General features: G+C 45.6%; 2 protein-coding genes and 1 non-coding gene across 9 annotated transcripts; 1 reads left to right on the forward strand and 2 right to left on the reverse strand.

Moving 5' to 3' along the window:
- Positions 1-1,928: 1,928 nt before the first annotated feature.
- On the forward strand, positions 1,929-79,921 carry TRPC4AP (transient receptor potential cation channel subfamily C member 4 associated protein). Of its 3 annotated transcripts, none has more exons than XM_032604190.1 (19): positions 1,929-2,137; positions 24,979-25,107; positions 28,170-28,286; positions 31,147-31,204; positions 33,394-33,449; positions 37,481-37,609; positions 46,087-46,294; positions 54,773-54,958; positions 65,524-65,666; positions 68,553-68,684; positions 70,766-70,824; positions 72,403-72,504; positions 73,692-73,775; positions 74,851-74,941; positions 76,016-76,156; positions 76,717-76,825; positions 77,448-77,560; positions 78,572-78,778; positions 78,983-79,921. In XM_032604190.1, exons 1-19 carry the CDS (start codon positions 1,970-1,972, stop codon positions 79,118-79,120), a joined length of 2,370 nt encoding a protein of 789 aa, XP_032460081.1. In that variant the 5' UTR covers positions 1,929-1,969; the 3' UTR covers positions 79,121-79,921. The 3 variants fall into 3 exon arrangements, with proteins under 3 accessions (XP_032460081.1, XP_032460082.1, XP_032460080.1); XM_032604189.1 differs by having other exon boundaries at positions 1,931-2,137; positions 65,500-65,666; XM_032604191.1 differs by lacking the exons at positions 31,147-31,204; positions 33,394-33,449 and having other exon boundaries at positions 1,930-2,137; positions 65,500-65,666.
- Positions 13,532-13,660, reverse strand: LOC116741048. The gene has a single exon (XR_004346024.1). It is a non-coding gene; the product is annotated as a small nucleolar RNA SNORA11 (small nucleolar RNA).
- Positions 79,894-103,340, reverse strand: MYH7B (myosin heavy chain 7B). 5 transcript variants are annotated; one of them, XM_032604187.1, is made up of 42 exons: positions 103,226-103,340; positions 101,868-101,974; positions 101,557-101,700; positions 100,896-101,052; positions 100,578-100,605; positions 99,413-99,509; positions 98,994-98,996; positions 97,097-97,117; positions 96,854-96,946; positions 96,658-96,721; positions 95,506-95,604; positions 94,741-94,844; positions 94,489-94,627; positions 94,069-94,187; positions 93,828-93,977; positions 93,475-93,645; positions 92,218-92,397; positions 91,993-92,125; positions 91,836-91,912; positions 91,323-91,410; positions 91,043-91,160; positions 89,140-89,263; positions 88,902-89,038; positions 87,863-88,118; positions 86,667-86,909; positions 85,831-86,007; positions 85,599-85,744; positions 85,187-85,277; positions 84,720-85,109; positions 83,921-84,047; positions 83,715-83,833; positions 83,428-83,624; positions 82,952-83,301; positions 82,704-82,828; positions 82,494-82,609; positions 81,651-82,047; positions 81,452-81,577; positions 81,197-81,367; positions 81,001-81,105; positions 80,823-80,918; positions 80,228-80,365; positions 79,894-80,152 (listed from the first exon to the last, which is right to left on the reverse strand). In XM_032604187.1, exons 1-42 carry the CDS (start codon positions 103,314-103,316, stop codon positions 80,141-80,143), a joined length of 5,826 nt encoding a protein of 1,941 aa, XP_032460078.1. In that variant the 5' UTR covers positions 103,317-103,340; the 3' UTR covers positions 79,894-80,140. The 5 variants fall into 5 exon arrangements, with proteins under 5 accessions (XP_032460078.1, XP_032460076.1, XP_032460074.1 ...); XM_032604185.1 differs by lacking the exons at positions 98,994-98,996; positions 99,413-99,509; positions 101,557-101,700; positions 101,868-101,974; positions 103,226-103,340 and adding an exon at positions 101,217-101,273 and having other exon boundaries at positions 93,475-93,558; XM_032604183.1 differs by lacking the exons at positions 98,994-98,996; positions 99,413-99,509; positions 101,557-101,700; positions 101,868-101,974; positions 103,226-103,340 and adding an exon at positions 101,217-101,273.
- Between the last annotated feature and the right edge of the window lie 11,922 nt (positions 103,341-115,262).

The raw sequence follows: 115,262 nt of genomic DNA on the forward strand, positions 1-115,262 counted from the left end.
ATGATTGAGAAGAACTTTTCTATCCCCAAATCGTAAAAGTATTCCCATAGATTAACTTCTACTACTTTTTTTTTTTGGTAAATTTATTTATTTATTTTTGGCTGCGTTGGGTGTTTGTTGCTGTGCGTGCGGGCTTTCTCTAGTTGCGGTGAGCAGGGGCTACTCTTCTATGCAGTGCATGGGCTTTTCACTGCGGTAGCTTCTCTTGTTGTGGAGCACGTGCTCTAGGTTCGTGGGCCTCAGCACTTGTGGCACGTAGGCTCGGCAGTTGTGGCTCATGGGCTCCAGAGCGCAGGTTCAGTAGTTGTGGCGCACAGGCTCAGCTGCTCTGCGGCATGTGGAATCTTCCCAGACCAGGGCTCGAACCCGTGTCCCCTGCATTGGCAGGCAGATTCTTAACCACTGTGCCACCAGGGAAGTCCCCACCTGTACCATTTTTATACTTTGGTTTTTAATATATCAGATAATTTACATATCATAAATGTATGAGGTATAATTTACATATCATAAAACTCACCCATTTTGAGTATACAATCTAATGATTTTTAGTCAACTTAAGGTTGTATAACTATTACCACAATCCAGCTTTAGAACTATACTTTGATTTTGTTATACATAGCTTTTAGTATGTCTGAGATTCATTTTAGCTTGGTGTAAAGTTTAAGACCTAACTTTTTTTTTTCTTTGCCCATTGATTTGAAATGTCTCCCTTACCACATGCTAAACTTCCATGTACACCTGGACCTTATCCTGGTCTCCCTGTTCCGGGGATCATAAATAGGGTTTTATTTGGCCCATGGAGTTTTTTAAATTGAGTGATTTCACATAAAAACCCAGACTTTTGGCCTTTCTGGAAAAACTAGACAATTCAGCAACAATCTGCAGGAGGCGAGTAGAGACCACTCCTTGTAGATGGGCATGGGGATGGTGACCACAATCACAGTTTGCCAGGAACAGTCCCTTTACACGCCTGCTGTCCCGTTGTAATTAATAGCATCCTTTCATTCTTAAAAGTTCTGGTTTGGGCAGTAAGTTATGGGTCACAATCTCCACCATTCCTTATTGCATCATACCCAGCATTCCTCTTTCATTTATGTTACAAGACCCCCTCCCAGGAAGAAAAAAGGAGAGGAGATGCCACGATCCGGGCACAGAAGTTTGCCAAAAAAATGATTACCTGGGCTCAGAGTAGAACAGAACATACTATCTGGTGGGGAGAAATCAGGACAAGAGTCCTCTGACAGAGAATATGATGTCACAATTTACCAATCCTTTTCCCTTCCATTATTCCATTTAACATCACAAAAACCTACCCAGTTACACAAGTTACCCAGTTTGTTACTGTGCGTCTGTGTATGGATGTGCTGTCTTCCCTGTAACCAGCATTTCAAAACAGGGACCTAGTTACTCCGCTCTGCTCACCACTGTTTTCTCAGGGACCGTTCAGTGCTGGGCGCAGAGCTGGCCCCAAGGAACTATTTCCTGGCTGTTTAGGCTCCCAGAAACTACTGACTGAATGAACTAATGAGGAAATTGAGGCTCAGAGGGGTCCGTGGCGAGTCAGAGGCAGAAAGAAGCAGGCGGGAAATCAGACCAGACGGCCTGATTCCTGGTCTGGAATCCAAGATCTTTTCCTAGCCAGTTGGCTGTAACCTCCCCAAATAGGCAAGAAATGGGAGAATGCACACGCGGGGACCTGTCTTCGACCTCGGGGGACCTCACTGAAATGCTGGACGGAGGGGCCAGAAGGACGAGTGGCGCAAGAAACGCCACATCACTCTCTCGCACCTGCCCTCCTGAGAGCAAGACTACATTTCCCAGCAGTCCCCGCGGCGCGCACGGCCCCTTGCCACGCGGCTTGCGCCTCCGCCGTCGGCCTACTGGGGGCGCTGCGGCGACCCCTCCGCCGCCCCGTAGGAATCTCCGCGGCCCCGGCGCCGCTTGCTTCCTGTTTGTCGGACGAGGAGACATGGCGGCGGCGCCGGTGGCTGCTGGGTCTGGGGTCGGCCGAGGGCGACGGGCGGCGGCAACTGTGGCGGCTTGGGGCGGATGGGGCGGCCGGCCGCGGCCTGGTAACATTCTGCTGCAGCTGCGGCAGGGCCAGCTGACCGGCCGGGGCCTGGTCCGGGCCGTGCAGGTACGAAGCCGGCCCGGAGGGGCGGGGCGGGGTGGACCGGGCGGGAGCTGGCGGGGGGGCCGGGCAAGAGGCCTTTCCAGGCCGCCACTGTACGGGCCCGACCCCTCTTGGCTGGCCGCGGGGCCTCCCTGTGGGCTGTCGCGACGCTGTCAGCCGCGGCGGGGCAGTGGGCAGCGGCAGGCTAGAGGCTCCGGGTTAGGGGCCGAGCAGGGCTGGGCTGCATCGGGCATTGATGGCGTGTACGAGTCTTAGGCCCAGCTCCTAGATCCTCCCTTCCTTGCGCCACGTCTGCACGTCTGGGGGACCCTGGGCGAGTTTGCTGTAGCCTCTACGGGCCGCGAGTTTCTTCCCCGTGACTTGGGCGGTGGGTCATCACTGCAAACCCCAAACGGTTCCCAAGCCATCATAAATGTCATTCTCTCAGAGAGGCCTTTCCTCGACACAACCCTCCCTCTTCAAAAGTGGGTCCCCATTGTTACTCAGTTACAGCCCTGAATTCGTTCCGTCCACATTACTTTCTTAGTCTGTAATTACATATTTCTTTGTTGTCTATCCTTTTTCTCGCTTGTATCCCACGTTAGGCTGAGCTCCAGCGGGTGCAGGGACTGTATCTGGTTTGCCAGAGTAGAGCGTCATGGTAAAGAGCTAGGGCTCTGGAGTCAGGCCTGGATTCAGAACCCTGCTCTCTCTTGCTTGGGCAAGTTACGTTTCTGTGCCTCAGTTTCCTGATTTGTGTAAAAGCGTTAAATGCATTTCTGGTGCACAGTAAAAAGCTGAAGAGTAATCAGTTAATATTAATACTATACTTGGTATTTGGCTTAAATAGTGCCCAATATATGATTAGCTTTTTTTTTTTTGAATGAATGAAGGACACTGCTTTAGGGTAAAGCGGGATGAATAAACCTAGGCTGCTCACTCCTCTACTCCCTCCGCCCCCATGTTCCCAGAACTTACGTTGCAAACACACCTGTAAAGCATTGGCTTAATTTAAGGATAGCTTTTGCGTAAAGAAACTTTTAAAGTAAATACAGGAATAGTAATAAAGTGATTGGTGGGAGTGGAGTGGGAATTGGGTAGATGAGGGAGAGCATGAGAGTGAGACTTTTCACAGTATAACTTTATATATGAACTTAATTTTGAACCACTTCAATATTACTCATATGGTTAAAAGGACAGAATATAAGATAAAGACCAGGTGGTCTGTGTTTGTAGAGGGTTACAGATGAAGAAGCAGTTCTGGGTGAACAGTATTTTCCTGAACATCAGTTAACCATAGATGAGCAACTTTTTTCCCTTTGCATTCTTCTCTGTCTGCCTTAAGATTCTGGAAATACTTGCTCTATCCTTTAACCCAAAGACCCTTACTGAGCTGGGTATGTAGGAATGGGCAGAAAGGGAACTAACTCACCTTTACTGAGCACATATTTTGGATCAAGCATTGTGCAAGGTATACAGTGTCTTTATTTAATTCTCAATCTTTTGAACCAAGTGTCGGGACTCACCTCAACACAGATGAAGAAACTGAGGCTCAGAAAAATTAGGTAATTCGCTCCTAAGCACTCGTCTTGATAATCCTCTATGTTCTGAGGGCAATAGGGAGCCACGGAAGTTCTTTAACTTAATGAATGGGGAAATTTAGTACACTTAATTTGTTTCCAGTGCTGGATGACTTGAAATGGGAGGAGACTGAAGAAGCTCACCAGATAGAAGGTGCTGGAATGTTCTTGAGCCTGATCTAGTCTGGTTATTGTGGTAATCAGTAGTTGTATACAGACAGGAATGGGAGCTATTTCAGAGGTTGAGATGGATGTACCTTCCCAAAACTATAGTGAAGATAAAGTGGGGAACTTCATCTTTCAGATGTGTCCTTTCTTAGTCACTTTCTTTGATCTCTTCCTTGCTACACCCCCACGTTGCAGAATAAATTATATCCTCACAAGTATTTCCATAGCACAGTAAGCATATCCATTATGGCATGTGGTATACTTGGAAAGACCAGATTAAAATTTTTTTTCTTTATGTTGTAAACACATAAAATTTACCTTCTTAATCATTTTTAAGTGTGCAGTCAGTAGTGTCAAGTATTCACATTGTTGTGAAACAGATCCCCAGAATTTTTTCATCTCGCAAATCTGAAACTCAACCCATTAAACAACTACTTTTTTCCCCTCCCCCAGCCCCTGGTAACCACCATTCTACTACTTTCTGTTTCCATGAATTTGATTACTTTAGATACGTCATATAAGTGGAATCATACATTGTCTTTTTGTGCCTGGCTTATTTCACTTAGCATAATATCCTCAAGGTTCATCCATGTTGTAGCATGTAACAGGATTTCCTTGGAAAAGACCAGATTTTGAAGTAAGATGGACCTGGATTGAATCCTAGTTCTGTCACTTATAACTAGGTTATATTATTTAACCTCTCTGAACCTCAGTTTCATTATTTCTAAAATGGCTGTAGTAACATCTACCTCATAGGGCTGTTAGGAGGAGTGAAATAACATATCTAAAAAGCTTGGCCAGTGTGTGGCACATAGTAAATGTTCAGTAAATAGTTGCCATCAGCTCATAGCCATCAGAGTGGGCTTCCTGAGAGACTGTGTCTTATTTTTCTTTGTGTGTGCAGAGCCTGAAACAGTGCCAGTCACTTGATCTTCAGGACTCAGGAAATTGTTTGACTTGAAATACTGTATGTGAGGGCTCTGTCCTCCTCTTCCCCAGTCCTGTCTCTTTGTATATCCCAAACAGTCCCATGGCTTTAAGGAGTTCTGGAGTCAGATTACCTAGGTTTGAGTTCCAGCTCTGGTACATACTTGCTATGTGTCTTTGGACAAGTAGCTTAATCTCTTTATGCCTCAGTTTCTTCTTCTTTTTTTCTTTTTTCTTTTTGTGGTATGCGGGCCTCTCACTGTTGTGGCCTCTCCTGTTGCGCAGCACAGGCTCCGGACGCGCAGGCTTAGTGGCCATGGCTCACGGGCCCAGCCACTCCGTGGCATGTGGGATCCTCCCGTACTAGGGCACGAACCCGTGTCCCCTGCATCGGCAGACGGACTCCCAACCACTGCACCACCAGGGAAGCCCTCTTCATTTTTAAAATAGAGATAATCATGGGACCTAACCTGCTAAAGCTGTGGTAAGGACCAAGAGCGTTTATACACATAAAGCACTTAAAATGGTGTCTAAAATATAGTAAGCATGCTATAAAGATTAGCAACTATCGTTTTTAGCAAAAATATATTCTGATAGATCCTAAATCTGTATTTCCATCCTGGTTTCTCTCTTTAGCTCCAGTTGGATATATCCAGATACTTTCTCAGGATCTCCACCTAGGCGTCTAATGGTCACCTCAAACTTAATATGGCAAATACAGTTCCTAATTCCTCTTCCACCAAACCTGATCTTCCTCAAGTCCCAAACAGAAATTGAGAGAAGCCTGGGAGAAGACCCCAGGCCACATGATTTAGAATGGGCCTTGTCCTACTTGGATTTTAATGTTCCTTATTTTCATCTCTCCCTTTCAGTTTGACCTCTATCAAGGTAATAAAATATGCTGGTATGATGCTTTAGCATTTACAGAGCCTGTTCACATTTATCAGCACATTTGATCCCTAAAGCAAATCAGATCTTATAATCCCTTGCTTAAAACCCTCCAATGGCATCCCATTGCAGTTGGAATCAAATCCAGATTCCTTTCCAGGGGTGCACGAGACTCTGCACAATCAGTAGGAATTGAGGGAAAGGGATAGACTAGGCAAAGCAGCTCACACAGGTCATGACCTACCGCACCTACAGATACTACTTCAGTTTGGCAATCTGGTCACAGGCTAGGTTTTGGCATCCTGTTTTTGTTTTGTTTTGTTTTGTTTGGGGCATGTGGGATCTTCCCGGACCAGGGCACGAACCTGCGTCCCCTGCATCGACAGGCGGACTCTAACCACTGTGCCACCAGGGAAGCCCCTGGCATCCTGTTTTGTTTCCCAAATTTCCGGTCATTGCGTCCTTCGTGATTTTTGGCATATCTAAATTCTACTTGAGTGTTACTTCATATATATTTTTTTAGATTGACTCTTTTTTTTTTTTTTTTTAAATTTCAGTTGGCACAATTGTTTTAACCTTGTTCTGAGCATTAGCATTTGAAACCTAGCGGTTCAAGTCAAATACAGTCTCTTTGCCTGTCAAGGATAATTTGATATCAGAAACCCTGTAGATAGGATAAATTCTCATTAATTAAAAATATGAATAATATTTAAACAGTTTTTGTATTCGCAAACCATAAAATTCATTCTTATATTAAATCCCATTAAAGTAGACACAAGCATTCATTGGTTAATGTTTTTTATCAGAATAATATAACAGTGTATTTAATCTTCATTAATTAAAGGTATTTAATCTTCATTATTCTTTAAGAAGGGTATTTACTTGCACTTAATGCATTTTGAGGCATTAGATATCTTAGGACTAAACAAGTAAGATATACATTTTATGTTTATGGAATTCAGCCTTTAATTATTTAAAAAGAAAAGCAGTAAAGACAAAAATAAGTCAGTGAAAACTGGAAGTGTCACATTCACTAAACAGGTTGACAGCTTAGGCAGCATGATGTAAGAGATTATCACTCCTGTAAACTGTTAAACCACAAGTATTCCGAGAGAAGAAACCCATACAACATCTGCCAAAAATTCAACTTTGAAGATGCCTGGATGGTGGCTCTTTTCATCACACTACTCAGCTGTTCACAAGGAAAACAAAATCCAGATGATTATTTTTTATCTTATTTATTTATTTATAAATTTATTTATTTTTGGCTGCATTGGGTCTTCATTGCCACATGCGGGCTTTCTCTAGTCGTGGCGAATGGGGGCTACTCTACCTTGCGGCGCGCGGGCTTCTCACTGCGGTGGTTTCTCTTGTTGCAGAACGCAGGCTCTAGGCACACGGGCTCTAGAGCGCAGGTTCAGTAGTTGTGGTGCACGGGCTTAGTTGCTCTGCAGCATGTGGGATCTTCCTGGACCAGGGCTCGAACCCATGTCCCCTGCATTGGCAGGCGGATACTTTTTTTTTAAAAATTAATTAATTTTTATTTTTGGCTGTGTTGGGTCTTCGTTGCTGCGCATGGGCTTTCTCTAGTTGCAGCGAGCAGAAGCTATTCTTTCGTTGAGGTGCACAGACTTCTCATTGCGGTGACTTCTCTTGTTGAGGAGCACGGGCTCTAGGCACACGGGCTTCAGTAGTTGTGGCACACAGGCTCAGTAGTTGTGGCTCGCAGGCTCTAGAGTGCAGGCTTCAGTAGTTGTGGCTCACGGGCTTAGTTGCTCCACGGCATGTGGGATCTTCCTGGACCAGGGCTCGAACCCATGTCTCCTGCATTGGCAGGCGGATTCTTAGCCCCTGCGCCACCAAGGAAGCCCCAGCAGGCGGATTCTTAACCACTGCACCACCAGGGAAGCCCCAGATGTTTATTTTTAAATGAGAGTAAATGCCTTGTGAGACAAACTAGTAGTAGTAAAAGAAATTCCATGTGAAGTTGAATATTTTGAATACAATTTGGAGGATCTCTGGGTATCATGAACCTTGTAACAAATAACAGCAGTGCCCCGACTTTTCACCCCCAAGTTCCACCCTCCCCAGGCAACCACTGCCCACACTGTAGCTGTTTTCTTTTGTAGAGGAAGAGTCCAGGAAACAGGAAAGCCAGCATTCTAAATAACATGCTTATAAGGCTATTTCTTTCTTGACTTTACAGTTTTAGAGATTATCTATTTTCTTCCTCTTGTAGAGATTAGGATTTAATTCACAGCACCCTGTGCCACACATTTGGTCTCCATCATTCTCCTTATGTAGTTATATCAATTTTGACTGTTGGTGTTAAGTATTTACATTATGATGATAGTGATGAGATATAATTGTTTTTAGCAGAGCCATATAGTATACAACAATTGTATTTGTTCTGTATAATTTGTTTTTCTTAGAGTTAAAAGCTGCCCTTTCTCCCCCTACTTTTTAAATTGAGACACAAATATAGTAGAATTCACCCTTTCAGTGTATAGTTCTACAAGTCTTGACAAGCACACACAGTTGTGTGGCCACCACTACAGTTAGGATTTAGAAATTCCCTTGTAGTAGTCACCCCTTCCTCACCGCCCTCCTTTGGCAACTTCTCATCTGTTTTCTATTCTGTTAATGCCATTTTACTATCATAGAAATGGAATCATTCCATATGCAGCATTTTGAGTCTGGCTTCTTTCACTAGTATAATCATCCTTATAAAATTTGCTTTTCTTTTTGTTTACTTACAATTTACTCCCAAATTCTAAAACTCCTACTTTTTTTTTTTTTTTTTAAGAAATCTTTCTTGGAACCCTCTGTCCTGCAATTTGCACTAGTTATTTGCTAGAACAGCTGTATAGCTGAATTCTTGGGATTTCCCTTCACCAAGTTCAGGGCATTTTATTTATTTTTCTCATGTTTTGGATCTCTGTTTTCTGAATCCTGTTTTCCTTTTTCTTGGAGTACATTCTCTAGTAACAACCTAAGAAAGCCTACATGGGAGGGAACTTTTTTTTAAAGCTTGCGTGTCTGAAAATGTCTTTTATTCTTATACTTGAGTATTTAGTTTAGCTGGGTATAGAATTCTAAGTTGGAAGTTATTTTCCCTTAAATTTTTAATGGCATTATATTATTCCATTGTCTTTAAGTATTTGGTGTAGCTGTTGAGAGGTTCTGTTCTGATTCCCTGTCCTTTGTGCATGACCTATTTTCCCACTCCTCACTCCCTAAGCATTTTTAGGATCATCTCTCTTTCTGCTATTCTGAAATTTAACTATGATATGCATTGATGAAAGTCCTTCTTTTTATTCGTTGTGGGTACACTTTGTGTAGATATACATTAAAATATATAACAGCTAAAATAAAGTCATGTCTATCACCTGACATTAACTAACCCCCTCTGCAAAATGATTGCACTAAGTGTTCTCTTAGGATCTTCCTTTTTTTTTTTTTGTGGTGCACGGGCCTCTCACTGTTGTGGCCTCTCCCGTTACGGAGCACAGGCTCCAGACGCGCAGGCTCAGCGGCCATGGCTCACGGGCCCAGCCGCTCCGCGGCATGTGGGATCTTCCCGGACCGGGGCATGAACCCGTGTCCCCTACATCAGCAGGTGGACTCTCAACCACTGCGCCACCAGGGAAGCCCAGGATCTTCCTATTTTTGAAAGACATTTTCTCTCCTGTGAAGTTCGAGCTGTGATTGCTTTGGAGAGCTTCATGGAATAGGTGAGACTTGAGTTGGTTCTGAAGAATGAGTAGAATTTTAACAGTAGCAGAGGTATTTATGACGCTAAGAACACCACTGAGAAAGTCCTCATAACCAGCCATTAGAAGATGGAAGAGAAAGTGAAGTGCTCCTGTGGGACATAGGTGGGAGATAAGTTTAGATATTTGGAAATAGAGTGGGGAGGGTAACTAACATTTATTGAGCATACACAGTTTGTCATTGTGCAGATACTTGGGTTTTTTTTTTTAAGTTTATTGTTAAATATTTGACCTATGAAAAGCTGTAATAAGTAATGCCAGTGTGTTACAACAATAAACATGTACCCACGACCAAATTTGAGGAGTTACCAATACATTTAATGCCCCTTTCATGTCAGTTCTCCCTGCCAGAGGTGCTTCTTTTGAGTAGATAACATATGCACATGTAACAAAAGGGTTACAGGGAAAAATAAGTCTCCCTTGCAAACAGCCTATTACCACCTCTACTAGCACGCTCCGGTTCTACTCCCAGAGGCAGCTATGGTTTTGATTTCTTGTGTATCTCTCTATCTAAGCTTAGGAAAGCAAATATGTCTCTATATGTTTGTTCTTACACAAGTGATACTATACACACTGTTGTGCATCCAGCTTTTTTCCCTTAAAATATATTTTAGAGATCCTTCCATAATCAGTACATACAGATTATTTTGTTTTAGGTGTTTACAAAACTTTTTGTGTTGAAATATACAAAAAAATGCACAAAAAATAACAGCCCAATGCAACTTCCAACATTGCATTTAGTTGTACTAGTTTTCATGCTTTATGTAAATAGAATCAAACTGTACTGAGTCTGCCTTCTTTCAGTCAACATTGTGAAATTCATCCATGATGATGGGTAAAGCTGTAGTTCATGCATTTTCATTTCTGTATAGTATTCTGTGGTATTAAACCACAGTTAATTCATTGTACTTTTGATGAGTATTTGGGATCTTTCCAGTTTTTGGCTATCGTGAATAATGCTTATGTGAACATTCTTGTACATGTCTCTTGATGTGTATATGCACAATTTCTTTTGGGTATATACTTAGAAGTAGAATTGCTGGGTTATAGGATATACATATGTTCAGCATCAGCAGCTGTTGCCGAACAGTTTCCCAAGTGGTTGTATTAATTTACAATCCCACCAGCAGTGTATATGAGTTGCTGTTGTTCCATGTTCTCGCTAACCTATGGTGCTGCCAGTCTTTTTAATTTTAGTCATTCTAGTGTGTGAGCAGTAGAATCTCATTATGGTTTTAGTTTGTGTTTCCCTCATGACTCATGAAGTTAAGCACCTTTTCAGAAGTTTACTGGCCATTTGGACATTCTCTCTTGTGGATTACCTGTTCAAATCTTTTGCACATTTTTCTGGTGGGGTTTTTCGTTCTTTTCTTTTTTTTAATTGATTTGAAGTTCTTTTTATTCGCTAGATAAGAGCCCTTTGTGGTGATGTTTTGCAGATATCTTCTCTTATTTGGTGGCTTGCCTTTTTAGTCTCTAAAAAGATCTTTTGATGAACAGAAGTGCTTTATTTTAATACGACTCATTGTATAACTATTTTCCTTTATGGTTAGTGCTTTTTGTATTCTGTTTAATAAATCTTTGCCTACCCTTCTATTTATCTTCTAGAAACTTTATTGTTTTGCCTTTTCCATTTAAACATACACTCCACTTGGAATTTATTTTTGGATGTGGTGTGAGCTTTTCAATAGAGATACCAAGTTGACCTGTTATTTATTGAAAAGTCTTTTTTGTCCTTCCAGTGCTCTGTAGTGTTTGTTTTCACATCTGTTTCATGTCTGTTCTGTTTCTCTGGTCTGTCCATTTACCCTTACACTGAAATCACATTGTCCTATTTTCTGTAACTTTATGTGTGTTGATTTTGGTTATAGAATATTGAATCAGAAGAGTAGCTTCTCCTACTTATCTTCAAGATTTCTTTGGCTCTTCTAGCCCCTTTGCCATTTCCATATACATTTTAGAATGAGCTTGTACATTTTTACAAAAAAATTTTGATTGGGATTGCCTTCTATTCAGTACAACACATTCATTCTCTCTCTCCTGCCCTTACTCCTCTTTTTCTCTGATCTAGTCTCCCTTAATCTCTCTTGATAATGTCTTATGTATGTAGTTTTCTATATAGTGGTCTTGCATAACTTTTGTTAGATTTATTACTTGGCATTTGACATGATTTGATAGTATCGTAAATAGTGTTTTTTAAATTGCGTCTTCTCACGATAGCTGTAAGATAAAAACAATATTGATTTTTCTATTGCTTCAGCATTTATATTGCTCTATATTTTAATACTTTACCTTTAGGTTATTTTGGATTGTATATGTATACAGTCATCTGCGAATATCATATCTGCAAATGAAGCTTTTATCCTTTCCAATCTTACATCTTTTTTTTTTTTCCCTTGCCTAAATGTGCTGTTTGGGATGCTCCAGTACAGTGAATTGAATTGGCATGTTCCTGATCTAAGAGGGAGAGCCTTAAACATTTAACCATTAAGTATGATGTTTGCTGAAGATGTTCTGTAGATACTGTTATTAGTTCACTTCTTTTCTGAGTTTGAGTTTATGATGTTGAATTCTATCAGAATGCTTTTTCTGCATTGAGATGTTCATATAATTGTTTTCCTTGTGTTATTAATGTGAATTACATTGAGTACAATTTTCAAATATTAAACCAAATCTGAATTTCTGATTCAAAATTTCATCCTTCTTAGATTGCTAAATTTGATTCACTAATTTTTTTATTAGGATTTTTATCCTTCTGTGTTCATGAGTGAAAGTAGCCTATAATTTTCCTTTCACGGGGTTTTGGTATCAAATTTATCCTGGCCACTAGTCATAGCTTTAGTTGGACCCCACGAATTTTGATCTGTAGTGTTTTCAGTGTCATTTATTTCAGAATATTTTCAAATTTCTACTTTGATTTCTTCTTTGACCTGTGCATTTTTTAGAAGAGGTATTTCTTAATTTCCAAACATTGGAGTTTTATAATTATCTTTCTGTTACAGATTTTAGGCTGACTGCACTGCAGTCAGGGAACATAGTTTGTATTTCAGTTCATTTAAATATGTTGAAATTTGCTCCATGGCCTAGCAACTGGTCATTTTGTAAACATTCTGTGTACTTGCAAAGAATGTGTAGTGAGTAGTTACTAGATGTAGTGTCAATTTCTGCAGTGAAGCCATCTGGGATTTTGATAGGAACTGCAGTGAATCAATATTGAGGGTATTGCCATATTAGAAATATTAAGTCTTCCAATCTTTGAACGTGGATGACTTTCCATTTATTTAGGCTTTCTTTACTTCTTTAATTTCTTTCAATGATGTTTTGTAGTTTCATTGTACAAGTCTTGTATCCCTTTTGTTAAATTTATTTGTAAGTACTTTATTATTTTTGATGATGTTATAAATGGGATTGCTTTCTCTTTTTTTGAGATTAATTTGTGCTTTTATTTGCCAGTATAAATACAGTAGCTGGCAATTTTTTTAATCTAAAAAGTACATTTTATATCACAGTCCAACACACACACATATATAATATGTATACATATATAAAAGTGAAACAAAATTTTGCCAAAAACGTCTACCCTGCGTGTTAATTCTTTTTAAGACTTTTTTTTTTAACCAAGGCTGAACTGCCCTGACACATCATAATCACCAAAGTTCCTAGTTCATCTTAGTGTTCACTATAATGAAGTGAATAGTGTTGCACGTTCTATGGGACAAAAGTATGGTGACATAAAATCATTATAATGTCATACAAAGTATTTTCACCACTCATAAAAACATCTGTACTCTGTGTATTCATCTCCCCTCTCCCCCCAAACTCCTGGCAACCATTGATCTTTTTATTGTCTCCATTGTTTTGCCTTTTCCAGGATGGCATATAGTTGGAATCTATTTTTCTTTTTTCCTTGAAAATAGGGGTCCAAAGCCCTAATGCCTATAAGACCACTCATGGCCCACCCATGCATGGACCAGACAGGCTCTAGGTGGCAAACTCCCCCACTAAATACTGTAGATTTCCTTCCAGTACTGAGCCCTGTCCCACTGGTCCTGCCTGGTAGCCACGTAAAAGTGCAGGGGGATACATATTGGGTATTTGTTCATAGGAAGGCCACAAGTTTTGTGCCCCTTGTCACAGTGAACCCAGGTTCCTGTTGGGTGTGTTGTAAACAGACGAGCCATTTCTTGAGACCCCTGCTCTGAGCACACCCATGGGATTGCTTTCTTATTTTCACTTTTGGATTCTTCATTGCAGGTGTATAGAAATTCAGGTGATTTTTCTATATTGATTTCGTATCCTGCAATCTTGCTGAACTTACTTATTAGCTCTAATTGTGTGTGTGTGTGTGTGTGTGTGTGTGTGTGTGTGTGTGTGTGTGTGTGTAGGGGTTCCTTAGTATATTCTGTATGCAAGATGATAGCATCTGTAAATATCGTTTTACAAATTCCTTTTCAATCTGCATGCCCTTATTTCTTTTTCTTGCCTTGTTGCTCTGGCTAGAATCTCTAGTACAATGTTAAATAGAAGTGGTGAGGGTTAACGTATGTGTCATTTTCTTGATCATTTTGGGAACTCATTCAGGCTTTCACTTTTTTTAAAAGTAAAGTCCATACTTTATTCAGATATCCCCAATTTTTCTTTTCTTTTTTTACTTGAAGTGTAGTTGATTTACAATATCATATTGTTTCAGGTGTACAACATAGTGATTCAGTATTTTTATGGATTATACTCCATTTAAAGTTACTATAAAATAATGGTTATATTTCCCTGTGCTGTACAAAATATCCTTATTGCTTATTTATTTTATACATAGTAGTTTGCATCTCTTATTGTCTCTCCCCTCTTTCCACTGGTAACCACTAGTTTGTTCTCAGTATCTGTGAGTCTGTTTCTGTTTTGTTATATTCATTCGTTTTATTTTTATCTAACATAATTTTTTATTGGAGTACAATTGCTTTGTAATGTTGTGTTAGTTTCTGCTGTACAGTGAAGTGAATCATCTATATGTATACATATATCCCCTCCCTCTTGGACCTCCCACCCCCAACCCATCCATCTAGGTCATCAGAGAGCACCGAGCTGAGCTCCCTGTGCTACAGCAGGTTCCCACTAGCTATCTGTTTTACACATGATAGTGTATTTATGTCAAACCTAATCTCCCAATTCATCCTGCCTCCCCTTCCCCCCCATGTCCACATGTCCGTTCTCTAGATCAACTTTTCTATTCCTGCCCTGCAAATAGGTTCATCTGTACCATTTTCCTAGATTCCATATATATGTGTTTTACTCTTTCTGATTTACTTCACTCTGTATGACAGACTCTAGGTCCATCCACATCTCTACAAATGACCCAATTTCATTTCTTTTTATGGCTGAGTAATATTCTGTTATATATGTGTACCACATCTTCTTCACCCATTCATCTTTCGATGGACATTTAGGTTGTTTCATGTCCTGGCTATTGTAAATAGTGCTGCAGTAAACATTGGGGTACGTGTGTCTTTCTGAATTATGGTTTTCTCAGGGTATATGCCCAGTAGTGGGATTGCTGGGTCATATGGTAGTTCTATTTTTAGTTTTTTAAGGAACTTCCATACTGTTCTCCACCGTGGCTATATCAATTTACATTCCCACCAACGGTGCAAGAGGGTTCCCTTTCTCTGCACCCTCTCCAGCATTTATTGTTTGTAGATTTTTTGATGGGCCATTCTGACCAGTGTGAGGTGATACCTCATTGTAGTCTTGATTTGCATTTCTCTAATAGTGATGTTGAGCATCTTTTAATGTGCCTCTTGGCCATCTGTATGCCTTCTTTGCTGAAATGTCTATTCAGGTCTTCTGCCCATTTTTTGATTGGGTTTTTTTTTTTTTTTTTTTTTTGATATTGAGCTGCATGAGCTGTTTTTATATTTTGGAGGTTAATCCTTTGTCTGTTGCTTCGTTTGCAAATATTTTCTCCCATTCTGTGAATTGTCTTTTCGTCTTGTTTATGGTTTCCTTTGCTGTGCAAAAGCTTTTAAGTTTAATTAGGTCCCATTTGCTTATCTTTGTTTTTATTTTCATTACTCTAGGAGGTGGGTCATAAAAGATCTTGCTGTGTTCACATAAAAGATCTGTGAGTGTTTTTCCTATGTTTTCCTCCAAGAGTTTTATAGTGTCCAGTCCTACATTTAGGTCTTTAATCCATTTTGTGTTTATTTTTGTGTATGGTGTTAGGGAGTATTCTAATTTCATTCTTTTACATGTAGTTGTCCATTTTTCCCAGCACCATTTATTGAAGAGGCTGTCTTGTTTCCATTGTATATTCTTGCCTCCTTTGTCATAGATTAGGTGACCATACATATGTGGGTTTATCTCTGGGCTTTCTATCCTCTACCATTGATCTATATTTGTTTTTGTGCCAGTACCATACTGTCTTGATTACTGTAGCTTTGTAGTATAGTCTGAAGTTGGGGAGCCTGATTCCTTCAGCTCCGTTTTTCTTTCTGAAGATTGCTTTGGCTATTCGGGGTCTTTTTTGTGTTTCCCTACAAATTGTATGATTTTTTGTCCTAATTCTGTGAAAAATGCCATTGGTAATTTGATAGGGATTGCATTGAATCTGTAGATTCCTTTGGTTAGTATAGTCATTTTCACAATATTGATTCTTCCAATCCAGGAACATGGTATATCTCTCCATTTGTTTGTGTCATCTTTGATTTCTTTCATCAGTGTTTTATAGTTTTCTGAGTACAGGTCTTTTGCCTCCTTAGGTAGGTTTATTTCTAGGTATTTTATTCTTTTTGTTGCAGTGGTAAATGGGAGTGTTTCCTTAATTTCTCTTTCTGATCTTTTGTTGTTAGTGTATAGGAATGCAAGATATTTCTGTGCATTAATTTTGTATCCTGCAACCTTACCAAATTCATTGATTAGTTCTAATAGTTTTCTGGTGACATCTTTATGATTTTCTATGGATGGTATCATGTCATCTGCAAACAGTGACAGTTTTACTTTTTCTTTTCCAATTTGTATTCCTTTTATTTCTTTTTCCTTTCTGTTTCCTGTGGCTAGGACTTGCAACTGTGTTGAAAAATAGTGGCCAGAGTGGACATCCGTGTCTTGTTCCTGATCTTAGAGGAAATGCTTTCAGTTTTTCACCCACACCATCACCAGAATGATGTTTGCTGTGGGTTTGTCGTATATTGCCTTTATTATGTTGAGGTAGGTTCCCTCTGTGACCACTTTCTGGAGAGTTTTTATCATAAATGGGTGTTGAATTTTGTCAGAATCTTTTTCTGCATCTGTTGAGGTGATCATATGCTTTTTTCCTTTAATTTTTAATATGGTGTATCACATTGTTTTGCATATGTTGAAGAATCCTTGCATCCTTGGGATAAATCCCACTTGTTCATGGTGTATGATCTTTTTATATATATGTATATAAATTTATTTATTTATTTATTGGCTGCGTTGGGTCTTCATTGCTGTGTGTGGGCTTGCTCTAGTTGTAGTGAGTGGAGGCTACTCTTCATGCAGTGCGTGGGCTTCTGATTCTGATGGCTTCTCTTGTTACAGAGCATGGGCTCTGGGTGTGCAGGCTTCAGTAGTTGTGGCTTGCAGGCTCTAGAGTGCAGGCTCAGTAGTTGTGGCGCGTGGGCTTAGTTGCTCCGCGACATGTGGGATGTTCCCAGACCAGGGCTCGATCCCATGTCCCCTGCATTGGCAGGCGGATTCTTAACCACTGCGCCACCAGGGAAGTCCAGTGTATGATCTTTTTAATGTGTTGTTGGTTTCGGTTTGCTGGTATTTTGTTGAGGATTCTTGCATCTATGTTCATCAGTGATATTGGTCTGTAATTTTCTTTTTTTGTGATATCTTTGTCTAGTTTTGGTATCAGGGTGATGGTGGCCTCATAGAACGAGTTTGGGAGTATTCCTCCATCTGCAGTTTTTTGGAAGAGTTTGAGAAGGATAGGTGTTAACTCTTCTCTAAATGTTTGATAGAATTCACCTCTGAAGCCATCTGGTCCTGAACTTTAGTCCATACTTTATTCAGATTTCCCCAGTTTTTCTTTTTCTTTTTTTAATTGAAGTGTAGTTGATTTACAGTATCATGTTGTTTCAGGTGTACAACATAGTGATTCAGTATTTTTACGGATTATACTCTGTTTAAAGTTACTGTAAAATAATGGCTATATTTCCCTGTTCTATACAAAATATCCTTGTTGCTTATTTATTTTATACATAGTAGTTTGTATCTCTTATTGCCCCTCCCCTCTTTCCACTGGTAACCACTAGTTCACAGTATCTCAGTCTGTTTCTGTTTTGTTATATTCATTCGTTTTATTTTTTAGATTCCACATATGAGTGATAATATACAGTATTTGTCTTTCTCTGTCTGACTTAGTTCACTAAGCATAATACCTTCTAGGTCCTTTCATCCTTTTTTATTGCTGAGTATGTTTTATATTGATTCTGTATCCTGCAACCTTGTATTCTGTTGTATATATATATACACCACATCTTCTTTATCCATTCGTCTGTTGATGGACGCTTAGGTTGCTTCCTTTTGTTGGCTATTGTAAATAGTGCTGCTATGAACATTGGGGTGCATGTTTCTTTTTGAATTACTGTTTTCGTTTTCCTCAGATATACAGCCAATAGTGGAATTGTTGTATCATGCAGTAATTCTGTTTTCAGTTTTTTGAGGAATCTCTGTACTGTTCTCTGTACTGGCTGAAACAATTTACATTCCCACCAACAGTGTTCTAGGGTTCCCTTTTCTCCACATCCTCCTGTGAACTGTTATCTTACTGTGGTTTTGTATTGCATTTCTCTGATGATTAGCAATGTTGAGCATCTTTTCATGTGCCTCTTGGCCGTGTTTATGTCTTCTTTGAAAAAAATGTCTATTTAGGTCTTCCACCCATTTTTAAATTGGGTTGTTTATATTTTTTTCCTGTATTCTCTTAAAGTATAGTTGACTTACAATGTTAAGCTAGTTTCTGCTAATTGGGTTGTTTGTATTTTTGATTTGAGTAGTATGAACTGTTTATATATTTTAGATATTAATACCTTATCAGTCATATATTTGCAGATATTTTCTCCCATTCAGTAGGTTATGCCTTTTCATGTTGTTGATGGTTTCCTTTGCTGTGCAAAGGCTTTTAAGTTTGATCAGGTCCCATTTATTTATTTTTGCTTTTGTTTCTTTTGCCTTAGGAGACTGGTACAAAAACATACTGCTATGATTTATGTCAACGTGTGTTCTGTCTGTGTTCTCTTCTAGGGGTTTTATGGTTTCCAGTCTTACATTTAGGTCTTTAATCCATTTTGAGTTTATTTTTTATATGGTGTGAGAAAATGTTCAAATTTTTTAAAAATTTATTTTATTGAAGTATAGTTGTTTTACAGTGTTTGTTACAGATTTCATTGTTTATCATGTAGCTGTACAGTTTTCCCAACACCACTTATGGAAGAGACTGTCTTTTCTTATTGCATATTCTTTTCTCCTTTGTTGTAAATTAATTGACCATAAGTGTGGGGGTTTATTTCTGGGCTCTCTATTCTGTTCCACTTATCTGTGTGTCTGCATGTATGTGCCAGTACTGTGCAGTTTTGGTTACTGTGGTTTTGTAGTATAGTCTCAAATCAGGGATTGTGTTATCTCCAGCTTTGTTCTTTTTTCCTCAGGATTGCTGTGGGAATACAAGGTCTTTTGTGGCTCCATATAAATTTTAGGAATTTGTTCTAGTTCTGTGAAAAATGCCATGGGTATTTTGATAGGGATTGCATTAAATCTGTAGATTGCTTTGGATGTATGGACATTTTAACAATATCATTCTAATCTAAGAACACAGGATATCTTTCCATTTCTATGTATCAACCTTAATTTCCTTCATAAGTGTTTTATAGTTTTCCGAGTATATGTCTTTTACCTCCTTGGTTAAGTTTATTTCTAGGTATACTTTTTGGTATGATTTTAAGTGCGATTGTTTTCTCTTTCTGATAGTTTATTATTAGTGTATATAAAAGCAACAGATTTCTGTATGTTAATCTTGTGTTCTGCAACTTCATTGAATTCATTCTAATAGTTTTTTGGTGGAAATTTTAGGGTTTTCTATATATGGTGTCATGTCATCTGCAAATAGTGACAGTTTTACTTCTTTCCTTCCACTCTGGATGCCTTTTATTTCTTGTCTGATTGCTGTGGGTATGGCTTCCAATACTACATTAAATAGAAGTAGCAAGAGTGGCATCCTTGTCTTTTTCCTGATTTTAGAAGAAAATCTTTCAGCTTTTCACTGTTGAGTATGATGTTAGCTGTGGGTTTGTCATAAATGACCTTTATTATGTTGAGATATGTTCTCTGTATTACCAACCTTGACAAGAGTTTTTATCATGAATGTATGTTGAATTTTGTAAAATGCTTTTTCTGTATCTATTGAGACGATCATGTGATTTTTTTATCCTTTTCTTTTGTTAATGTGGTGTATCACTGATTGATTTGCGGATATTGAACCATCCTTGCATCTCTGGAATAAATCTCACTTTATCATGATGTATGATCACTTTTATATATTGTTGAATTCGGTTTGCTAGTATTTTGTTGAGGATTTTTGCATCTATATTCATCAGAAATATTGGCCTGTAATTTTGTTTTGTAATGTCTTTGGTTTTGATATCAGGGTAATGGTGGCCTGGTAGAAGGAATTTGGGAGTGTTCCATCCTCTTCAATTTTTTGGAATAGTTTGGTATTATTTCTTCTTTATATGTTTGGTAGAATTCTCCTGTGAAGCTGTCTGGTCCTGGACTTCTGTTTGCTGGAAGTTTTTAAAATTTCAGATTCAGTTACACTATTAGTGATCAGGCTGTTCAGATTGTCTGTTTCTTCCTGATTCAGTATTGGAAGGTTGTATGTTTCTAGAAATTTGTCCATTTCTTCTAGGTTGTCCAACTTGTTGGCACATAACTGATCATAATATTCGCTTGTGATTTTTTTGTATCTCTGTGATATCAGTTGTTATTTCTCCTCTTTCATTTCTTATTTTGTTTATTTGGGTCCTCTCTTTCTGGCTAAAGGCTTAACAGTTTTGTTTTATCTTTAAAAAAAACTAGATCTTGGTTTCATTGGTCTTTTCTATTTTTTTTTTTTGGTTTCTCTTATATATTTCCTCTCTGATTTTTATTATTTCCTTCCTTCTGCGACTTTGGGCTTTGTTTGTTCTTCTTTCTAATTCCTTTAGATAGTAGGTTAGGTTCTTTATTTGAGATTTTTGTTTTGTTTCTTGATATAGGCCTGTATCTCTATAAACTCCCCTCTTAGAACTGCTTTTGCTGCATCTCAGATTTTAGAATGTTGTGTTTCCATTTTCATTCTTTGGGTATTTTCTGATTTCCTCTTTGATTTCTTCAGTGACCCATTGGTTTTTTGGTAGTTTATTTTAGTCTCCACCTGTTTGTGTTTTTTCCCCATTTTTCTTGTAATTGGTTTCTAGTTTCATACTGTTGTGGTCAGAAAAAATGCTTGACATCATTATCTATGCACTTAAATTTGTTGAGACTAGTTTTGTGGCCTAGCATGTGGTCTTTCCTGGAGAATGTTCCATGTGCACTTGAAAAGAATGTATGTTCTTTTTTTGGATGGACTGTCCTGTAGATACCTATTAAGTACAACTGGTCTAATGTGTTATTTAAGACCACTGTTTCATTATTTTCTGTGTCAGTGATCTATTGATGTAAGTGGGGTGTTAAATCCCCTACTGTTATTGTGTTATTGTCAACTTCTCCTTTTATGTTTGTTAATGTTTGTTTTATGTATTTAGGTTCTTCTGTATTAAGTGAATATATGTAAATGAGTGTTATATTCTCTCTTCTGTTGATTCCTTTACTATTATATAATGCCCTTCTTTTTTTGTTATATACTTTGCTTTAAAGTCTATTTTGTCTGATATGAGTATTCTTTCTTGTTATTTCCGTTTGCATGAAATGTCTTTTTCCATCCCCTCACTTTCAGGTGTGTTTTTAGCTCTGAAATGAGTCTTTTATAAGCAACATATAGATGGGTCTTGGTTTTTTATCCAGTCAGCCACCCTATGTCTTTTGATTGGAGCATTTAGTCCATTGACATTTAAAATGATTATTGATAGGTATGTACTTACTGCCTTGTATGTACTTATTGTTACTTTTTTTTTTTAAACGATCAGGGCCTTCTTTCCTTTTTTAAAAAAATTTATTTATTTTTGGCCACGTTGGGTCTTCGTTGCTGCATGTGAGCTTTTCTCAAGTTGCGGTGAGCAGAGGCTACTCTTTGTTGCAGTGCGCGGGCCTCTCATTGCAGTGGCTTCTCTTGTTTCAGAGCACAGACTCTTGGCACGTGGGCTTCAGTAGTTGTGGCGTGCGTGCTCTAGATCTCAGGCTCAGTAGTTGTGGTGCATGGGCTTAATTGCTCCGCAGCATGTGGGATCTTCCCGGACCAGGGATTGAACCTGTGTCCCCTGCAATGGCAGGCAGATTCTTAACCACTGCACCACCAGGGAAGTCCCTATAGTTACTTGTTTTCTGGTTGTTTTTGTAGTTCTCCTCTGTTCTCTTTTTCTTCTTTTAGTTTCTTCCTTTGTGGTTTGACGATTTTCTTTAGTGGCATGCTTATGTTCCTTTTTCTCTAGTGTTTGTGTATCTATTTTAGGTTTTGATTTGTGGTTACTATGACATTCATATGTTGACTTTTAACTGTATTGACTTGTTTTAAACTAACAGTCATGTAAGTTCAAATGCATTCTAAAAGATCTACATTTTTTTACTCCTCTCCCTCACATTTTGTTTTTGATGTCATAGTTTTATATCTTTATGTTTATCCCTTTATTGTTTATTATAGTTACAGTTGACTTTACAGTTTTTTGTCTTTTAATCTTCATGTAGCTTATTTAAGTGGTTGATCCTCAGCCTTTACAATATATTTGCCTTTCAGGCTTTCACCATTAATTATGATGATAGCTGTGGAATTTTGATTAACGCCCTTTATCAGATTGATTACATTGATTAGTTTTCATGTTTGACCCAACCTTGCATTCCTGACATGCATCTTGCTTTGTCTGTTGTATAATCCTTTTTACATATTGTTGGACTTGGTTTGCTGGCACAGCTGATCCTTGAACAATAGGTTTGAATTCCATGAGTCCACTTATACGTGGATTGTTTTCAATAAATACTTACTGCAGTACTACATGATCTGCGGTTCAATCTGTGGATGTGGAACCGTTGATACAGGGCTGATTGCAAAATTCAACTGTATGGGCAGTTGTCACCCCTAACCCCCATGTTGTTCAAGGATCAGCTATTTTGCTGGGCATTTTTGTGTTTATATTCATCAGAGATACTGTTCTATAAGTTTTCTGTTAATGTCTTTGTTTGGTTTTGGTATCAGGATAATAGTAGCCTCATAGAATGAGTTGGGACCTGTTCCCTCCTCTTCTGTTTTATGGAAGAGTCTGTGAAGTATTTGCTAATTTCTCTTTAAATGTTCAGTAGAATTTACCAGTGAAGCATCTGGACTTAGGGTTTTCTTTGTGGGTAGTTTCTTTCCTTCCTTCCTTGCTCCCTCCCTCCCTTTCTTCCTTTCCTATTAAATTACTAATTTGATCTCTTTAATTGTTGTAGGTATGTCAGATTTTCTGTTTCTTCTTGAGTCAGTTTCTGTTGTTTGTGTCTTTCTGGGAGTTTGTGTATTTCATCTAAGTTACGTAGTTTGTTGGCATACAGTTGCTCCTAGTACTTCCTTGTAAACCTTTTTATTTCCTTAAAATTGGTAGTATTGTCCCCTCTTTCATTCCTGAATATAGTTGAGTCAGTGTGAGTTGGTCACTGTAACTGTTTTCAATATTGTTGGTTTTTCAAAGAACCAAATTTGATTTTGTTGATTATTCTCTGTTAGTTTTCTTTTCTCTATATCACTTATTTTTGCAATGATCTTTTTAATTTCCTTGTGCTTGCTTTGGGTTTGGTTTATTCCTTTTTTCTCCTAGTTTCTTATTGTGGAAGATAAGATCATCTGAGATCCTCTCTCCTTTTTAATATAAATGTTTATAACTATAAATTTGTCTCAGCAATGCTTTTGCTGAGTCCCATGAAACCATTATCATCTTCTCTTTCTTTCCTTTCAAGGAAGGGAAAGATGTTTTTTCATAGTTCTGGGTTCATAGTTGATTTGAGCTTGCTTGAAGTATATAAAATTTCTGATAATCATTTAGACCTACGGAAGTGGTAATTTCCTGTGGTTCACCCTAATACAAATTACTTTCACAAACATCTCATTACCTCCCATTACCCCTGTATTATCTTATTTTTACAATCTAAGAAAACAAGCTCAGGAAGAATAATGGGACTTGCTCAAGCTCATAGGACTGATATGCGTCCGGATAGGCTAAGATGTTATTGAAGACGTGCATGTCCTGTAATAAATTACAGTGAACTTTTGATCTAATTGAGGGACAAGTGTACATGAAAATAATTGACTTCTGGCACCTGATAATGCTGTGTCCCCAAAGTAGACACTGCCATATTGATTAATGAACCTGTCGTTAGACTAGGCTATTGCTCATGCCTTCACACATTTACTGAGTGTCTGATCTGTGTCTGGCATTCTTTGAGAGAAAGAAGGTGTGCACAATAAACACAGCTTGGTACCTACTCTGAAGGAGCTTGTGGTCTCCAGGAGGGGGGGACAAATGAGCCAGTAATTATGATACAATATGATAAATGTTAGATAAGGCCCTAGACTCTTAGAAAGGAGAGAGGGGAAGGCCTATCAAGGAAAATTTCTGGTTTTTTGGCTTGCATTTAGGAGAAAGAGCTTTCTGGGTAGAAAAGACAGGGAGGAGAAGGAGCTTTCCAGATAGAAAAGACATCCAAAGATGTTCTGTGGTGGTAGAGTTCACCCTTGAACAATACAGGGGGTCGGGGCACTGACCCTCCACAGTTGAAAATTCTTGTATAGCTTTGAGTCGGCCCTCCATACCTGCAGTTTCCCTGCACCTGTGGATTCAACCAATTGTGTAGTACTGTAGTATTTACTATTGAAAAAAATCCCATATATAAGAGGACCCACGCAGTTCAAACGTGTGTTTAAGGGTCAACTGTATATGAGTGTGTGTAAATAATTACCCACCTTGCCCCGACCTTAGGTTTATTTTCTCCCCGCACAGGTGGCATACCATATATACAGGTACACAGCTCTGTAGGCAGGGGAAAAGCATGTGCAGAGAGGCACAGAGAGAGAACATGTACGTCTGGAGCCTAGAGCGGGCACTGGGAAAGAGATGAAGCTAGAGAGGAAAGTAGGTGATAGAATAGGAAGGGTGTGTATCATGAGCAAGGAGCTGGACTTTTATCTTGCAGGCTGTTGGGGAACTTCTGAACGTTTCTAGAAAGACCTTTGAATTATTTGTCCTGGGTGGGTTTGGGAGCCAGCTGCTCTCTTTTGCTGTATATGCTAGTAGTTCTTTCCTCACCAGTAAACTTTTCCTCTTTTTTTTTTTCTTTTGCATCACAGTTCACTGAAACTTTTTTGACGGAGAGGGACAAACAGTCCAAATGGAGTGGAATTCCTCAGCTGCTCCTTAAGCTGTACGCAACCAGCCACCTCCACAGTGACTTCACTGAGTGCCAGAACATCCTCAAGGTAACTGTTAGGGGACTTGGAGGGACTGCATTCAGGGTCTCCAGATGATACAAGATGTCTGTTTTTTTTCTCTTCTTCCACCTACTTTTTAAAATAGTCTGTTTTTATTGCATAAGCTATAGAAAATTTGGGAAGTTCAGAAAAAGTGCAAACAAGAAAATAAAAATCACCAATAATCCCCCACCACCCAGAGATAATCACCATTAAGTTTCCTGTGTATATACTTTTGGGTTTTATTCACATTTGTTTTGTATCAGTGCTTGCTTAATTAAGGAGGCCTGTGCCCTGGGATTAGGTTACCTTCTTTTTCAACAGGATTTAAAAGATCCCATTTTGCTGAAGGTTCAAGAAGTAGCCTTGTGGCTGTTGATAATTATGACTAGCATATAAAGATGAAGGGACTGGGCCTGGTGGTTGGGAGAGGGATGGAAAGAATGCATAGACATCTAGGGCAGTTGTTCTCAATCTTGAGTGTGTATCAGAGTCACCTGGAAGGCTTGTTAAAACAGAGTCCTGGGCCCAACTGGCAGAGTTTCTTATTTAGTAGGTCAGACTTCAGCTTGGGGAGGTGGGTCCAACTTTGAATTTAGATTACTGGCTCTAATGTAGCTAAAACCCATGCAAGTTATATTTGATCATAATGAAACGATATAATGTTTTTCAGAGGTGAATTTCTGTTTGTTATATTGCATAAGAAGTCATTTAAAAATATAATAGGAAAAAATATATATATATATATAATAGGGCCAGGGGCTTCCCTGGTGGCACAGTGGTTGAGAGTCCGCCTGCCGATGCAGGGGACATGGGTTCGTGCCCTGGTCTGGGAAGATCCCACATGCCGCGGAGTGGCTGGGTCCGTGAGCCATGGCCGCTGAGCCTGCACGTCCGGAGCCTGTGCTCCGCAACGGGAGAGGCCACAGCAGTGAGAGGCCCATGTACTGCAAAAAAAAAAAATATGTATATATAATAGGGCCAAAAAGTTTAGTCTGTACCTTTGAGAAGAGACGTTTGGGACTTCCCTGGTGGTCCAGTGGTAAAGGATCTGCCTTTACCACTGGCGGGGACACGGGTTCAATCCCTGGTCAGGGAACTAAGATCCCACATGCTGCAGGGCAACTAAGCCCACTTGCCACAACTACTGAGCCCGTGTGCCTCAACTAGAGAGCCTGCATGCCTCAAACTACAGAGCCCACGTGCTCTGAAACCCACGTGCCACAACTACAGAGCCCAGGTGCCCTGGAGCCTACGCGCCACAACTAGAGAAGAGAAAACCCGCACGCCACAACCAGAGAGAAACCTGCACACTGCAACGAAAGATCCCGCGTGCCTCAACGAAGATCCTGCATGCTGCAACTAAGACCTAGCACAGCCAGAAATAAATAAATTAATTAATTAATAATAAATCTTAAAAAAAAGAGATGTTTTGTCTATACAACTTTTTTGTAAGTTGAAAATCATTCCCAAATAAAAGTTTAATTAAAAAGAAGGCATTTTGTGTTCTTGATCTTCTCACAGTCTGATTAGGATAGAAATAGTGTCTTACACTTGGTTGAAAACATTTTGCAAGAAATAAGGCATGATTTCATTTGATTCCTGCAAAATCTCTGAGATATGAGGTAGATGAAAGAGGGAAATTAATATTTTGAGTGCTTGCTATGTGATCATCATTTCTTTATGCACTCAGCAAATACTTATTTGAAATGTACTGTGTACCAGGCATATTTAATTTTTATGATAACTCTGTGAGATGGGTGGTATTAGTATATTAGTCCAAAATACTTTGATTGCAGGTAACAGTAACCCACTCAGATTAGCGAAAAAGATCTTTTATTGTCTCACATAATCGGAAAGCACAGATGTGAACTGAGGGGCCAAATAGAGTTAGGCTGTCCATTTCTTATCTTGACATCTGTGTGTGGCCTCATGTTCTTCCACAGAAGTAGGGCTATTGCCTGAGGAAGAGAAAAGGAGATACTGAGCAGGCAAATCCAGATGTCTTCTCCGTTCCCTTTTTCAGTTGAGAAAACAGACTCAGCATAACCCCCCCAAAGTCACGTGGCTATTATTGCTGTGAGCGTAGATTTGTCTTATTCCTGAAACCAGTTTCCATTGTACCATGTTGCCAGCAGAATTACATTCTAGTTTTATAAATGAGAGAAATGAAACCCAGAGAAAGTAGTTCAGTCACTTACTAATTATGTGATCTTGTACAACTTTGTGATTTTGTTTTTCCCCTGTAAAACTACACTCACTTCACTGAATTGTTTTAAAGATTAAATGGGCTAAAGTATAGAAACCCAGTGCTTGGCATATAATAGGTTATCCATAAGAGAGGGTTCTGCTTTTTCTTTTTCTTTTTTTGCTTTTTCTTGATGTGTGGTACCTGGACCAACATCAGTATCACTTGGAGACTTATTATAAATGCACATTCTCAGGCCCCACCCCAGACCTATTAAATCAGAAACTGCAGGTGGGACCCAGCAGTCTGGGTTTTAACAAGCCCTTCAGATGATTCTGATGCTCATCACTGTGTGAGAACTACTGCTCTAGCCCACTGTGTTCCATCTTCCCTCGAGGTTCCTGAGAAGGGAGCATAATGAGTAGGGCCCTATTATATTCTTCCTATCCTATCTCCTGTTTCACCCCAAATAGTTCTGCTTTCTTTTGTAAGCACAGACTCAGGAGCCAGACTTCCTAGGTTTAAGTCCTGACTCTGTCACATACCCTGTATGACATGGACAACTTCTTTGTGTCTCAGTCTCCTTATCTGTAAAATTGGGCTGATAAATTACTATTATATCATTGGGTTGTGAGGATTAAAATAGGTAATAGATGAAGTATTTAGAACCATGCCTGGTACATAATAAGCATTTAATAAGTTAGCTATTACTACTATTACAACTACTTTTATTGTATCAGCTTTTCTGTAAGATTTTTTTTTATGGTTCATTGTCTTTGACCTCATGGGAGTTCAAGTTGTAACTAAAATGCAAACTGGTGTTTTGGTGTCTGGTTTGTGTTGGATGCTAAACTGAATGTCTTTCTGTATGCTATTTCACTAGGAAATTTCTCCTCTTCTCTCCATGGAGGCTATGGCATTTGTTACTGAAGAGAGGAAACTTACCCAAGAAACCACTTATCCAAATACTTATATTTTTGATTTGTTTGGAGGTGTTGATGTAAGTTGTTTATTATTACTACTGCTACTTAATGGCTTGGGAATTTAACTCTTGAAATGGGAGGTAGGAAACATTTTACAATTTATAGCAAACATTTCAGAATTTTCATCTTTTTTAATGATTTTAAAAAATTTTTACTGAGTTATAATTTACATACCATACAGTTCACTTGCTTTACTTGTACAATTCAATGATTTTTGGTGTATTTACAGAGTTACAGAGTAACTATCACTACAGACATAGTGTTTTTTTTTGGCCACGTGGCATGTGGGATCTTCCCCAGCCAGGGATTGAACCCACACCTCCTGCATTGGAAGGTGGAGTCTTAACCGCTGGACCCCCAGGGAAGTCCCCAGAATTTTCATCTTTAGAAGCTCAGTGGTATTCACATATATTGAAGCACCAAAGCTTTTACACTAGAATAATTGATTTATGTAAATTGATCTGGTGGCGCAGTGGTTAGGAATTCGCCTCCCAGTGCAGGGCTTGTTCCCTGGTCAAGGAACTAGATTCCACATGCATGCCGCAACTAAGACCTGGCACAACCAAAAATAAATAAATTAATTAAATTAATAAAATTTAAAAAAATATATATATATCCCCTTTTTTTTAAGGTACAAAGTAACAGGTATGTCTCTCTGGGACTTCCCTGGTGGTCCAGTGGTTAAGAGTCCACATTCCCAGTGCAGGGTGCCCAGGTTCAATCCCTGGTCGAGGAACTAGATCCCGCATGCTGCAATGAAGATCCCGCATGTGGCAGCTAAGACCCAGTGCAGCCAAATAAATAAATTTATAAAAAAAAAAAGAAAAAAAATGGAGATCTGCATAAATTAAATGACTTCAGGGACTAGGGTGAACTGGAGAGTGCATGCCTGCTTTTATGGGGAAATGGCTTCCATTCCTATTGACCTTTGCCCTCAGGGATGTAGGAAATCTAGATTCTTATGTAGAATCTCCCAGCTTTTCAGTAGATGTAGACCACATGAATTATGTCTGTGGCCCAGGTAAGATCCATCACTTGGCATTCAGGGACTTTTAATTTATTCATTGACATAGTCCATCCTCTATTTGAAGAGAATTTATTTTAAATATAATAACCTATGCAGATGAATATCTTATACTTTTCTTGGATGACTGTGAAAAGTGGGGCATCTCTTTTCAAAAGCATTTGTGTAGTATGCCTCAAAACCTTAAAGATCATTACTCATTTTGCCCTGTTGTTTCCATTTATGTGAATCTCTCATGAAGACGTAAGTCAAAATGAGATAAGGCTTTGTATACAAAGATGCTTAGTGTGGCTTTATATATAATAGTTAAAAGTATTCATCAGGAGGAAGGTAGTTCTTGTTTTCTATAAGGTCAATGGTGATCTCGTTGATATTCTCTGTTATTTTCTGTTCTCTGCTAAATTAGTTTCCATTCTAATCCTTATTACTTTTCTTCTGCTTGCTTTGGCTTTGTGTTACACCTCTTTTTCCAGTGAATTGAAGTGAAAGATTAGGTTATTGGTTTGAGATAATTCCCTTTTTCTTCTTTTAAGTGAAATTTATTTTTTGCATTTTTATTGAAATATAGTTGTTGTACAATATAGTGATTCACAATTTTTAAAGGTTCTGCTTTGTTTATAGTTATTGTAAAATATTGGCTGTATCCCCCATGTTGTACAATACATCCTTGTAGGCTATCTTAGACTTACTAGTTTGTACCTCCCACTCTCCCACCTTTATATTGCCCCCCGCCCCAACTGGTAACCACTAGTTTGTTCTCTGTATCTGTGAGTCTGCTTCTTTTTTATTATAGTCACTATTGTGTTTTACTTTTTTAGATTCCACATACAAGTGATATACAGTGTTTGTCTTTCTCTGTCTGACTTATTTCATTTAGCATAATGTCCTCCAAGTCCATCCATGTTGCTGCAGATGGCAAAATTTCATTCTTTTTTATGGCTGAGTAGTATTCCTCTGTGTGTGTGTGTGTGTGTGTGTGTGTGTGTGTGTGTGTGTGTGTGTATTCCATGTGTGCTTGAGTAGAATGTGTATTCTGCTGTTGCTGGGCAGAATGCTTTATAGCTGTCAGAGCTTGTTGGTTTATAGTGTTCAAGTCTTCTGTATTTTTGGTATTACCTCATTGTCTATCCATTATTGAAAGTAGGGTATTATCCAGCTATTATTTTTGAATTGTCTCCTTCAGTTCTGTTAGCTTTTGCTTCATGTATTTTGAGGTTCTGTTGTTAGATGCATATATGTTTATAATTGTTATATCGTCCCGATGGATTGACCCTTTTATCGTTATAAACTGTCCTTTGTTTCAACAGAATGGGTTTTTAAATGCATATTTATTGTAAACAGTTTAAACAGAATTATGTGTTGTATTAAAAGTATGAAAAATGAATGCATATACTCCCCAGCCCCCTGTAGAAATCAGTATTAACAGTTTATGGTATACCTTTTGTGATTCTTTTTATAAACTTATGTTTATAAAAAGAACACAAATATTCTAAAAGCAAAAGAGGAATCATAGTGAAAATGTTTTGCAGCTTTTAAAAAATTAAAGCCACGTTGGACCCCAGAGATTAACTAATCTAACATTCTTATTTTTAAAAATGAGAGCCAAGGCCATGGAGGGACACTGACTTGCCCGAGTTTACATGGGGAATAGGTGGCTGAGCTGCAACTAGAACCCAGGTTTCCTGACTCTTGGTACAGTGCTCATTTCCCTGAACTTCACTGCCTTCTGGTGTTGGAACCAAGAGGGTCTTGCAGTACCCTGACAGATATTTGGGCCATGAGTTGTCATGGCAAAGACTGTTTTGTAAGTTGTGCTTTGAATTTTGAAGCTTTTATCCAATTTTTTTTTATAGCTCCTTGTAGAAATTCTTATGAGGCCTACAATCTCTATTCGGGGACAGAAACTGAAAAGTAAGTATACTTATCAGCCACTGGTACTCATTTCCTAACCTGCTGTTATGATGGTAATTCCCAGGAGTTTCTCTTCTTTCCCTTCCTAACTCTTAACAATGAGGACATGCCTTATGTTCGGCTGTAGGACACTCTCCGCCCCTAACTAAGCAGCTCTCTTTATTTTTTTTTTTTTTTTTTTTTTTTTATGCGTTACGCGGGCCTCTCACTGCTGTGGCCTCTCCCGTTGCGGAGGACAGGCTCCGGACGCGCAGGCTCAGCGGCCATGGCTCACGGGCCCAGCCGCTCCGCGGCACGCGGGATCCCCCCAGACCGGGGCACGAACCCGCGTCCCCTGCATCGGCAGGCGGACCCCCAACCACTGCGCCACCAGGGAAGCCCCTCTCTTTATTTTATACTTGGTAGAAATATAAGTCTAGTGCTTTAAAAGAAAAAGTGTGAAAACTACTGGGCTAAAAGAATTGCATCTTTGTAGTTTCTAATAGTCCTTGGTTTCAGCTTTTATGTTTTCTTTGCAAATTCTTATTTCTCATATAGTTAATTGAGAGAGTAAGGAAAAGCCTGGTAAGATCATTTGTTTTATTTTTTTAATTATTGTCTTGTTTTTGTTGTTATAAAAGTGTTATAAGCCCTTTGTGAAAAGTTCAGTCATTACCAGAATGTGTAATTTATTTGTGTTTAGGGTAGCACATTATTTCTTGGACTGGGTGGTAGGTATATGGGTATTATTCTATTATTATTCTCTATAACTTACACATGTTGCAAATATTATTCTTAGGTAGTCAGTTGATAATTTAAAAAAATGAGTAAGTACACTTACTTTGGCATTAAAAGCCAGAGATCAGTTAACATCTGATGAATGCTCTACTACAAATATCACATTTTTTAATTAAAAACTTTTCCTCCCAACATCAACATGACATATTATGTAAGGCCTTGTTTGTATGTGTAGTAGTGGTTAAGAGGATTCATATTCATCTTTTATGTCGCAGCTTTGTATCCTATCTAAATTGGTCTTCATGTCCTCTGCCCTCATAGCAGGTAGCATCTTGTAATTACTTGTTGGTGTACTTAATTATTCTCTCTTCCCCCACTAGATTTATAAGTTCCATGAGGCTTTGTCTTTTTTTTTTTTTTTTCGCTAACCACTGTATATTCTGTATCTGCTCTAGAGTGGATGCTGAATAAATATTTGATGAATGAGTGAATTCCAGTTCCCTTTGAAAATGAAAGGTCTAGAAGTACTGAGATATACTGATTTGGTGTTCCAACCTGCTCTGAAGTCATGAAATAAATAAACCAAAAAGCCCCCATAGGTTGAAAAGTGGTGATGAGGGTTACAGGACATCTGCATTGTCTCAAGATTATGTCAGATAACCCTTCTGGTCAAGCTAGCTTGGCAGGGCTGCCCACTGGGATCTTGGAGGGAAGCCTAACATTTTAGAGTTTGTGGCAGCATAGGAATTAATGCAAACAGTTTTTAAAAATAAAAGTAATGCCAAACAAAACACTTTATCCATGGTTCATACTCAATTTTATCATCTCCCAGTTTTGAGGACTTGAAATTCTAGTTTCCTTTTTGTCGTACTCTCCTGTTCCTGCTCACAGAGAAGTAACTAGTTCTTTATTGGTACCCAACGTAAATAACAACAGAACAAAACACGTTGAGTCTGTAGTAAAAATGACATCCTTGTTTGCTGCTGGTAGAATTTTCAGTGGAAATTTACAACATCAATCCAGTTACTTTGGATTCTCGTAATTCTGCTTTTGGAAATGTATCTTAGGGAACCAGTTCAACACAAGCATAAAAGGACTATATGTTATGTTGTTTATTTCTAGCCTATTTAAATAGCAAAATTTTTAAAACCCTGGATATAATTCTAATCAAGCTATAAAGGAACATGGCTTACTAAGTGATAACACCACAACAGGTTGAAATTATAAAGACTATGGAACATAATAAGCATAATACTATATCAAACCAAAAAGCAGTGTACAAATTGGTTTGTAGGCTCTGATGCAGGCACCATGAAACTCTTTGGTGAATAAGGACTGGAAGGAGCTATGCTAAAAGGAAAATAATCATCTTGGAGGGGATTATGAGGAACAATTCTGTGTTCAAAAATTTAATTCTGTTACACTATCTTTCCAATGAGAAAAATAACCAGTTATTCCCCTTTCACTTTCAGTAAGTGATGAAATGTCCAAGGACTGTTTGAGCATCTTGTATAATACCTGTGTCTGTGTAAGTATCCCTGCCATCAGGGCCTCATTTTTCTCCCTGCCACATCTGCAGTGCTCGAGGAGGGAAGATTTGAATGGGGTGGTAGACATGACAGCTATCTTCAGACATTGGAGAATTGGACTGGTATGTGCCTGAGAACCATAACCAACAGGTAGAAATTATGGATGGCAAAATTTCATATTAATTGAGCCATGGCTGCTTCAGCAGGTACTGAACTCCTCTAGCCCTGGAGGTGTCCAAGCACAGACTGAACAAAAAACTTGTTAAATGGATGCAAGCATTGAAAGAGTGCCTGTGACCTTTAGGATTCCTTTAAACTCTATTGTACCTACTCCTTCATTTTTATTGTTAGAAAACAAAACAAGAACCAGAAGACCCACCATGTGTTGATCAGGACACCCAACTAGGTTGATCACTGAGTGGGAAAGAATGGTGAATAAAAGAAGCAATTTGGTGGAAAGAGCATAGCACTTAGCGCTAGAACTTGGTTTGGGGTTCTAGCTCTTGGCTTCATGCTTATTAATTCTCCTCCCTGTGCTTTAGTTTCTTATCTTAGTAGAGTGTAGTTGGTAATCATACATCATAGGGTTGTTGTGGGATTTAAAGAGATGATAGATGTGAAAGCACTTTGTAAAGCAATATACAAATGTTAATTTTTGTAAGACCCAGTACCTGTCTTTTGGGAACATATGTGGTAAACTGTAAAGAGTGAATCAAATACAGCAGAATGAAACAAATGCTGTTGTAGAAGTGAAACCTCTATGCAATGAAAACACAAAGGAACATTTAATTCCATTTCATTTCTTGCCTCATTCAAAAAAAGATTTCGGGCATCGTTAGGAGTATGTAAGGCCTACCAATATTATAAATTTGGAAGTAGGTATCCAGGAATTGGGCTGAACATAAAATCATCTGTATCGCGGATGGGGTACAAATTTAGGTTTAAGCTGATACCGTATATTAACGCATATGTGTGGAACCTAGAAAAATGGTACAGATGAACTGGTTTGCAGGGCAGAAATAGAGACACAGATGTAGAGAACTAATGTATGAACACCACGGGGGGAAAGTGGCGGGCGGGGTGGTGATGGTGGGATGAATTGGGAGATTGGGATTGACATGTATACACTAATATGTGTAAAATGGATAACTAATAAGAATGTGCTGTATAAAAAAATTTAAAAATTCAAAAAATAAATAAAACAAGCAATATTGTAACAAATTCAATAAACACTTTAAAAATGGTCCACATCAAAAAAAAAAAAAGAATAATGCTACTATGAACATTTGTTCATATGTGTAAACTTGACTGAGCTAAGGGATGCCCAGATATCTGGTTAAACATTTTTTTTCTGGGCGTGTCTGTGAGGGTGTCTCTGGAAGAGATTAGCATTTGAATCAGTAGATGCCCTCACCAATGTGGGTGACCACCATCCAATCCATTGAGGCCCTGAATAGAGCAAAAAGGTGGGGAGGGTGGGCAAATTCACTCTCTGCCCGAGCTGAGACATCCGTCTTCCCCTGCCCTCGGACTTGGAGTTACTGGTTCTTGGGCCTTTGGCTCCAACAGGGACTTACACTGTTGGTTCTGATTCTCAGGCCTTCCATTTCTGACTGCATTTCATCACCAGTTTTCCTGGTTCTCCAACTTGCAGATGGCATATCAAGGGACTTCTCAGCCTCCATTTAAAAAAAAAAAAAAAATTGGGGTTTAAGCTTCCTAGCAACCAACACAAATAGGGAAATATGTTTCAACACTTAACACAAAGTTCAGCATCCATAACATTGCTATGCAACAGAAATATAACACTTACGTTATTTTATTTTATCTTTAGGAATAGCATATTTATTAGTTCAGGATTGATACCTTTTTTTTTTTTTTGGCTGCGTTGGGTCTTCGTTGCTGTGCGCGGGCTTTCTTTAGTTGCGTTGAGCAGGGGCTACTCTTGGTTGTGGTGCGTGTGCTTCTCACTGCGGTGCCTTCTCGTTGCAGAGCACAGGCTCTAGGCGCATGGGCTTCAGTAGTTGTGGCACGTGAGCTCAGTAGTTTTGGCTCACGGGATCCAGAACGCAGGCTCAGCAGTTCTGGCACGTGGACTTAGTTGCTCCACAGCATGTGGGATCTTCCTGGACCAGGACTCGAACCCGTGTCCCCAGCATTGGCAGGTGGACTCTCAACCACTGCACCACCAGGGAAGCTCCAGGATTGATATCTTAAGATAAAAATCAGCATCCACAAAAACCTTGACAACATAAATGATAGGCTGTTTGAATAAAAAGAATTGAAAAGGGATAATGTAAAGCTTTGGACATAACTCTAAATAAACAAATAAGAAATTAATGCTGAGGGCTTCCCTGGTGGCACAGTGGTTGAGAGTCCGCCTGCCGATGCAGGAGACGCGGGTTCGTGCCCCGCTCTGGGAAGATCCCACATGCCGCGGAGCGGCTGCGCCCGTGAGCCATGGCCGCTGAGCCTGTGCGTCCGGAGCCTGTGCTCCACAATGAGAGAGGCCACGGCAGTGAGAGGCCCGCGTACCGCCAAAAAAAAAAAAAATTAATGCTGAGGTCCTGAGCAAGGGAGATATGTCTTAGGGGCATACAAATGAAAAATAGTTTAGGGGCCTAAACTGTCAGTAAGTTCAAAAGGATTCAGCAAAAACTATTGTCACCAAAAAGGCTAATGCAATCTTAGTGTAATAAACCTGCACTTTTAGTCACTGATTAGGCTATATATGGTATTTTGTGTTTGCTTCTGTGTATCACATTTTAAAAAGTATAAGAATGTATTATACCAGTCTCTCAAGAATATTAGAGTATAATATAAAAATACTCCAAAAACAAGTGAAATAACCCATCACCCCACCATACTTAGGTTATTTTCAATTTCCTTGTAGCCACGTTTTTTAGAAAGTAAGAAAAGAAGTAGGAAGAAATAGGTGAAGTTAATTTTAATGATGTATTTTATTTAGCACAGTGTATCAAGAATGTTATTCCAACATGTCATCAATATAAGTAATTATTAATGGGATATAATTCCTTTTTTTTGTATTAAGGTTTCAAAATCCAGTGTGTTTTTTACCCTCAGAGCACATCTCAGTTCAGACTAGCCATGTTTCACGTGCTCAGTAGCCAGATGTAGCTAGTGGCACAGGTAAGCACAGACAGACCCGTGAGATAAAAATAAACTAATTGTTCGGGTAGTGCACAATTATTCTTGTAACTAAGGCCAGTAAGAAATTGTTCTTATAAAAAAAGATGATGTATGTGTGATGTAATGACTCCATCATTGTCAGCTTCCATGTAGTTAATAGTCTTATGAGGCAGTCTTAATGAGGCTGTTCATTAATAATGACACCTAATGTTAATAATATTCCAGCAAAACACAGTTCAGTTAAAAAAAAGGAAGGAAGGGAAAGGAAAGAAAGGGAAGGAAGGAAGGAAAGGGAAAGGGAAAGAAAGAAAAGGAGAGAAAGAAAAGGAAAGAAAAAGAAAAGGAAAGCAAAGAAAGAAGAAACAAAAACGTAAAGAACATTGGATGATATGGTCCAACTTTGTGCTGATCTGGCTTAAATTCAGGTTAGATGGAAACCTAGGGCTTTTAGAGTTGCAAACACCAGTGCCTCCAAGGATCAGGCAGAAAACAAGAAACGTTTGAAGTTGCCTGTTTTGGAGTGGGGACTTGTGCAAATTGTGACTAACTGGAGTAAGCATATCCTATCTGAAGACTTAAAGTCAAAATTTAAAAGGTATTGCTGGACAAATAAAACTTGGCCTACTGGGTGCTGGCTTATAGCTCTTGATTTAGGTACTAGGTTAAAAACCTATGATGGATATTATTTAAAAACTCCTCCCCAGAAAAATACATTTGTACACAGTGTTTTATATATAGTTTTAGGGAATTAAGGGCTCAGCTAACAGTTCCTGATGTAGCGTGGAATTGCTTTTCCAGTGTCTGGAATGGATATTTTGTCCTTCATATTTTATTTTGGGGTTATAACCTATTCTGCTTTTTCTCTTCTCCCTTGCGATAGACGGAAGGGGTTACAAAGCGTTTGGCAGAAAAGAATGACTTTGTGATCTTCCTGTTTACACTGATGACGAGTAAGAAGACATTCTTACAGACAGCAACCCTCATTGAAGATATTTTGGGTGTTAAAAAGGTGAGCTGTATCCTCTAGCAGGTGAATGACCAGGTGGAGGAGAGTGCCTCAGACAGTTGGATTCTCAAACCTGAATAATGTACAGAACTCTTTTAAAGAAAAACTCTGCCATACTCCTAGTGTTAAAATTATTTTTTTGTGTTACTTAAGTATATTCACTAGGTTATACTACTTATACTAATAGATCTTAAATGATTATAAAACCTAAACAAATAGATTGAAATCAAACTAATTATAAAACTCAAACGCTCAGATTGACTTTGTGAATTTAATGTGTTAACTAATGTTACTTTGCTGAAATCAAATTGTCCCTCAATTATTATGGTGCAAGATCTTTTTAGCATAGCTCTAATGCTGTATGCTGTATAATAACTCCATTCTCCTACCACTTTTCTAAATTTGAACTGTTGTGAAGCTTTCTTGTGAGGATGTTTGACTTTCACTTATTACGTTCACCTCTATTTTTTCTCATTAGTTTTCAACAAAGTTTAATTGACACCAACATAGGAAATAACAAATACGAGCACTGAAATCCTGCCAGTTGGTCATAAGATGGACATTCAAATGATCCAGGATATGCTTTAAAAAAAAAAAAACAAAAGGACTATGATCGAAGTGAAAGCACTAAATTAAATATTTGTCATCGAGAATTCACAGACCGCGCCCCCCCCCCCCCCCAAACAGATCTATAGGCATGTTAGAGAATCACTATATTAGATTTTTGGTGTAATGCTTGTTAGGACCTGGCTTACTTCCCCAAGTCCTTGTCCCATGCCTCCACGTCGGTTGCAGGTTTGCAGATTTCTTCCTTTTACTACTGAGGAGGTAGGAGCAGCCTCTTAGATTTTCTGTTGCAGTGAAAAGAGTACCCATGTGCATCGTGGTGACCCCAGCTTTCATTTCTGTGTTTCTGCTGGCACTTTCCCCAGGCTCTGCTTGTTATTGCCCAGGCAGAAGATGCACAAGTGACCCATTGTCTGTAGGAAAACATTGGAGATGTGTGCAGGTCCCAGACAGACCCTTTGTGCCCTTTGATGAAAAGGCTTTGTTATTTTTCCATAATTGTATGCACCAGTGTGTGAGAAGGGGCTTCCAGGGTGGAAACTCCAGACTCCCTGGCAGTCTTAGCATAAGACTCTAGGATTCCTCCTTCATAACTTTTCCTGCTTGTCCCTCATGCCCTCTTCCTCCCTCTCATACCTTTCTGTGTTGCCAAAAATAGTGATGAGTTCTGCTAGACATTATGGGTACCTTAGTGCAGTTTGAAAGGGGGATAGACACCATAAGAAAGTGGGAACACAAGCCACAAACTGGGAAAAGATATTTGCAACCCATGCAACTAACAAAAGATTGGTATTCAGAATTTATCATGGGGAATTCTCTGGTGGTCCAGTGGTTGAGACTCCGGGCTTCCACTGCAGGGAGCATGGGTTCGATGCTTGGTCAGGGAACTAGGATCCCGCATGTAGTGTGGCACGGCCAACAAACAAACAAAAACAACAACCAAAATAACCCCCAAAACAACAACAGAATTTATCATGAATTCTTGTGAATCAGCAAGGAAAAGACAAATGGCCCAGTAGAAAAATGGGCAATGATAGGAGCAAGCATTTTACAGAGGAGGAACAAATGATCCATAAAAAGAAGATGCTTAACTTCACTGATAATCAGGAAAATGCAAATAAGACCACAGTGAGAGAGCTCGAGAATGTGTATCACTGGAAACACTTACATTACTGCTGATACCTTTTTATATCAGCAGAATATATCTATTTTGTTTTCTAGTTGAACGTGGGCATACCCTGTGACCCAGCACCTAAGGAAGCACTGACCTGAGGGCCGAGGCGTCAGTATTGTGGCCTGGGTAACCTGTAACCTATGCCCAGGCACACTCGTGGGGAAGCTCAATTCCAGAACAGTGATTCTTAGAAATAAAAGCACTAAATTGAAGCCAGGAGGGTGTGAAATGAATTCAGTGGATCTACCAGCTAAATAGAAAAGATCAAAATGTATTGTGTAAGGGTATTGTTTAAGTTTTTGTTTCATATTTATACACATACATTCACCTGTGTATATTTACTATGTTGTGATGGAAAATTTATTTTTTATTCTTGGACATTGTCAGAATGGTTTGGAAGCCACTGCCTCAGAAAAACTTCTGCACATGTGCATCAAGAAACACATAAGAAAGGTTATAGCATTATTGGTTAAGGGCAAAAAACTGAAACCAGGTCTCTGATCCGTCAACAGGAAAATGGATAAATGTCCTCTGTTCACACAATGGGATATTATACAATGACTATTGCTATAGGCAACAACATAGCTAAATCATAGAAATTATTATTATTTTTTTTAATTTTTTGTGGTACGCAGGCCTCTCACTGTTGTGGCCTCTCCCGTTGCGGAGCACAGGCTCCGGACGCGCAGGCTCAGCGGCCATGGCTTACGGGCGCAGCCGCTCCACGGCATGTGGGATCTTCCCGGGGCACGAACCCATATCCCCTGCATCGGCAGGCGGACTCTCAACCACTGCGCCACCAGGGAAGCCCCATAGAAATTATTGATAGAAGTCAGTTGCAGAAGATTGTATATAGTGTATCTTTTTTAAAATAGATCTTTATTGGAGTATAATTGCTTCATAATACTGTGTTAGTTTCTACTGTACACCAAAGTGAATCAGCCATATGCATACATATGTCCCCATATCCCCTCCCTCTTGCGTCTCCCTCCCATCCTCTAGGTCATCGCAAAGCACCGAGCTGCTATGCTGCTGCTTCCCACTAGCTAATTACTTTACATTCGGTAGTGTATATATGTCGATGCTACTCTCACTTTGCCCCAGCTTCCCCCTCCCACCCCATGTCCTCAAGTCCATTCTCTATGCCTACATCTTTATTCCTGCCCTGCAACTAGGTTCATCAGTACCATTTTTTTTTTTAGATTCGTTAGCATATAGTATTTGTTTTTCTCTTTCTAACTTACTTCACTCTGTATGACAGACTCTAGGTCCATCCACCGCACTACAAATAACTCAATTTTGTTTCCTTTTATGGATGAGTAATATTCAGTTGTATATTCGTGCCACATCTTCTTTATCCATTCATTTTTCGATGGACATTTAGCTTGGTTCCATGTCTTGGCTGTTGTAAATAGTGCTGCGGTGAACATTGTGGTATGTGTCTCTTTTTGAATTATGGTTTTCTCAGGGTATATGCCCAGTAGTGGGATTGCTGGGTCATATGGTAGTTCTATTTTTAGTTTTTTAAGGAACCTCCGTACTGTTTTCCATAGTGGTTGTATCAATTTACATTCCCACCAATAGTGCAGGAGGGTTCCCTTTCACCACACCCTTTCCAGCATTTGTTTCTAGATTTTTTGATAATGACCACTCTGCCTGGCATGAGATGATACCTCACTGTAGTTTTGATTTGCATTTCTCTAATAATTAGCGATGTTGAGCATCTTTTCATGTGCCTTTTGGCCATCTGTATGTCTTCCTTGGTGAAATGTCTTATTTAGGTCTTCCACCCATTTTTTAATTCTGCCCATTTTTTAATAATTTAAAATTGCAAATATTTTCTCCCATTCTGAGGGTTGTCTTTTGGTCTTGTTTATGGTTTCCTTTGCTGTGCAAAAGCTTTTAAGTTTAATTAAATCCCATTTGTTTATTTTTGTTTTTATTTCCATTACTCTAGGAGGTGGGTCAAAAAAGATCTTGCTGTGGTTTATGTCAAAGAGTGTTTTTCCTATGTTTTCCTCAAAGAGTTTTATAGTGTCTGGTCTTACATTTAAGTCTTTAATCCATTTCGAGTTTATTTTTGTGTATGGTGTTAGGGAGTGTTTGAATTTCTTTCTTTTACATGTAGTGGTCCAGTTTTCCCAGCACCATTTATTGAAGGGGCTGTCTTTTCTCCATTGTTTGTTCTTGCCTCCTTGGTCGTAAATTAGGTGACCATAGGTGTGTGGGTTTATCTCCGGGCATTCTATCCTGTACCATTGATCTGTATTTCTGTTTTTGTGCCAGTACCATACTGTCTTGATTATTGTAGCTTTGTGGCATAGTTTGAAGTCAGGGCCCCTGATTCCTCCAACTCCATTTTTCTTTCTCAAGAATGCTTTGGCTATTTGGGGTCTCTTGTGTTTCCATATGAATTGTAAAATTTTTTGTTCTAATTCTGTGAAGAATGCCATTGGTAGTTTGATAGGGATTGTGTTGAACCTGTAGATTGCTTTGGGTAGTATAGTCATTTTCACAATATTGATTCTTCCTATCCAAGAACAATAGTGTATTTCTCCATCTGTTTATGTCATCTTTGATTTCTTTCATCAATGTTTTATAGTTTTCTGAGTACAAGTCTTTCTCCTCCTTAGGCAGGTTTATTCCTAGGTATTTTATTCTTTTTATTGCAATGGTAAATGGGAGTGTTTCCTTAATTTCTCTTTCTGATTTTTCATTGTTGGTGTCTAGGAATGCTGGAGATTTCTGTGCATTAATTTTGTATCCTTCAGCCTTACCAGATTTGTTGATTAGTTCTAGTAGTTTTCTGGTGGCATCTATAGGATTTTCTGTGGATAGTGTCATGTCATCTGCAAACAGTGACAACTTTACTTCTTCTTTTCCAATTTGTATTCCTTTTATTTCTTTTTCTTCTCTGATTGCCATGGCTCGGACTTCCAAAACTATGTTGAATAATAGTGGTGAGAGTGGACATCCTTTTTTTGTTCCTAATCTTAGTGGAAATGCTTTCAGTTTTTCACCATTGAGTATGATGCTTGCTGTGGGTTTGTCATATAGGTAGGTTCCCTCTATGCCCATTTTCTGGAGAGTTTTTATCATAAATGGGTGTTGAATTTTGTCGAAAACTTTTTCTGCATCTATTGAGATGATCATATGGTTTTTATTCTTCAGTTTGTTAATATGGTGTATCACATTGATTGATTTGTGTGTGTTAAAGAATCCTTGCATCCCTGGGATAAATCCCACTTGATCATGGTGTATGATCCTTTTAATGTGCTGTTGGATTCTGTTTGCTAGTATTTTGTTCAGGTCTATAATTTTCTTTTTTTGTGATGTCGTTTTCTAGTTTTGGTATCAGGATGATGGTGGCTTCATAGAATGAATTTGGGAGTGTTTCTCCCTCTGAAATTTTTTGAAAGTATTTGAGAAGGATCAGTGTTAGCTCTTCTCTAAATGTTTGATAGTATTTGCCTGTGAAGCCATCTGGTCCTGGACTTCTGTTTGTTGGAAGATTTTTAATTACGGTTTCAATTTCATTACTTGTCATAGGTCTGTTTATATTTTCTAATTCTTCCTGGTTCAGTCTTGGAAAATTTTACCTTTCCAAGAATTTGTCCATTTCTATGTGGTTGTCCATTTTATTGGCATATAGTTGTTTGTAGTAGTTTGTAGTAGTCTCTTATAATCCTTTGTATGTCTGCAGTGTCAGTTATGATTTCTCCTTTTTCATTTCTAATTTTATTGATTTGCGTCCTCTCCCTTTTTTTCTTGATGAATCTGGCTAAGGGTTTATCAATTTTGTTTATCTTCTCAAAAAAAAACAGCTTTTTTTTTTTTGACTGGTCTAAATACATAAACTTATTTTCCCCCTTACCTTCCTTTCTTTGGGAAAAGGAAAAAGGAAACATTACTCTGTCTACTCAGAGAGCAAGGAGAACAGCAGAACAGATGAAGGGGGACTGAACTTACTGACTCTTCTACCCGCTTCTGTTCTCTCTCAGCCTGTATGTTGTCCTTATAGGTGAGTGAGAGATGTTAGGATTTCAGCATGCTGCTCCTTAACTGGAATGGGGCAAGAAATGCTCCAGCTGTTTTAATCAGTGACGTTTATTAACACGTTTCAAGTGGCCAAAGTGTGCAGCCAGCACAATACCCAAAGCAATTAGATCATTCCTTTTTAAGACCAAGAAACTTTCTCTTGGTTTGATCTACTCTTGGTTTGATCTACTCCAACATACCAAATACATAGATTTTGGAATAAACTCAAATAAATTGTAATTTACTTTCACCCAAAATTACACATCCTCTACCTAAGGACAAAGTCACTGCTCCTCTAAAGATACTGAGGGGAAGGGGAGTAGCTCAAATGAGTCTGTAATTTAAAATCACAACCAGAGAAGAAACACTTCAAGCACAATGGGGACATTCCATTGAAGAGCCACGTTCATTTGGAATGTTTGCTTTGAAAACAACTCTTCTGGGGAATAAAGAACCAGCTTTTAGTTTTATTGATCTTTGCTATTGTTTTATTCCTTTCTATTTCATTTATTTCTGCTCTGGTCTTTATGATTTCTTTCCTTCTACTCACTTCGGGTTTTCTTTGTTCTTCTTTCTCTAGTTGTTTTAAGTGTAGGGTTAGATTGTTTATTTGAGGTTTTTCTTGTTTCTCGAGGTGAGATTGAATTGCTGTAAACTTCCCTCTTAGAACTGCTTTTGCTGCGTCCCATAGGTTTTGGGTCGTCGTGTTATCATTGTCATTTGTTTCTATGTATTTTTTTAATTTCTTCTTTGATTTCTTCAGTGATCTCTTGGTTATTTAGTAGCGCACTGTTTAGCCTCCATGTGTATAGTATATCATTTTTACAAAGCTCAAAAATAGGCAAACTCAAATCATACAAAACTTTTTTTTAATGAAAAAGCAATAATAAACAAAATTCAGGATAGTGGTTACCTCTGGCCGAGAGAAAGGGAGATGTGATAGGAAAGGCACACATAGCTATTCACTTTGTTATGCTTTATAACATATGTTGTATCAAGTATTAAATAAAAATTAAAATATAACACAAAGAAGTGGGCCTGGAGGGTGTGGCGGGGGGGACCTGGTTTGCAACCCATACACTAAGTTGGACAGGGCTAAAGGAACAGATGAGCTGGAAGTCCCAGTTTCCAATAATAACAATAGCTAACATTTGTGTACTGGGAAGGCAAAGGTGGAAGAAGCTGCTCCCGAATAACCCCTCCACAGCCAACCAGAAATAGGAGTGAGATTCACAAGGGCTTCTAGGAATCATTCATTGGTTCAGTATACATTTACTGAGACCTACACTACCAGGTTCTATGCACTGAGGCTCTGGAGAGGAGGTAAGATACACTCCTGACTCAAGGCAGTGTCAGTTTATTTGGGAAATTAGATGCAGGAACAGATAATTACAAGATCATGTTATATGTGCAGTGACAGAGAAATACCCAATCCAGTGGAAGTTAAGTACATTAGTGGGATGAAGGGTAGCAGGTATTATCTGAAGAATGTAAAGCTGTTTCAGAAGGAGAGAAGATCATGTGATGTACAACATTTGTGGATATTAAGGAAGAAAGAAAATGAGAATATAACCAAATAACAAAAAGCATTTCATAAAATTAAGTACTCATTCATGATAAAAGCTAGGAAATAGAAAGAAAATTCCTTAACTTGGTATTGGATATCTATTAAAACTTACAGCAAACATCAAACTAAACCTGAAACTTTGGAAATATTTCTAATAAGGAAAAAGGGGAGAAGGTCTGCTATCACTTACTCTAGATAATTGGTTACATGGGCATGTACACAAGGAGACACCTATAGGAATGTTCATTGCAACACTGTTTAATAGTGAAAAATTATAGTCCACCTAAACATACACATATTTAAAAAGAATGATTGAATAAATGTGAATTAAAACAATGAGAAATGATTGAAGTAGACTTACTTGTATCAGTGTAGTTGAATCTCAGTGTTGACCGTGAAGTATCATTCACACTGTGCATGCAGAACAAAACCATGTATTTTTGTTTTATTTTTTATTGAGGTATAATTGATTTACAGTATTATATTAGTTTCAGGTATACAACACAGTGATTCAAAATTTTTATAGATTATACTCCATTTAAAGTTATAAAATATTGGCTGTGTTCCCTGTGCTCTACAATATATCCTTGTAGCTTATGTATTTTATACATAGTAGTTTGTGAACAATACCATATATTTTTTGTGGAAATATTTGTAAGTGTGAAAACGTGTAGAAATAATAAACAGAATTCAAAATAATGGTTACATCTTGGCGGGGAATGAAGTGAATGCAACTAGGTAGGGATACACAAGGACCTTCAGCTATATTTGAAATATTTTATGTCTTGAAAACATCTATGGCAATTTCTGATTGATAAAACTTGAGTGGTAGGCATTTTTTTTAGGCAAAATGGGGCATATGAGCAAAGGTGGAGAGTAAGAATAGTGGTCCTCAAAGGGTTTAATCCTCAAACCAATCCTATGAGGTAGATTAGATTAGTCCCATTTGACAGAAGAGCAAAGACTTAGGTTCCATGACTTACCTAAGGGTTGTGCAGCTGCGAATTGTGGAGCTGGGGTTTGAACCTAAGCGATCTAGCTACCAAGCCCCATTCTTAGGGGAATGCAAAAGAGCAGCACATTCAATCTCAAATGAACTGAGCATGGGGATTGTTTTATTTGTGTCTTTTGTAGGAAATGATCCGACTAGATGAAGTCCCCAATCTGAGTTCCTTAGTATCCAATTTCGATCAGCAGCAGCTTGCTAATTTCTGCCGGATTCTGGCTGTCACCATTTCAGAGATGGATACAGGGAATGATGACAAGCATACGCTTCTGGCCAAAAATGCTCAGCAGAAGAAGAGCTTGAGCTTGGGGCCTTCTGCAGCTGAAATCAACCAAGGTAAAGTCTCTAAGTTGTCAGAATTTTGACATGGTAGTTCCGAGGTCCCTTCCTAAATCATCTAGCTTTTTCAGTATTTCTAGAGATTTGATCCATGTGAGGGCTCCTTGGGTCCACTTAGAGTATGTAAAATTTATATCTATGTATCTCTTCATTATTTTGGGGGACCAAGTCCATAGCCATCAGACTTTTTAATAGATCCAGAACCTCAAAAAAGTTAAGAACCATTATTTATCAGAATTCAAATTACATATGTTTTCTTCCACTGAGCCTTCCTTTATCCTATATGATAAATATAGATATAGATATATGAGATAGATATATGGAATATATAGAGAGAGAGGGAGAGAGAGAGAGATACAGTCATACATCAGAGATACTGAGAGTTGGGTACCAGTATCTGTGACACTGCGATAAAGTGCATATTGCAGTGGAGTCACACAAACTTTTCGGTTTCCCAGTGCATATAAAAGTTATGGTTACACTATATCATAGTCTATTATGTGCAATAGCATTACATCTAAAAAAAGTACATACTTTAATTAAAAAATACTTCATTGATTAAAAGAGCTACCCATCATCTGAGCCTTCAGAGAGTCTTAAATAATCTCTTTGCCTCCATGTTGATGGCTGCTGACTCATAAGGGTGGCGATTGCTGAAGTTTGGGTGGCTGCAGCGATGTCTTAAAATAAGACAACAGTGAAGTCTGCCACATTCATTGACTCCTGCTTTCATGAAGGATTTCTCTGTAGCAGGCAATGCTGTTTGATAGCATTTTACCCACAGTAGAACTTCCTTCAAAATTAGAGTCAGTCTTCTCAAACCCTGCTGCTGTTTTATCAACTAAGTTTATATAATATTCTAAATCCTTTGTCATTTCAACCTTTTTTTATTGAAGTATAGTTGATTTACAATGTTGTGTTAGTTTCTGCTTTCCAGCAAAGTGATTCAGTTATTTATATGTGCACATTCTTTTTTTTTTGCGGTATGCGGGCCTCTCACTGTTGTGGCCTCTCCCGTTGTGGAGCACAGGCTCCGGAAGCGCAGGCTCAGCGGCCATGGCCCACGGGCCCAGCCGCTCCACGGCATGTGGGATCTTCCCGGACCGGGGCACGAACCCGCGTCCCCTGCATCGGCAGGTGGACTCTCAACCACTGCACCACCAGGGAAGCCCTACATTCTTTTTTATAGTCTTTTCCATTATGATTTATCACAGGATATTGAATATAGTTCCCTGTGCTGTACAGTAGGACCTTGTTGTTTATCCATTCCATATATAATAGTTTGCAACTGCTAATCCCCAACTCCCAAACCATCCCTCTCCCACTGGCCCTCCCCCTTGACTGTTGATTGCATCAACAGTCTTCCCAGCATCTTTGCCAGGAGTAGATTCTATCTCAAGAAGCCCTTTCTTTGTTCATCCATACTCTTCATCTGTTAAAGTTTTATCATAAGATTGCATCAATTCAGTCCCATCTTCAAGCTCCACTTCTAATTCTGTTTCTCTTCCTGTTTCCACCACATCTGCAGTTACTTCCTCCACTAAAGTCTTAAAGCCCTCAAAGTCATCCATGAGGGTTGGAATGAACTTTGTCCAAATTCCTGTTAATGTTGATACTTTGCCCTCTTCCCATGAAGCATGAATGTCCCTTATGGCATCTAGAACGGTGAATCCTGTCCAGAAGGTCCTTGTAGGGTTTTTATCCCCATCCTCCTTTCTTGTGACTTTGGGGGAGTTCTCATTTTACTAAATCATAAAATATACATTTTTAAAAACATGAATTTTATTATAACTAAATTATACCTCAAACCTAGTTTAAGCACGTGCATACACCTACACTGACAAAAGCTAACATTTGTTAAGCTCCTGTGTGTGGCAAACATTGAGCTAACTGCTTTACCTAGGAGTGATTTTGTTTAATCCTCCAAGCAGCCCTGTGAAATAGAGATTAGCATCCCCATTGCACAGCTTGGGAAACTGAGGGGTCATACAGTTTCAGTAATGGATATCTGTGTGTGCTGAGGTACTAAGTAACCTTCATCTTGTAGTTTCCCATTTAGAGAATCTATTCTGGCAGGTTAGTTTTATCCTGTTGGTATCTATTACCTTCATGGACCTGTTTGTAAGCTGACAAGTAAAACCACCATTACCCATCATCCTTGGGGAATGAGGTATTCTAGTCAGTTGGGTTTTTAATTAACTGAGGGTTAACCCCAAGCCCAGTTTTCATTGATTTGGGGGATTGAAAAAAGGAAGCCTTTATAAAATGTCAGGGTTCACTTTCATACCTGTGTGGCTAACCCATGAGGTTGTCTACATGTGATGTCAGCTTATAGCTTTTGGGATAAAGCTTTATTAAATGTTGTATTTTAGCACATGTTGTTGTACAGGGTCTAGTTCTCCTGACTCTCTGACCATAATTCCTATCTCCTTGTCCCCCCACCTCACACACATTTTTCTCCAGTCAGATGCCCTAGGAAGGCCAAGGTGAACATAATTAAATTACAAGTGGATGAGAAAGATCTTAGTCCTTAGTGTTGTCTATCTTTAATTGAACTCCAGTACTGAATACTTTTATTTTTTTATTCCTTTAATTAATTTTTATTGGCGTATAGTTGATTTACAGTGTTAGTTTCTGCTGTACAGCAAAGTGAATCAGTTATACATATATCCACTTTTTTTTTTAGATTCTTTTCCCATAAAGGCCATTACAGAGTATTGAGTAGAGTTCCCTGTACTATACAGTAGGTTCTTATTAGTTATCTATTTTATATATACTAGTGTGTATATGTCAATCCCAAGCTCCCAATTTATCCCTCCCCCCATCCCCTTGGTAACCGTAAGTTTATTTTCTACATCTGTGACTCTATTTCTGTTTTGTAAATAAGTTCACTTGTACCATTTTTTTAGATTCCACATGTAAGCAATATCATATGATATTTGTCTTTCTCTGTCTGACTTACTTCACTCAGTATGACAATCTCTAGGTCCATCCATGTCACTGCCAATGGCATTATTTCATTCTTTTGTGTGGCTGAGTAATACTCCATTGTATATATGTACCACATCTTCTTTATCCATCCATCCATTGATGGACATGTAGGTTGCTTCCATGTCCTGGCTGTTGTAAATAGTGCTGCAATGAACATTGGGGTGCATGTGTCTTTTCAGATTATGGTTTTCTCTGGATATATGCCCAGGAGTGGGATTGCTCTATTTTTAGTTTTTTAAGGAAATAGAGGTGTGTGTAATAGTCAGCCTTGGCTGTCATAACAGGATAGCACAGACTGGGTGGCTTAAACAGCAGAAATTAGTTTCTCACAGTTTTGGAGGCTAGAGGTCCAAGATTGAAGTGCCATCAGCAGTGGTTTTTTGTGAGGCCTCTCTTCCTGGCTTGCAGATGGCCACCTTCTCACTGTGTCCTCATGTGTCCTTTTCTCTGTACATGCACAAAGAGAGCTCTGGTGTCTCTTCCTCTTATGTAAGGACACCAATTCCTATCAGATTAGGGCCCCAGTCTTACGACCTCATTTAATTACCGCCCTAAAGGCTCTGTCTCCAGATATAGTCATATTGTGGATTAAGGCTTCAACATACGAATTTCAGGGGGGACACAATTCAATCCATTTTAGTATGGAAAGCTGAAGTGTGTAGGATGTTGCCGAAAAGTTTTTGTTTTGTTTTTAATAAACTGCAGCTGTGAAATAGTTTTCTTGGCCAGCAAAATGATGTCTTATGCTGTCTTCCTGGAGCTTAGATAATAAAAATGTTAGAGAACTTCTTAGGCTTCTCAGAAAGTACCAGTTATCTCTTCTGTTGATTCAGATAAGAACAAATGGATCCATCTGCAGGGAAAAAATCACTCACAATGTTAGTCAGATGTAGGTGAAGCCACAGGCCTGGTAATTATCAATTTATAGGTGACACCTATATATGCTGATTTACACAGCATATGAGCTAATTCAGAATCATCTCAGAGAGCTGGAAAGCAGAGCCTAAACTGCAACAGGAAAATTTACAGGAGTGTTTGGGAAATACTAACGTTTTAACAAATAAGAGGAGAGAAGAGGTCTGCTTTTGCAGAAATTATTGGAAGTTGTGGGTGTTTTAGCTGTCAACCTGTTTAACGTTAACCAGCAGTGCATGTGGTAGCTACTGATAAAGCTGTGAGAAGTACAAAGACCATACGATGCTGGGGTGCCAGTCCCCTGAGATTGTGTATAAGTTGGTGAATATAATGGGCCAGTGAGTTTTTCCTGGGGAGAGCATCCAAAACTTTCATCAGCTTTTCAAGAGATGAGTGACTAACAAAAGCTCAGGAATATCTGGGGTGGAAGTCAGTCTCAGAACCCTGAATACTGGGTAGGTTACATCTGAAGGTCTGTGTTTAGTGTGCAGGGTGTGAAGACTAGGTCTTAGGAACTGCCCTGTGAGGAACAGTTAGAGAAACTGGAGCTATTTACCTGGAGAAACGAGGTGTGACTAAAAATCCATCTTTTTGAAATTTTTCAAAATTAGAAATTTTTAGAAATCCAAACTCTTCATTTATTTAGTTTATTTTTTGGGGAAAAAATTATAGTTTTTGTTTGTTTGTTTGTTGTAAATTCACAAACTACAGAGGAACAGCAGGTGTACGGTAGAAAGTTTGTTCCCATCCCAGTGGTGACCTATTACCAGTTTCTCATTTGTCCCTCCAGGGATACTCTGTACGTGACCAGTTACGGGGTGGAGGAGGGAAGAAGAGAAGACTGGCTCCTTTCTGTTTGTACTGATGGTGATGTAAAATAAGCACCATTCTGCCCCTGGCTCTTTTCACTTAACTTTATCTTGCAGAGCATCCGTTCCAGTACATACAGAATTATCTGATTCCTTTTTACAACTGGATAGTATTCTAGTATATGGGCGTAGCATAATTTATTTAACCAGTCCCCTGTTGATGGAAATTTGTTTTACCTCAAGTCTTTTTTCCTACAAATAACAGCCTGTGTATGGGGTTTAATGTGCTGGATATTTGCCTTTTAAACTTTGATAGATATTAACAGATTTACCTTCCATAGAAATTACTAGTTCATCTTTCCACCCTGTATACCCTTCCCAGTACAGGGCCTTCTTCAACTTCTTGATATTTGTCAAACTTGATAAGGAAAAAAATGGTATCTCAAAAAAAAAAATCTATCTCAGTACGTTTTTTTTTAATTGAGGTGAAAGTCACATTTAAAAAATTAACCATTTAATTCAGTGGTTTATAGTACATGTACAATTTGTGCAGCCACCATCTAGTTCCAAAACATTTTCATCACCCCAAAAGGAAACACTGTACACATTCAGCAGTTATTCTTCATTACCCCCAACCCCTGGCAACCATCTGCTTTCTGTTGGATTTATCTATTCTGGGTATTTCATATAAATGAAATTTTTAAAATGTGATCTTTTGTATCACATATCATACCTCTTTCACTTATCGTGATGTTTTTGAGGTTCATCAGTGCTGTTGCATGTCAGTATTTCATTCTTTTTTATGGCTGAATAATATTCTTTGTGTGTACATACGAATTTGTGAAACGTGTACATACCAATTTGTGAAACACTGATGGACATTTGGGTTATTTCCACCTTTTGACTGTTGTGAATAGTGCTGCTCTGAACACATGCATACACAGGTATTTGAGCACCTGTTTTCACTTCTTTTGGGTGTGAACTTAGGATGGAATTGCTAGGTCATATGGTAATTGTATATTTAACTTTTTGAGGAGAAGTTAATCTCAGTGTAGTTGGTTTTTTTTTTTAAGATTGTTTTGATTTGGACCATTCTTAAAGTCTTTATTGAACTTGTTACAATATTGCTTCTGTATTATGTTTTGGTTTTTTGGCCATGAGGCATGTGGGATCCCAACTCCCCGACCAGGGATTGAACCCACAGCCCCTGCATTGGAAGGCATAGTCCCAACCACTGGGCCACCAGGGAGGTCCCTCAGTGTAGTTTAATTCACCTTTTTTTATTAACGCAGTCACACATTATTTTATAGTCACTCGCTAATTTATAGAGAATGGAGAGGGGGCTAAGATGATTTGCCAAGCTCTGTGCTGGCACTAAATTCATATGACTTCATATAATCCTCCTAACTACTTTGTTTTTATTTATTTTATTTTTAAAGAATTTTCTTTAATGTATTCTTTTAAGGTTTACTTTAAAATTTTTTATTATGGGAAACTTCACACATATAAAAGCAGAGACATATATATGACAGTGTAATGATCCCCATTTACCTACTACCTACCTTCAACAGTTATCAACTGATGGCCTGTCTTTTTTTTTTTTTTTTTTTGCGGTACGCGGGCCTCTCACTGTTGTGGCCTCTCCCGTTGCGGAGCACAGGCTCCGGACGCACAGGCTCAGCGGCCATGGCTCACGGGCCTAGCCGCTCCACAGCATGTGGGATCTTCCCGGACCATGGTTCAATCCTGTGTTCTCTGCATCGGCAGGCGGATTCTCAACCACTGCACCACCAGGGAAGCCCCTGCTGGCCTGTCTTTATCTCTACCCTCATTTACTCCTACCGTCCTCACTTTGGATTATTTTGAAGCATATCCCAGACATTGTAAGATTTCACTTGCATACATTTCAGTGTTTCTATAAGATAATTACTCTTTAAACCATATTGTACACTCCCAAATTAATATCTTGATATTTTGAAATATCTAGTTATTTATTTTTGATTCAATGATACATTTACATGATTCAGAAAATCTACAGATTCAAAAAGTTGTTCACTGAAAAGTACCCCTCCCACTGTATTCCCAGTGGCATTATTCTCTTTGCCTTTGGCAAACCACTGTTTTCTATCCTTAAGAAGATTTAATGCATACACAAGCAAATACGTACAGGCGTTAGCTTTATTTTAAAGAAGGTTAAATTTTGGAGCCAAGATTTGAACCTGGATTCCCTGCCTTCAAAGTTTATTATGTTCTTTATGCTGACCAGAATTTCTGTCTTACTCATCATTGTCAGTAAAATGCAACTGGTGCAAATAGGAGCTGGGTAATTATTCAGTTTCTTTCTTTACCTTAAAAAGAAAGAAAGAAAGAAAGAAAGAAAAGGCTTATCTTTTTTCTTCCTGCTAGTATGTGTGTGCTATAGGAAAATCAAACCATAGTTAAGTAGTTTTTGTTTGTTTGTTTGTTTTTTGCGGTACGCAGGCCTCTCACTGTTGTGGCCTCTCCTGTTGCGGAGCACAGGCTCCGGACACGCAGGCTCAGTGGCCATGGCTCACGGGCCTAGCCGCTCCGTGGCATGTGGGATCTTCCCGGATCGGGGCATGAACCCATGTCCCCTGCATCGGCAGGCGGACTCTCAACCACTGCACCACCAGGGAAGCCCCAGTTAAGTAGTTTTAAAAGAAGCATTTATATCCTCTCCTACTCAGGAACAGCCACAGTAAATACCTTGGTATATATCCTTCTGTTCTTTATCTGTGTATATGTATATTATGTGCATATTTTAAAGAAGAAAACTTAAAAAATTTTAAAGAAAATGGGCTTAAGCCAATACTGTTTAGTAATTTACTTCCTTGGGGCTTCCCTGGTGGCACAGTGGTTAAGAATACGCCTGCCAGTGCAGGGGGCACAGATTCGATCCCTAGTCTGGGAAGATCCCTCATGCCGCGGAGCAGCTAAGCCCGTGCACCACAACTACTGAGCCTGCACTCTAGAGCCTGCAAGCCACAACTGCTGAGCCCGTGTGCCACAACTACTGAATGAAACCCATGCGCCTAGAGCTCATGTTCCACAACTACAACAAGAGAAGCCACCGCAATGAGAAGCCCGCGCACTGCAAGGAAGAGTAGCCCTTGCTCACCACAACTAGAGAGAGCCCACACACAGCAACGAAGACCCAATGCAGCCAAAAAATAAATTAATTAATTAATTTTTATAAAAATCACTAAAATAATAATAATAATTTACTTCCTTAACAAGTAAATTCAAACATCTTTCTGGAGTTGCTGTATAAAGATGTGTGTGTCATTGTTCTTAGTGTCTGTGTGTTGTATTCCACTGCATGGATGTATCATTTAATCAGTATGCTATTAATGAACACATAGTTATCTCTACCTTTTTGCTGTTATAGAAACCACACCAATGAACCTCTCTATACAGATATCTATGTATATATAATTAGTTATTTCTTTATGGTAATTCCCCAGAAATGGACCTCCTAGCTTAGAGACACACAGATTTACGGCGTAAAGGTTATTCTAGTTTATAGTCCCACCAGTAGATATGAGTCTGTTTCCCTGCACCTGCTAAAATTGAATTTGTTTTTATAACTTTATTACTATTTTACCTTGGGTTGGCATTTCATTTTAAAGGGAAGCTCTGACTAACTGCTGTCAGATTAAGGTGAGAAGCTGGTTGTTTGTTGAGTGATTTAGAGCTGGTCTCTGTTTTGACATTTCCTCTTTTGTTCTTTCCTCGACAGCGGCCCTTCTCAGCATCCCTGGCTTTGTCGAGCGGCTTTGCAAGCTGGCAACTCGAAAGGTGTCAGAGTCAACGGGCACAGCCAGCTTCCTTCAGGAGTTGGAGGAGTGGTACACCTGGCTAGACAATGCTTTGGTGCTAGATGCCCTGATGCGAGTGGCTAATGAGGAATCTGAGCACAATCAAGGTACTCGGGATGGGTCTCCTGAGAGGTGGGGAGCATTCCTTTGGGTTCCTAGAGCCATTCTTGAACTCTTTTCCAAGCAGAATAAGTTGAAATTTGCTCAAAGTAGAATTTTCCTCAGGGCAGTCCTGGATCATGATGGTTAAGACTTTTGATAGCCAGTGACAGAACCTCTTTGAGCTTCCTTAAAGCAGACCTGATTTCAGGGACAGGGGCTTTGTTGCAGAACCCAAGGAATCAACTGGAAACATTACTGGAGCATTTCTAGGAACCCAGAGGTTCTTTCTCTGTTTCCACTTCTTTCTACATGTTTCTTTAGTCTTACCTTTCCTCCGTTCTGACAAGTAGACTGCCTAGTAAATGTGTGTACTCCTAGTCTCAGCTCCAGCTCCCTGGTGAACTACTGTGGCCTGTTTTGGGTGAGGTGCTCAACCCAAAGCATTTGACTCCGGGGTCAAATTGTACAAACCCAGGAATTCCCACTGGAATCATGCAGATAAAAGTGAAGGGAGGAGTTTCGTTCCTGGGATGGCAGTGTGTGGAGCTCCGTGGACCTGCTTGGTCAGTGAAACTAAACAAACCCTGTATACAACAGCAGCAACAACAAACATCCACATAAAGTCTGTGGAAGTTGTTCTCAGAGTGTACAGCAAGTAGGGAAGCATTTCTTCTAGAAAATCTACTAAAATTTAGTGAGAACATTGAGAGCCTATGACACTAGAATTCCTGCTTGATGCAGGTTCCACTCTGGACAGGTGTGGCCTAAAAGACAGGGCTCCCTCAGCTTCCAAACAAGGAATACAGAATCTCACTGGAAGAGGCAGGCTACCAGTTTTTCTCATCCCTTCCAGCTCCGAGTGGAAGAGGCTAAATTCTTGATGAATATAGCCAAGAGGGCAGGGGCTCCTTTCTTTCTCCCTCCCCTCCCCTCCCCTCCCCCCCTCCCTCCATCCCTTTTCTCAACTTTCTTGAGATATAATCAACACATAATATTGCGTACGTTTGAATTGTACAATGTGTTGATTTTATACATTTATATATTGTAGAATGATTACCACTGTAGCAGTAACTAACACCTCTATCCCATCACATAATTACCATTTCTTTTTTTCTGGTGAGAATATTTAAGATCTGTTCTCTTAGCAACATTCAATTATATGATATAGTATTATTGGCTATAATCACCATCCTATACACTGGATACCCAGAATTTGTTAATCTTCTAACTGGAAGTTTGTGTTCTTTGACCAGTAACTCCCCATTTCCCCACCACCACCACCACTAGTAACCACCACTAGCTGTTTCTCTGAGCTTTTTTAGATTCTACATTAAATGATATCATACAGTATTTGTCTTTCTCTGACTTATTTGATTTAGCATAATGCCAGAGGCTCCTTCCCTCCACCCACCTCCATACTGTACTCATAGTACAGAAGCTCTACCCAGGCCCAGTAGGCCAAGAATTCTATGGCCCTTATTGCCCTTGCCCCAGCTCTCTTGTAGGACAGAGGTTCCACTATGTAGGGAGAGGCAAGCTGAGGAGGCTATAGAGGCTACCTATCCTGCTCAGAGTAATAGCACTGAGATTTTGCCAGGGGGAGAGGTAATAGGTAAGAACAGAATGTTGGGAAGTTTGAGCTCAAGGTCATTCTCAGAAACAGTGTAGATTTTGGTGGTAAGAAAATAAAAGGAGCTCTTTTTAATTGAGAACAAAAAGCCAAACCGTATGCCAGCTAATTCACCAGAGAGAACCAAGGAAAGAGGTGGCTAAGAAGAACTTAAAGCTGAGGTCAAAACAAACCTCAGTCTCAAAAACTATCCCCGCCTGAATTTAATTGAATCAGACTTTGGAGCAATTTATGCCTCAAGGCACTGTCAAAAACAGTAGAGCATTCAGCCAGCAGTTAGTGGAGCCTGACAACTGAGTTTCATACTAGATGAGGCAGAAAGTTTAACAGAGATATCAAGGAAAGAGCCAGACAAAGAGAGCCCTGCTAAAACACTGTCATCCAGGGACACATGCCCAAGGCTGCGCTGTCTGCCAAATGGCCTCATCAGTCCTCAGAGAAATAGACTTTACTGAAATAGGCTAGCCAGGGCATTAAAACAAATAAACAAGAAAACAACCACAAGCCCTGAAAGAAGAAAGAGGGAAGAGTATCAAGAGTTGCTACAGTATTTACTTAAAATGTCCAGTTTTTAACAAAAATCGAGACATGCAAAGAAACAGGAAAGTATGACACAAACGTAGGAGAAAGCAGGCAACAGAAATTGCCTGTGAGAGAGCCCACATACCAGAATTAACAAAGACTTCAAAGCAGCCATTATAAATATGGTCAAAGAACTAAAGGAAACTATCCTCAAAGAAGCAGTGATGACAGTGTATCATCAAATAGAGAATATTAATTATGAGATAAGAGATATAAAAAGCCAAATGGAAGTTCCAGAGATGAAAAGTACAATAACTGGAATGAAAAGTTCACTGAGAGAGAGAAAAGAACAGAAAAAAATAGAAATGATAGCTGAAAACTTTCCAAATATGATTAATGTACACATCTGAGAAGTTCAAAGAACTGCAAGTAGTATAAACTCAAAAGATTTACACCCATTCACATCATAATGAAAATGCTGACAGAGGAAATCTGGAAAGTAGCAAGGGAAAAATGACTCATCATGTTCAAGAGTATCCCAGTAAGATTATCAGCTTACTTCTCATCAGAAATGATAGAGGCCAGAAGGCAGTGGGATGACATATTCAAAGTGCTGGGAAAAAACTCAGCCAAGAATTACATCCAATAAAACCTTCTTTCAAAAATGAAGGTGAAATAAACAGCTTTCTAGATAAGCAATAACTTAGGGAATTCACTACTAGCAGACCTGCCTTAGGAGAAATATTGGCTGAAAGCAAGTTACCTCAGCCAGTGATTCAAATTCACACAGCAAAAAAATGGAGGATCAGTGAAGGTAATTGTATAATAATAAAAGACAATATATGTGCATCTTTCTTCTCCTTAACTAATTTCAAAAGCAGTTGTATAAAACTATGTGTTTATAGTTACATTGTTGAACCTATGACATATAGAAATGTAATATATTGGACAATAACAGGTCAAAGAAGGTGGGTGGACCCAAAGTTCTATTGGAGTAAGGAAATTGGACAAGGTGGTAACTCGGATTGACAGGAACCAGTGAAGAAAATCAAAATGGTAAATAAGAGGGTCACTATAGCAGAGCAGACTCTGTAAATATTTACTTGCTCTCCTTTCTTTTCTCAGCTGCTTTAATGGGCATAAAATTTTATAAAGTAATAATTTTAACAGTGTATTGTGTAACAATGTATACAGTGTATTGTAAGTATATTGTATTGTTTGGCTTTTAGCATATGTAGATGTAGTATGCATAATAATAGCACAAAAAGGGGGAAGAGGGAGCTCTGCGAGCCCTGGAATTAAGTTAATTTCTATCTGAAAAAGAGTCTGTCAAGTTAAGATGTATATGGCAGGCAAGCCTTGTAGCAACTGCTAAGAAAGTAACTTTAGAAATATAGTGAGAAAGTCATTAAAGGAATTACAGTGTTATACTAGAAAATATTTACTTAATGCAAAAGAAAGTGTTAAAGGAAAACTAAAGGGGGCTTCCCTGGTGGCACAGTGGTTGAGAGTCCACCTGCCGATGCAGGGGACGCAGGTTTGTGCCCCGGTCCGGGAGGATCCCACATGCCACAGAGTGGCTGGGCCCGTGAGCCATGGCCGCTGAGCCTGTGCATCCGGAGCCTGTGCTCCGCAACGGGAGAGGCCACAACAGGGAGAGGCCTGCGTACTGCAAAAAAAAAACCTAGAGGAATTTTAAAAAGTGAGCTATATAGAAGACAAAAAGTAAAAGGCAGAAGTAAATCCAACTTTGTCAGTAATAACATTAAATGTGAATGGATTAAATAATTCATTCAAAAAACAGATTGTCATGTTGGATTTTTTAAAAAGGATCCAATTATATACAGCCTACGGGATACACGTTTTCTATTCAAAGGTAGAAATAGGTTGAAAGTAAATGACAGAAGAAGATGTATCATGCAAAGGACAACCATGAGAAAACTGTAGTGGCTGTACTAAGAGTGACTTTAAAACAAAAATGTTATCAGAGATTTAAAAAATAGATTTTATAATAATATAAAAGGGTGAATCTATCAAGATATAACAGCATGTGTATCTAACAACAGAGCCAGAAATAAGTAAATGAAGCAAAACCAACAGATTCAAAGAGAGAAATAGGCAGTTCAACGTAATAGTTGGAGACTTTAATAACCCATTTTCAATAGTGGACAACTATATAGAGGATCAGCAAGGAAATAGAAGACTTGAGCCACACTGTAAGCCAACTAGACTAAACTGATATATATATAGAACACTGCACCCAACAACTGTGGAGAACATATTCTTCTCAAGTACACATGGAATGTTCTCCAGGATGGACCATATGCTAGGCCTTAAAAAAAAAAGAACAACTCAGGAAAGTTAAAAGGATTAAAATTGTACAAAGTAAGTACTCCAATCGCAAGGGAGAGATATTAGAAATTAATAGCGAAAGAAATTTGGGAAATTCACAAATGTATGGAAATTAAGCAGTAAATAACTGATGGTTCAAAGATAAAATCACAAAGGAAACTAGAAGATATTTTGAGATGAATGAAAATGAAAGCACAACATACCAAACTTATGGAATGCAGCTAAAGGATGCTTATAAATTTATAGCTGTAAATGCCTACGTTTAAAAAGAGCTCAAAAAATAACCTAATTTTCCACCTTAAATCATTGAAAAAAGAAGAGCAAACTATATTCCCAAAGCAAACAGAAGAAATAATAGGATTGGACTGGAAATTAATGAAATAGAGAATAAAAAAACAATAGAGAAAATCCACAAAACCAAAAGTGGTGCTTTGAAAAGGTCAACGAAATTGACAAACCTTTAGCTACACTGACCAAGCAAAAAAGGGACAAGTTCAAATTACTAAAATCAGGAATGAAAGAGGGTATATTATAACCAACCTTACAAAGATTTTTAAAAAGGACTCTAAGAGAATACTATAAACAACTGTATGCCAATAAACTAGATAACCTAGATGAAATGGAAGAATTATAAGAAAGATGCAAACTCCTGCAACTGACTCAAGAAGAAATAGAAAATCTGAACAGACCTATAACAAGAGATTGCATTAGTGATGAAAAACTACCCCAAAGACAAGCCCTGGCCCAAAAGGTTTCACTGGTTAACTCTACCAACCAGAAGTAACACCAGTACATCACAGACTCTTCCATAAAATAGAAGAGGAAAGAACTTTGCTTAACTCATTCTGTGAAGCCATATTACCCTGATACCAAAACGAGACCAAAAGAAAAAAAGACATCACAAGGAAATTACAGACTAATGTGTTTTACAAGTGTAGATGCAAAACCACTCAACAAAATACTAGCAAACAAAATACAGCAGCAAAAACGGATTATATACCTGATCAAGTGTATATACATAATTAAGTGGGATTTATGCAAGGTTGGCTCAGTATATGAAGATCAATTTAATATAGCATATCAATAGAACAAAGGACAAAAACTACATGATTATTTCAATAGATGCAAAAAAAGCATTTGGCAAACTCCATCTTCATGATAAAAACATTCAAACTCGGAATAGAAGGGAATTCCTCAGCCTGTTAAAAAGCATCTACAGAAAACCCACAACCAACATTATACTTAACAGCTGAAGACTGAAAAGCTTTTCCCTCACTAAGATCAGAACAAGACAGATATCTGCTCTTACCACTTGTATTCAACATTGTACTGGAGGTTCTGGCTAGGTGGTTAGGCAAGAAAAAGAAATTAAAGGCATCCACATTAGGAAGAAGTAAAACTATCTCTAGTCACAGATGATGTGATCTTTTATATAGAAAAACCTTAGGATCCACTGAAACACCGCTAAACCAATAAACAATTTCAATCAACACAGTTTCAGGATGGAAGATCAGTATACAAAAATCCCTTGTATTTCTATACAGTAGTAATGAACAGACCAAAAATGAAATTAAAACAATTTCATTTAAAGGAGCATCAAAAAATAAAATACTTAGTGATAAATTTAGCAAAGAAATATAAAACTTATACTCTGAATTCAAAGTGCAAAACATCACTGTTACTGAAAGAAAGAAAACCTAAATGAATGTAAAGACAGCTTATGTTCATGAGTCAGAAGAGTCAGTATTGTTAAAGTAGCAATATTTCACACCTTGATCTACAGATCTATCTACAGATTCAGCATGGTCCCTATCACAATCCCCTCTGGCTCTTTTGCAGAAATGGACTAGCTGGTCCTAAAATTCATTCGGAAATGCAAGGGGCCCAAAATAGCCAGGACAATCTTGAAGAAGAAGAACAAACATGGAGGACTTACATTTCCTAATTTTTCAACTTAGTACAAAGCTGTAGTAATCAAGACAGTGTGCTACTGGCATAAAGAGAGACATATACAATGAAATAGAATTGAGAGTTCAGAAATAAACGCTCACTTATGTGGTCGGTTGATTTTCAGCAAGAGTGCCAAGACCATTCAGTTGGGGAAACAATAGTCTTTTCAACAAATGGTACTGGGACCATTAGCTGTACACATGCAAAAGAATGAAGTGGACCCCCCTACCTCACATATATAAAAATGAACTCAAAAGGATCAAAGACCTAAATGTAAGAGCTAATCCTATAAAACGCTTAGAAGAAAACAGGGATAAATATTTATGACTTTGGATTTGGTGGTGGTTTCTTAGATGACACTAAAGCACAGGCAGCCAAATGAAAAATAGGTAAATTGGACTTCATTAAAATTAAAACCTTTTGTGCTTCAAAAAACACCATCAAGAAAGTGAAAAGCCGGAATGGGAGAACATTTTTGGAGGGTGGAGAACATTTTTGCCAACCATATATCTAATAAGGTACTTGTATCTAGGAGATATAAAGAACTCCTACAGCTCCATAATGAAAAGACAACCCATTTCAAATTATGGGCAAAAGATCTGAATAGACTTTCTCCAAAGAAGATATGAGAAAGCCAGCAAGCACATGAAAACATGCTCAGCATCATTAGCCATCAGGGAAATGCAAATCCAACCCACAATCAGATACCACTCCACACCCACTAGCATGATTATCATCAAAAAGACACGTAACATGGGGCTTCCCTGGTGGCACAGTGGTTAAGAATCCGCCTGCCAATGTAGGGGAAAAGGGTTCGAGCCCTGGCCTGGGAAGATCCCACATGCCGCAGAACAACTAAGCCCATCCGCCACAACTACTGAGCCTGCGCTCTAGAGCCCGTGAGCCACAACTACTGAGCCCACGCACCGCAACTACTGTAGCCCACGTGCCTAGAGCCCGTGCCCCGCAACGAGAGGCCACTGCAATGAGAAGTCTGCGCACCGCAACCAAGAGTAGCCCTGCTCGCCGCAACTAGAGGAAGCCCACGTGCAGCAACAAAGACCCAATGCAGCGAAAGATAAATAAATTAATTAATTAATTTTAAAAAAGAGACAGATAACAGGTGTCGGCAAGGAGATGGAGAAATCAGAACCCTCATTCCCTGTTGGTGGGCATGCAAAGTGGTGCAGCCACTGTGGAAAACAGTCTGTCAGGTACTCAAAAGGTTAAACATAGTTTCCGTATGACCTAGAAATTCCACTTGTAGGTATATATACCCAAGAGAAATGAAAACATATGTTTACGCAAAAACTTAGACACGAATGTTCATGAGAGAAGATTTACTATAGCCAAAATATGGAAACAACTCAAATGTTCATCAGCTGATGAATGGATAACAATGTGGTATATTGTATGTAATAGAATATTATACAGTAGCTTAAAAAAATGAAATACTGTTACGTACTGCAACCTGAATGAACCTTGAAACCGTTGTGCTAGAAACAAAAAAACACAAGTTATATGATTCTATTTATATAAAATGTCCTGAATAGGCAGTTCCATAGAGACAGAAAGTAGTCTAGTGGATGCCTGGGGCTGTAGGGGCTTGGCGGGAAATGGGGATTGACTGCTAATGTGAACAGGATTTCTTTTAGGGGTGATACAAATGCTCTAATATTGATTGTGGAGATGGCTGCACAATTCTGTGAATACATTAAAGGCCAATAAATTGTACGTTTGAAAGGGGTGAATTGTATGGCATGTGAATCATAGCTCAGAGCTGTTTTGTTTTTTTTTTAAAGTGAGTGTACCCCAGGGTACAGTACATATATATGGAGGGTGGTACCCACTTTAATCAGTATTGTGGAGCTGAAGAGATTTGGAGGGAAGCACAGGCCTCTTAAACTAGTTTTTCCATCCTCATCCTTGGGAATCACATTGTTACTAAGCTCTGGCCATTGCTTTCAGGACTGTGATTCGTGAAAATATTTATCCCAGAGAGTTTCTTGTCAGGCCTTTGCAAACCAGGCACCAAAAGTTGGCAGTGACTCGGCAGAGTCCAGGCTGCCTGCATCTCTCTTTCTCCACAGATGTTCATTACTGAGGAGGGCTCATGCGCCATCCGCCGCCCCTGCTCCTTCCACAGACGTCCTCTCCCGCAGTCCCCCCCAGACCCCCAAGCTAGGTGATGAGGACGCTGAGGCGCTGGAGGCTACATGGCAGGTGTGCAGCAGAGGCGCGATTCTGCGTGATAGCCCTTCAGATTCTCTTTACAAATCAGTTGACTCTTAAAGTGTTCTGGGAGCGGGGCCAAGGAGTCCCAAGACATAAATTGAGTAATTATGGTTTTCCTCCCAACATGCAAGAAAAGATATGTGAATAGATAGAATTTTCTCAATTAGATTTTTTCCAGTAAATTTTTCTTAGTCTTTGCTGGCTGTCACTTTCATTGCCATTAAGAGCTTGCAGATTAAAAGGAAGAAAACATATAGCAAGCAAGCATTAGCAAAAACTCAGAGTTCGTTTTCTACTTCTGTTTAACACATACTTGTATGTTGGGTACATGTGCCCTGCATTTTTTAAGCACTTTCAACATATTAAATCATTTAATCTTTGCAACGTTGGTAAGAGATAGGTACTGTTGCCATTATTTCTGTTTTACAGATGAGGATGGATACTGAAGCATAGACACATCAACAGACTTCCCCAAAGCCACCCAGCAGTCTGGCTCCGAGTCCTTAACCACTGTGCTGCACTGCCTCTCTGTCATGCTTCGTTCAGCAGCTGGTCGTCTTTCAGCTTTTATATTAGTGATGTAACATGGCTGGAAAAAATAGTTCTAAGTCTGTAGGGTGGAGTAAGTTAGGTTTTTAGGTCATGATATCACCGTACAGAAATCATAACTGCATGTGCCTCACCCGAATATATCTCATGACCACTGCTCTGTACCACATAGACTTTCTGGCCTTTTCAAAAGGCCTCTAGGGCAACAGTCCCAATAGGAACTTAAAAGGACCTTAGTAGTTACTGATTCATCCTTTCACCTTAAAGATGAGGAAAACTAAGGGGAAGTAAATCCTAAGGTCTCCTGACTCTGACCTTTTAAAATAATAGGGACCTAAGAGTGAGGCTTCCCAAGAATCAGGTGCTGGGCTTTCTTGTGTCCTCCTTCACTCCTCACAGGAACTCTAGCCGATCGCTGCAGCACTACTTTTCTTCCCGTTTACAGAGCACTTGAAAGCCTGACGAGGAGGTGACTTGCTCAGGGTCACACAGCCAGCAAGTTGTCGTTCCACAGCCCGCCCTCAGTCTTCATCCCTTTGCTCTGCCCCATTCCCGAGAGTACCCTCCACTGCGGCCTGCGTGACCCACTGAGACTTTTTTGTTAACTGGGTAGTAGAGGAAATGAGATGGTTTACCTATGGCCCAAAACCCAATGCCTGACACATATTGTGTCCATGAATATTATGTAGCTTTTGCTGTTGTCGCTAATAATGAAATTGGGTAAAATGAAAACCTGCTAGTAGATAATATGTTCATCTGTATCACTAGTATCGATTGTGATGCCTCGTCTGCCTTAGGAAACTTTCCATGGCTGTTTGAAAAACAGGAGGGAAAAAAATCTTCAAAAAGCATCCATTTTAGTCCTTCAGCAGTGCCCCCTTGTGGCATCTAAGCAGAGGGACCAAGTACTCAAGAGTCCTTTGTGACCTGAAGAGACTTTGACACAGTTTGCTGCTGGACATGTGTCTGGGCACTTTCTCGGGGTGGGCGTGGTGGGTCTGGCGGTGGCAGGAGAAGGGATTTGGGGGCAGGGCATGGATCAGATTACTGGGTTGGCTGTGTCAGAGTATTTTTGCTGGGTGTTAAAAGCTGATGGGATACAATTGCAGAGTCCATGTTCCTAAGTTTCTAAGCTTCCCTGAACCCGGTGGCCTGGAGAGACTTTTGTGGCTTTCAAAGTCTGTCACGGACTCAGGGCCCAGTCTGATGGCTCTGTTAACCTCAGGTCTGTTCAGAGCAGGTTTGAGGGGCAGAAACATGTTTCCTCACAAGCAGTGATTGAACCCTCTCTCCTGGTGGCTGTCTCAGCCTCCATTGTGCTCCCTCCTCCAGGGGCTTCGGAGGAAAATGGCCTGCCTCACACTTCACCTAGGACCCAGCTGCCTCAGTCAATGAAGATCATGCATGAGATCATGTACAAACTGGAAGTGCTCTATGTCCTCTGCGTGTTGCTGATGGGGCGCCAGCGAAACCAGGTGGGCCCTTCCGCCACGTCTCAGAGCAGGAGGAGCCGCGGGCAGACACTTCCCAGGCACCTGTTAGGCCGCCCCTCACAATGCCTCTGTCTCTGGCCAGCAAAGCGAGGGGTTGGCTCCCTTGTCCCTGTTTTACACGTCAGGAAACCAGTCTGATTCCGGGGCTCATAGTCTTTCCACTGTACCTTGCTGTGGGCATCATTTCTAGACAGAGCATTAGTGCCCCGGGCAGGAGTGGGCGGCTTAGCCATGTTCTCTGACCTTGTTGATGTGCAGAGTAAAGGGTGGGTGTCTGCCCTGTAGATGCACTGGGGGAGTTGCCAGGCTGATGGGGGCTTGGGGTGGTGGGTTGGAACTGTGTCAAGTTACGAAAACTAGGCAACTGCGGGGGTCCAGTCATGCTGAGGTTCCTTGAACCTTGAAGCAGTTCCAGGAGGGAGGAGGGGGAGGGCTCTAGAAGTATGCAGCACTCCTCAAGATGCATAAGTGGCCCACTGGTGCTCCCTACGCATTCTCCTAGGGGTGAAACGAGGCCTGGGGGGAGGGGTGGGCTAAGGGAAGCGGGAGCTGGGAGCTCAGCAGTCCTTGAGCACCTTTTTGAGTTAGGGACTGTACTCTCACACAGCTCTCTGTGAGGTGGGTGCAGTTATCACAAGTTTACAAGTGAGGAGCAATTTTAGAGAGGGCAGCAGGGAAAAGACTGGCTGAAAGATGACATCTGGCCCGGCAGCGTCCTGAAGAAAGCGAGGAAGCCAGGACTGCTAACCCTCAAGACAGCCTGCCAGGTAGAGGGAGCAGGCCCAGATGGGAAGTGGGTGCGAGCCTGCCTGGTGGGTTGGTGGAACAGGGAAGCTGGGGGATGGACAGGAACCAGCAGCGAGGAGAGGTTGGGTGAGGGGTCGCGCGGGGGCCAGGTCGCATTGGGCTTTCATAGGCCATTTAAGGGCTCTTGTGTTTATACTCTGAGTGAAATGGGAAGCCATCCTCTGGCTGCTGTGTGAAAGAGCTCACAGTAGCTAGGACCAGCATGTTTGTGGCAGGAGTGGTGAGAGGTGCTTGCGTTCTGGATCTATTTTGAAGGTAGAACAGGTAAGATTTGCTGATAGGTTAGATGTGGACATAAGTGGAGAGAGGAGTTAAAGGTAACTTCCTTACCTCTTTCCAAGCAGGTGAGAGGAATGGTTTGCCATTTATTGACATGGTTAAGACTGGTGGGTAAGGATTGGAGGGGCAGACGTCTGAAGGGAGGATGGGGAGGAGTTCAGTTTGAACAAGTTAGGTTTAGGTGTCTGTTAGAATTGGCACTTGGCTTACCTGCACCTGGAGTTAGGGGAGAGGAGAGGCCTGGAGGTATAACTTTGGGCGTCGTCACCCTGTGGTTGGCATTTAAAACCAGGACGCTGGATGAGATCCTGCCCTGATGTCCACAGCACTGGGGCTCCTTCCTGTAATATGGAATATATTTCTTATAAAAGATATTAGTCACGATATCTTACCTGTGTTGAGTGCTTTTTCTTTTTTGAGGCACTTTCATAGTCATTCATATTTGAATTTGAGGTTATTTGGTAAGTTATACAGCAGGTGGTGACCTCTACCCCACTTGATGCTTGTGAAAACAAAGATACAAAAAAGGGCCCTGCTCTCAGTCATCTCAAGCACCGTGAGAGCCAGGATTTAAACTCTGCTGCCCTGGCTCTTCTTTCTATCCCCTCACCATGGCAGTTCCCTGCTCTCTGAGCCTTCCTGTTACCAAGTTCCTATGAATCATTGTGGTCTTCAGTTAAACTGTGATAACAGCCGCCGCTTCCTTGGGAGGGACCATCAGCTGGCCTCAGAACCCTGCCTTCCTGAGAACCAGTATTATGCTGGTGTGTCCTCATTTGCACAGTCAGCATTAACTGAGTTCCTACTGTGTGCTAGGCACTGTGGGAACATGGATTCACAGACCCCGCCTAGACCAGGACAGCAGGGGGAACAGTTTCCCCGGCCAGGTTCCCCAGAAGGCTCCTCCTTGGAGTGACCTTATTATTGTGCACTCGGGCCAGGTTCTCTGACCAGTCTTGGCTAAGTTGAAATCACTAGACTGGAAATGCTCACCAAGTGTCATAAGTTCCATCCCTCTGGTGCTAATGAAAATAATCAATACAACAGTCATTTTTTCCAGCGCTTCCTGTAAGTCAGGCCCTGAGCTTCCCTCATATTACCTCATTCAGCCCTTTCAACAGCTTCATCAGCCCTCATTTTCCATCAAGGGACTCAAGCTTAAAGAAGAATGTTGCCCAGAGTCACAGCACTGTCAAGTTCTGGTCTCCCAAGATAAACACCAGCCTGTGGTGGATGGGGAAGGGACAGGCTTTCAGATCAGAACACCTGAGTTAGGGTGACATTTCCACCCCTGTCTTGGCCATATCAGTCCTGCTAAACTTGCCTTTCCTCTGTAAAATGGGAATTAGTAAGTACTGGGGCTGTGCTCTGGACTAGACATATGTTTTCTGACTTTATCCTTAAAACAGCCCTGAAAAGTAGTAATAGTTTTGTTTTATGTTATGTAAAAAATTATTTTAATAGGTCAGTAATTCACATAGTTCTGTATTAAAAGGTGTAAATGAGCATAAGTGAAGCCTTTCTCCCCTCTGATCCTGAACATTCAGGGTTCTCCCATGAAGCATCTAATTTTACCAGTTATTAGTGTCTCCTTCTAGAGAGTTTAAAAGTGTGTTTGTGCGTAGTGGGAGTGGTGGTGAGGGTAGAGTAAGTGTGGCTGTTTTCTTTAAACCTCAGCAATGCTTTCTTCGTCCTGAAGCCTCATGGTACCTACCTGCCCAGGCTTTGATAGGCCTTCACAGCACATTTGTCTTAATGCTTTTGCCTTCCTGCCCCATCCAGGTTCACAGAATGATTGCGGAGTTCAAGCTGATCCCTGGGCTGAACAATTTGTTTGACAAACTGATTTGGAGGAAGCATTCAGCATCTGCCCTTGTCCTCCACGGTCACAACCAGAACTGTGACTGTAGCCCGGTGAGCAGGGACCCTGGTGACAGATGGGCTTTGCTTGCCAGAAGTAGTTTTTTCAAGAACTGCTGTTGGCCCTTTGAGATTTCATTCTTTGAGAGTAGAGCAGAAACTGAAAGTCATAGCCTGTGTAACCCCATAATTGGAAGCCACCTTGGGGAAGGATCTAACCCCCACCCTTCACCTATCCAGAAATCCCTTTTGAGGCCCTCCAGCCAGCCTTCCCTTGTTCACCTCTGGGCAGGGCACTCACTTTCCTCCAGACAGGGCTACCCTCTCTGCTACGGAACAGCAAGTTTTTCCTCATTCTGTTCTCTATCCCATTGTAATTTACATCCACTGATAGTAGGTTTGCCTTCCAGAACCACGCCAGTGGTCTGCCTCCAAAAAGGGCTTTAGGAGGTTTTCTCTTTTTTAAGGGTCAAGGGCTCACCTTTGCTTGGTCTTTCTCACGGTGCCCTAGAGAGCACTGAACTGGGAGTCAGGAGCCCTGTTGTGCCACTCAGCCTTTTGGGAGAGCTTGAACAAGTCACTGAATCTCTGAGCCTCTGTTTCTTGCAAAAGAAGGATCATCGGCTATCAGCATGAGGGGGAAAGTGCCACACGGCCACCAGGCCCAGTGACACGGTCCTCCCTGGTCTCTAAGCTGCATTCTGGGGACTTTCCTCAGTGCCGTATCTTCCAGTTTACTGTTTTTCTCCTTGGCTTTGTCAGATTTACCTTTCAGCACATCCATTTAAGTTAATTTCAAGTGAATATATTCTGCATTTCTAGACATTTTGTCTGGATCTTTGTCAAAAGCTATGTGGTCTTTTATTCATTATGTTAATATTTTGTTCTTCTGTTGCATTTTCTGTCTTTAATTTTACCTCTTTAATTATTCATAACATACTTTTTTATGGTATTTTTTGGATTGCTTATGGGGAGCTACTTGTGTCTGAGTCTTCAGACTCACCTCGGGGTGGAGTGTTGCCTTGTGTTCTGTACTGTTTGTAGGTCACCTTCGGGGGAGGGGGAGCTTGTTTTCCCTGTGAGTACCTGTGTAGCCTGGGCCCTGGAAATAGTCCTATAGAACATTTGGCTTTGTCTACCAGGTACTTCGGGGGCACAGCATCCCAGGGCAAGGTTTCATTTGAGTGTCTGCCCTCCCACTCTGGTAGTATGAGCCCAGGGTCCTCCTGGGGACCTGGGGGCTCCCCTCCACCACCAGCAGCACCCTGGCAGAGACAGGCTTCTTTGCCAGCTCCCTGGGCTGGTAGGTGGGGTTTTTCTAACCCTTTTTTCACCAAATGTTTACATTCTGCAGGCTTTCCAAGGGGCCAAGGTTCTGTCTGGTCCCTGCAGAGCATTGAAACCCAAGCCCTGGCCCGAATAAGTCTCATTTCCACTTCTCCACCCACCCGGAGTTGCCAGCCATCAGCTCTTCTGCTCACTGCTCTGAACTCGGTCCTTTTATTTCTGATTCTAGTGGAATTTCCTATGAACTTAGCCTCACATTTAAAATAATTTCAGTTATTTTTTTAAGACTTTTTTTTAAAAATTTATTTTATTTTTGGCTGCATTGGGTCTTCATTGCTGACCGTGGGCCTTTCTCTAGTTGCGGCAAGCAGAGGCCTGTGGTGCGCGGGCCTCTCACTGCGGTGACCTCCCCCGTTGTGGAGCACAGGCTCTAGGTGCACGGGCTTCAGCAGTTGCGGCTCACAGGCTCTAGAGCACAGGCTCAGTAGCTGTGGTGCATGGGCCCAGTTGCCTCACAGCTTGTGAGATCATCCCGGACCAGGGCTCGAACCCACGTCCCCTGCATTGTCAGGTGGATTCCCAACCACTGTGCCACCGGAGAAGCCCAATTTCAGTTATTTTTTATCCAGTATGTTGGGGTGTTTTTAACAGGAAGGGTCTACATTAGCTTAATCTCCTGTTGGCCAGATATGGACAAAGGGTTTTCTGACTAAAGAGAAGTCCTCACTGTGCACGAGGACAGGGGCTCAGAGAAGCAGAGTGACATCCAGGCTGTCACCAGAGCCTTTTGTTTTCTTTTGGAACATTGTGACTGTGGTTTTAACATCGAGGATGCACATGTATTTTAGGACATCACCTTGAAGATTCAGTTTTTGAGGCTCCTCCAGAGTTTCAGCGACCACCATGAGTAAGTACGAGCCATCCCTGGGAGGAGAGTTGTTTCGTTGTCTTTTCTTTTCCCTTTGTCTAATCGCTAACCTCAGCTCAGGAGGACCTGGGCGCCGTTCTCACCTCAGGGCAACTGCATGGGGCTGCACTTCCATGATCAGGGCTGCCATTTGTGCAGCCCATCCTTTATGCCAGGCCCTACACTGAGTTTCCCCTTGCCCCACAGCCACCTTGGAAGTGAGTGCGGAAGTTGCTGACCCCTTATTACCCTTGGGGTCAATACAGCTCTCAGCCGTCTGTCCCTCTGAGCCAGGAGCTTGGCTATTTGCAGGGGCCAGCAGGAACCTCAGATGGCCAAAGTGGGCCGAGTATTGGCATGTTGAGCAGATGGAATATTCTTCACCTGTACAAGGAGATGTACTCTCCCCTGTTTTCCTTGAAACACACTCTGCCCTCTTATTTTTACTGTCCAGTGTTTGGTGGAGGATGTATTGGAGAATGATTCTCTGCTATAAGGAAAGTGCAGGGGAGGGGTAAATGGCAGCTGACCTTGGCGTTGGTGAGACCTTGGTGAGCTGGAACACACAGGCAGCCACTGCTCAGCTCTTAGCAGCTGTTGGTGTACAGGAAACAAGGCCCAGTGTTGCATAGCTTCTGAGTTTTTCCCCCAAGGAAAGCCAGAAATCAAGCTTTATGTGAAAAGTCCTGATTTTTAAGTGCTGGTTTATATTCGTTTCAAATATTGTATAAGCTGACAGGACGTGCCTGGGGACACATGTGACCTCAGGGGCCTTCACTTTGCAGCTTTTGTCTGGATCATGTTGATCATCCTCTCTGAGAGGTTCTCTGTCTGAAGGCCTCAAGCTCCAGCAAGTATGTCAGCCCTGAAAAACGGCACCAATATGTTCTGAATGTGTCCTTTTTTTCCTGAAGAATTGAGCCCCTAGCTTTCATCAGATTCTTAAATCTGATGGGTCATGTTCTCAGGCTTGGATTTTATATATTCTAAAGCAGTGTGAAAATGTGGGAGCATTTTTCATGGGAGTGACATGATCACATTCCAGTTATCTGAAGATTATTCTGGGTGCTGTGTGTGGGATTGACTCCTGTGGGGAGACCATTTCGGAAGCTGGTTCTGTCCACATCACTTGGGTGACGAGAGGCCTGGATGTGAAAGGGAAAGGAGGGAGGGAGTGTCACAGCCGACTCAGGCCTCCTGGTGGGAATGCTGGAACAGGGCCAGTCTTGAGTAAAATGATGAGTTTGATTTGGACATCACTGAGTTGGAAGTGCCTTTGAGAAATTAAATAGAAATGTTCAGTGGCAAAAGAAAGGCCTAGAGATGCTAAGGAAAGGGGCCTCATTAGTGGACGTGGCAGGCAGAGGGTGGGCGTTGGGGCCAGGGAGACTCCCACAGCCTGAGAGCAGTGGGCTGTGTGCCCTGCCACAGAATGCTGGCTCGGGGTAAGTGGCGTTGGGGGCGGGTACCCCGGGGCTTCTCGGATTCCCTCCACAGGAAATGGGCAGGGGGCTAGCCCAGTGTTGATGCGGCAGCCACAGTTCCTGTCCTTTACCACCTCCAACACATTTATTTCAGGAACAAGTATCTACTGCTCAACAACCAAGAGCTGAATGAACTCAGCGCCATCTCTCTCAAGGCCAACATCCCCGAGGTGGAAGCCGTCCTCAACACTGACAGGTGAGCATGGCTGGGGTGCATCTGTGGCCCACAGCCCACCCTGGTTTCCTGCGTGTCGCAGGGCTCCCAGATGGGATGGGTGCACACAGGTGTGTGTACTTGTCCTTTCTCACTCACGTGTAGCTACAGTGTCTTGAGGGCTCCTCTGTGCCAGGCACTGTCCTCCCGTCACCTGCATTATCTCATTGGAGCCCCACAGCAGCCCTTGGAGGGAAGTGCCATTGTCACCTCCACTTTACAGAGTGGGGAGCAGGGGCTCAGGTCACCTCCCACAGGTCATATATACTCTGCTCTCTCCCTTGTCACTCAGCTTCATTGACATGCTCCTTTCCTGCCCTCTGCCAAGTCCCATTAGCTGGGTTATACTTGCCTCACTTTCTAGAGCGGAGCAGGGAAGTCACAGGCTCACAGGGGTCAGGGGAGGGAGGGGGGACTGTATCCAGCAACAGGAGTTGTAATTCTCCAGCCTTTTTTGTTTGTTTGTTTGTTTTTACTTTTAAAGTAGCAGAAATCTTTGTTCAAGTGAAAGTGAATATAGTCCCACCCTAACACCTGTAGTGGGTGAATAGTAGAGCTGCTCTATTTGAAGGGGAAGTTTAAGGACCTAGAGTCCCTGCCTGCTTGGCCCTCTCTCCCCGATAATGCAACCTGAGTCATTTCCTCACTTACTGTCTTTGCTTCCTAGACCAGGAAGCGGAGGCCCAGAGCCTCAGGTACTTGTCCAAGGCCAGCTGGAGCTGAACCTGGGGCCCAGGGTACTCCCTGCCTCACCCTGTTGGCACGGACTTTGCCCCATCTGCTAGACTCTGTCATGGTATTTCAAACCCACTTTTGTTGTAAGCAGCCCTCTCTCCAGCAGTTCTGAGCCCTGTGTGACTCTGGTTGTGTTTTTGGCCTCTGATCACTTGTCAGTGAGTTTGGGCAGGGAAAGCTGCCCTGAGATGTAGTGAGAATGCACTTGGCTATTCAGTTGTGAGACTGCAGGAGTCCTTAGGGTGCTCTGGACCCAGGTAGAGCAGGAGGACATCCTGTAGGTTTGGAAATGTCACCATGTTTTTTTACCCACCTACCCCAGCAGAGACACCCAACCACAGGGCCCCAAGACACAGTCCTTCGGCCAAGTGGAATTTGGCCCCTGTCAGCCTCTCAGATCTGCCCCCAATATGTCCCTGTCTATTTTATTTCAGGAGTTTGGTGTGTGATGGGAAGAGGGGCTTATTAACTCGTCTGCTGCAGGTCATGAAGAAGGAGCCAGCTGAGTCATCTTTCAGGTAGATCTGGGACACGCACCTGCCACTCCTGAGGGCCCAGGAGCCAAGTGTTTCTTAAGCTGTTAGAATGACCTTCTTTAGTCACCAGCTTCTACCCCGGACATCTGGTTACTGTCAGGGAGAGGGAGTTTGCCGTCTCCCTTGTGTTGACTCAGCACGTACTCACTAGCTCCTGCTGTGTGCCACCAGTGTGTTTCAAGAATTGACCAAGCATTCACCAAGCACCTGTTCTGTGCTGGTGCTGGACAGGTGGGGGAGAAATGGGAGTTACAGCCCCTGCCCACATGGAGTTGCCTGCATTGTGAGAAACAAGCATGAAAAGAAACCTGTGTGGGGGTTGCAGTGTGGAAAGGCTCGGAGCCAGGACCTGCCCCGGGAGCCGTGGGAGCAAAGGAAAGGCTGGTGGGGCGGGTGCGGACAGGGAGGGCACCTCAGTTCCTTAGACTCATCTAAGTTGAGTCTTAAAGGCTGCAGACAGCAGTAGCAGGTGAGGGATGCATTCCATCAGGGTGGGTGTGAGCTGTCAGTAGGCTCCATCCCCAAGGGTCCCCTGTCAGCTCAGCCTGCTTTGTCCTGACGTCCCCTTATGGATCCCAGCTCTGCCCTCGGGGGCCACTCAGTCAACATCAGCCACCTCTTCTCTAGGACAGCCCATCAGAAGTGAGCTCGGTGGTCTGTCCACACGTCTGTCGGGTTCCCTTATGCATTCCCGGCCCCTCGCTTCCATGTCCTCCTGTTCCTCTGAAGGGGCAGAGGCTAGAGTGTGTTTTCACACGTGATTCACAGGGCCAGCCCTTTGATCCTAGATGCTGCCTTCTCCAAGACACAGCTCCTTCCAGATGAACCACATGGAGGACTGTTCCCCCCTGAGCCGTCAGATCCCTGATGATGGGGACCCTTGATGTGTCCCCAATGCCTAGTGTGAGGCCCGATGCCTAGTAGATAGACGTTCAGTAAATGTCTGTTGGATAAATGAAAAGGCAGCAGACATCTCCCAGCCCCTTGGTGAATAGAACATGGGCCAGAAGAGGGCAGCCTTAGCCACCTGGGCCAGGGGTCAACATTTGGGTCGCAGGTTTTGGCAAGCCCGGGCTGTGGAGAGTTTCCTCCGAGGGACCACCTCCTATGCAGACCAGATGTTCCTGCTGAAGCGAGGCCTTCTGGAGGTAATGGCCCGGAGGAGCCAGGGTGTCGGGTGTCCCTCTCCCCAGCCCCATGTGTTGCTTTCCTGTCCTGAGACCTAGACAGCTGGCAGAGCAGACCAGATCTCTTTATTGTAAAATGCCAGTGCAGATCGCCCTGGTACTTCCCCATAGCTGTCAACTCTGGGTTCCCCATGGGTGCCTAACGGGTGACTGAGGGATCTGGGGGTGGCCATGGAGGATTACAGGAGTCTGTAAAGCTGCTCAGCAAGGCCTTTTGACCCTGAGGATATTTTGCTGCTGACTAAAAGTTCATTTCCCTTTCTTGAAAAATGGCCTCCAGAAAAAGCAAAATTTACGAAGGGAGGTAGGGCAAAATGTCCAAAGCTACAATTGGGTAAAAAAAAGGATACAAATAAGAAACTGACACATGCATTGTTATAAAAATCCATAAGGAAAAGAACTGATCCAAATTGGTATATACAACTTCAAGAAAATAAAAATGAAAAAGGAAACAGTTTAACTGTCATAGAAAACCTTCTCAAGGAGTTAATAAATTGCTTTATGTTCTTGATAAAAGTTCACTGACTTTAGTGTGAACTTCTTCTTTTATTAACATAAAGACAAACCATGGGGTCAAAATGTGTCTCGTGTTCTTAAACCCTGTGCTTCACTTGAATGGCTTCAGTGCTCGGGCAGTGGCCAGTGTTACCTCTGGAGACGGCCACCTCCCTGCGAGCTGGAGAGCCTGGCCGTCTTGCAGACACTTTAGCTCGGACCTGGGCAAGCGAGAGAGGTGATGGCTACATAGCCCAACCTCCCCCCACACCCGACTTCCTGGTGAGGTGTGTCAGGCCCGGCCCTGCCCTGGGAGCCACCAGCGTCCTCAGATGAGAATCTAGACAGGGGAGCAGGTTCCATCAACCTGGATGCTTGCTCAAAGCTAATGCCACGTGGTCTGAGCTATGTGCCAGGGCTGGGGGAGGCCGGTGGTGGGCAGCTTAGATGAGCACAGCCTGGGGGCAGCAGCCATATGTGCCTGTTGGTCCCCGGGATCAGCCGCCTTCCTGCCTTCACCCTGTCCTCTCCCACCCCCAGCACATCCTCTACTGCATTGTGGACAGTGAGTGCAAGTCGCGGGATGTGCTCCAGAGTTACTTTGACCTCCTGGGGGAGCTGATGAAGTTTAATGTTGATGCATTCAAGAGATTTAATAAATACATCAACACGGATGCAAAGGTAAGTCTACTCCATGGTTCCGTGCGGTTTGCCACATCATCCAGAAGCTATGTTGCAGCCCAGTCTTCAGGTGCTGGTTTTAAATTGGAGAGTCCTGGGGAGTCAGCGGGTAGTTGTCAACAAACATTCATTAGCCCTTGCTGTGTGCCGGGCACTGTGCTAGACCCTGGGTACACAGGGATGAAAGTCTCAGCCGCTTGTGGGCAGGTGGGCTTGGAAATGGGTCTGATGCAGTGTGCCGGGTGCCGTGATGAGCCCCAGAAGGGCAGGACTGGGCCTGGTGTGTTAGGCTCACAGGATGTGTGTGGCAGAAACCCAGCTCAGACAAGTTGAAGTAGAAATGACAGTAGACCCTTCAGTGCAGAAAACACTGGACATAGTGTCAGAAGATGAGTCGAGCTCTTTTGCTGGGGCTGCTTATTAGGTGGTAGGGCAGGGCACAGGTTTGACTGAGCTTCAGCCTTCCTGTTGGAAACAGCTGGGCCAGGGTACGGGGATACCCCCTGCAGCCGTCTCCAGCCGAGAACCCCCCACCCCCGTCAGCCCAGCCTCCGCTCCAGTTCCAGGTGTTCCTGAAGCAGATCAACAGCTCGCTCGTGGACTCCAACATGCTGGTGCGCTGCGTCACTCTGTCGCTGGACCGATTCGAAAACCAGGTGGACATGAAAGGTAAGAAAAAGCCGTCATGCCAAGGTGAATCGGTCCAGTGTGGCTGCGATTGGTGTCAAACGCCCAGCCTCTAGCAAGGAGACAGAAATGTCTGGAAGTGGCTGCACCAAACACCCACGTGGTTGGGGTCAAGGCGGTGGCTCTCAGGGTGATTTTCTTGGCTTTACTTTTATCATCCATGCTTCCTCTGATGAGCATGTGTGACATCTTAATGGCAGGTGAAAAAAAAAAAAACACTGTTTCCAGCAAAATGCAAAAAACAACACACACCCTTCCTCTCCTGGCCTGGACTTGCCTGGGATGAGAGGCCCCCAGGTGGTGAAGCCTGGGGAGGGCCTCTGGGAGAGGCGGTCCCCGAACGTGACCGAAGGCAAAGGTGGAAGCGGACTCCTGGCAGGGGCTCTAGTGAGAACGCAGGCTTTAGCCGGGGTGGCAGAGCAGCTGGAGATTTGTTCCTGCTGCAGCCAGCACTTTCTGTAGTTGTTTTGACAGTGGGGGCTCCCAGCTTCAGAGTCAGAGCCCAAGGTGGGCTTGACTAGAAGTCTGGGTGTCAGTCCCCTGGGCCTGAGCCGCAGACCAGCTTCCACACCTGCTGCTCACACCTCTGCCTCTCTGTTCCTAGTCGCAGAGGTCCTGTCCGAGTGCCGCCTGCTTGCCTACATATCCCAGGTGCCCACACAGATGTCCTTCCTCTTCCGCCTCATCAATATCATCCACGTGCAGACGCTGACCCAGGTGAGAGGCTCTGCAGACCTGCCACAGGGAAAGGGAGATTGGAAGCAGTTACTCTCATCCCAGAGCCACCTTCACCCTAGAAGCGTTGGGTTGGCCAAAAAGTTCGTTTGGTTAATGAATACATTCAATAAAGTTCTTGGTGAAAATGAAAAATGTGTCTTTTTACTTAAAACTGAACAAACTTTTGGGCCAACCCAATACATCTCCTGAGACCCATCCCTTGGTTCCTGGGAAACCCTCCCAGCTATTCTGAGGACTTTTCTCCAATAAGGATCAGTGCCCCATTTTACAGAAGGGGCCTAGGGAGGGAGCAAGGCTCCAAGGTCACAGATGATTTGGGGCAGAGTCAGGATGGGCACTGAGCTCTGACTCCCAGTTCAGTGCTCTCCGAGCCCAGCCTCCTGTGCAGACTTTGGGGTTGGACCTGATGTTGACTCCCACCTCCTTCCACAGATAACTGTGCAGCTGACCCTTTTCCGAGCTTCACACCCCTCTTTTCTAAAATGGGGGTAATACTCAGAGGTTGTTCTTTCATTCCTTCATCTAACGTTTACTGAGGCGAGACCCTGGGCTGGGGATGCACAGTGAACGAAACAGTCTGAGACACTTCAGGAAGCTGCCTGTCTAGTGCTGAGTGAAGCGGAGTGAGACACCTGCATCTGACGCGTGCACCCCGCCGCCCCAGGGCTCGAAGCTCCTGGGAAGAAGCGATGCCTGAGCTAATTCTGGAAGAAGAGTGGACTCTAACTAGACTGATGATACCGTTCCCACCGGAAACATCCCAGGGTGGGGATGGGGGCGTGGGGTGAGGGACCAGGAAGGCACTTGGGCCAGGATGCCAGCATCGTTCCTCTCCCCAGTCCTCTTGTCAGCTTTCTGCAGGGGCAGTGCAGTGCATGGCCCCTGGACTCCGCCAGGGACACCGTCCTCCCTGCCCAGTGGCACCCCCGCTCCACCGGGGCCCCTGGGGCTGCCGGCACGTGTGTGACCTGGATGGCCTGGTGCTTGCAGGAGAATGTCAGCTGCCTGAACACCAGCCTGGTGATCCTGATGCTGGCCCGACGGAAAGAGCGGCTGCCCCTGTACCTGCGGCTGCTGCAGCGGATGGAGCACAGCAAGAAGTACCCTGGCTTCCTGCTCAACAACTTCCACAACCTGCTGCGCTTCTGGCAGCAGCATTACCTACACAAGGACAAGGACAGCACCTGCCTGGAGAACGTGAGTGCCCCGCCCCTGAGGGGTGGCGGGCGGGCTGCGGGCACGCAGACCCAGGGCCCCTCGGAGGGGCATCTGGGGTCCCTGGTCCCCGCCTGGACCCTGTGGCAGGCAGCTCTTTGTCCCCTTACCAAGGCCCTCCCCACGGGGTGCTGGGCTTGACCCGGGTCCCCCAGGCGCCCGCCCAGCCCCTCTCTCTTTGCCCAGAGCTCCTGCATCAGCTTCTCATACTGGAAAGAGACAGTGTCCATCCTGTTGAACCCGGACCGCCAGTCACCCTCTGCCCTTGTCAGCTACATCGAGGAGCCCTACATGGACATAGACAGGGACTTCACCGAGGAGTGATCTTGGGCCAGGCCTTGGGAGGCTGCTTGGCCTGGGCCAGCGCGGGTGAGCGTGGGTACGTGTGCCTCACGCCCTGCCTTGTCCCGTCCTGTCCCCCACCCCACGCCTCCCTGCTGCTCTCCGCCTGCCCCAGGTCTTCAGGTACAGGCTTGGTGGGAGGGAGCGTCTAAAAGCCCTTGGCCCCTGGGTCTGAGGGCCCCGGGTCAATGGGGAGCCTCAGTTCCCTCAAGATCTCCATGACGAGGACAGGGACACTGTGCCCACCCTTCCTTCAGAACCCTGGGGTCCCGCCCCACCCAGAGGTAAGGGGACTTTTAAAAATAGCTCTGTCTGAGCTCCTGCCCGGTCTCTTGGCTGTCAGTCCTGGGGTGGGGAGGGAGATAAGGGCACCCTCCCCCAATCTGTGAGCCAAGCTTGCCCTGGCCTTTGGACCCAGGCAAAGGCTTCTGAGCCCTTGGGCAGGGGTGGGGGACACCAGAGAACGCTACCTTCCCCCAAGCCTGCCCATCTGTCCCTCCCTTCCTCCCTCCCTTGTTTTCCTTTGGCTCCTCTGGTTCTGTTTGCTCATTGGCCGCTGTGTTCATGGGTTCCCCCAGAAGTGGGAGGGGCCTTCTCTTTCCATCCCTTGGAGCACAGGGAGGCTGTGCCCGGGCCCCCCCGCTCCAGGGCAGCATCTCCTGCCTGAGCCCACCCCGCGCAGGAGCCTGCCTGGGAGCATACCCTCGGCCCCTCCGTGTGTTGCCAATTTATTAACAACAAATAAACCAATTAAATGGAGACTATTAAAGAATTTATTTTAAATGACTGATGTGGACCTGACTTTTGTCCGTGAGACCACGTGCTCCCCTCCCCTCCTGAACCCCAAAGAATGAGAAGGAACCCGGTAGGAGCTGCAGACGTGGCGTTTATTCAGGGTGTAGCAGAGCCTGGGGTGGCGAGGCTCCAGCAGGGATGAAGAGAGGAGAGGATCAGGGTGGGGCAAACAGCAGGTGTCCCTCTTCAGAGCCCAGGGCTCAGGTGTCACTCCTTGTGCTAGGGGGAGAGGGGTGCCTGGGTGAGCTGCCCCCCACGCGGAGGGCAGGGTGGGTGCCCCACACCACTCCTCACCTTGGGGCCCAGGGCGTCCCGGGTCCGCACCCGCAGCTTGTTGGCCTGGGTTTCCGCCATGTCCGCCCGCTCCTCTGCGTCGTCCAGCTCGTGCTGGGCCTTGCGATACTTGGCCAAGTTAGTGTTGGCCTGCTGCTCCTGGGGGCACAGGCAGGCCCACTCACCCTTTGGTCACTGAAAGGGTCAGCACCCCCAGAAGGGGCTGGCTTCTCCGGATCCTCACCTCTGCTCCACCACCACTGCCCGCGGCCCTCCTTCCCCCTTGCCAGTACCCACAGCAGGAAGCGGGGTGGGGGGGAGCCACTCCTTCCAGAGGTGCCTGTGTGCCAGACCTGGCTGGAAGGGGAAGGCGCATGCGGTCCCTTCAGAGACAGAGCTAGGTCTCATGTCTTGCCGGAGCTGTTAGAAACGTGTCTTCTCGCTGGGCAGTGGGGTCACTGTCCCAACCTACACACTAAGGCAACACGGGGGAATCCACGGCCCAGCGATGGAGCAGGCCTGACCGGCTGCTGGCATCCCACCTGGCTGCAGAGCGCCTGGGGCCAGCTGTAGAAGTTAGGTGACCACAGGCATCCTCAGACCCCCGTGCACTCACCGCCTCTTCACACTGACGTTTGTAGCTCTTGACCTTGCCCTGCAGCTTGTCCACCAGGTCCTGCATGCGAGCCAGGTTCTTCCTGTCCTCCTCGGCCTGGGCAGGCAAAGGGGATTCGGGTCTTTCCCAAACCAGGCCAGCTCCAGGGCTGCCCCCCTAGGTGGAGCTGGTCACCCACCTGGTACGCGAGCTCCTTGACCCGGCGCTCGTGTTTCCGCACCCCCTTGAGGGCCTCGGCGTGCTGCTTCTGTTCTGCGTCGAGCTCGGCCTCCAGCTCCCGCACCTGCGAGCAGCCAGCCAGTGGGCCTGGTGCCCTCAGCCTGCCCTCGGGTGGCTCACCCTGCAGGGCAAGGGACTGGGAGGGCCGCACACACCTTGGCCTCCAGCTTCTGCACCTGCTTCTTCCCGCCACGGAGGGTGGCTTGTTCTGCCTCCTCAAGCCGGGCCTGCAGCTCCCGCACCGTCTGCTCCAGAGTCTTCTTCATCTGTTCCAGGTGTGCGCTCGTGTCCTGCTCCTTTTGCAGCTCCTCTGCCATCATGGCTGCCTGTGCGGGAGGAGGTGGCGTGGTCGGGGGTCAAAGTCCCTTCGGGCTCTGCTCGGGGCCCCCACGGTCCCGGCCCAGCCTCACGTCGGTGATGGCCTTCTTGGCCTTTTCCTCGGCTTCCCGCCTTTCCTGGGCAGCCTCCTCCGCCTCCCCGCTCAGCTGGGCCAAATCCACCTCTAACTTCTTCTTCTGGCTCAGGAGACCTGTGTTCTGAGGCGGGGCAGGGCTTTAGAGTCGGCCTTCAGGCCCCCGCCCCGTGCATCCCTGTGACCCCCATCCTCACCTGCGAATGCAGGAGGCTGAGGCGCTCGGTGGCCTCCAGCAGCTCCTGTTCCGCCAGCCGCCGGCTGCGCTCGGCCTGCTCCAGGGCGGCCCGCAGCTCTTCCAGCTCCGCGGCCAACAGGGCGGCCCGCCGCTCCAGGGCCTGTGCCTGCTCGTGGAGCTCGGCCGCCAGCCGCTGCTCCTCATCCCGCCCCGCCTGCTCCTCCTTGAGTTGGGCCTGCAGCAGCCGCGTGGCGGCCTGTGCCTCCGTGGCCTGGCGGGTGGCGTGGCCCAGCTGCAGCTCCAGGTCGTTGAGATCGCCCTCCATCTTCTTCTTGAGCCGTAGCGCCTCGTTGCGGGCCCGAGTCTCTGCATCCAAGGAGGCCTGCAGGGACTCCACTGCCCGCTGGTGGTTGCGCCTGTAGTTAGGAGGGATGAAAGGAGGGGTCGTGGCCTGCGAGGGACTTGCTTACAGACACGCAGGGAACACTGGAGACGTGAAGCCAGTTGGGGAATAAGTGACTGATCTCTCCCCGGTTTCAAGCCCCTTGTGTCTGCCTGCCTGTTGCCCATCAGAGCAATTTCACAGGCAAGAGTGAGGCCCCAGAGCAGACAGACAGGGACTGAACTCTGGCTCTACCCGCACTGTGTAACCTTGGGCAAGTCCTGTGGCCTCGCTGAGGTTCACCTCCAAACTGTGGACGATAGTCCCCACCTGAGAGGGTCGTGGGTATGGGGGCATTAGGTGTCTGTGCCAGTCCCCCGCACAGTGGGGCTCAGCCAACATCACCTGCCCTTCTGCTCTCAGGTGGTTGGGATGGGAGAGGCTGTCGGCCCGGGGAGGAGGGACAGCCCGGCCCCGCACCTCAGGTCAGCACACTCCTCGTCTTTCTCCACCAGTTTCCGGTCCACCTCAGCCTTGACCTGGGAAAGCTCCAGCTGGGTCCGCAGAGTCTTGGTCTCCTCCAGCTCCAGGGCCCCCTGGGGATACAGAGCAAATAGTATGGTGGTGGGGCCGTGTGTGTTGAGAGGGGAGGCCAGGGAGCAGCGGGTCAGTGTCCACCTCGCCCCTGACCTCGGCCTCCTCCAGCGCAGCCTGGAGCTCGCTCTTCTCCCCTTCCAGTGCCTTCTTGGCTTTCTCCAGCTCCTGGATGCTCTTCCCGCTGAGGCTGACCTGGTCTGTGAGGTCACTGATCTCCTCTGCAGAGTGGACAGGGCACTGAGGGGCCACCCCACGGCTCATGCTCCAACCGCATCACCCTGTGTGACCCTGAGGGACTTCCAGTGACCCCAGAGCAGCTCTGACCCTGGGGTGGGTCGTACCCTGCAGGTTCTTGTTCTCCCGCCTGAGCATCTCCAGGGCCTCGAGAGCCTCCTCGTGGCTGTGCCTCAGCCGGAAGAGCTCCGTGCCCAGGCTGCGGGTCTCCCTCTGGGCCGCCTCCAGCTCCCGCTGCATCTCCTCCTCCTGCCGCCGCCGCTCCTCCAGCGCCCACTCCAAGTGCCGCTGCTTCTTGTCCAGCGCCGTGGCCGCTGAGGTCGCCCGCTCCAGCTCCAGGGTCACGTCCTCCGACTCCGTCTGCAGCCGCAGCTTGGCCTTCTCCAGCGACGAGCACTTGGCGTGAGCGGCCTCTACCCCCGCCTCTGCCTCCTGCAGCCGCAGTGCCAGCTTCTTTCTAGGCCACGGGAGCAGACAGGATCTGGATGTGTAGCTGAGCCCTGCATCTCCCCTCACCCCTGACAGCTCGAGGTGCAGGCGCCGTCCCTGTGTGTGGTGACGGCCTGGCCCGCAAGGCACTCACTTGGCCTCCTCCAGTTCCTCGGTCCTCTGGATGGCATCTGCCTCGTACTTGCTCCTCCACTGGGCCACCTCAGCGTTGGCCTTGGACAGCAGCCGCTGCAGCTCGGCCTGGGCTTCGGCCTCCTCCTCGTGCTGCTCCCGCAGGAGGTCACAGTCATGCCGCGAAGCCTGCACGGCATGGGCCAGCGTGCTCTTGGCCTGCAGAGAGCCCAGTGACCTCAGCATCGGGCCGGGCCAGTGGCCCTGTGCCCACGCCACCTGCTCTGTGGCAGCTAATGGCTGGCCCACCTTGCTCTCCTCCTCCAGCTGCCGCCGCAGTTCCTCCAGGCTCTGGGTGGCCAAGGCCTTCCCACGACTCAGCTGGCTAATCAGAGACTCCTTCTCCTCTAGCAGTCGGCTCAGCTTCCCTGCAGGCCAAGGGGAGAGCCGGCAGGTCAGGTGGGTGAGGGGCAGCACTGAGCCCCGCTGTGGCCCAGCCAAGCCCCCGGCCTCACCACTCTCGGCTTGTAGCCGCCCCTGCTGGGTGCTGGCATCTGCCAGTTGCCGCTGCAGCTCCTGCACCTTGATCTTGGCCTCGCTCAGCTGATCCTCATAGGCCCGGCATAGCTTCTCTGCACTGGCCTGGGATCCGGGGTCAGGGATCAGAAAAGGCTTGTGATTCACAGGGCAGGATCTAGGGCTGCCAGTCAGAGATGGGGACCCGGAGTCGGGACCTAGCAGGCTAGACACGTGCCCAGGAATCAGAGGGAGAACAGAACCCCACGTTCGGGGTCAGAGATTCTATTGCTGGACTATGGCTTAAGAGATGAGTGTCAGAAGTGAGAGAGGGCTGTACTAGTCCCAAGGCCGGTGGGTCAAGGTGAGGTTAGGATATGAGAGTCTGAAGTCGGCCGGGGACACTGGTCAGAGGTCAGCTGTCAAGCTTAGGTGGTACGAAGGTCAGGGGTCAGGGTTGGGTGCTGGGATTAAGGACAGGAACAGAGTCAGGACAGGTATGAGGTCAGAATTCAGAGGTCAAGGACTGAGAAGTTGGAATTGGATACTGGGTCAAAAATCCCCTGGAGTCAGGGCACAGAGTTTAGGAGGTAGGGTTTGAGGTCAGCACTGGTGTGGGGTTCAGGCTGGGTGTCAGGTGAATGGGTCAGGGGTCCCGATCGGGTGTAGGGCCAGGACTAGTATGGAGTCAGATTGGCAGCGGGTGGTCAGGGGTCAGCTGCTGGAGTCAGAAGGGGTTCGGTCAGGATAGGCTGCTAGAGTCGGGTCAGAGGCCGGGATCAGGAAGGAGGCAGACACCTTGCCGCGGGCCAGGGTCTCCACGCTGGCTCCCAGATCGTCCACCTCCATGCGGAGCTCGCTCTTCTCCTTTTCCAGCTTCTGTCGCGCCCGTCGCAGACTGTCCGCCTGCTCGCCCAGTTCGGCCGCGCTCTCCGCCTGCTTGCGCCGCAGCGCGGCCACCGTGGCCTCGTGCCGCAGGGCCGCCTCCTCCAGTTCCCGCCTCAGCCGCCCCAGCTCGGCCTCGTGCTTCCGGCAGCCCTCGCGCCGCCCCGCGGACACGCCGCCCACCTCCCCCAGCCGCTCGCTCAGCTCCTCCAGCTCCCGGGCTGCTTCTGCCCGCTGCTTCTCCACGCGGGCCCGGGCCGACCGCTCGGCCTCCAGCTCCTCTTCCAGTGCCTCCGCCCGAGACTGGGGATGCGCAGGCGGCAGTGTCACCTCTGAGGGCCTCCGACCCGGGTTTCCGCCCACCCCCGTCCCCCGCACACCTGCAGCTCCTTGATCTTCTTCTGCAGCTGGGCCCCAAGGAGCTGCTCGTCCTCCACTCGAAGGTTCAGCTGACTCAGCTCGGAGTCCTTTCTGGAGGTCACAGGGTGGGCATGAGCCGGCCCAGGGCCTAACTCCCATCCACCTTCCTGGGTCCCCTCTGTACCCGCCCCCAGCACACTCGCTGACTGAGGCACCTCACCCGGAGCAGCCCTAAGTGACCTCATCCCTGTGTTCCCTCTCAAGCCCCGGCCCTAGATCCTGGCCCTTGGTGACCCCCTACACCCTAGGGTTCAACCTCTGCTGTGATGCAGAACCGACTAGAGTCCAGGGGGGTGAGAAGCGGGGTGCAGGTTCAGGAAGCCCCCTGTGGCCAGGAGGTTGGGGCTGAGCCCCGCCCCCCCCCACGCCTACTTCTGGAGCTTCTCCTCCAGCTGCTGCTTGTCCTGGGCAGCATCCGTCACCGACTCCTGCGTCAGTTTCAGGTCACCCTCGAGCTTGCGTTTGGCCCGCTCCATGTCCATGCGCAGCTTCTTCTCTTGCTCCAGGGAGCACTCCAGCTGTGGGCAGGATGGGGTGGGTGGGCTCCACACCGTCCCGGCTGTCCTGGCCCCACCACACAGCCTCTGCCGTGGCCCCGACTTACGTCTTCCACCTGCTGCTCCAGGCGGGCCTTGGCCTTGGCCAGCGCGCTCACACGGTCCTCCTCAGCCTGCAGGTCGCCCAGGGCCTGCTGGTGGGCCTCCTGCAAGGCCTTCTTCTCCTTCGTCAGCCGGGTCACTGACTCGTCCAGCGCCACCATCTCCTCCGTCAGGTTCTTCACCTGAGTCAGGGCCAGGGTCACCACGGGGATGCCTCCCCCGCACTCTGGTCTGAGCGGCCGCCACACCATGTCACAGCAACCGTCCCCTTCGAGCCAGGGAACCTCGGGCGAGTCACTTCATTCTGAGCCTCAACTTCTTCACCCTTAAGGGGTGATTATAGCGTCCTCCTCGAGGGATTAATGAGCAAATGCTCACAAAGCCCTGTGCACAGTGTCCGGCCCAGAGTGAGAGATCAACAGACACCAGCTATTTTGGGGATGCACAGGTGTTTAAGCAGCTGTTTCCTAGTCCTGCCTTCCTCGGGGAGCACCTGTGAGAACCTGAGTAAGCGGCTTACCCTGCTGAGCCCCACTTTCCCCTCCTGTATGAGGGAGTCAATACCCCGAGTCTTTGAACCACCTGGGCTCTTGGGAGGGTTCAGTGAGGGAAGGCACCCGGGGGACATGGGGCTGGTGGATGACAATCACTAGCATTTGCTGAGTACCTACTGCGGGCGAGGCCCTGTGGCGAGCGCCAGCACAGGCTAGTTACGCGCTGAAGCCTCACCCGCCCTAATGAGGGAAGTGCCGCTATTAACAGCAGCATTTGACAGATGAGGAAACTGAGGCCCACAGAGAGGAAGACACCTGCCCAGGGCCACAGCCGGCCCGGCTCACACCTTACTCTCCGTGGCTTGCTTCTCCTTCTCGGCCTTGGCCAGCATCAGCTCCAGGTCATCAGTGTCCTTCTTGAGCTCTGTGCACTCATCTTCCAGCTTGCGCCGGCGGGCAGCCAGGTCAGCATTCACCTCCTCCTCGTCCTCCAGCCGCTCGCTCAGCTCCTTCACCTTCGCCTCCAGCTGCACCTTGGACTTGATGAGCAAGTGGCAGCGCTCCTCGGCATCCACCAGGTTTTCTTGCTCCTGGAGGGGGACACGGGGAATGGGGCAGGTCAAGGCAGCTCAGGGACACCAGGCCAGGCCCCAGAGAGCAAGTTCATTTGTCCGTGCAGAGGCTGGACACACGCTCAGTTGGGCTCCGGGACCAAGGAATACCGAAGACCTGCTCTTGGCCCTGAAGGCGTTCAAGTGTGGTGGGATAAGGGCTCAGGTAGAGGGATGGATGGGGCAGCAAGAGGGGAACATTAGACAGGCTGGGGGCAACCCAGAGCAAGGCTCAAACCAGGGCTCTAGCAGAGAAGCCGACTGCCAGCTCTGCCCACACGGGGCTGAGTGAGGGGGAGAGCCCTGCACAGCCACGGAGGGCTCAGTTTCTCTGCCATCACTGTTTCCTCACTACCTGGCTGCATAACGTCTCCTGCTCTAGCAGGTGAGTTTGTGAGCACAGGCCTGTCTGTTCTCCCACCGATGTAGATCCAGAGCTTCCATGGGGCCTGACACTCCAAGTATTTGCTGAAGGAAGGAATGGCTCTGTGGACTTGGTGAGGATCCGGACCCTTGATCTCTACCCTCCGGTTGTTACCGTTGCCTGCTGCCTGGGTTCCCGTGGCCTTCAACCAGAGAAGGCAGCATGCGACTGTCTCGGGGATGGAGGGGAGGGGAGAGCTGGGGAGATGGGGCTGCCCTGTAGCTTTGCAGGAAGCCACGGGGACGCAAGGCGTGGCAGCATTAGGACACATGCATAGACTGGGTGGGGAGGTTGGGAACGTGGGAGGCTGCACACGGGCACAAGCCCACGAGCCTCCGGAATAGGAAGACAGACCCGGGCGAGGCCTGAGCACCCAGAGCACGCCAGGTCCGCCCCGGCCGGGGATCTGGTTATGGTATTTCCTCGGAGCGGCCTGGGGTTCTCTACGGGGGCTGGGGGCCAGGGGGCACCAAGTCGCAGAAAGAAACCCTGCTCCTCCCCTACTCACTGCCTGCAGCTGCAGGGCCAGGTCATTCTTCTCCTGGGTGACGCTGACGTGCATCTCCTCCAGCTCCTGGCACTTGGCCTTGGCGGTGGCCAGTGCCCCTCGCAGCCCCCGCAGCTCTGCCCGCAGGGCCGCCAGCTCCGCCTCGGCCTGCGCCGAGCGTAGTAGTGGCTTCATCTTGAAAAAGAGCTTCATCCATGACCAGTTCTTGACGGCGTTGAAGGCGCGGATGTTCCACTGGATGGTGAACAGCGCATCCCTGGGGAGGGGCAGCCACAGGTGGCCAGCAGGTTCAGTGCCACCCCTTCATAATGACAGCCCCGATGCTCCCTGAGCACCTACCCTGGGCCGGACATTGCACTGAGCACTTCAGCGTGGGACCTCGTTAACCTTCCCAACAGCCTCTCAAGTAGGTCCTAATCCTCTGCTTTACAGGCGAACTTGAGGGTGAGGCCCAAGGTCACACAGGTCTGCCCCCGGGGTGGGAGCTCAAGAGCCCTGAATGGCCCCTGCAAGTGTCCTGAAGACACCAGGGGCGGTTAAGCCACTGGGCTCTTATATAAGGTCAGACTGCCTGGACTCACATCCCAGCCTCCCACCTCCCGCCACAAGCCAGCAGACAGGCTCCCTCTGCTCAGACACCCCCTCTAGTGAACAGACACGATCATGGCACCTATCTCTCAGGACTGTCCTGTACTTTAACCGAGATAACTTCAAATAAAGTATCTTGCCCAGGGCTTGGCACTTAAGAGTCTTGGGAAACACTAGATGCCCTTATTACTACTCTGGGCCACACTCTGGGATGGCCTGGAGTACAGGCAGGTTCTCTTAACCCAACTTCTGAGGTGAGGAAGTGGTAGCTGGGGGCTGTATGGCACAAACCACAGCCTTGCCCCTTGGGAGGCACGCAGGCAGCCACACGGTGAAATCTGACCCACAGGACGGTATGACAGGGTTCAGAGAGTCTGGGTTCAGAGGGTTCTGCGAGCTGGGGGACAGTGGCTGTACTCCCGCATCACCCCCACCCCCTTCCGACACCCACCTGCCTCCAAGCAGGCGCTGGTACTCGAGGCGCATGAGGCGGCCCCGGCTCCGTGCCTGCAGCAGCGTCAGGACCTTGGCCAGACACTGGTCACGAAGCTCCTCCAAGACGCCTAGAAGCCCAGCCTTGAAGAACACCTGGGGTGTGGGTGGTAGGTGTAACCCTCAGTCGCCTGCGTGACCCCTGCAGTGTGACTGCCCACATCCAGTCCAGCGCCCTAATTCCCTTGTGCCCTGACCTTGGTATGGCCAAACTGGTACTGGGTGTGGTCGATGTTCAGCGAGGCCAGCAGCTTCTCTGTGGCCTTCCTGCTGTCCATGAAGGTGTCGTCTGGGATGGCACTGGGGTTCAGGATGTGGTACCTGGGGGAGCGGGGAAGGGCTGGAGAGGAGGGTGCTGGGCAGGGAGCCGACGACTGAAGAGGCTGGCCCCTCAGAGGCCGGAGCAGAGGCTCCAGAGGGGCACCCCCTGAACAGGCTGGCGGGGGACGGCCTTGTGACACTGGAGGACTGGGCATACCCGGCTTTAAAAGCTTGGGTAGCATTTAAATGCATTCGGTAGTTAAGTTCTTTAAGAGCCTGCAGCATTTACAGAAGGCATACAGCACTTTTATAATTTTTTAGTTTATGATTTTTAATAATTTATCATTTTTTTCAGAAGGCCAAAAAAAGTAAAGAAGGTGATGTGTTACAGCATATCACAAACTGAAGAAACATTTGGGAGAGAATTCTAATCAACAAGAGCAAGGGTTCTGGCACACCCACTTCTAAAGGGGACACACTTGCACATGTGTACAGGGCTGTGTGGGTCAGGCTGTCGTGACCACACTGTGAAGGCAAAACCCTAGAAACACAAAAAGGCCCCTTACTAAGGGACTGATGAACAAAGCACGGTTCACTGGATTATGGGATATTTTACTGCCATAACAAAATGGATGCTGCTGCATGTGTCATTACATTTATCCAAAGCCCTAGAATGTACAACACCACGTTCCATTACACCAACTGTAATGGAAACTATGGACTCTGGGTGATTAGGATGTGTCAGTGCGCGCTGATCAGCTGTAACGAATGTCCCACTCTGGTGGGAGATGCTGATGACGGGGGAGGCTGTGCACGTGTGGGGGCAGGGGCTTATGGTAAATCTCTGTGCCTTCCCCTCAATTTTGCTATGAACCTAAAACTGCTCTAAAAAAAGTCTTAATTTAAAAAAAAAAAAGGATGATGATGCAGACTTATGTCTATTAATAAGGAACAATCTCCAAGACATATAGTTACAGGGAAAAACAAAGAGAACATGTGCGTGTGCACCCATGTGTACAATATTTGTATGGACACACAAGTATAACGGTCAGCGTGGATGGCCCCGGTTACTTCTGAAGGGGGAGGGAACTGTGCACAATTGCAGCCTGACAAAAATCAAACCTATAAAGGGAAGGCAGAGGGGCTAACAGCACGGACTTGGTGCCAGCCATTACATAAAGTCTAGTCCATGTGAACCCTCATTCAACTCCCAAATCTACCTCCAGCTCTGCCTGCCCCCCGACCCTTGAGCTCCAGACTAACAAATCCCATCTCCCCCTCAGCTTTCCTATCTGCTGGAGACATTTCTTTTTTTTCCAGCCATGCTGTGTGGCTTGTGGGATTTTAGTTCCCCAACTAAGGATCGAACGCCCAGGCGCTCAGCAGTGAGAGCGCGGAGTCCAAACCACTGGACTGCCAGGGAATTCCCTGCTGGAGACATTTCAAAGTTGACATGTTCAAAGTAGAGCTCAATCCACTCTCCTCCTACTTCCCCACAAAATTTTTAAAATCCTATCTTGGTTTCTCAGTAAATCTACCACCAACTCCCCAGTTGCTCAGGCCAAACAACCAGAAGTCACCCTTGTCTTTTCTTTTTCTTTCTTATTCCACATCCAATTCATCAGTAGCAAGGCCTGTTGGCTGCACCTCCAGTATTTACCCTGAGCCTGTTCACTTCTCCCCCAGCCCACCGCCCACCCCCAGGTCTCAGCCATCAGCATCTCCCACTGGGATACCTTCTGGCCCCCTCCCCAGTCCCCCTGCATCCTCCTTGGTGCCCTTCCATCCCCTCAGGCTGGAGCTGGGGAGGAGCCAGGGCTGGGGCAGGGAGACACCCACCGTTGCCGGAAGTCAGCGTAAAGCAGCCTATTGGGGAATCCTTGTCGGCAGATCCGGATCCCCTCCAGAACCCCATTGCAACGCAGCTGGTGTAGCACCAAGAAGGCATCCATGATCCCTGGACATGGTGGGGGTTAAAGGAAAAGACAAGGAGTTCAGGCACAGGGCTCACTTTGAGGCTGAGCAGGCCCTGCGGAGGGGGCAAGACCCAGCTTCCAGTCTGCCCTGTCCCCTCCCTCCAATGTGCCCCCATGCCACCAACCCACCCTGGGGTGACTACCTGGGGTCTTGTTCTCATTGGGGACAATGCAACGGACAAAGTGGGGCTGTGTGGCCCGCAGGTTGGTCATCAGCTTGTTGAGGTTCTCCTGGGGGTGAGGAGAGGGGAGAAAGCACAAGAGGGCAGAGAAGCAGAATTGGAAACCGCAGTGGATGAGCCCCATAAGGACTGCGCAGTAGGTGCCTAAGCGTGTCTCTGCAGTGCTGCCCTTTCACTCTGCTCCTTGTGACCCTTTGCCCTCTTCTGTTTGACTGGGTCCCCGTTACCATCACCAAAGTCTTCACTCCCCCACCCAATCCCCGTGGCTCCGGCCCCATCCCCCGCAAACCCTGCCCAGGCAGCATGGGGACGGGAAGCAGCACAGACTTGCTGTGATGTTCACGTGGAGAGGAATTAAACATCACTGCAAGTCTTAACGGCCGCCCGCCCAGGGTGCAGGGGACAGAGCAGGGAGCCGGGACGGGGTGGAGGGGGCAGGGTGAGGGCCTGCACGAGGCCTAGACTGGGCTTCACCTTGTGTAGCTGGGACACCGTCTGGAATGATGCTGCCTTCCTACGCTTCTCTTTCACCCCAGACTTGAGGGGCTCGGCTAGGAGAGACATGGGACCAGTCACTCCAAGGGACATCCCCCTGTGAGTCCCCTACAGAATCTCATCCCTCTGTACTCACTAGAGCAGGAGCCAGCATAGTTCTCGTAGAGAGTAGCCAAGAGCTTGTTCTGCGACTTTTGGAAGATGGGGATCACCGTCTCATTCAGTGGATCCTTGTTTTTTTCCAGCCAGCCCACGATGCTGTAAGGCACCTGCCAGAGACCAGACGGGGGCTGAACCGAGGTGGGGGAACCCGGAGGAGGGAGGAGAGAGGTCAAGAGCTGGGGTTTCAACAGGCACCTACCACGCCCGCGTAGTGGACCACCTCAAAGTGGGCCTGGTATTTGCGCTTCTTGTCAGGCCGTGGCTGCTGGAAATTGGGCGACTTCCCCGCGTGGTTATCATAGAGCTTGGCCTGGAAGCTGGCATCTGAGGCCTTGGGGAACATACACTCCTCCTCCAGAATGGACAGGATGCCCAGTGGCTGGGGACAGGGCACAGCTTGAAGGGCCTCCATCAAGCCAGCCCATCCAGGCTGGGCTGGATCCCCATTTCCTGGAGCCCCTCCCTCTGGGAGCTTTCCCAGACCCTCCAACCTCAGCCATCTGCCCTGAGGGACGAAGAACTGACCTGCACCCAGGAGCCCTGTCTTCTAAGAAAGAAAGTTTGTGGTTTGGCTTCCAAGCCCTTTCTGCCCAACTTGCAGCTCTGAGTTGTTCTCTTTACTTATAAGAAGTGCGCAAACTCAAGCCGGCATCCGTGGTCTCACACTCTCACACGTGGTACAGTCAAAACAGGCAGTTGAGTTCAAATTCTGGCTTCCTCACTTAGTAGCTATGGGGCCCTTAGACCTCTCTAAGCCTCAATTTCCTAACCTGCAAAATGGGGAAATGAATACTTTCATTGCTATTATAACAGCAAAAGCTGTCAACCACCTAAATGTCCACTAGTAGGAGATTACAGAAATGGATGAAAATCATCTGCTGCGTGAACTACTGTGCCTTCTTCAACAAAGCACCATGCTCAAAATACACTCCCAGAGAAAAGGTAGGACGAGAAATGCGTCTGTGTTCATAAGAGAAAAGAGATGCCCAGGATAAAGGACTGGGAGGAAACAGGTTGTGGTAGGATTGTGGGACACATCTTTTCTCCTTTATTTCTGATTTTTCAATTTTTCTTTGATTTTTTTTTCTTTCTAGTCTTTGTACAATAGGGAAATGCATATAATGTTTTATAGACAAATAAACAAACGCCCTGTAGTTCCGGACAGTTTTGAGGGTCCAAAGAAACTGTGGCTGCAACAGTGCTGGGTTGCACGCTCACACACACACACTGCTCACCAACACACAATCACACTCAATCTCCAATACACCTAGTCACACACATGCACACATTTCCATTCATACACACGTTACACACACACGGGCACAGCCACGCTCATACATGCACACACACATGCAGGCTTGCACACGCTCGCTCACACACAAGTGCACATTCATTTCTGCTCACCCACTGCTCCCATGCCTTCCCTCCCTTGCAGTGACCTGGCCCCAGGCCTCACCTTCTCGATGAGGTCAATGCAGGGCTGCAGGTCCAGGCCGAAGTCAATGAAGACCCAGTCGATGCCCTCCCGCTTGTACTCCTCCTGCTCGAGCACAAACATGTGCTGGTTGAAGAACTGCTGCAGCTTCTCGTTGGTGAAGTTGATACACAGCTGTTCAAAGCTGTTAAACTATAGTGGGAGGCGCCCGGCTCAGCAGACCTCCTTGTAGATGGAGACAAGGAGACCCACAGAGAACAGGGGTGTGCGGGAGCTCACCCCGCCTCCAGGCAGACACCCAGGGCTCCTGTCCCCACCCCCATGGTCCTCCACCCCAGAGAGAACAGAGCCTGGGGGTGTGGGCCTGCCCTCACCTCAAAGATCTCAAAACCGGCGATGTCCAGGACGCCGATGAAGAACTGACGGGGCAACTTGGTGTCCAGTGTCTGGTTGATCCGTGACACCAGCCACCGGAACAGCCGGTCATAGGTGGCCTTGGCCAGAGCCCCCACGGCAAACACCACCTGGAGGCGCGGGGAGGCTGCTCTGGGACCTGGCAAGGAGGGGACCCTGCCCCAGCCGTCCGCAGGTGGGCCCCGCCTGCCAGCCGCTCACCTGCTCCACGCTCTGACCCTTGGTCACATACTCGTTCCCCACACGCACTCGGGGGTGCAGAAGGCCTTTGAGGAGGTCTCCACTGCTGACCCCCATCAGGTAGGCAGCCTTGTCAGCACCTGGCAGGGCACATGGGTGAGATGAGGGGGAGGAGGCCAAGAACACGGGTACGTGGGAGCTCTACCGGCCTCAACTTAGGGTTATGAGAGGGAGGTTGGAAGAGGTTAAGTTCAGGGTCAGCAAACTGTACAGCTCAGGAGGGTGAGGGTCTGGAATTGAGAAGTCAGGGTTTACAATCAGGGCCAGGTTAAGACTGAGGTCAAAGGCTGTGAATAAGGCTTAGGGTTAATGGTCACGGACTGGATGCTGGGATCAGGGTCAAGAGGATGACCAGGTCAGGCCAGGGTCAGGGCCCCTCACTCTCGGTGCCGTCGGCCTCGGCCTGCTCGTCCCACTGCTTCTGCTTGAATTTCATGTTGCCGAAGTGCAGGAGGGCCCCCACGACCTTGTAGCAGGCACACTTCTCATCCACGCTGAAGCCCAGGATGTCCATGGCATGCTGGGGGTGGGGTGTGGAAGGCTCAGAGAAGTCTGGGCTCCTCCAGGGTTCAGCCGAGTGAAGGGCACTGGACCTGCTCCCCCAGGTTTCCTCCCTTCCCACCACAGACATACGTCAGTGGCCATGAGCTCCTCCCCGTCATTCATGTGGTCCACAGTGATGACGCCCTGGCTGCAGAAGTGGTAGTCATAGGGGTTCATAGACAGAAGCAGCATGTCTGGGGTACAGGGGGCAGAGGAGGGCAGGTCGGCTGTGTTCACCCAGCTCTCCTCCGTCTCCCCATCCCAGCGTGGTGGATCCTGGGAGCCAGCCTGGCAGGAGAGTGTAGGGCCCTCCCGAGACTTTGTAGCTTGAGTTTGTCTCCTCGACTCCCACACCCATGGCTTCTCTTTCTTTACAGTTCTGAGAAATGAGCCTCGGTCCCTATGTCTCACTCATCTTTTGACCATTCCACAAGCCACCCCTATGGCCCAGACCCTGTGCTGGGTGCTGCGGCCCAGCGAGGACCAGATTCTGCCCTGCCAAGAGAGGGGAGCTGGGCCTAGACAGGGCCATTGCTCCCCACTGGTGCTAGGTGGGGCCTCTCTAGTGTCAGGACAGCAGGAGAGACAACCTTGCCAGGGCAATGGTGCTAAGGGGCCCATTTCCTAGCATGAGGAGGAGAGGGCTCAGCAAGAACTGGAAGTCCCAGGAAGGGGGTGGGTGGATAGAAGGTGCTCTGGGTCTCCAGGAAAGAAGGGATGTCACAGACCCCAGAACAGTGGGGGAACAGGTAGCCCAGGGCCTGATCTGATGGGGGCCGGGACAGGGCTGGGCAGCCCAACTGCCACCCAGACCTGTGGGTTCTGTTTCCCACCCCATCTGCTTCTGGCCCTCACCCTGCAGCTCTGGCTTCTTCCCCGAGAGGATCTGGTAGTAGACGTGGTAGCCTCGCTCACCAGGCAGCTGGAAGATCACCCTTGACTTCTCCAGGAGATCTGGGGAAAAGGGAGGTGCTGGCCTAGTTTCCCGAGTGGGTCACCCCACTATGGCTGAGGGGCAGGGAGGAGGTGTCAGCAAGGGGCCGGGGTGTGTGTCGAGGTGCCGTGTCTGCACACATGCCAGCATGTGCTGAAGGGTGTCTCTCCATCAGCACACGTGTCACGGTGTGGGAATGCATATGTTTGTACGTCTGTGTGTCTCTGTGTGTGGGTGTATTAACGTAGCTGTCTGTGTATGGGTCTTGATTTGCCTATTCTTTCATCTGTGCTTTCATTCCACCATCCACAGACCACACTCCTTTCCTCCAGAGCACTGCTGGTGTGTCAGTGTGTCCACCGAGCAGAGCCTCTGTGTGTTTGTGCATGGGTCGGTCGGGGCATGAATTATGACGTTCCCGCCTATCACCACCTGCCCATGCTTATCCATCAGCATCTGGCCATGCACCCCAAAATGGGGAGCAGTCAGCGTGGGGGCCCCTCTATGCATGCAGCCTGGGTACCTGGTGTCTATGCAGCAGGTCTGGGTCAGGTGGGATGGGCAATGACCCCAGAGAGGCATTGAGGGAGGCTTCCAGGAAGAATGGGGACTCGAGGTGTAGAGATGAGGCCACGGCAGGAGGGGCACAGGCCTGCCCTATCGAGCACCAGAGAAAAGACTGGGATGGTGGGTGAGGGGAAGGGCCCAGTCACAAGGAGCCTGACTGGCCAAGTAAAGATTTGGGTCTCCATCTTAAGGTGATGGGATCTGGAAAAGGTTTTTAAGCAGGAATGCGATGTGGTCAGATTAGTCTCTAAGAAAAGATCACTCTGGCTGAAAGGAGATCCAGCAGAAGAATGGAGAATGGAAGACTACATGGGGGCTGGGGGAATGTTCCAGGTGAGAGGTGAGGTGGCCTGAGCTGGGCTGTAGCCAGGGGATGAAGAGAAGCGCCTGGGACAGGTGGGAGCCCCAAGGACTTGATGACAGACACTCAGTCTGTCTGAGCGGAAAGACTCAGGCCTGGGCCTGTTTCCCCATCCTCACCCTCCCCCACCCTCTCCTAGACTCACAGCTGTCAATATCCGCGGATGCCAGCTTCCCAGAGGGACCAAAATGAATGCGGATGAACTTGCCCTGTGGGCAGAAAAGCAGCCTCAGTTGGGTGCCCAGCCAGCGCTGCCCTATTCGTCCAAGGCTCCCACCACCTTGTCTCCCCGCGACAGACCGGGCTCCACCCACACCCGGCTCTCCCACTGCAGCACTCACGAAGCGGGAAGAGTTGTCGTTCCGCAGGGTCTTGGCATTGCCAAAAGCCTCCATGGCAGGGTTAGCCTCAATGATTTGATCCTCGAGGGTGCCCTGGTGGTGGCGGGCCAAGGGCTCTGTCAGCCCGTGGTCCCGGGGTCTCGGCCCAGCCCAGACAACCTCTGGTTGGGAAGGGGAGGGGAGGGGGGGTCCCCAGGACCTCATAATTGTTGCCTGCCCCACTCACACCAGCCCCATACCTACCCTGGTCTTCGTGGCCAGAAACTGCCGGGAGGAGAAGGAAGACAAGTTAGAGGCTGTGAGGTGTCACCAGGCAGGACCGGGCAGTGGGTGGCTAGCGGGACAGTGAATGTTAGTCACCCAAATGTGTACCCCCCACCCCGACCCCTCATGCCCGACCCTCCAGGGACTGTTAGAAGGAGAAATGCTAGAAAGTAGAGCAAACATGGCCCTAGTCAGGGGCTTGAGGCAGGGGCTGCGTCTGGGGGTCTCCTATTCACAGCCCCCCCAAGCCCTGTCTCTGGCCTCCTCCATATCCCTTCATTTCCCATGCCCTAGGAAGCGACCCTGCCCCAAGCCCTAGAGGTTCCTGACTACAGTCTACTCCCCTTTAGAGCCCAGCTCAAATGCCCCTTCCTCTAGGAAGGCTTCCCTGATGCTCTGAGGCTGGAAGAGACCTCTTCCTGCCCAAACCTTCTGAGCCCTCCCCTCCCTCTATGACTTTCCTTCTTCCCACTACTCCTCTGTACTGTGGTGAGGTGCGTTTTCACCCTCCCCTCCCTCTATGACTTCCCTTCTTCCCACTACTCCTCTGTACTGTGGTGAGGTGCGTTTTCATTGTACAGTTGTTCACCGACTATTATTCAAAGTAGCCCTGTCGGGTGCACATTATTAGCCCTAAGTTGCAAATGAGGAAACTAAGACTCAGAGCAAGAAAGTGATCTGCTCCAGATGGCACAGTAAGTCAGGGGCAGAGCAGACACTGAGCCCAGGCATCCTGCTTTCCACGATGCCCGAAGCCACCCATATGTCTCATCTAGAGGGACTTACTGAATGGAGGGGATCCTCCCCCCATTGCTCTCCTAGCCTCATCCTTGTCTTCCCTCCTTTTCCCTTTCTTTCTCTTCCCTACCCTGGATCCCAGCAGCCTGGGAAAAAAGGGAGAAAAAGGAAGGAATAGATTTTGGAGTGACAGGTGCCATGCCACCTGTCCCATGCCAGGGGACTGTGGTTATTCACTCACCTCCAGGGAGCCCAAGACTTAAAAATCCCCCTGAGGTATTGCTGGGGAGACAGAGGCAGGAGAGAACTGGCAGGAGCCCCTCCCCCGAGCTCCACCCCACACATTCATATCCAGGGCTTTTGAACAGGGCTCTCTTTGGAGATGTGGTCAATTTGGGGGCCGAGTGGAGGGAGGTTGATAAGGCTCTTAAGCGCCAGCACCCATGGCCCCTGCGGGGCAGCCTTTCTCTCTACCTCCCCTGCCTGACAGCTCCCCCCAACCCCAACTCCACAATGCAGGGCTCCTTTCTGCCCAGGTGCCCCCTACCCCCACCCCTCCCAGCTGCATCCCTGCCAGCTCCCTGCCCTCCATTCCTGTTCTTGGACCAATACCCGACTTTCTGTAGCATCCTCAGAGACACTTTGGGAGTTGGGAAAATGGGGTGGGGGGGAGGGAGGAGAGAGTACCAAAAAGTCAACAGCAAAAACAAAACAATAAAAACAACCACCACCACACCAAAAAAACAAAACTGAAATAAAAAGAAAACACAAGAAAATCAACTGGGAAAGTAGGAAGAGGCAAAAAGAAAAAAACTTTAAATGGAAAGAAGAAAGAAAAATGTCCCAGAACAAACGCAAGGCTCAACAGGACCAGGAGTAGGGGCTGTGCAGGAGGAGGCCTTGGGTTTCTGGAAAGAAAAGGCAACCCATTTTGGGGTAGGGGAGCACACACAGAGCTCTGAACAGATGGCCCTGGGGCTAGGAATGAAAGTTGTACCTCAAAAACAAAAACAAAACAAAAAACTGGCTCCCCCATTGTTTCAGAAAATTTCAAAAACCACAAAGAAATCATGGGGTGCAAAACTGCCCCTTAACCTTGGCTGTTGGGAATGCCAAGTGCCCTTGTCTCTGGCTGAACCTGCTTGTTTGATTAACAGCAGGTAACTGTATCTTTGGTGCATGAAAACTAAGAAAACAATTACTTCTTGGTAAAAGCAGCCTACCTGGTAAACTTTTTCAAAATATGAAGGTCATGATGAAAGGGAAAAAGTACATAAAATGCTTAGGAATAGCAATGTGGTCCCACCCGCTGTGTTCCAGATGGGAACACTGAGGCAAGCCTGGGACCACGTCATACAATGTGACAGAGAATGGCCACAGCCTCGCTGGTCGAGCCTTGCTCAGGCCAGAGTCTGCCACCAGGGTGGGAGGCTCAGGCAGGGCTGGAGGCTCTGGGGAATCAACTTTTTAAAAAGAAAAAAAGAAGAAAAAAAAAGGAGAAGAAAGAAAAGAAAAACAGAAGCAGCAGGGAGCAGCGCCCGCGTGGGCGAGTCTTACGGCCTTCTTGCCCAGCCCGTCTCCCAGGGCAGCGACGATGGCAAAGTACTGAATGACCCGCTTGGTGTTAACCGTCTTACCGGCCCCCGACTCTCCCCTTGGACGACACAAACATGAGTCACCAATGTCCATCTGGCTACTCTAATTCCTCCCATCCCCCAACACCCTACCCCTCAAGCAGGGCCCCTCTGCCCTCCCCACACCCAGCTACCAACTCAGGACGCACACCTCAACTCAAAACTCCTGAGATAAATTAGCCCTCAGAATTGTTTACAAAACAAGCGAACATAGACCATCCCAGTGAGATGAGAAAACACATTATGATGCCACTGTTTACTGAACACTAACTTACTGCCAGACACTGGGCCAAGTGCTTTACCTATATTGGCTCATTTAAGCCTCAGAAACCTGTAAGGCAGGCACCATTATCATCCGCTTTTGATAGATAAGGAAATGCGGCTCAGAGAAGTTATGTAGCTGTTTCTGCTGTGTGCCAGGTACAGACATTAACTCACTGACTCCTATAGCTCTGTGTGGTAGGTAAGTAGGATTGTTCTGTCTTTTCTGATGAGACTCAGAGGCCCAAGCACACCAGCAGGAAGTGGACCCGTGAGAACTTGAATACAGGTCTTTCTGGTTTCAAAGGTCTTGATCTTCACCAGCAGGCTGCAGACACACACACACACACACACACACACATACACACACACACACACGAACGATGTCCATATTGGCTTGGCTGGATATAAACTTGGTATGTAAGAATTCTACCACTTACCAGTGAAAGCAAACAAAGGATTAGAAATAAGATTCAGAAATACGGAGACAGTAAGAAGGAGGAAAGGGGTCTCCCCACTCCCCTTGAGCGAGAATCAGAACTCCCAAAAGATCAAGGTGGGAGAAGATTCCAGGCCCTAGGGACAGAGGGTATCAGGGCTGGTGATCAGTCTGGTACCCCCTTCCTGCCCACCACCCATAACACATCTGCCCAGAATAGGGGGCAGAGAAAATGCTCTAATTTAGTTTCACCTGGGACACTGACTCCAGGCGGTAAAACCCCTGCCCTAAGCACTTTGTATTCAACCTTGGGAAATGATTTTAGTTCCACTCTCTTCCTGCCAGATGGCCAGCATTTCCCACCCCATCCCCAGAGCCCCACACTCACGTGATCAGCATGGACTGGTTCTCTCGGTCTGGAAGAAAGGGGAGGAGATAGACAAGTTAGCCAAAGTGAGGGACCAGCCACAGGTGGAACACCTTGGGTATCCTTGGCGCTGGGGCAGCCCCTCCACCACCCAGGGCCAGAAACGGCAAGGACCAGGTGGGACCTTCAGACTTCAGGCCAACTCCCACTCAGAGAGACAGAAGGATATGCTAGAGTGTCCAACAGCATCAAAAGGAGGGCAGTGCAAGTGGAGGGAAGGGGGTCCTGGAGCCGGGGGAGGGGCCTCGGGTGGGGGAGAGGAGTCAAGGCGGCCCTTACTGCGCAGCATGTCATTGTAGGCGTTATCTGCCACCGCATATATGTGGGGCGGGGCCTCCGAGCGGCGCTTTCCCTTGTAAGCGGCTACCACGGAGGCTGTATAGATCGGGAGCCATTTGTAGGGGTTGATGGTGACACAGAAGAGGCCCGAGTATGTCTGAGGAGAGAGTGTATAGATAGGTTGTTGGAGGCCAAGTTCCCATCCCCAGGCTCTAGCCCTCGCAAAACTGTGACCCTTGCAAAATCCCCCAAGGAGCTGCTTAAGGTGCGATGCCACACCCTTTGTGGCCGCCCTAGCCCCGCCCTAGCCCTTACTCCTACCCACAGCCCGTGGCCCCTTCACAGCCCCATTGCCCAGCCTCTGTGCTGCTGCAGCTCCGCCCCTACACTGTCGTAGCCGAACCTCCAGCCCTACCTCTAGCCCCGCCCCAGCCAGTGGCCCCGCCTACACAGGCCCATGACATCACCCTACCCTGCCTCTAGCCCTGCTCCCCACTGCACACAGCCCCGCCTCTCACTGCACACAGCCCCGCCCCTTCCCCCCCGTTCTGTCCCCACCAAGCTGTGCCTCTTGCCCTAGCCCCGCCCCTGCTACTATGGCCCCGCCCCCACCACACACAGCCCCATCCCACCCGTGGCCCCTCCCCGGCCCATGGCTCACATAGATCATCCAGCGAGTATAACGCTGGCGCAGGTTGTGCAGTACGGCTGCCTCGTTGAGGTGCGTCATCATGGCCATGTCCTCCAGCAAGTCGAAGCGGGGCGGGTTCACGGGCTGCAGTTCAGCTTCACTAACCGTCAGCACCTGCCAGGAAGGTCGTATAGTGGGGTGACAGGTGGGCAGGAACAAACTGACCTCAGCCTCTCACTCCTGTACGCTCCCAGACACCCTTTCATCATCCAGAGCACACTGGCCAGGAGCTACACCCAGGAAGGCAGAGGAGCTAATTCCAGGAAAAGGGGGAGCCAAACCTTCTGGTCTTTGGTCTCCACGTTGACTCTGCCCCCAGTAGCCTCGGATTTGACCTCAGCCTCCACGTAAGCATCCTGTTCATCAGGTACCCAGACCCGCTTCTTCCCTGAGTTTTGGGGAGAGCATGGGGGTTTTGAGAAAGGCTGACACACATCCAGGGGTTGGGGACCCAGCTGGGGTTCCCAGATCGTGTCTACACAGCTGTGCCCCTCCTAGGAGCCCCTCTGTCAGGATGCAGGAGTACCCAGAAAAGATCCTTCCAGACACAGACTCCCGGAAGGGCAGAGCTGGGAGGGTCCCTAGAGATCTCAAAGGATTCCCTGACTGAGGTTACAGTCCCTCACAGCCCTGGATTACACACTTGGGTTCAGATTCCTGCTTCTGTTGTATTTGCCCTGTGACCTCAGGAAAATCCCTCATTCTCTATGGGCCTGTCCCTGAAAGGTAAAACATTATGGGCATGTCCTTAGTTCCCATATGGAGCAGCCCTCAATATCAGGCACTTAATTCTCAGTGGGTTCTGCCTCCCCCATTTCACTGAAGACTCAAACCCAGGTCTTGTAAGTCTGTCTTATGCTCCTTCCTGCCTGGTCAGCTGGCCCCAGAGCTACAGGGAGCCCATATTTCATGGCAGTTAAAGGCACAGACTCAGGTGTCCTGCCACTTACTAGTCAAGTGCCTTAGTCAGGACCAGCTCCATGACTTGCAGGCCCCAGTGTTAAAATGCAGATCCTCTTGTTAAGAAATTATTTACAGTTTCAAGATGGTGATAACAGAGTGTTAAATCGAGCATGAGGCCCCTCTGTGGCTGCAGAGGTTGCACACCCACGAAGCTGGCCCTGGCCCTGGTCTCCATCTCCCCAGGTTGTTGAGATGATGCATGGAAAGTCATCTGCTCTGGGCCTGACACACAATAAGCACTTGATACACATTGCCTATTGTTATTATTGTCCTATGAGCAAACTGGGTCATAAATAGTAGCCTTTATTCCTGTCCCTGATAAACAGAGGCTTTGGCTCTATGGAAAGCACTAAAAATAACTCCAGCACAGGTTTTATGGACATGTGGAGGCAGCCTGCACACATACCAATCACTCTCATCTCAGAAGCTTCAGGCTCCAGCCACAGACGGCAGCTCCAGGAGGTGGGTGATACTGTCCCATTTTACAGAGGAGCAAACCGAGGCTTGCTCACAGACATACAGTGATGTACACAGGCTCCCTGGGATTTTATCCTCAGGGCTAAAGCTTTCAGGCCAGAGTGCTCCTTCAGACCTGAGCTGAGTGCCCCCCTCCCCACTCCTGGTCTGAGTCCATAAGGGCTTCTCTGTAGCTGTGCCCCACTCTGCCCTCACTTACCATCCCACAGGACAGTGTGCACCTTCATCTGCTCCTGGTAGCCCTGGCGGAGGTAGCGGGCAGACTCCCCAAGTTCACTCACATCCATCATGGTAGTGGCACTGAGAAGTGGAGGATGAGATCTTAGAGGTTCAAGGCAGTCCAAGGCAGCAGGCACTGGAGGATGACAGGGGAACTGAGGGACCAGGGGCCCCAAACTGGGGCATGATCGAAAAACCCACAAGACCTAATAGTAGGTGATTCCGTGGGGCTCCCCACTTCAGCCTCCCTGGTGAGGCAACACACACACACACACACACACACACACACACACACACACACACACACTCTCACTCTCTCTCTCTCTCTCTCTCTCTCTCTCTCTCTCTCTAACACCAGAGTATCCTCTCCCACAGAAATGGAGAGACTTGTGCCAGCCCATAGGCACCCTCACCCATCAGCCTGTCTGCCCTCCCTTGGGCTCCAACTCCAGCCCTGATCACCCACCTCAGCACCACGGTGAGGGCTGGGAGCTGGGCTACCCCTTTTATTGCCACCGTCAAGGTCAGCGGAGGAGAGCTATGTCAGCAATCTCCACGTGTCACAGCCCCCCCTGCCTGGCCACAGGACACAAAAGGCAAATTCCCTTTTATCTCTACCAGCACGGCCCCTGGGCTATTTTTACCTCCCATTGTCAGGGGATCACAAAGGCAGATAGAGACACTCACTCCACTCAGAGGTTGAGATTCAGACCGACAGGGGCAGGGACAAGGCAGGGAGAGATTTGGGAAGACTGAGGTGCTGGGAGAGAGAAACTGAGTCACAGGGAGCCTGATACACCCAGAAAAAGGTCCACACCCCCAGAAGTGGAGAGCAAGGAGACTCAGGGAGGGCGACCACAAAATGTACTCTGGGACTATTTGGTCCAACCCTCTTTACACACCCAGAGAAACTGAGGCCCAGGGAAAGGAAAGCGCTAGCCAAACCTCACAGATAAACAGTGGCAGAGACCGACTCAAAAAGAGAAGCAGAGACACTAAGGCATCCCTCTCCAAGCACCTGGATGCTGTCTCTTCCCCACTTCCCCTCACCTCTATCCCTAGTTCTCTGAGGTCCCCTGGGGAAATTACACAAGAAGAAAACCAGACCTAGGACCATAGGCATAAAGGAATAATTTAGCTGAAGAGGAAGCAAATTGAGGAAATTTAGACCAATCAGGAGCCCCCTTCATAATGACATTTAAGATTCACAGGAAGCCAAGTTCCCACTCTTAGCCCCCTCCTGCACCCTACTCACATCAGGGGTTCGGGGTGCTGACACTCAGTCTGCCTTCAGAATGTGTCAGGGCACTTCCAGGCTCTCCTTTCCTGTCACCCCATTCAGGCTCTGGTGACGCCACAGAATCTTGGAGTCAGAATATCAAAGGATCCTGGAACCTTCAACACTGGACACAAAGAGGTCCAGAGCCAGGATTCCAGCCAGACATTAGGCTGAGCTCACAAAGAGAAATCCTCTGCACCACAGGTTACCAATTCCAAATATACAGACATATCTATATTCTATAGGAATAATTTCAAAGATACATTTTCAACCATAAATAGTTCAAAACAGGCAAAACCAACGAATGATGATAAAGTGAAAGAGTGGTCCTTTGAGGGAAAGTAACAACGAGAGGAGGCACAAGAGAAGCTTCTGGAATGCAGGAAACACTCTATATACTGAGCTGGGCTGTAGTTACACAGGTGTGTTCACTTTGTAAAACTAATCGTGCTATATGCTTAAGATGTATGCACTTCACGGTATGTATGTTACGTGAAAACTTTGTTAAAAATGCATGGCCAAATTTGGCAATATCTATCAAAATTACAAATGCCCAGAACCTTTTAGTAATTAATCCTACAGATATTTCCCCATGTTACAAAATGATACAGGTGTCCTTTGGGTGGACAGTTAGATTGTTCTCTTTTTGCCATTACAATCAGGGCTGCGGTGAATATCCTTGTACAGTCTGATGAATTTTCACAAAGTAAACACACTCTGTTCAAGAGCCCAAAATTACCAGCATCCCCATCAACCCTCTTTCAGTTATCACTCCCTCACCTACTATCCTGACTTCTAATATCACAGACGGTTTTGAAATTTATATGAATGGAGTCCTACATTATGTATTCCTTTCTTTTTTCTCTCCACATCACATTTGTGACAACATCATTCTGGTATTTTTTGTTTTGTTTTGTTTTGTTTTGTTTTGTGGTATGCAGGCCTCTCACTGTTGTGGCCTCCCCCCGTCGCGGAGCACAGGCTCCGGACGCGCAGGCCCAGCGACCATGGCTCACAGGCCCAGCCGCTCCATGGCATGTGGGATCCTCCCGGACCGGGGCATGAACCCACATCCCCTGCATCGGCAGGCAGACTCTCAACCACTGCGCCACCAGGGAAGCCCCATCATTCTGTTTTAATTATCTTCACAGAACTTAGATTGTTTCTTCCCTGCCTCTGCCTCCCACCCACACCCACACCCAGTAAAGGGCAAGAGCTTGGTCTAGGCCCCCAGCACCTTGCAGAGTAGCTACACATAGTAGAAAGTCAATAAATATCTATGAAGTAAGAGAATGAAGCAAACTTGATTGATAGTTTAGATTACAGAGTTTTAGTATCCATATGGGGTCAGAGGCCAAGGAGCTGGGCTTGAGCAATTGAGAAAGCCCAGAGGGTAGGGAAAGCTCTGCTCCTGTTCAAAGATGCTCAGAAAGCAGGGCTTTGTGCCTAAGGCCCGAGCAATAGAACTGGCCTGGAGAATCAGAATCTCTAACAAGCCTAGCCTATACCAAATATAATGGGGGTCTGAATTCTAGAGTTACCTGCTCATTGTAGGAACCTGGGGCTGAAAAACCAACCCAAAGAAGTGGGTCTAGAACTGCCCTGTAAGTTCGCTTCTACTACACCGGACACTCCTTCCTGCTGAGATGAGCTCACAGACAAACATGACAAAGCAGTGAGGAAACCCAAGATGCACCTGAGAGATGCAACAAATGCTACAATCTGCAAGGACTTAAGGTACCAACTTTAAACACCTGAAGAGCCATGCTGGAACAGAGGGAGCCTGTGTGATTTGTGTGGCCCCAAGAGCAGAACAACAGTGCAGTTACAAGGAAGCAGAGTTTGAAGATACACACAAAAAAGGACTTTTTCACACTTGGAGCCAATCAGCAATGGAACAGGCTGCCTTGGAAGAAAGTGAGCCTTCCAAAAGCAAGGAAGAATCAAGTAGAGGCTGCACAGGGCTTGAGGCTTTGGACTGGATGACCTCTGAGGTCTACTCCAACCTCAGGACTCCAGGATTCCAGGATTTTAGACCCTCTGGAAGCTTTGTTTCTTAACAACCACCCTCTCAACCCAACAAACCCACCCACTGCGTAGCCAGTATAGACAGCCCAAAGTCTTTCTTCTTGCCTTCTCTTCCCAATGCTATAAGTACAGAGACAAGACATATATGCACCTCAGTTTTAGAATGCTGGGGTATTAGAACCCAGGGTCTTTAGAACTCTGAAGTGCTAGAATCCTGGTGCAAAAGACTTGAAGCAAATATGACAAAAGGTACAATGGTTTGTTATTATTTGTACTTCCCTGTATCTTTTACATTTGTCCCTCCTTTGGGTTTTTTTTTGTTTGTTGTTGTTTTATTTTTATTTTTTAAGATTCTTTTGATGTGGACCATTTTTAGAGTCTTTCATTGAGTTTGTTACAATATTGCTTCGTTTTATGTCTTGTTTTCTTGTCTGCAAGGCATGTGGGATCTTAGCTCCCTGACCAAGGATCGAACCCACACCCCCTGCATTAGAAGGCAAAGTCTTAACCACTGGACCGCCAGGGAAGTCCCCTGTTGTTTTTTTAAATTAAAGACTCCTAGGGCATTAGGAATCAGGAGTATCAGGGCTGGAGGGCTGGAAGGGAAATCAGCTTAGCTAAGCACACCAAGACCCTGATGGGGACAGAGGGAAGCCCAGGCCAGACTCCAGGATCCCACTCCGAAGGCAAGCTCTCTACCCCTGCACATGAAAACTGGGAAAGGAGAAAGCAACTTCAGGCAGGACCAGCATGAAGGCAGCTGGGTCACCTGCAGCCTGGCCAGCAGTGTGTCCACCCTCCTGGGCTAGAGGGACTCTCCCTGGAAATCACTCAAAGAAACACCATCTTCAAGGGACTTAGGGTACTGACAGCCCCAGAAAAGGCTGTTGGGGAGGGCTGGACCTCAGGCTTTCTAGTCTGTGTCTCCAGGCCCCCAGAGCCAGGTGGCCCTGAATAGGTCTACCACTGCCCTCAAAAACTGATATGCTGTCCACCAGCCCCCACTTACACCAGGGAACCTTGGGCCTGGCTAGGAAGAGAGTTGGAGGGGAGAAGCAGGACTCAGGGAAGAGAGTAAAGTGGCCAAAGATAGAGATTGGAAGTCTTAGTATGTAGGGGGCGAGAGCCAAGCTGGGCACCAGGGTCTAGGTGTCCCCAGTTCCTCTCCACCAAAGACCTCAGATCAGCAGTTGCCAAGAGTCCTGGAACCCACAGCTTAGTAGCAGCCAGACTGATTAGACAAAGCTTGAAAGGGGCAGAGTATCTCTGGTGTCTCCTCTTCCAGCCCAAAATGCCAGTAGAGGAGCTGAGCATTGGAGAAAGCAAGGGCAGGCAGGTAGGCAGAGAGGATGTAATTTGGGAGCCACCCCAGCCCCAAATATATCTGCCAACAAGGCACCCCAGTGCCTGGAAGTCCTTCTTTGGATAAAGACATTGAAGGACTCTGTGAAGGAGGGAGGGACACATGAATTCAATTCAATATGCATCTGACAGCTTCTCTTATGTGTCCAGGATGGGAACACAACACTCATTGTCCAGGAAAAAAAGTGATGCTCAAGGAGGATGTCAGAATGGAGGAGTTTGAAGGTTAAAAGATTGTGGCACGTGCTATGAAGGCACCACGCAAAGTAGTGCTGTGGAGGGTAACGGGGGTGTAACTCTATTCAGGTTAGTCAGAGAGGGCCTCTCTGAAGAGATGACATTTAAGGCAAGACCTGAAGGATAAGAGGGAGCCGGTTAGGTGAAGAGCTGGGGGAAGGATATTCCAACCAGGAGGAACAGTAAATACAAAAGCCATGAGGCAGAGCATAGCTTGGTGTGTCTGAGGCCCTGTCACAGTGCTAGTGCCGCTGGGTTAGAAAGGTGGGGAAAGTTTTTCAAGGTGAGGTTAGACAGGTAGGCAGGGGCTGGGTCACCGGGACTCTTGGAGGACTTTACTCCAAGTGCGAAGGGGAGCTGTTAGGGCAGGAGAGTAAGTGGTGAAGGTTAATAATGATCACTCTGGCTGCCATGTAGAGAATGGACTGGAAAAAGCAAGAGATGCCACAGGCAGACCAGGCTGTGGCCATCCAGGGAGAGGCACTGAAGGAAGAGGACAGGGGACGGACAGCGTGAACCTGAACTCCAAGCCCAGAGCAGCCACACGGGCGTAAAGGGAGGTGAGGCTGGACGGAGCAGTTGGGACTGGATTGTGAAGGGCTTCAAAAGCCAGATTAGGATTTGGTTCTTTATCCTGCGGGAGTTGGGGAGCCATCAAAGGCATTTTTATTTTATTTTTTTCATCAAAGAGCTTGGAGCAAGGGCATTTGACAGTGTGTTCAGATTTATGTGTTCACAAGAGCCCCATGACAGCTGGTGTGGAGGATGGACTGCAGGGGCGAGACCGGGGCAGGAAGACTTAGGAGGCGGCTGCCATAAGGGTCTAAATGCGAGGTGGTGAGGCCCAAAGAGGGGCCTCCACCCTGGCACCCCGGGGGGGGTGCCCCTGCTCGTCCAAGGCTTGTCCCCCTCCTGGGGCCGTGGGCAGCTGCAGAGGGCCCGAGTGGGCCCCGGCTCTGATGCTTCAAGCAGAAAATAGGATGAGTGCAGCCAAAAGGCATCAGGGCTGTTTATCCGGTGGAGAGACGCCTCAGCATGGATTTATGGCTGAAAGGTTACTGGGGGGAGGGGATGGGGGGACCAGCTGTCCCCCATCCTCACAAAGGGCAAACAAAGGAGGTGACTATGGCCTCCACTGCAGCAAGAGGGAGAGAGGTTAGACACATGAGGAATATGTCCTGACAGACATCAGAGGATGAAAGGGCCCTTCAGGGATCATGCAAACCAACACTCTCATTGGGCAGCTGGGGAAACGGAGGCACAGAGGAAGAAGCAGGTCCATGCCCAAGGTCACATACTGAATTAAAGCTACAACTAGACACAGCAGCACAACGTCTTCCTTTCAAAGATCTCAGGAGTCTCCCAGAGCACTCCCCAAAGCATGTTCCTTCAACTGCCTCGGAAGGATCTGGGATGTGGCTCTCCCAGAAAGAAGTGTGCTTGTGTAGCCCTCCCAGAGCCCCAACCAGTCACTGGGTTTATGGCATTTGGTGGGAGCCTCCTGTATCTCTCAAGGGTCTTGGTCTTTCTGTGTTACCCTGTCTCTCTCTGCCCTCCGAGACTCTATTTCTTTGTCTTGGCCTCTGACTCAGTCTCTGTAGAGCTGAGCTAGGCTGGACCAATCTCCCACCCCCAGGGGGCCCTCACTGGTAAAGTACCCCCACGTAGACAACGCTTGGGCCCAGTGCCCAGGCTGGAACAGGTGACAGCAGCTGTGGATCTATCTATAGCCCCCTTGCCCTTCAATTGTTCCCAACATCAAACAATGGTTGGGCCCTGGATTAGAGGCACCCCCCAGCAGCCCTGCTGAAATGGATCCCGGGGGCAGGGGATGAGGCTTACGAGGGCCACACTGTGATCTCTCGTGTCTACTTCTGTCTGGATCTCCATGTTCCTACCTATAGCTCTGGGCTCTAAGGCCTTCCAGCTCAGAGGCTGAGTGAGTAAAGGACCAGTGGATAAGGGACAGGGTGTGTGTGAACAGCAGACAGTATATAGGCATGTGAGTGACACGTGGGTTTCCCTCCTCCTACCTTGGTTGACAGACACTCATGGGCACTGGGATGCCAGTTCCATGAGGGCAGAGACCTAGTCTTTTTTATTCTTTGCTGCAGACCAGCCTGAGCCTGGCCATGGCACGTGTTCAATATATAGTACATCTCTGACCTTGGCCCTTAGGAAGAGCAAGGTGTGCTGTGTAGTGGCATGACATAAGTGTGAGCAGCAGTACAGAGCAGTGATGAAGAATACGTTATCTAACGTCAGACTGCCTGAGACTGAATCCTGGCTCTGCCAATTACCAGCCATGAAATCGTGGAAAATCACTTAACCTCTTAACAATGGAGATTCGTACAAAGTACCCACCACATAGGATTCTGATGAGCACTATATGGGTTAAAACATCTGAAGTGCTTAGAACAGTGCCTGGCACATAGCAGAGACTCATGATGTAACGTGGGTTTCCCTCATATTATATTATTATTTGCATTATTGTTGTTACTTTCAAGATATCTCATTAAATGAAAAAAGGGAGGAGCAGAGAGGAATAGGTGGCTGGAGGCTAGGAAAGGGACAGACTGATATTTTTTCCTTGTGTATCCTTTTATACCTTTGAATTTTGAATCATGTCTATGTATGACCTATTTCTTAAGTGTTTGCTAAATGAATAAAGGTCGCTTCCAACATATCGACCCTTGAAAAAGCAAGCCCCTACTCTGTGCCAGAGGGGAGGGCCTGGAGGAGGGTGGGTCCTCAGGGTGTGGGCTCAGTGCCCTCAGCCCTGGGTCTGAGTCCCTGGGACACCCTCTGTCCTCCAACCCAAAGGTGGACAAGATGTATCTATGCGAAATCATCCCAGAGCAAATTGTAAGCCAGAAGGAAGGCTTCCCAGTTTCTAGGCCAAGCAGCAGGGGTGGAAGGGGCAGTGGAAAAAGGCTCCTGCCCTCTTCCCTGGCCCCAGCCCCCAGCTCTTCAGCCCAAGCTATTCTTAGAACCCAGATAATGCCAGCAGTTGCTGCTGTTCATATCAGCTTCCAGAGCCACCGGGTCCTGAGAGGCTCAGTGCTGCCCCCACCCCCAGAACGCTGGCCTCTCTGCAAGGTATGGGCGTCCTGCTCACTCTATCCACCGTATCCCGCAGGCCACTGCAGGTAGGTAAGAGGACTGGGTGGAGGGCCCCTCCAAGACTTCCCTTGCCAGGCAGCTGAGTGGAAATAGGAAGGGCTAAAGGACACCCTAGGGTGTGGGCTGACCCCTGGAGGTCACCATCCAGATAGTCTGACCCGGCCTCAGCCTCCAAACTATGCTCAGAATATTAATGAAAGGGCTGGGGGCTCTGGACATGGGTTAGCCTGGGGAGCTGGGGTGGGGGAGAGTGGAAACAGCAGCAGGAGGAAAGCCTGGGAGGGTCAGCGTACAGGGGAGGGAGGACGCTAAAAAAAAGGAGGAAGAGATGGCAGAAGAGGGTCTGATAGCTCTGGCTCCAGAGTCAGACTGTCCAGCTCTGCCCCTTACTTGCTATGTGACCTTGACCTTTTCCTGTTGGAGCTTCAATTTCCATCATAAAATGAGCATAACCTTATTCCATTGGGTTGTTAAGCAGAGTCAAGGAAATAATGTATGTAAAGAGCTTAGCCTGTGCCTGATACCTACAAGCCCTATGTAAATGTCTGACGACATTATCATTGACTGTTTGAGCAGGCAATCGTTCTTTTTTAGCTTTGCACCTGCAGGGACTAGGCTGGGCACATGTTAGGACTGCCCCTTTGAGTCCTTGCTCTGCCATTTACAAGCTAAGTGACCGTGAGTTAGTTACTTAACCTCTCTGAGCCTTGGGTCCTTCGTTGCAAAATGGATATATGAAGAGTACCTGCCTTATAATGTTGCTGAGAGATATAAATGAACCAGAGTGCTTAGCCCATGGTAAGAGATCAACAGTGTGAACACGCCAGTCCTGTGGTGATGTGTATGTTGGGGTAGTCTGGAGAGGAGGCCTTGGGTCTGCCACTCTGGGGATGGAATTTGAGGTAGTGCCCAGGGCAGCCAACATTCTGGAAGAGACATCCTTGTGGGCATACGTGGGAGGAAAGTCCCAGGGTCTTAAAAGACCACAGCCACCCCACTGCCAAAATCCTGTGCCAAAACCTTGGCCCTGCCTGGGGTCTCAGGATCAAGACAGGCATGTCCCAGCCTCTGTCAGCTTCCCATTTTGTTGAGTTCAACAAACGCTCTCTGATGCCACCCAGATTGGGACTGGTTGTAGGCTTGCTCCTAAGGAGGAGTCTGTCTGGTAGAGTGGAGACTGGGGGAAGAACTCTCAGAAGACCAATTAGAGGTAGAGTGGGACGGTGGGGTGAGGTTGTGTCTCTGCCCTTGTGATCATGGTCAGTCAGCTTGGTAGGTGAAGGGCAGAGAGAGGCTCAATGAGTTGGGATTGGAAACCAACCCAAACAGTCTACCCTGGGTATCTTGAGGTGTGCAGGGTGACCCTGCACTCTCCCACATCTCAGGTTATACTGCAAACCTCTCTGTGAATCTGCACTTTGCTAACTTAAGGGTGAGAGGTCTCCCTGAGCACAGCCCTCAGTGTTTTTTTTTTAATGGGTTGAAAATGTTGTTATTACAAATATCTCTATTTTCCTACCTAATTCTTTGGGCCTTAAATTTCATTTCCCAATCATTTTCCAATTGAAATTTTTCAGATAATTGTATAGTTACAATAATTTATAAGAAATAATACAGGACTTCCCTGGTGGCACAGTGGTTAAGAATCCACCTGCCAATGCAGGGGACACGGGTTAAGCCCTGGTCCGGGAAGATCCCACATGCTGCGGAGCCACAAAGGCCATGCATCACAACTACTAAGCCTGTGCTCTAGAGCCTGAGAGCCACAGCTACTGAGCCCACGGGCCACAACTACTGAAGCCCGTGCGCTTAGAGCCTGTGCTCCGCAACAAGAGAGGCCACCACAATGAGAAGCCCACGCACCACAACAGAAGAGTAGCCCCCGCTCGCCGCAGCTAGAGAAAGCCTGCGCACCACAGTGAAGACCCAATGCAGCCAAAAATAACTAAATAAAATAAATTTATAACAACAAAAGAAAATGTAAACTGGAATCACCCTATATTAAAAAAAAAAAAAAAAAGAACCATCTTCCCCAGGGGCCTCTCACTCTGCCCCCTGCTGCCTTCTCCATGCCAGGCCCAGTGGATATTGCAACTTGCATTTCTCACCTACCCAAGCCTGGGCAAGCTTCTCCTTTCTTTGCTGTCCTGGGTTTAGCTGAGCCAGGCTAACAATACAGCACAGTGCTTAAGAGTTCTGGAGTCAGACTGCCTGGGTACAAACCTTCAGTTACTCTGCCCCTTTGATCCTCTGTTCCTCATCTATAAAGCAGGAATAATAACAGCACCTACTCCACAGGGAATTAAATAATACCTATAAAAAGAAAAAGGTACAATGCCTCGCATATGTGTTCAATACACAATCCTTACTATTATTTTTCTTATTATCATTATCATCATCCCCAAACTCAGTGAATAAATAAGGGAAATACAGGGACTTCCCTGGCGGTCCAGTGGTTAAGATTCTGAGCTTCCACTGAAGGGGGCACATGTCCGATCCCTGGTCAGGGAACAAAGATCCCGCATGCTGTGAGGTGCAGCCAAAAAATAATAAAAATTAAAAACAAACAAAACAAAAAACCAAGGGAAATACATACCACCAATACAGAGACCATGAGAAGGTCCTCAAGAAAGGGTCATTCCTAAGACCGTGGGACCCCATTCTCATCATTACACAATTCCCTTCTGGCTTCTCTCTAGCTCCCTCCCTTCTTGGTGAAAGTGTGGGGAGATGGAAGGGCAAGACTATAGCCTCTCCCTGGGGTAAGGCTCCCATTGCTGGTTTCAAGGTGACAACTGCCTTTCCCCATATATATAGAGTTGTTGGTCTCACCCAGTGCTTCCTAGCTCCAGGGTCTCCCTACAAACAGCTGGCAGTCAAGGCCCAGAGTCCTGCCATCCTCTAGCCACAGGAAGAATAGAGGGTCATCTCCTCATCAAAGAGCTGAATCCATTCTACTTTCATGCCATCCACCCACCCATGCAAATATTTACTGAAAAATAAACTTTGCTATTAATCTGGGAAATCCTAATGAGATATCATTTCACACCCACTAGCCTGGCACAATCAAAAAAGCCCAACAATACTGAGTCTTGGTGAGGATGCCGAATAAGGGCAATTCTAATACATTGCTGGCAGGAGTGCAAATTTGTAAAACCACTTATGAGAGTAATTTTGTATTATCTAGTAAATCTGAATATGCCCATGACCTTCAACATACTGCACAAGAAGGCACATATTAGACTGTTTACCCTTTGTAACAGCAAAATAGTAGAGACAACCCCAAAGGATCATTCATAGGAGAAAAGGTAAATGAAATGTGGTATTTTTATGCAATGAAACCTATAGAGCAGTGAAAACAAATGAACTAGTTACTCTTATCAACATGGATGAATCTCCCAGCATAAGGCTGAATGAGAAAATCAAGCTGCACAAGAACACACGTTACCATGTAAAGTCCCCCAAACAGGAAAAACAGTATCATATATTTTTTTAGAAACACACACCTAGTAAAAGGACTAAAAATGCATACGACCTACCTCGCACCATGAATCAAAGACCTAAATGTAACAGCAAAACCCATAAATCTCACAGAAGACAGGTGTGAGTCTTCATGATTTTGGATTAGGCAATGGTTTCGTAGATATGACACTCTAAACATAAGCAACCTAAGGAAAAAAATAGATGAATTAGATTACATCAAAATTAAAAACGTTTGTGCTCCAAAGGACACTATCAAGGGGTGGGATAGGGAGGGTGGGAGGGAGATGCAAGAGAGAGGGGACATGGGCATGTATGTATACATATAGCTGATTCACTTTGTTATACAGCGGCAACTAACACAACAATGTAAAGCAATTATACTCCAATAAAGATATTTTAAAACACCCCAATTTCTTCAATATAAAGAGGCTGCATAAAATATATAGATATTTACCAAAAAAAAAAAAAAGACAACATCAAGAAACTGAAAAGAAAACCCACAGAA

This window comes from Phocoena sinus, chromosome 15, assembly GCF_008692025.1.
Source record: "Phocoena sinus isolate mPhoSin1 chromosome 15, mPhoSin1.pri, whole genome shotgun sequence".
Classification (NCBI taxonomy): Eukaryota; Metazoa; Chordata; class Mammalia; order Artiodactyla; family Phocoenidae; genus Phocoena; species Phocoena sinus.

Coding starts and splice junctions, on each gene's coding strand:
- TRPC4AP (XM_032604189.1), top strand. CDS start 1,970: ATGGCGGCGGCGCCGGTGGCTGCTGGGTCTGGGGTCGGCCGAGGGCGA. Junction 37,610..46,086: donor ATATTTTGGGTGTTAAAAAG/GTGAGCTGTATC, acceptor TGTCTTTTGTAG/GAAATGATCCGACTAGATGA. Junction 73,776..74,850: donor CCAGCTGAGTCATCTTTCAG/GTAGATCTGGGA, acceptor TTTGGGTCGCAG/GTTTTGGCAAGCCCGGGCTG.
- MYH7B (XM_032604187.1), bottom strand. CDS start 103,316: ATGATGGATGTGAGTGAACTTGGGGAGTCTGCCCGCTACCTCCGCCAG. Junction 93,646..93,827: donor CCGGTTTTGAGATCTTTGAG/GTGAGGGCAGGC, acceptor CTCCCACTATAG/TTTAACAGCTTTGAACAGCT. Junction 92,398..93,474: donor GCATTGACCTCATCGAGAAG/GTGAGGCCTGGG, acceptor CCCTGTCCCCAG/CCACTGGGCATCCTGTCCAT.